The 144,179-nt window shown below is 41.7% G+C and overlaps 3 protein-coding genes across 7 annotated transcripts; 2 read left to right on the forward strand and 1 right to left on the reverse strand.

Annotated features, from left to right (window-relative positions):
• The first annotated feature begins 1,934 nt into the window (after window positions 1-1,934).
• On the forward strand, window positions 1,935-36,393 carry VSX2 (visual system homeobox 2). 2 transcript variants are annotated; one of them, XM_089522190.1, is made up of 5 exons: window positions 1,935-2,531; window positions 5,065-5,149; window positions 8,494-8,617; window positions 29,920-30,100; window positions 33,799-36,393. In XM_089522190.1, the coding sequence occupies exons 1-5, from the start codon at window positions 2,000-2,002 to the stop codon at window positions 34,128-34,130; spliced, it is 1,254 nt and encodes a 417-aa protein (XP_089378316.1). In that variant the 5' UTR covers window positions 1,935-1,999; the 3' UTR covers window positions 34,131-36,393. The 2 variants fall into 2 exon arrangements, with proteins under 2 accessions (XP_089378316.1, XP_089378315.1); XM_089522189.1 differs by having other exon boundaries at window positions 33,736-36,392.
• Window positions 36,394-40,171: 3,778 nt separating this feature from the next.
• On the forward strand, window positions 40,172-73,851 carry LOC149314944 (acetyl-coenzyme A synthetase 2-like, mitochondrial). Of its 4 annotated transcripts, XM_089522193.1 has the most exons (15): window positions 40,172-40,931; window positions 50,152-50,248; window positions 50,633-50,832; window positions 53,280-53,455; window positions 54,793-54,945; window positions 58,716-58,863; window positions 60,704-60,841; window positions 61,312-61,404; window positions 63,917-64,029; window positions 64,835-64,961; window positions 66,468-66,595; window positions 67,771-67,834; window positions 68,921-69,042; window positions 69,627-69,705; window positions 73,365-73,452. In XM_089522193.1, exons 1-14 carry the CDS (start codon window positions 40,631-40,633, stop codon window positions 69,654-69,656), a joined length of 1,890 nt encoding a protein of 629 aa, XP_089378319.1. In that variant the 5' UTR covers window positions 40,172-40,630; the 3' UTR covers window positions 69,657-69,705; window positions 73,365-73,452. The 4 variants fall into 4 exon arrangements, 3 of the variants coding, with proteins under 3 accessions (XP_089378319.1, XP_089378318.1, XP_089378320.1); XR_016280998.1 differs by lacking the exons at window positions 69,627-69,705; window positions 73,365-73,452 and adding an exon at window positions 67,946-68,047 and having other exon boundaries at window positions 68,921-69,006; XM_089522192.1 differs by lacking the exon at window positions 69,627-69,705 and having other exon boundaries at window positions 40,181-40,931; window positions 73,365-73,851.
• Window positions 73,852-73,947: 96 nt separating this feature from the next.
• Window positions 73,948-103,687, reverse strand: ABCD4 (ATP binding cassette subfamily D member 4). The gene is made up of 19 exons (XM_089522195.1): window positions 103,410-103,687; window positions 95,541-95,665; window positions 95,290-95,417; window positions 93,210-93,349; window positions 91,983-92,099; window positions 90,291-90,416; window positions 89,017-89,067; window positions 86,646-86,740; window positions 85,367-85,488; window positions 82,701-82,792; window positions 82,000-82,083; window positions 81,419-81,621; window positions 79,784-79,875; window positions 79,517-79,553; window positions 77,220-77,269; window positions 76,615-76,667; window positions 76,438-76,514; window positions 75,164-75,279; window positions 73,948-75,052 (listed from the first exon to the last, which is right to left on the reverse strand). Exons 1-19 carry the CDS (start codon window positions 103,436-103,438, stop codon window positions 74,984-74,986), a joined length of 1,806 nt encoding a protein of 601 aa, XP_089378321.1. The 5' UTR covers window positions 103,439-103,687; the 3' UTR covers window positions 73,948-74,983.
• Between the last annotated feature and the right edge of the window lie 40,492 nt (window positions 103,688-144,179).

The following is a 144,179-nucleotide window of genomic DNA, read 5'->3' on the forward strand; positions in this document are numbered from 1 at the left end:
AACATACAGTTTGCTGGGTTAATTTTCAGTGCATGAAACTGCGGATTTAAGTCCACTTCTTGAAGTTTGCTGAAAACGTTACATCGGAATACAATTTATTTTGATGCGTTTTGCTTCCCCAAATCCCTCTGTTGTGTTTTATTTCTCTCTCTTCAGTTAAATGTTGCGTGTTTTATATATATATACACACACACACACACACAGAGAGAGAGAGAGAGAGAGAGAGAGCATTGAAAACTGCATTATATCAAGCTAATTAAATACTGCAAGGAAAGGAATGCATTAAAATAGGCATAATTCTAAATTAAAAGGGGTTTTTTAGTTTGCTGTTTCACATCGTCTTCTATTAGCATCTAATCGAACAGTAAACATTTACTATAACAAAACGCTTACAAAAAGTGTACATAGCGACCCTTGAAATACATACAACTTACACCGAGATTCCCACCGCGATCTCCACGAAGGACTTTTCAAATCCTCGTTTTGATAACCGAATGAACCCATTTTCAGGATTTCAAAGGCAACGAGGTTGTCAAGGATCTCCAACAATAAAGTCGGGATGATCAAGCATTAACGAAATTAAGCAAAGGAACCCGGTGCAAAAGTTTCTCGGACGATTCCCCCCCCCCCCAAAAAAAAAAAAGTCTTCTTTCGGAAAACCCAGCCAGCAGCTTTGCCAAGCCCCTGCCATTCGTTCAAAGAGGAATGTGTCAGAAAGGCTGGCTTTTAAAAATAGGCAGAGGAAACAGACGAACAAACGAACGAAGAAGAATGGAAGAAAGAGGCGTGAATCTGAACGGGAAAGATCCCGAAGGAGCTGGGATGATTTCATTGGTGAGCTTTGGAAGAAAGGCAACCCCTTCTGTGGCACTTCTGCATCCGCACTGGAGCAATAGTCCGGTTTGAGACCCTTTTAACTGCCATGGCTCCAGGCTCTGGCAGCGGAGCTCTGGTGCCGCAACCAACTACCATTCCCAGAATTCCATAGCCTGGAGCCATGGCAGTTAAAAGGGTCTCAAGCTGGACTATTGCTGCAGGGCGGATGCCAATTTGGCGGCATTTGGAATGAACGAAGGCCATGAACTCCTTCCTATGGTTCTTTTCGCCCCCTTCCCTTCTCCTCTCCTTCCCACCCTGCTCTCCTCAGAGCCTGCCCTCCAGCCTTGCAAGGTAGGCCCAGGCTGCGCTGTCCCTCAGAGAGGCGCCTTCAGGGAGCTGAGCCCCCCACACACCCCGGCAGCCCCCGAGGGACACCCGAGGGACCCTCCTTCTCCTCCTCCTCCTTCTTCATGAGGGAACCCCCTCCCGCCTTCGGCTTTTTCTGCTTTTTCTCCTTTTTCTTCAGAGGCAACCATCACCTCCCTCCTTCTCCTTCTTTTCCTTCTCCTCTTTCTCCTCCTCTTCTTTCTTCTTTTTTCCTCCCCCTTCTCCTCCTTCTTTTTTCTCTTTCTTCCTGAGGGAACCACCACCTCCCTCCTTCTCGTTTCCTCCTTCTCTTCCTTCTCCTTCTCCTTCTTCCTGAGGCAGCCTCCACCTCCCTCCTCAATCCTGGGTCAAGGCGACCCGAGGTCCTTCCTGCCCAAATATCCTCCTCACCGGGAAATGGAAGACATTCAGGGGGAGGGAGGAGGGGGAGAAGACCCAGTAAAAGACTCTAGAGACCCCTAAAAATCCCCGCTTCTTCTGAGGCTCCAAAGGGAGGCGGCCCTTTTGGCTGAGAGGGAGGACAGGGGCTGCTGCTGGGGCAAAAGAGGGGGCCTCTGTGGGGAAAGCCCCCCCTAGCTCTCCGGGGTCTCCCAGCGTGGCTCTCTCCCCACCTCCCCTCTTCTCTCTCTCTCTCTCTCTCTCTTTGGCCTCCCTAATCTCGGGCGGCCCCTCTGATTGGCTGCTGGGCCGTGACCCCCCTCGGGCTCCGGGCTGGGCGTATAAAAGGGGGCCGAGGCGGGGGCTGCCGGCAGCATTCCCCGGAGCGGGCACCAGGGACCCAGACCCTCCGGCCATGACCGGCAAAGCGGGGGAGGCGCTGGCCCTCCACAAGGCCCCCAAGGGCCCCGACGGAGCGGGAGGGAACCCCCCTCAGCCCCCTCCGCCTCAGCCCCCTTCTTCCACAGTGAGGCCCTCAGCCCCGGGGCCCAAGCCCAGCCCCACCGCCGGCCCCCTTCCTCCTGCTGCCCCTCCTGCTCCTCGCTGCACGGGCTTCGGCATCCAGGAGATCCTGGGACTCAACAAGGAGCCTCCTCCGCCTCCCCTTCCTCCTCCTCCGCCTCCTCCGGCTCACCCTCGCGCCGCGGCCGCCGCCCTGGACTCCTTGCCGGCCGGACACCTGCTGGCGGCCCGCTCGGTGCTGGGCCCCGCGGCGGCGGCGGCAGTGGGCAGCGTGGGCATGGGCCTCCTGAGCGCCGCCGCCGCCGGCTTCTACGCCCAGCCCAGCTTCCTGGAGGTCCTGGCCGAGCCCCCCGGCGCCCACCTCCAGCCCCTCCAGAGGGCAGCCCCCGGCCACCTGGAGGCCAGCCTCCACACCGCCAGCTCAGGTACCCAGGCAGGGAGGGAAGGGGGAGAAGGGGGAGAAGGGGAAAGGGAAAGGAAGGGAAGGGAAGAAGGGGAAGGGAAGGAAGGAAGGAAGGAAGGGGAAAAGAAGGGGAGGGAAGTTGAAGAGGAAGATAAGGAAGGGGAAGCTGAAGAGGAAGGGGAAGAGGAAAGGCAGGGAAGGAGAGGAAGGGGGAGAAAAAGAGGGGGAAAAGGGGAAGAAGAAGGGAAGGGAAGCTGATGGTGAGGAAGGGGAGGTCGAGGGAAGGGAAGGGGGAAGGGGAGGGGAAGGGGAGAGCCAGCGTGGCTGGTGGTTAGAGCGTTGGGGCTCCGGAGGACCCGGGTTGGATGCCCATCTCTGCCATGGGACCCAATGGGTGACCTTGCGCAGCCACACTCTCTCAGCCTCCCCTGCCTTGCCAAGGGAAGCCCAGGATAGCTTCGCCTGAGGGCTGCCATAAGTCGGGAAGGACTGGGGGGGGGGGGGCAGGCGTCCTCTCCCTCCAGACGTCCTCCTTTCCCAAGACCTGTCCTCCATGTCTGCTCCCCAAAGGAGCTCCGCTCTGGGCCCCGCAACAAATTCCAACTCCCAGAATTCCATAGTCTTGAGCCAGGACACTTAAAACGGTGCCATACCTGGTTATTTCTCCACTGTGCATGCAGCCAAAGCGGCAGATCTCGGGGGACACGATTCGGATCCTCCGGAATCGATGCGTTTCTGTTCTTCTCAATTCGGAGAACGGTGTGGGTCGCTTGGAAAGAGGCATCGGCTCCGGAAATGAAAGGAGAAAGTGGGAAATAAATAATAAGAAAGTAAAAAAGAAAGAAAGAAAGAAAATCGATAAGGAAAAGAAAAGTAGAAAGTAAACAAGGAAGGAAAATAATGGATAAGGAAAATAAAAAAAGAGGAAAGTAATGGATAAGGATAATAAAAGAAGAAAACAAGAAAGGAAAATAAATGTAGAAAGTAATCAAGAAAGGAAAATAATGGATAAGGAAATAAAAGGAGAAAATAAACAAACAAGAAAGAAAAATAATGGCTAAGGCAATGAAAGTAGGAAAAAGCAAAAAGTTACTGATAAGGAAATAAATGTAGAAAATGCATAACGAGGAGGTAGAAAATAAAAAAGACAGAAGGCAGTGAAAGCAGAACATAAAGAAAGAGAGAAAAATAAGGAAATAAAAGTAGAAAACACATAACGAGAAAGTACAAAATAAGAGAGAAAAAGAACACAGAAGAAAGTAAAAAAAGTGGAGAATAAATAATGAGAAATGAGAAAATAAGCAAGGGTCAAAACATTGGTAAGGAAATAAAAGTAGAAAATAAACAACGAAAAAGTAGAAAATGAATAAGGAAAAATAAATAAATGATGAGGGGAAAAATAGGAAATAAATGAGTCGAAAGGGAAAATATCATTCGGGAAAATGAAGGGAAACGATAACACGGCTCCCTTGCCGCCGCTGGAAGCTTCCCATCCAGGGATGGAGAAGCCAGAGATTATTCTTTCTAAGCTCCAAATGCCCATCAATGTCCAGCTCTTCCTTTCCCAAAATCCACTTTTTTTGGCCCGCTTTGTAAATATAGCGAGGAATCGGGAGGGGAAAATAAAGAGATCTCTGAATGAAGGCTTTTGTGGCTTCCCAAGGGCTGCATCCACACAGGAGAAATAACCCGGTTTGGCACCACTTCAACTCTTTGTCTGGCTGAAGGCTATGGAATTCTGGGTGTTGGAGTTTGTTGGAGTAGAGAGAAGGAAGGAAGGAAGGAAGGAAGGAATCTCTGCATCCTCACCGCAGCAGCAATTCGCTTTGGCACCGCTTTAACTGCCATGGCTCCAGGATGTTGAATTCTGTAGTTGGTTGTGTCACCAGCGCGGAGCAACAACCAACCAAACAAACCAGCGACAATGCCCAGAATTCCATAGCATGGAGCCTTGTCAGTTACAGCGGTGTCAAACCGGATTATTGCTGGACTGAGGATGCCATGGGATGGGCCTGAAGACAGCGACTCCGGCTGGGCAGATTCACCGGCTGAGCCCCTCTCTGCTCTCAGGAAAACAAAATCGGAGCCCAGAAAATGTCAAAAATCCCTGGACAAATGTGTGAGCCGCCTTGGGTCCCCTTTCTGGGAGAAAGGCGGCTTAAAATGAAGTAAATAAATAGAATCATCGAGTTGGAAGGGACTCCCAAAGGCCATCCAGTCCAACCCCATTCTGCCATGCAGGAAATCACAATCAAAGCACCCCCAACAGATGGCCATCCAGCCTCAGTTTAAAGACCTCCAAAGAAGGAGACTCCATCACACTCCCAGGGACCATATTCCACTTTGGAACAGCTCTTACTGTCAGGACGTTCCTCTTAATGTTGAGCTGGGATCTCTTTTTCTGTAGTTAAAGGAGGTTTGCCGGGTGATGCTCTCTCCTTTTCTCGGAAGCCAGCCATGTCCCGGGAAGGGGAGGAAGGCGACCACCCATCCTTGCCCTGGAGGTCTCTGGCCCTTTCTCCATCCATCTCTTCTGCTTCCTTTCTTTCCCTTAGATTCCGAAGATGTTTCCTCCAGCGATAGGAAAATGTCCAAGTCTTCCTTGAGCCAAAGCAAAAAGAGGAAGAAGAGGCGGCACAGGTAAGAAGAAGGCAGATTGGCTCCTAAGAGAGAGAGGGGGGGTCCACATTGGAGAGGTAACCCGGTTTGGTGCCGCTTTAAGTTGTTATCTGGCTCTTTGCTATGGAATTCTGGGAGCTGGAGTTTGTTGTGGGGCCCAGAGAGGAGCACAGCAAACTCCAACTCCCAGAATTCCATAGCAAAGAGCCAGATAACAACTTAAAGCGGTGGTAAGCCGGGTTATTTCTCCAGTGTGGATGCACCCTGGGGATCTTCTAATCCTTGACTCTAAAGGCGCAGATCGGCCTCTATCCTTGGCCGGTGACCAATCTTTGGGGTCGGGTTTTTCCCTTCTTTCCCTTCCTTCTTTCTTTTGGTTTTCTGTCGCGTTGGCCCGTTTGGAAAACCGTAGCGGCGTTTTACCTAACCTGAGTTGAAAATGGTTTTTAATCCGGGGTTAAAAAAAACCTCTCTTGCTTTCCTCTATCATCTATCTATCTATCTATCTATCTATCTATCTATCTATCTATTCCATAGCATAGGAATCATAGAAGAGCCAGCGTGGTGTAGGGGCTTGAGCGCTGGATTATGGCTCAGCCATGGAAACCCACTGGATGACCTTGTGCCAGTCACACTCTCTCAGCCTCGGGATGGCCATGGCAAACAACAACCTCTGAACAAACCCTGTCAAGAAAACCCCAGGATAGGTTCGCCTTAGGTTGCCATAAATCGGAAACGACTTGAAGGCACACAACAACCACAACATGGGGACCATGGGTGGTTGTGAGACGGATTTATGTCCCCTCCCCTGCAATGATGCTGCTGCGACTTTTTTGTGAGTGGCAAAAAAGGTAAAAATATCCCTCTGCCTCCAGAGCATTGATCTAGGGCAGTTAAAGCGTTGTCAAACCGGATTATTTCTGCAGTACAGATCAGGCGTAAGACCAGTGGTTCGCACAAATGACCCACCCAAAGGGTGACTGAGTGAGACGAAGGCAAAGGCAAAAAGGGATCCTTTCCTGACGTTGTGATGGAAAAGCTGGTGCTTTCTTTTCTTCGGTGTGTCCCTATTAGGATCAACGGGGACAAAAACTTCCCAGTTGGACTGATGTAGTAGTGGCTTGGGTTCATAATTTCCATCTTGGGACCGATCTGGGATCCGGATCCGGAGTGGAACTGTCTCAGAATCTGAGCTGCCCCTTGCATTAACCATTTTTGGTACACTAATTCTGTGTCAACGTGTCTAGTCCTTTATGTTTTGAATGCTGGGAGGAACGTCAGATTCTTTACCTTGGTAAATGTTAACCATTTGCTAAAGGCTAACATGCTGAATGCCTTAAAAGCACTCGGTTTAGTTTTAGCAAACAATTTAGATTTCTTTCCTCTTTTGAAGTTGTATTTCTTTAGTGTGTGTGTGTCTCTCTCTATGTACGATTTCATATCACTCTGGATTTGTTTATATGTTAGTGCATATCTGGGCCTACAGATTAGGTTAAAATAGTGGGAGGAATTTCCAACGTCGATTTAACATATGAGGGAATTTGATGCTTTGGAAACCTGTTTGAAGTCCTGATAAAACAGGAACATAAATGATATCTGCATACCTTCTCATCTGCAGACATCTGGAGTTGTACATCCCTGCATTTCCAACACCTGATGCTAGTTTTAGGTCTGTTTGTCAAGTGAAGAAGATTGGTTTATTTGGAGTATTTAAACCTAGAATAAACGTGCCTTTAGTAAGATATTAAGATTGCCTTAGGTTAGGGAATCCAGGTTACTTACAAAGCGAGGATTAGCAGATGAGGAGGAATGTTTAGGAAAAGAGGACAATATTATTTACCATCAGTTGAAATACCTACACACTGCTTACTAGGCATCGGTGGAGAAAGATTTCCACTTGAAAATGCTAATTTGATTGAAACAAAGGGAAGAAAAACAAACAACAGATTTTACTCTTTAAAATGGACTTGGACTTTGCCATAAAAGTTAAATCTAATCATCAATATCAAGTTGCCAGCGATAGGTATAGGGAAGAGAAATCAATGTTTCTCCTCATCAGAACATAGGTTCTGGCTCTGAAACCATCTCTTACAAAATCAAAAGCCACTTATGTAGCTCCAAGTTGATAGATTGGAAAGCATATCATCGCATTACCTTAAACCAAAATCATGAGCCAATTGCCCTTATTGATATTATATGTTAATCCATTGCAAAAGAGTGTCCTGAAAAACAAAAACAAAGAAACGTGATCCAATGCAGAATTTTGAAGAACACAAAGATTAGCAGTTAAAGGGTTGTTTAACTGGTCTAAAGGATGACAGAGAAGGCATTCATATACTGAGACACTGCATGGAGAGATCGTGTGATTCTGTGGGCTTGTGTGTATATATAAACTATGTATTCCTTTAAATTAATTATGTTATTTATAATTGGGTCGCAAATGAATTTACATCTAAATAATGCTGTTCAAGGATCAGAGCATGCCTAAGCAAAAGCAGGTTCTATTTAGGATACAAATGCACAGTGTGTATAAAGAGGGATGGATGATCTACTTGTGGTCCATATTTGCCACTATCAATTTTTGGAGGAAAGACAGAATAAATACCAAAATGATAAAATTACACTGGCTTCACGGTTTTGCTCAAGAACCTGGACAGATGTTTGAGGTGATACTATTTGAGTTTTTGCTTTGTATGAGATCGTGTTTTCCTAACACCCGTTTAAACCTTTTACAAGTTTCTGCTAGAAAGGGGCTGAGCTTTGTGATAGCATTATTGAAAACGATGAAGAGAAAAATGTAGGGAAAAAAGATAGCAATTCAGTCAGTCGCTGCAATGATGGGGTGCCCAAAAGCATTGCCTGTTCTTTAAAACAATAATAATTACATCATCTCTTTTTGCATGATTTTAAGAATCCAATTTCTTTCTTTTGGTTTTGCTTCCATCTCACCCTTTAATTCATGAATATATTTTCTACATAGTTTCCAGCCAAGATCCCATTTATTTCAGTGGCAGGGATTTAAGCACATAATTTACTCTTCCATTTAAATAACTGGGAACTCATTCCCAATTCAGAGCAGGGACTGATGTGTATTCTCACTTTCTTTAAGCTATATATAAGGGGGAACATTCAAAATAAAAAAAAGGAAGAATCAACTAGCAAAGGGCCTTTAATTGCCATGTGAATTGCTTATTTTATACAAAGGTACTTCCTCACCCTAGGATTTCACTGTCTGTAGAATGACTCCTTTGTAAATTTGGTTGACTATAGCTTAGCTCTTCCTTTGGTGTCTCCTACCCTTTTAAGGTGGTTCAATAGTTTATTCACTTTCATTTATTTCCACCAATGGGTTCTACTCCCTTTAGGACAATCTTCACATCCTACCAACTGGAGGAACTGGAAAAGGCATTCAATGAAGCCCATTACCCTGATGTGTATGCAAGGGAGATGCTGGCTATGAAAACAGAACTGCCTGAAGATAGGATACAGGTAACCATACTATTGTAAACCCAGCAGTAAATTGACATTGACATTCTTTTCAACATGCCTTATTTTTTGTTTAAGAAAGGACAACATGTTCTTCAAGACTAAAGTAGAGCAGTAATAATGTTTAAAGGCTTCTCGGTTTCACCCAAGTTAATTGTCAATTGTACACAAGGAGATAATCCTAAACTGGTGGGCTTTGTCTTCCTTTGAAGTGTCATTGGCTGCTGCTGATTGTATTTATAACATGTTTTATACAAGAAGGTATATTTATTTATTTTATTCAATTTATATCCTGCCTTTCTCCCAGAAAAGGACTCAAGGCAGCAAATAAAACTGTTAATTACATCTAAGATAGAAAACAAATTGTGGGAGAAAGTGCTGGGGGGGGGGGGGGGAAGGAAAAATTTCAAAGCAGTGCATACTGAAATGAAATTTCATTTATATGAGTGGAAATGGCCTGAATAGAGAGGGCTGAGAGTGTATCTGTATACCTGGTTGAGGAAGGAATTGATTTACAAAGTTACCCAAGCAGAGGGAAGAGTGTCCTAAGAAAGAAGAGTGAATAACTAAAGAACACAAGGAGAGCCATGCTTGGTTAAGTCAAAGTAATTTTTAGTCCAGAGTCCTGTTCCCAAGACTCTCCCAGGATACATAGTCATTATAATTAGTAGCCACTAATAGCCTTATCTTCTACCAAACCAAATTTACAAAGGATTTCTTGGGGGAAAAATCATTATTACCATCACCATTTTAAGATTCCCTCATAACTGGGCAATTCAAAGTGCTTCCATGGAATGCACACCTTGGGGACTTTTCCACTACAAAATTGTAATGCTAGGATTCCACCTCACCTGCCATGGTTCCATCCAGTGGAATTCTGGAACTTGTAGTATAGGGTTATTTAGGATTCTCAACCAGGGAATTCTAGTGTCTCAACAACAACTAGCCCCAGGATGCCATAGGATGCAGACATCATAGTTAAAGTGGAATCATAGGTCCAAAACACACTGCAAAAAGAATCCAGTTTGAGACAGCTTTAACTGCCCTGGCTCAGTGCTAGGGGATTCTGAGAACTGTAGTTTTGTGAGACATTTAGCCTTCTCTGTCAGAGGAATCTGGTGCCACAATAAATTACAATCCCCAGGATTCCCTAGAACTGAGCCAGGGCAGTTAAAGTAGTCTCAAAGTGGATTATTTCTGTGGTGTGTTTTGGACCTCAGAATCCCCCAGAAATATAGTCAGTGGCCATTCTGACTGTCTGATTCTGGGAGCTCTAGTCTGAAGAAGTAACTTTTCCATTCTCTTTCAAGATACAGTTTACCATGTAAGAGGACACTGCTCATGCTATGTGTTTTTCTTTGGAAAAATAGCCACAGAATGAAAGTCATACTTGCTGAAATCAAAAGGGATATTTTTATTTGCTTTGGTTTATGTCCTGAGAGAGGCTGATCTATCTACCCTAATCTTGAACAGATATGATGGTTCATCTGTAAGACTCTTTGTCTGTGATTGCTAATGACATGTATTGGAAAGGGCACTAATATTTTAAAATGGTTGAAACTACCCACCAGTTATTCTGCTTTTCTCATGGTTCTGATTTTTCTAAATGGTGTGTTCTGCTAGTGGTGATTTGGACCTCCCCTTCTGCAAACTGCAGATTTTAATCATAATCCTATGATGAGCCCCTCTGCTGGCAAATCAGTGCAAAGTCATGACCTGCAGTTTGAGCTGATTCTGGATGCTGTGCTAGATCATTGTGGTGTTACTGTGTGATACGGTGTTGTAGTACAACGATGTTGTGTGACTCAGAATTCATATGGGGTTGGAGCAGTGATAACTAATCTTCATGGCAAGCATGAAAACATTTGTGTTACAATCAGTTTGTACAGGCACAAAACTATGTAGTGGAAAGTATATTCAAAAGGGGATTGCAAACCACCATGCAGCACAGGAGGATAAGTCTGGTCTACTTCCTTTGGCTGTAACTATTCCAGTATAATAGCTATTATAAGCTGTATTTGTAAATGTTTCAAGGGTCAAAGCACTGAAACACAGCAAGCCACACTCAGATAGTTTGTACATTGAGCCCAGTATTGTCTACTCTGACTGCGAGTAGTACTTACTGGTTGTGGTTTACCAAGGTCTCAGGCAGGTCTTTTCTGTTGTCTGTTACCTCATCTGCTTTTTACTGGAGATGCCTGAATTTGAACTTGAGTCCTTATGGACATAAAACATATGCTTTGCTACTGAGCTATGATCCCTTCTCTTGGAAAGAAAGTTAGCATCAGAAAATGAAAAAAGTTAACAATATAGTGCTGGGATAACTCATAGTTTTTATTTCCTACTTGCCATTTGAAAAGAAATCTCATTAAGTGTCTCCAGACTACCTGTCTTTTCACTTCTTTGAGTGTGTCCATATCTGATGTTTACATAGGATTCTCCTAATCCTTCACCCAACATCCTCTGGGCTCTCACCTTATATCCACCCTCCCTAGTCACTGTTTAACTGAGCTACAAAACTGTTTAAATTATGCACCATAAATCATCCTCTCGCTAGCTCTTCAAATGTTTGGTTGATCTTTGCTGAACTTCGTCCAATTTGTCAGTCTTCCTGGTAACAAGACATAGAGCATGTGTTTCAGTGTTCCATGATGTTTGTGTTGCCACTTTAAATGGGATAAAAGAGGAACCTTGTCCTTGCAGGTCACAGATGGTATTAAATTTACATTGTGATCTATTAAAATCTTATTTTCCAGTTCTGCTTCATCCATTCATTTTCTGTTCCCCTTCTTCCATGTCAGTAGTTTCTATTAGCTACAAATAAATTCTTTTAGACTGAGGTTCAATTTGGGGAAGTAATTGTAAATCAAGCCTTACCAATTCTCCTTATATTGAGGAAAATAATAAATTAATTCTTCTGAAAGACAAAACCAGTCAAGCCTTGGCAGAAGAGATGCAAGTATCTTCATCATCATTTCACTTCAGCCCAAATTATTGTGGATCTTGATTAACTGAGAAGACAAGATGTTAACCTCTCTCCCATCCTCTTGCAATCTCAGTCACAGTGTATGGGCTATGTGCTACTCTACCACTGATTTATTAAAAGAAGAAATAGAGAGCAGTCTCCTATCCATCAAAGACATTTTGCTTTCCTTAACTTCTCTTGCAACCACATCAGAGACAGAAATGCAAAAGTAATCTCTAGATAGTGCACTTTTATTAGCTATAACTTCTGTAATGATCACAGTGTGATAAAGTGATGTTCACCAGAGAATCTTTAAAACCATCTCCAATTTATTTATTTACCTATTTAAGAATTTCTTCATTGCCTTATACAACACAGTGAAACATTTATATACAAACCAAATCATTTTTTAAAGTTTTTAAAAACATGTACAATTAAAGAAGTACCAAAGTCCATCCCTGATGTTCGGATCCAAAGGCCATCTAGAAACAGTACATTCTTACATGCCCTCTGGAAGCTCAAAAGGGGTGGAGCCAACCTGGCATCCATAACAGGAGTTTGATAAGCAAGTTGTGTTTGTGTACTCACCAACCTGGTTTCTCAGGGTAGTGAGGCATGTACCAGCTCCACTGTGGAGGATATCAAATTTTGGGCAGAATCATATGGAAGACATTCTTTTAGATATCCTAGGTTCAAGCTATTTAGAGCTGTGTATGGCAAAACTAGCACTTTGACTTGAGCTCAGAAACATATTGGCAGCCAGAGGTATCCTTTTGCCCACCCCACTGGTGTATATTCATTGCAGAAATTCTGACAATATTTTCAATGTAGCCTGCCCATCCAAAGGGATAGTCTTCACTATTGCCCAGAGCTGAGGCTCCTCATTCCCCTGCCTCTAGAACGTATGATCCTTAGTTTCATACTTAAACGCTTATTCTTGGCACTGTTTGCTAGTGGAAGTATATTTCCCCTCTTGGTTTTAGCAGTAGCCTGCTCTGGAGTTCCTCCAAGTGTAAGCACACCATCCAATTGTTGCAAGGATGGGCTGAATTCTATGCCCAACATAGGTTCAGCACCTGGATAGTTCTCATAATATCTAGATGATCTGTTTATACTTGAAGGAGTTCAGGAGCTGTAGTTGCTGTGTGCCTTCAAGTAGTTTCCTACTTATGGTGATCCTAAGGCGAACCTATCACAAGGTTTTCTTGGCAAGGTTTATTCAAATGAGGTTTGCCATTGCCTTCTCCTGAAGCTGAGAGCATGTGACTTGCCCAAGGTCACCCGGTGAGTTTCATGGCCAAGCAGGGAATTGAACCCTGGTCTCCAGAGTTGCAGTATACCACACAAATACACCCTGCTGGCTCTCTGGCTGCCATTAAAACTGAAGGTGGAATCAAACCCCACAATACTGAACCCACTGGTGTTGCTTTACAGAAAGATTTCAGATTTTCCCCATAAAGATTTAATATAATGTGTTGTGATTTTAAATTCTTTAAACAAGCTATATACTTTCAGCAATCAGATCTCCCTGGGGGGAAAATGTACTTCTAGCTTTAGTAAAAGTGGTTGGCCCTCTAAGGTGCTTCCCTATGAGGTTTTTACTGTGTAGTCACACTGCCTCATTCACAGAAACACAGGGAAGTCTGGCCATAACTGTCTTCCATTTGCAATGCTCTTGAATTTTCCCTTTATTTCCCCTTTTTTTCCTATCCAGAGGAAAAAAATATATTTAACCCCCCCCCCCCCAAGGGAATAACTGTATAATATCTTATCATCTTCAGCAGGAACATCCCTCTTGTCTAGAAATACCCATATATCTGGGCCTGTATATTCAACACTGTTAAATTTTCATCCATCTATTAATTTAATTTTCTTCATACATCTGTTTCTGCCACACCCCCCCCCCCCCCACACACACATTTCTCTCCCTGCCATTTATACATAATCTCTTCCTTTGGTACAAGCTTGATCAAAAGTCTATTATTTGTTTCCAGCTCATGTTTGGTTTTCTCAGTGATGCCAGATCAAGGGAATAATACAAGTCAATTTGTCTTACAAGAAGACTGATCATGTTGTATCTTTTTAAAGACAATTGTTATGACATACCAGATGACATATCACATCGCTTCCAATTTTTGTGTTGGATACTATCAGGTAACAGTGTAATAAAGCAAGTTTGGATGTACCTGGCCTGGTGCAACAGTCTCTATAAGATAATTCTTTTCAAAATTATTTTCAGGAAAAAGTTAACACACAGCATGGCAATGAACAAAGTCACTGACAAGGAATCCCCTCCCTGCATGGCACTGTTTTAATACTAATAGTAACAACACTCTTTCTCTGGCTTTTGGCAGACAACAGGGTAGTGCCAGTTTTCTGTCTTATGATCAGCTAGGCAGACCATGTGCCATCTTTACTACAACCATTTAACTTCATATCCCTTTTACAGAGCCATAGAAAATGATGTCACCATAAACAGCCAAGTAACAGTGTCATTGCATATGAACAGGCAACCATAAAGTATTTTCTGGTTTATAAGTGGTCTGTAGATTTCTGTAACAAAACTCAGAACTGGAAATATCTGAGCCAGCCCAAACCTGAGCACAGATTTAAAAGCAATGTCTGAATTAAGCTCATATTTTTCTAGTAACCTGTGGATGAAAATAATGGTATGTCTTGTTTTGTTCATATAAATGTAACTTATTAAAGAACTCTAGGAAATAGGTCATTTAATGAAAGTACTATCTATACTTATCTCATTGGTAGACTAAAGTCGAAAACACACTGCAGAAATAATCCAGTTTGAGACTGCTTTAACTGCCCTGGCTCAGTGCTCAGGAATCCTGGGAACTGTAGTTTACTGTGGCACCAAAGTTCTCTGACAGAGAAAGCTAAGTATCTCACAAAACTACAGTTTCCAGAATTCCCTATCAGTGAGCTAGGGGAAGTTAAAGTGGTCTCAAACTGGATTATTTCTGCAGTGTGTTTTGAACCATGATTAGACAGAAGTCTAGCTAAACCAGAAGTCAGTGGGACTTAAATTAGTTAAGTCCCACTGATTTCTATTCTAAGGCTAAATCTGAATGCTGTTCTCTTTTACTGTCAGTATATATACAGCAGAAACAAAGGAAGAAAATGAATACTAGTGCCTCATGTAAATTTAGAATTGTATTCAGATACCATTGGAAGATAGACTTCCCTCTGCATTATCATAATTAGAACATAAGCATTGCCACTGTGTTGTGGTATCTAGAAAGACATGGTACCTGACCCAAGACACTTCAGTCAAAAGTGGACTTAAAGTAGAAAATTAAGTTTGGGATTTTTCAGTAATAGGTAGAGCGCATCAGCTTTAGATGGGTGATTGTTTAAAATGGGTGAATGGGAAGGGCACATAAAACAGACAGATAACTAATGTGCAAGAAGAACTTTAAAAGATCTAGTGAGAAGAGGTATAGAAAAAAAGGGAAACAAAGAAAATATAGCCAGTTCCTAGTAAAAGCAGGGGGAGGGAGATACAGCATGATGCTCAGATTATGAAAGATGTAGTGATATTCCTGGTCAAACAAGCTGACAGTGACAGTGATTTCAGGATCAACACTGCAGCAAGAGCAGTGGAAGATTGACATATAACCTTTGAACACAAGAAATTACCTACATTTTCATGGCAGGACTGATTACTCAGCAGAAGCTATCTGACCTGGTGGAACCTCTTAAAATTGGAGCTGTTTCTGGTCTATTTATGAAAAAGGCCATAGGGAGGTTGCCAAATAATGTGGAATATGAGAGAAGAGACATTTGTAGCTCAGAAACAGTCCCTGCCCTGACTGCTAAAACCTAATGACTTAATTCTGTGATGCAAGCCAAGGAAGTAAGCATTGATGTGCAAGGCAGGTTCTGTGATAAGAATGTATGAATGTGTGTGCTCTGGTGGCCCTCTAGTGGACATAGTTATTAGGAATGCTTTGCTGAAATGTGTCAATAGCTCTGAATGAAACTTGCCATTAGTAAACCAGTAACACTGAATATTTTACCTGGGAGTAAAATCCATTGACCTATATGTTTTTTAGCGACAGAACAGTATTAGTCAACATTGTGGCCTAAGAACGAGGACTGTGCAAGTGATTCAATCCAATTTCAAAGACAACTGGGCTAATTCAGACCTGTTGGTACGAAGTGTGAATCAAACCAGATTGGCCGAAGTTTGTTCTAGAGTGAAATGGCACAGCTGACAGCAATTAAATGCAATGTGGAGATATGGACCTAAAAATGTGAGGAAAAAGTCAGTGTGTCTATAACATGACCATGTAAGAAAAAGAGAAAGGTAGTGGAAATTTCACAGGCAGGGCTAGCATTTGCTAATTGCAGTTCTAACACAGAATGGGGCAAGACTCTTACAAGCACTCTCCAGTAACAGTGTTTATGAGGAGGGATTGTGTGAGATCACAGAAATTATATTGTCAACTATCTTCTGCATATCTTTGTAATCTAGGAGATTTGGCTGCTAGTAGGTGATCACTGAAAGCTGTGGTAGGGGTTTGGGGTGTTATCTGAATTTGGGCTCTCTGAGTCTTTCCCTTTTAATTTTCCAATCTTTTGCCCCATTAGCCTAGTTTACTCCTTGGTTTGCCTCCACAATTAATATGAGTAGCGACCTGTTTATGAGTCTATGGTCCAAACCACTTTAACTGCCCTGTCTCAGTACTAGGAAATCCTGGGAAATTTAGTTTGTTGTAGCACCAGAGCTCTCTGGCAAAAAAGGCTAAAATGCTGCCATATTATAGTACCAGAAACCTGACCGAGCCCCTGAAGAGGCAGCAGCTTGTGGTCATACTCAAGACATTGGCAAAAAAGTACCAGGCAGCAGGGGCATGAACTGTAGCGTAGAAACAAAGACTTCTGAATCTACTGGTGGCAGCAGCTGTCAATGGCAAGAATCTTCCTGGTGATGTAACGCAAGTATAAGCATAACTTATTTCATCATCTCACAAGGAGGTATTGCAAGTGTTACAGCACTGAACAAACACTGCAAACGTTTTCCTCAGGTTATCCATCATTTGCCAGATGGTATTGTGTGCAGCTCTGCCCTGACCCAAACAACCACTGATTGGTTGGAGGGGATATATCAGGAAAGCTCTCTTGCACCACTGCCTAGTGGACCGATGTCACTCTCACAGGACCTGCTGCATAAGTATGGTGGTAGAGCTTTTATTCTGGTGGGGTTAAATAGGACCTCAGCCTGTTCCTACTCCCTGCCAAAACACCTGGGCATGCAGCCGTGGAAGACTAAGAGTAGGATGTACAGGCCCATAACATGGACATTTCCAATACCAGTCTAAATCACCAAAATGCCTAAACAGGGATGGGGTGCTTGTCAAAAAGGATGTCATCAGTTGCACTTCTGGTAAAATATCCTTCAGAACTCTCTAGTTCTTTATGGTGTATTACAAAATTTAAGTGGCAAGACTGCTGCTGGAAATAATAATAATAATAATAATAATAATAATAATAATAATAATAATAATAATTTATACCCTGCTTTTTCACCACAATTGGGACACAAAGTGGCTTACAAATTTTGAAACAATACAATTAAAAACATACAAACCTGTCTCCAAGTAATCAATTGTCAGGATTTAGCAGTCAAGTTTTTAGAAATGATTTTTGCTCTTTGAAAAACAGCAAACTTTATAGATGCCTAGCATAAACTCCCCTGAAGCTACATTTCTGAAATCTGTCTGGTTTATTTTCCTTCTCTGGATTCATTTACTGTTTACTTGTTTGTTTGTTGGAGAGATTTATATCCCGCCTTTCTCCCAAAATGGGATTCAAAGCAGTTTACAATAATTTTTTAAAGAACTAAAATACCAATTACAAAAGCTAAAAAATTATAAAATACTCTTAATATTAAAATGTAAGTTTAAGACAGTAAAACCCAGTAAAACTATTAAAACATTAAGACAGCACACCACACAAGTAAAATTCATCCACCAAAAGCCTGCCTAAATAAAAATGTCTTCAGCTGCTGGCAAAAAGAGAGCAGGGAGTGGGCTGACCTGACCTCCTGTGGAAGAGAGTGGCACACATAGTCTGTTCATAGTCCAGATTGTATTAGATTGGGTGCAGATCTGAATCATGTTCTTCTAAACCTATTAAGAATCAAAGATGGTGGGCAGGAGGAGTGCCTGTGTATATGCTGGCAAATATATTTTCTGTGTTTGTCTACAGAAAGGACACAAGAACAGTTTCCATCCTCCACCTTCATCATATTCCCAGTATTTAAGTATCAAAAGTAGGCAAAATTTCAAGACTAGGAATAGGTTTACATGATGTTTACATGACCTCCTGGTTTTTGAAATATGAGCAGCACCTATTCTTCATGTTTCTTCTTTCTGATTGTAGCCTAGTTACAGTCTTGATTACATTCATCTGCAGCAGCTTGAGAAATTCAGTGATTTTGCTTGTGGGGTCATAGAACTTGTAGGCAAATGCAACAGATGGAACCAGCCACCTATTTTATGATATAGGATGAAAAAAAAACTTTTATCTTTTAGAATGCATTTGCAATGACCACTGACAACATAGCATTAAAGTGTGAATCACTATGGGATATGTTCCTGTTGGACACCCCAAGAATGGTTAAGTGTTAAAAGCATGTTGTAGTTAATACGGTTTGTTGTTGTTTGCTGCCCTTGAGTCAAGTTCAACTCTTGGCAACCCTGTGGATGAGACATCTCCAAGACCCCCTACATCTCTGCTCTGGTCTTGCAGGCTCAGGCCCATGGACTCCCTGATTGAACCTAGCCATCTAGACTACTAGTAATACATATTAAATTGTCACTGTAAATAGTTGTGTGATGTGTAGTAACTCCTGGCACTTCTTTTTAAATACAAAGATCTACAAATGAAGATCTATACTTCTATAAATGAAATATATTGAAAAATGACACAATTTCTCTTCAGTGTTCTTCAAAGTGCACACATAAGGAAAACTAAATTATTGATAATAGATATTGTTTTGGAAACTTTTACACATCCTGTGGAATCTGAATGGGCCATTGTTTCATTTGATAACTTGATAAGTTGGGAGAAATTTGGGTCGACAATGATGCAGGAACTACATGCCAAGAAGCCAAAAGAGTAGAGGGTGGAAAATCATATGGCTTATGTTGATTCCTCACTATCTGCTGTGCTGGCTGGGGCTGCTGAGAGTGGCAGTTCAATAAGATCTTGAGGGCCACATGATTCCCATCCTACAATAGAGGTTAGCAATATGTAGACACTAGCATTCTGCTTTAGGCACAGTGCTATTGCAGGAGAAGAGGTATCTGCCTCTTCAAAGGATACATTTTCCATTAATTCTCTAGGGCATTTTCATAGATTTCTTACCTTGGAACTTAGGCAGTTTTTGTGTGGCCATGTAGCTAAAGTTCCTGTTTCTAGAAGAAGATTAGCATTTTGAAAATGTCAGATTTTTCTAAAGCTATGTGTGTGGGACAAATTATTTGCCATAGCAAAACAGATATATTCTGCTGACAGCAATGAAAGCAGACTTGCATATGCAGCAATGTTGTATATTACATATTTCAGTTGTGTGTTGTGCGCAGCAGATTGTACATGATATCATGCATTGCACATTACATATAATTTACATTGCTCAATGCCACCCGTGATTGGCATGTGTAGCACAGTGTTACTATTCTGGATGGGATTGCATGATATTGCTGTAGCATATCTTCACATGCAGATATTTCTGCTACACTGGATTCCAGCCAGTATTGGACCCATTCTGTCAATGTAGCAGTTAACCCCTCAGAGAAAGGGCTTCTCATTTTTGGATATTAATGTGCATACCAATAGAAAAGGAAACATACTGGACTAATCTCATTGCATGGAGCCACCTAGTGGGTAAGAGAAGAATGACATGACAACAGCAGCAACAACAATAAACACAATATGAACATAGTAATAACAATAATCACTAGTTAGACAATAATAATAATAATAATCTCTAGTTAGCAATTATGGCCTAAATACCCAAAGGGCACTAGAGCCCATCAGATTTTGGAAGCTAAGCAGGGTCAGCACTGGCTAGTACTTGGATGAATTCCAGATGTTGATCATATTCCAGAGAAAGGAACTGGCAAAACCACCTCTGAGAATTCCTTGTCTAAGAAAACCCTATAAAATTAGTCAACAGGCAACTTGAAGGCACACAAACACACACACCAATGGTTAACCACCTTGGTATTCTTTTCCTAAGAAAATCCCATGAAATTCATGGGATTGCCATAAATTGACAGGTGACTTGAAGGTGACTGTACTTAATTATCACCAAAGCTACCTAATTGCTCTTTCACTAACTTTTGAAAAACTTAGTCCAATCTCAAAAATTATTTCCAGCCTTGTAAACATTGTAAAGTCTTTCTCTGCTTTCCACCAGTAAAGGAGCTGGTGTGCTTTATCAAGGATGGATACAGCTGAAACTTTTTTACCTTTACTTTCCTAGAATCGTAGAGTTGGAAGAGACCACAAAGGCCATCCAGCCAACCCCCTATCATGCAGGAAATCACAATCAAAGCATTCCCGACAGATGGCCATCAAGCCTCTGTTTAAAGACCACTACACTCTGAGGGAGTTTGTTCCACTGTCGAACAGCCCTTATGAGATGGAATCTCTTTTCCTGTAGCTTGCATCTATTTTTCCATGTTCTAGACTCCGGACCGGCCTCCAATGTTTCTTGTAGAGGCTCCAGCTGAAATCTAGAATCATAAATCTAAAATCATCATATCATCTGCAAGACTTGGGCTCTGAGTCTAGAATTTTATGAGTCTAGAACTCATATTAAAATGTCTGTGGCTTCTTCTTTTCCTGTTCTATTCTATGACACCATACAGACACTATGGAGATCACAAAAGCTTGCACACATTTTTGTTGGCTTTGGTGTTATATTAACATGAATTTGAAAATAAAAGCAAGGGCCAAGACTGATCAGGATGTGTTCAGTGAAAGATTCCTTGAGAACTAAAAGTAATTTTGCATGACAGGATTTGTAAGGCTAGCTTGTGCTGGTCAGAATGCACATTTAATTTTAAAACAAATCTTCTGGTATCTACATACAAAAATCCATCAGTGATACCTTTACTGGACAACCAAAATGCACAATATACTTGTTACAAGGTTTCAAAGCTCCATGGGCTACTTCATCCAGCTTTAGTTCTAAGCATCAAATAGTGTCTCCTGAAAGGCTTTTCCATCTGCATAAAAAAAAATATCAGATTTGAACAACTGAATGAATATCCCAATGAATATCTGTGTCTATGTGCATGTAACCCTGCTTAGATATTCAGATTTCTGTTGCTGGGTTAGGTTTTGTATATAAAACCATGTGGTATGAACTTCTCTCTCTCTCTGTCTCTCTCTCTCTCTCTCTCTCTGTATAAGTATCAACTGGAAATTTTCTTTGATGCAGCATATGTAACCTTTAATGAACTAGTCATCTGTAAAATCTCATTAATCTATAAGGTTAAGATTATCACCTCTCTTTTCTATTTGTGGTAAACTACAAATTTCTAGCACACTGTAGATGTGGACTCTTAAAACATTCCCCTAGACTTGACAAGCAACTGGCTTAATGACATGAGATTACAAGCGCAGAGTGGTAAATGGCCTCTTGGTAAATGATCATCTGTATTCACACTGAATATGTGCCTAGCACTCAGAATGCTCACTGAACTTGGAAGAGAATAAGATAGACAACATTAGAGCTAGAGAGAGGTAATAGTTTTCCCCTCGAGAGCAGGTTGGAGGTAGTATGGACTGCTCCTTGTTTACTTTCGTCTTTTTGACAAACAGGTTTTGCAGATTTTTGTACTGTTGCCCAAGCCTGTGATTTTTCTACACCATATACAAGGGGAAACCAAACCTCCCACAAACTAGTTTCAACTGCCTGGAAATTGTCTATGTAGCCAGTCTAGTTTTGCTCTTTGCCTAAACCTACCCAGAAAGTCTTACTGGTTTTAAGGTCAAATTAAACTTTTGGTGTCATTGTTTCACAAAGAAAGTGGCTTTCAAGGCAGCTTACAAAACAATACAGTGGGGTCCACGTTATCCAGTGAGGTTTGGTTCCAGAACCTCCCATGGATAACAAAATCCACGGATGTTCAAGTCCCATTAAACACAATGGCATAGCAAAATGGTGTTCCTTATATAAAATAGCAAAATCAAGGTTTGCTATTTGGAATTTATACTTTTTTTTAAAAAAATTCAAACCATGGATGTCTGAATCTGTGGATAAAAAATCCATGGATAAGAAGGGCCAACTATACCACCAATATCCAAGAACAGAAAGGCCAAACTGCATTTCTGCATGGCTGGGTGTTAACTTTCCTGCAACTATGGTTAAGGTCAGGCAAGGATGCATTCTTTCCCCCGTTTCTTCAACTTGTATGCAGAAAATATCATAAGAAGAGCAGGTTTAGACTGAGATGTGGGAAAAGTGAAGACGGGAGGAAGAATCATCAACAGTCTTAAGTACATGGATGACACCATATTACTAGCAGAAAACATCACAGACTTGGAGTAATTACTAAAGAAATCAAGGAAGAAAGTGCAAAGGCAGGACTATTGCAGACATAAAGAAAACAAGAATGACTATGGAGGATCTGCTCAAATTCAATCTAGAGACTGAGGAAATTGAAATAGTTAAGAGTTCCCATACCTTGGATCAAACATTAATCAGAATAGGGACTATAGTGAAGAAATAAGAAGTCTATGAATGGGAAGGGCAGGAAAAAAAAGAGCCAGAGAAAATCCTAAAGAGTAAAGATATACAACTGAACACCAAAGTTAGAATCATCCAAGCCATAGTATTCCCAGTCCCATGTACAAATGTGAGAGCTGGATAGTGAAGAAGGCAACTTAAGCAGTTGAAGGGGTGTCATACTGAGGATGGAGCAAGCTTGTTTTCTCCTGCTCCAGGGACTAGGACCCGGAGCAATGGATGCAATCTACAGGAAAAGAGATTCCACCTCAACATTAGGAGGATCTTCCTAACAATAAGGGCTGTTCGACAGTGGAACACACTCCCTCGGAGTGTGATGGGGTCTCCTTCTTTAGAGGTCTTTAAACAGAGGCTGGATGGCCATCTGTCAGGGATGCTTTGATTGTGAGTTCCTGCATGGCAGAATGGGGTTGGACTGGTTGGCCCTTGGGGTCTCTTCCAACTCCATGATTCTAATAAGAGTAAAACCAACTCATTCAAGATGTGGTGCTGGGGAAGAGTGTTGAGGATACAATGGTCAGCCAAAAAACAAACAAACGGGTCCTTGAACAGATTAAGCCCGTAATTTCTTTAGTAGTACAGATGATCGAAATGAGGCTGTCATACTTTGGCCACATAATGAGAAGGCATTAGAATTATGCATTCTGGGACCTGTACTTTTGCAAGACATTGAAATAATGCAGTTTGGGACCGCTTTAGCTGCGCTGGTTCAGTGCTAGGGAATCCTGGGAATTGTAGTTTATTGTGACGACAGAGCTCTCTGACAGAGAAGGTTAAATGTCTCATAAAACTACAGTTCCTAGAATTTCCTAGCATTGAGCCAGGGCAGTTAAAATGGTCTCAAACTGCATTATTCCTGCAGTGTGTTTTGGACCATTGAGCCTTCTCCAGAGATACCTCCGGTGCCAAAAGAAACTACAATTCCCAGTTCCCTAATAGCACTGAGCCAGGGCAGTTAAAGCAGTCTCAAACTGAAACTCAAATTCCTGCAGTATGTTTTGGACCTTAAACTGGTTTTAGATTTTAAATTTTTAACTTTGTATGTTTTAAATTTTATATTTGTAATTTTTTAAAATATTTTTTCCTGATTTTAATCCAATGTTTTTAATTGTTGTTTTAATGTGTTTTATATGTGTCATTATTAGCCACCTTGGGAGAAAGGAGGGATAAAAATAAAATAAAATATATTGCCCACACTAACTAGATGCCCCCTCCTTCAATTTGCCAGGCCTTCCCGGATTACTCAGTCGCCTCCCATTGACTACCCTGTTTGCTTTGTTTTAACAATTTTAATTGTATTGTTTATTATAGTCAATGTTATTAATTTTGGGTTTATGGTGGCTGGGTGGGTGGGTTTGTGGGAGATTTTATTGTATTGTATTTATATTTTAATGTACTAAGCTGCCTTGATCTCATTGGAGAGGAGGAGTATAAATAAATTTTATTATGATTACTATTATTATTTCTCCCCAAATATAAATTATTCTTCAGGGGAAAGATCCTTTTCCTCCTCTTCTTCTCCATCATGTCCATCTTGGCTTCTTCCTGAGCCATCAGAGGGTTAAGCTGCCAGCTCTCTCATGTTAAACAGGTGTCAAAAGGCACCTCCATATATATATCTGCAGATTGAAATCAAATCAGTTTGCCGTATAATAATAAAAAGGGGGGGAAAAGATAAATTACCCAGGCGATTCCCGCCTCGTCCCACTCATCAAGGCCAGCGCCAGACCCATTTTTATTTATTTATTTATTTATTTATTTATTTATTTATTTAATGTGCTAACGACCTAATCAAGCAATCAAGCCGGAGAAGATTGCAGAGTGACCCCTTGGGCCTCCATCTGCCAGCCCAAGCCCCCGCCATTCATTGCCATTCATTTGGGGAAATAGAGACTCCATTTTTTCCCTGGAAAAGAAAATGGCGGGTGGGCAGTGAAAGGGGAGCTTTGAAATAAAAAGATTCCTAAACAAATTAACACCCCGTTTTCCAGACTAATTAGTCAAATGAGAAAAAAAAAAAAAGCCGGTGGCTGTGTATATGTATGTAAGTGTGTATGGTGTTGCTGTGACACCCGCCTCATGGAACTTCTTCAGCATCACTGCCGCCGCCATGGCATTAATTAGCGTGGGTCAATGGCGGCCTTCCCCAGGGAGCAGCCGCTTTAATTTCCCGTGATATTTCAGTGCCTGAGGCCCATCGATTCAAACTGAAATTAACTTATTTTTCAATCAGGCCCCGGCTGCCCCTGGGGCCGGCTCTTCCTTTGCCTCCTCCTGAATAGACCAAGAGCAATTTTTCATCTCAAAGCTGAGGCTCTCTCTCTCTCTCTCTCTCAGCTGAAGAGAAAGATGGGGGAGGCCACACTAATAGATTTCTGCCTGCCAGGCTCACTGCCCCAGGCTAGGCCGCAGCCGGCCTCAGGCGGACATGACAGGAGGGGCTGCTCCTTCCCAAAGGGAGGCTTTAAGGGCAGGGAGAGATTCCCAGCTTAGACATGAAGCCCACTAATAAGTGGCCCTGGGCAAGTCACACACTCGCAGCCTCAGGGGAAGGGAATGGCAAACCTCCTCTGAACAAATCTTGCCAAGAAAACCCTGTCATAGGTTTGCATTAGAGTCTCCATAAGTAAAGAAATATTTAGAAGCACACAACCACAACAGCTTGGCCATGAAACCTGCTTGGTGGCCCTGGGCAGGTCATGCTCTCTCAACCTCAGAGGATTTTGCCAAGAAAACCCATAGGTTCCCCTGCATGTCGCATAAGTAAAAAAAAAAAAAAAAAAAAAAAAAAAAGAAAAAAAAAGAATTAGAGGCACAACAACAACAGCAGGGGTGGTGTAGTGGTTTGAACATTGAACTATAACACTGGAGACCAGGGTTCAAATCCAAGCTTGGCCATGTAAACCCACTAGGTGGCCTTGGGCAAGTCACACTGTCTCAGCCTCAGGGGAAAGCAATGGCAAGCCTCTTCTGAACTAATTTTGCCAAGAAAGCCCCAGGATATAGGTTCGCCTTAGGGTGGCCCTAAGTAAAAAAATGACTTGGAGGCACACAACAACAACAGCACAGAGAAGGCAGCATGGTGTAGTGTTCGAGCATTGGACTATGACTCTAGAGACCAGGGCTCAAATCCCAGCTTGACAATGACAAAGCTTGGCCATGAAACCTGATGGGTGACTTTCGGCAAGTAACACTCTCTCAGCCCCAGCGGATGGCAATGGCAAGCTCTCTCTAAAGAAACTTGCCAAGAAAACCCTGTTAGGTTTGCCTTAGGGTCACCATAAGTCGGAAATGACTTGAAGGTATACAACACACAAACACAGAGCCAGTGTGGTGTCGTGTTTTGAATGTTGCATTAGGACTCTGGAGAGCAGGATTCATTTCCCAGCTTGGCCATGTAAACCAATTGGGTGACCTTGGGCAAGTCACACTCTCTCAGCCCTGGATGTTGTTGTTGTTAATATATCATTAGATATTGGCAATGGCAAACCCCCTCTGAAGAAATTTGCCAAGAAAACCCCATGATGGGTTTGCCTTAGGGTTGCTCTAAGTTGGAAACAACTTGAAAGCACACAACACCACTACCAACAACAACAACACCCAGTTGGCCTCTCCATGGATGTGCCACACTCCGGGCTCAATAAACCCTCCTTATCTCATGGAAACAGGCCTCTCTCTCACCCTTTGTGGTGCTGCCACCCAGTAAACGATAAAGGGAGAAAATCCCAAACAGGAGAGCCAAAAATCACCAGACAGAAAGGCAGTAATAGGGAATTAGACTTTGGAGACCCTCGGTTCAATTCCCTGTTCAGCCATGAAACCCACTGAGTGTTCATGGGCAAGTCATATTCTCACTGCCTCAGAGGAAGGCAGTGGAAAACCTCCTCTGAACAAAACGTACCAAGCACGTCACCATAAGTCAGAAATGACTTGAAGGCACACAAAACACACAACTGCACCATCAAATATTGGTTTCAAGTACTGTTGAGAGAAGGAAAGCGAGAAGGCATGTCATGGCTTGAAGGAGGAAAAGGGTTGAAAGGTGCCCCTTGCTCCAGTCAGTCTCTCTTTGCATCTACACTGTAGAAATAATACAGTTTGACGTCACTTTGACTGCCATGGCTCCATCCTACAGAACTTTGTAATTTTGTGAGGCACCAGCATTCTTTGCAGAGAAAGCTAAAGACCTTGTAAAACTACATGGGAAGGAGCTACAGCACTTAAAGTGGTGTCAAACTGCATTATTTCTGCAGTGTAGATGCACCTTCCAAAGTGATGCTTGTGAAGGGTGGAATATATTAATCCCTAGAAATACGTTTCTTCAGCACCTCCCTCCCACCCTTAGATATGTAAATATATTTGCATTTGTTGTCTTTGCAGTGGTAACTTATGTTAATGTCACCTCAAAGTAAAGTTACCTTTTGCAGTGGTTCCCAAACTCTGGCCTTCCAGGTATTTTGGACTTCACCTCCCAGAATACTAGACAATTGGTCAAGATTGCAGAGGCTTCTGGGAACTGAAGCCCAAAAACCTGAAGACCTGAGTTTAGGAATTACTGTGCTAAATGAATGCTATCAAACTAGAAACAAATAATTAAAATTTCTTAAACCTAATTGGTGGGAGTTAATTTTTTTTAAACAGCCAAAATGCTCAAACAACCTGTAAAAACTGAAGAAAAAGAAGTTCAGTGTTACTTAATTGCTTTTTTCTACATGTGGACAATTGTTGTTGTTGTTGTCAGCTGTCCTCCAATCTACTCGCCTCATGGCAGCCCCGTGGATGAGAGATCTCCAAGAACCCAACCATAGCTCAGTGCCCCTTTATGTTTGGTGCCCGCTCTCCCACAGAGCTAGATACATGGCTTTATTCAGTGAGGCTGTAGAGAATGGAAAACCTTGCCATAAGACTGGCCCTGGAGTTGTGGCATGGTCTTGGGAAGACATGCTGTTTGTGACACTATCAGTTCCATTATTGGCAAAATTGGAACTCTGGGCTGGAGGAAGGAAGAATGTACACTCTCCTTTTGTTCTGCTGTTTGCTCTCTGTTTCTGATGAAGCAGAGGACGTGCGGAGGATAGGCTGGACAATGCACAAGGAAAACTCCCCTCTCTCTCATATAAAGAGTACTTCATACAGCAGACACAAAAAAAATCACTTCCAGGAGATATTATAGCTGACAAGTTGGACAGCTTTTAATGGGGATTAGACAAATGCATGAGGCTATCAACAGTTGCTTATCACAGTGGCCATGTTATCACCTATATGTCACTGTCGGGCTAGTCTACACATTTAAAATACTTTGCATTCCAATCTAATAGAATGTGATCCGGCCACACATGATTTCCAGGAGTTCGGGTTTTTTGTGAACCCTTCCTCACCCCTCAAAACTCCTTAAACTCTGTGAAAAAGACTTTGTGGTTTTTACGGGAGTGTTCGCTAAAATCTGCAGAATTATTATCACATGTTTGGTCGTCCGCTTCGCATGCATTCAGATGCCTGTGTGTTTTTGGCAGAAGGAGGGTGAATAGATGTGAATGGATGTGAATTTGCCAATGAAAGTGAAGACAATTAACTGTCAATGGGAATGTGCAAAAATGTGCATCAATTTGCATAGTACACTGATGTGCAGACTAGTCCTAGGACCAAATTATTTCTAGTTTTGGCCATATATCAGCCCAAATGGAAGTGACACTAGATTACTTCCAGTCATTATTTTGGCCAAGACAAGCCTCCCAAATAAATAAATAATGGTGTGGTGGGGTTTTGAGGCATTTTGGTATGGTTTTGGGGGAACATCACCCCCAATACCAAAATTGGAGGGGGGCAGTTGGGGAGAATTGATGAGTGGGTGCTGGATCCACAAAAGTGGAGCTCAAGGCTGCACTTTCTGTACCCCTGCATGAGAGAGAAAATGCAAGATGAGGTGCTGTTGCACTCAGGTCTTGCTGTTGGACTTCCCATAGGCATCTGTTTGATTTCTGAGGGAACATGATGCTGGATTAAAAAGACTTTCTTGATGCAGAAACAGGCTGAACTGTGTCAAATGACAAAAATAGTATCCTGTCTTTAGGATGCCACTGTTTAGCTTGCTGCTGCTGCTGTTTCTTCTTCTTGTGATCCCATCTGATTTTCATGAAGGGTCATTCTGACAGGCATTATAGGAAAGTATGGCACTGCTAGGGCAATGGGAAGACAGGAGAGTGCTTGAAACCACTTCACTTATTATATCAAAGGAGCTCAGCTTAGCTTTGGCACTTATGTTGAAACTATTGAAAATCTCCTCCATTCTTGCCCCAGTGGTAGATGAAGCTTTACAAAAACTAGTAGATGGAGATTGAAGGAACATAGAAGAAAACCCATGGAGAACTCACTGTGTCTCTGTTTGCACAGTCTCATGCTGTTTTGGCCACATTTAAGTGTAACTGACACAGAGCTTTTATATACATGGTGACTAGGGGTTCCTATAATTGTATAAACTTTTTAAAAATTTGCATTAGTACAGGCATACTTGGGCTGCTTTCTCACTTCCTTTTAGTGGGGAATCATTATGCTTCTTTCACTTGCATTTGAAAGTGTTCCACATGATCTTGTCATCCATTTGTTATTCTCATGTGTTTCCTGGTGCTTCTCCCATCTTTTTTCTTACCTCAGAATATTTTAGCTCCATGGATACAGAATGATACTTTTCTGTCCTGTGTGTGTGGTGTGTCTTGATATGGGTAATAACATACAGGACAGGGGAAAACTTCACCCAATACAGATTCACTAACCTTTGCATTGCGCACCATTTTATAACTATTATTTTGTTAATCGATTTTTAAATTAATGTTAAAATGCTCTTCTGCCTTATCTTTAACAAATTAAAATGCTAGTGAAAAACTGCTTGAATGAAATAATGTTCTAGAATACTAATTTCAAAAAATAAACCAAGCCATTTTAGGTCTTCTGAATTACAATTTGGTCCAAAATAACTGTTAATCTGATTACATTTTATGGGTAGTGATTGGCAATCTTGCCTAAATAAGGCCTTGGTGCTAAATAATTCTTATTAATGCTTTTAGCTTTTTTTCCCCTTCAAATTATTGTCCCAGTGAAGAATTTCAATCTGTTTCTTCAGCTGCATTGATGGGAGTAAAGACTGGAAAGTCTTCAACTTTTCCAGCCACAGCAGTTAGGTCTATGGTGCCTATCTAGGCACTTTCTGTGTGGATGGAACATAAAAAGATGAAGCTTCATAGAAAGTACAGTCGGTCCTTCTTATACACGGATTTTTTATACATGGATTCAAGCATACACGGTTTGAAAATGTCCCCAAAAGTATAAATTTACCTTGATTTTTCATTTTTTATAAGGGACACCATTTTGCTATGTCATTATATTTAATGGGACTTGAGCATACACGGATTTTGTTATACATGGAGGATCTTGGAACTAAACCCCAGCGTATAACAAGGGTCCACTGTACAGCATCCCCAACTGTATGGAATGTAAATTGCTAGTCGTTTACAGTTGAAGTGCAACAGTATTGGTTTCACTCAATTATGTTTCTTTTTGTAGGTTTGGTTTCAGAATCGAAGGGCCAAATGGCGGAAGAGAGAGAAATGCTGGGGCAGGAGCAGTGTAATGGCAGAATATGGGCTTTATGGTGCAATGGTACGTCACTCCATCCCACTGCCAGAATCCATCCTCAAATCAGCCAAGGATGGCATAATGGAATCCTGCGCTCCTTGGCTGTTGGGTAAGATATCAACGTCAGGAATAGATTTGTTTTGTCTAGCCTATATCCTGAGAAGGTCCTTTTTATTAGAGTAAATAGGAAGGAATAATTGTATCAAGAAAGTGTGTAGCTCAAACGTGGTCAAACCACGGTCCATTGTTTGTTGTACTGCAGTTTCCACCAGCCCAAGTCATCATGACCAGTAGTGAATGATGGTGGGAACTGCAGCCCAAAAACAACTGTAGGGTCATGAGTTGCACATTCCTGATAGAAGTAAACACAGAGGCTATTGCTGTAGGCATGAGCCATGCCTATAGCTTCTTCACAAAAACTATTTTCAAAGAGATAGCTGTACTACTTTATATCAGAATAAAAAGGAAAGTGAGGGGGGGATATAGTGGCATCACTCACTAACTGATTCATTTTAAAATGAGCTTTCATTTACTCCCATCAATGCAGCTGAAGAAATAGATTGAAATTCATGAAAGCTCATGCCAGAATAAATCAGTTAGTCTTAAATGTGTCATTAGATTCCTTCTCCCTCCTTTCCTTTTTATAGAATGTAGGGATTAACACACAAGCGCTGAGACTTAAGGCATTTGACCAATAATACAGTGTTTTGAGCTGTGTATGAGGAGAGCTCTGTAAAACATGGAAAATGAGTTGGTGCTTTTGTTACACTTTCCCATGCTTGATGCCAAAAAATAGTTCTTCATGTCCATGCTATAACATTTAGAGCAGCTTACCAAACAGATAACTGATGTCTTGTCATCATACCCCTGGTAGATGTTCAGGACATTTAAGAATTAACAGGAAGGCAAAACAGTTGCAGATCCTTACAAAACTTTCATCGCTTTCACCGGCATGAAAGAAACAAAATGAAATGATAGGCAAGAGCCTACTTCACAGACAGAGAATTTGGATGTATAAGGGCCCTTTCACACTACATAATTACTGTTCTATAATTCTAATTTAGGCATCCTGGCAACTTCCTATGAGGTCCTGGGAACTACTTATGAGGTTCTGGGATTTTCATTTTAGGGAGGAATATTCAGCTGGTGAGCACTAATTCCTCACCAAATTACAAACCACAACATTCCCCAGCATGAAACCATGACAATTAAACTAGAATCATTGCACTTTAACTGTGTAGTGTGAAAAGGTCCATACTTGACTTTTGCTTCTTTCAGCAGATGACAGTATAGTAAATGTGGAAAAAGGTTAATTTGGATATATGCAGATAATAAGTTCTGATATCTCCAAGTTAGTCTAGCTGAGTTTTTTTCCAACAAAAAGAAAATCTTCCCTCTGGCAGGTTTATAAACAGGCCTGAAAGGCAATCACCCTTTCCCAGTTCCCAAAAGCTCAGAAGGGCCTTAGCAAGTGACCATAAGGAAAAGGTCCCCTAAAAGGTATCTCAAGGCTGTACTCCCCTGGGGCCCTTTCACACTACACAACTACAGTGCTATGATCCCACTTGAACTGCCATGGCCACGAAGTGTGGAATCTTGGAATCTTTTGTTTAGGAATGAATATTTAGAATTTTCAGCCAGATAGCTCTACTGCTTTACCAAATTATAAACCCCAGCATTCCATAGGATGTAGCCACAGTAGTCAAAATGCCATAATTGTGCTATAACTGTGTAGAGTGAAAGGGTCCCAGGAGTCAGCTGGCAGAGTTGATTAGTTGCTGAGTGCACCTTGGGCTTCAGTGCATCCTGGCTGTAAGCCCAGTCAAAATGCCACCAGCTGTCCAGAAGAAGAGATTATAAATCCTCCTTCTCACCCCCAGTCCCTCAGGTACTGAGAACTTGCTTTGAATAAACTACTTTGATGGGTTGGATCCCAACTAAGGAGATTATCACACAGTTTAAAAAACTGAGTAACTGCTGCCAAATTCAATTTGAATTTGGGATGCATCCAGATTTTATCACACATGTTTATGCTGCTGCTGCCACCAGGCAGGTGCACCCCAGGTAACATCCGGCTAGAATCTGAGTTCAGCCGGCCTCTTTTCTAAGCCGGGACTTTTCCAGCTTTGCAAATTGGCCAGCAGAACTCAGATTCTAGCTGGATGTTACCCAGGATGGACCCAAGCTGGCGGCGTCAGTGTCAAAAAGGTGTGCAATCAAATCCGGATGTATTGCGAATTTGAACTGAGTTTTTTAAACTGTCCAGTAACCTCCTTAGAGGCATGCAGCTGGACAGGTAGAAGTGGACATCCTTGCTACTCCTCCTCCAGCAGCCTCTCCAGGTTCTTTTCTAAACCTGAATGCCAAAAATTATTTTTAGGGAGGCACAAAAAAGCCCATTCAAGTGCTGCAAAAAAGGTATGGGAGCCACCATTGTGTGTGGGAAACATGTAAAATCTGCCCAAACAGAGCAAAATCGCCTTTTGTGAGCAGAGCCCTTCCATTCACAGGAGGTATATCCTAGATCCAATGCCATTAGTTAATTTAAACATTTTTGAAACTATATAAATGAATAACTCTCATTGTTTTTAAACAGAGGCTGGATGGCCATCTGTCAGGAGTGCTTTGACTGTGTATCCTACTTGGCAGGGGGTTGGACTGGATGGCCCTTGCAGTCTCTTTCAACTATGATTCATTGATGATGATGATGATGATGATGATAATAATAATAATAATAATTATAATTATTGTTTATTTATAATGCCCTGTTCACCAAAGGGTGGTACATCAGAACATATACACTTAAAAATGAACGCTAAAACACAACACTATAAAATACTAAAATGCTAAAATAGTATACTAATATGCCTGATTCTATGGGACTAACAGGCTTCCTCTTGCACTCCTGCTCCTTGCTGTGCTCTTCTCTTCTGCTTTTCAGACTAATTCTGCAAACTATGTTGATTTCTGGCTTCTTACAAATGTGCTGCTTCATATTTCTATATACTACGTTAAGCCCAGAGATGAAAAAGAGATAGACAAAGGGGCTGGGGTGTGTGTGAAAAAAGCAGACGTTTATTTCTTCCCAACCCTATAGATAGCAGAACTAGAACTAGGTTTCAGTCAACAGGGCCTTGTTTGCATATAGTAGATATGTTCACACTCTCCACCTAATGTTGCTTAGGTTTCAATACCTACAATCCCTCACTAGGGATGATCAAAATTGCAGTCCAACAATATCTATAGCCAATTGCCCAACCCTGAATTGTAGAATTGCAGTGAAAATGTAGATCTTCCAGCTCTTTTCTCTGTTAATCGGGAACTGTACATCTCATTAGATTTAGGTAGTCCTATTAGTTAGTTACAAGGTTTCAGAGCAGATAGTTCCTGTCACCTTCATATATTCTGAAATAATGGCATCTGGGATTTCTCAGTACTATACCGTCATAAGCAGTGGTTCCCAACCCCAAACCCTGCTGATTTTCCTACTGATGGACAATTCATTATTTCTACCTCCAGCTTGTTTAAAGTGTACAGACCTGGCTCTAGGGTTTTAATGTTAGAAGAAATAGATTAAGTTGTAGCCTCAGTTGCTAGGTCTGGCAGTCTCTGACAGAGAACTGGCCTGAGGTCCCCCCTCGTGCGCAGGACCCATCGTCGTGGGCTCTCTGTGTAACTGCTGTTTGAAGCAAGGCTTTCTGCTTTTCCTTAATTCTGGCCTCTCTTTATCTTTACTGTTTTCAGTTCAAGATGGCTTTCCCATGCCCAGGCGCTTTTCTAAACCCGAATACCAACAATTCTTTTTAGGGATGCACAAAAAATCTCTGGAGGCAGCGGCTGAGGCAGGAAGGAAACCGGAGGTGGAACGCCAGGCCCTGCCCAAGCTTGACAAGAATGACAAAGAAGAGAGGGGCCCAGATTCCAAAACCACCATTTCTCAGGAGGAACTGAGAGAGAACAGCATTGCTGCCCTCAGGGCCAAAGCTCAGGAGCATAGCACCAAAGTCCTGGGGACCATCCCTGCAGATCCTCCTACTCCAGCCAGGAAGTCAGATAAAGAGGAAGAGGTAGCCACAGCAGAAGACGACCGGCAATTGGAAAAATCAGATTTATCACAAGAGGAAGAGAAGCTGGTTTAGAAGGAAGAGGATGATGGAGAAACAACCATCTCCTCAAAGACTGACTCCTCTAGGAGCTACAGCCCTCTCTCAGACTACTGGGGTTCTTCCTGCAGGCCCACACACATGGAGGGAAGCCCGACTTGGTCTCTGTACATTTCAGGCTAAGGCCATGTTCTGCTGGGTATGTCTAGAGACTGGTTTCCCCTCAAAAGCACATTGTTCCTGTAATCCTTTTCCTCAGGAACACTGTGGCTCTGTTGTCTTCCCCTGTTTCAAATGGGAAGGGGGCTATATACCACTACTATCTTAACCCAAGAGGAAAATTCAACTAACTAGGACGTTTCCTCAATACCAGCCACCACACCAATGCCAGGTCTTCCCTCTGTTCCCCTGTCATTCAATCTCTGTTGTCACATTCTCACCCTCATCCGTAAAAGAAGTCCTTTTTGTCATCTCACTGTATTTCATGGTCAAAGTAAATCTCTTTCTCTTTATCTCAGTCAGGTCCTTAGCTTTCCCAGGAAAGAATGACCCTTTCTTCATATTTAAACATTAATTTATGTAAATATATACAAGTTTTAAACTGCTCGTTGCCTAGCACTGAAGCCATGTTTAAAAAGAAAAAAGAAAGTCATTCCCTCTTCCTAATGTCAGGCCAAATCGAAAAATGGCCAGGTGGAAACCCTACCTCATAGTGAGTCTCTCCTTCACTGCAGTGTCAAAACTGTTGTTGATGGAAGAGGCCCAGACACCCTTTTAGTGCAATGTGAATTTTTGTTGCAGAAAATTTGGCTCATTTATGCCACCTAGACTGTAGCATTCCAAAATACTGATCTTTGTTCCTCAGGTAATGCTGCCATGTTCCCCCCACATTAGCACATATCACTTCAGGGGGAAATCAATAGAAATAATTATTTAAACAATTTTACTGATTCCAAATTTTCCATATGATTCTTTCCCATAGGAGTCCTGAAATGGGAAAGGAGTGCTTAATTATTGGGGGGAAATATGTGCCAAGGCACTTTGGATGTTAGATTACCTGATGCTGGAGCTTTGCTCCTTCCCCCCAAACTTGGACATGTAGGATCTGCATGGTTAGTTGATACCTGGGAAGGGAAATGCACTCTGCATGCACTCTGTAACTTATTGTATACTAGGGGTTTATACCTAGTATTAAGAACCAGTTTGTGAAACTTGTCCTATATTAAGCCTGGATCTGTGCTCTAGAATCGTGTTAGTAGCTTCAGGGTTGTTAAATGGAAGTCAAAAAATAAGAGTCCACATTTGAGGGTGGGACTGTGTTTGGACAGCATTTGACTCTTAAATGAAGGTGTGAATTGGTATCATATTGGTGTCTCATGCTTCAGATGATAAGGAAATCCTCTCTGTTGCATTTGATCATCCAGTTATTCAAAGGTGCATATTATTGGTCCTTGCTTGGTGGTCATCAAATGATATGGACAGGTTTGTAAAACAGGCTACATAGGACAAGCTGTTTGTGTGCACTTCACCTGTCTCTGTCATGTGCAGTTAAAATATTCATTGAACAATTTGTTCAACACCAGTAACATTAAAAAAAGCACTTATGAATGGCTCCATATCCCAAGAGTAAAAAGGAGTATTCACATAGCCAATGGCTTTCCTACATACTTAACTCACAGACATTAATATGAAGTCTTGGACACATTGTCATTTAAAAAAAAATCCCCATACTTCCATAGTAACATTGCTCTCTTATTCTTCATCACAAAGACCCACTTTTTTCCTGTCTTTATTTGTGACAAAGCTCTTTTTACCTGAAGTTGCTGTTTTATTTGTTTATGATTGAAACTTTCCTTCCCACATAATCCTTATCTGTCTATGTCCCCCAGTTATTTGGTGTGTTAGATTATAGACCATGGTGTGTAAATAATGTACATATGGTGAGAAAAATTGGTATTTGAAGTGTTTAAGATACAAAGTTGTAACAACTAGTAATTTGAAACCTGTGATTTTTTTGGTGCCATTTTCTGTAAAGATATAAATCAGAATAAAACTGAACTAAAGATTGACAGACCCCATACTGTACTGCACTTAAAGGAAGAGAATGGGGAAAAACAGATGACCTGATTCTGTTGGTGTATTTGTACTATGTATATAGTTTAGACTGAAAATGTACCATGATGGTGCTGCATCCTCCATAGAAGAATTTTTTTAAAAAAACATGCATCATACATGGAACTATAAGAACAATGAAGGTACTTAATGTACAGGCCTCTGGGGAAGATATAAATATCTACAGTGTTCACAGTCCATCATAATTTCAAATGTGTTTTCACTACATACTGTATTTTGAATTCTGTGTTCTTAACACTTTGCCTATAAAAAGGTCTGCCTTTCATCCAATCATAGAGTTGGAAGAGACCTCAAGGGCCATCCAAGTCCAACCCCTGTCATGCAGGAACACACAATCTCTCATTGTCATAGTTTCAAAGCAATAACAATTAAACACCTGAAGCTTAGCATGTGTGCTTTGGGGATCCCAGAGGTGTGCACTGGGGGTTTAAACTAATTTGAGGTCTGCAGTACCATATCCAGTAATTAAGTGGTAGGCTTTCATAATTAGCACAGAGTTTTGCAGTTGAAACAGTGGGGTAGTCTGAGGGACAAAGTCACAGGGATATCCCTCCCTACTACAATGGGCAGACACACATACCTCAGCACAGAGTGGCCAAACCCTTCACTCAGGGGTTTTGAATTATGTATCATAGCACTGGACATGTCCAGTAGTCCCAGAAGCCATGGCTTCGCTCATATACAATGATGTGTTGAACTGCAATATGTAACATTTTTTAAGTCTGTGGTATGGCAAGTTGAGGGTTGTTAACAGGATTTTTACTCTGGCAGAAAAAAAAAAGATCTTGATCCCCAAATAATATGAAGATACACAAACTAAACCTATTCAGGCCTGTCAGACTTTAGGCACCTGCAAACAGATTCACTAAACTCTTGTTACTCCATTATTCAGTATACTATAACACCAAGCATAAAGAGACAGAAAGAAAGTGAAATGACACTGGTTTCATGTTTCAAGAATGCCTGTTTCTCTGCTATTGATCTGGTAATCATCTAGCTTTACAGGAAGCACAGTTGGAAGAGCAAGCAAGTGGTGGCCCTTGTACTTCCATAACAGATTCCCATAAGTGCTATTGCTGCTCTCTTTACAAATAGGGATTTCCTGCATGGCAGGGGGTTGGACTGGATGGCCCTTGTGGTTTCTCCCAACTCTATGATTCTATGATTCTTTGATTCTATTCTATGAAATACCTCTTTATCTTTCTTCTAGAACCACCCATTGTTGATCCTTAGTACATAGAGTACAACCTGTAAATGAATAGGATTTGTTCATTACAGCTATCTTAAGCCTCATTCCCACCCCCAGTGGCTAACATTAGGTAAAGCTAACACTGAATCTTGTTTTATGTTTGTTGACTAATGGCGACCCTATCATAGGGGTTTCTTGGCAAGATTTGTTCAGAAGAGGTTTGTCATGGCTTTCTCCCAAGGCTGAGAGACTGTGACTTGCCCAAGGTCACTCAGTGGGTTTCCATGGCCAAGCTGGAAATCGAACCCTGGTCTCCAGTCACAGTCCAACATTCAAACCACTACACCATGCTGGCTCTCAACACTGAATCTAGTCCTAGATTTACTAACTACTCTTAGAAATCCTAGTGGTCTCCTACACAAGGAACTGATAAGGTCCAGATGTACAATAGTTTGCTAAAGCATCAGGTGCTCTCAAATCATTCACAGATCCCTGTCTTGTACAGTGTGCCTTTGCTATCCACTGTGATCTGATTCCACGATCTCCTGTGGATACCAAAATCCATGACTGCTCAAGTCCCATTAAATACAACGGCATAGTAAAATGGTGTCTCTTCTATAAAATGACAAAATCAAGGTTTGCTTTTTGGAATGTATATTTTTAAATATATATTTCAAATTGTGGATGGTTGAATCTGTGGATAAAGAAACAAATACAGAGAGCCAACTGTACTTGTTAAGAATTTACAAGTGCAAAAGTGCAATGTAGGTGCCATATTCCACAATTCTGTTGTTACACTTCATACTTACTTCATACCTATATTTTGAGCTACTTATTATCCCATAGGTCCTGGAACATTTCTGTGTCATTGTGTATTGAACTATAGAGCCATATAGCTGGGTGTTTCTCCATCAGCCTACCACTCTCCACTAGCCTGGGTGGAACTTTACACTCTATCTTCCATGATGGATGCTAGCCTTCATTTTATGGTTTTATGCTTGTCATATAAATACTTTTTTTTAAAATTGATGTTAGAACTAACTTGTCTCTTGATTCTGTGGCAAGAAAAAATACTTACCAATTGAAGACTGTAAAAAGTATACTTACAAATCTAAGGTTGATTAATTATAAGTGCTGGTAAGTGACAACAAAACGAAGAACAAAGATCCATTAACTTTATGATCTTCATCCTTGTTCTGATCTTCACCCTCATCACCAAGAGTTCTTTTGAATGTCTTGTTTCCTGAACATAGGAGCTGCATATTTCTCCATTCTTACCTATTTTTGATAAAAGTGTTAGTAAGATTTATTTTTTAAAATCAAAGAAAGAGGTGCATTAAAATTGGAGCCTGGAATAGTGTTTTTGGACTACAGTTTCCATAATCCCCAACAAGCCAGCCAGGGGCACTACTGGCTGAGGAGTCTAGTAGTTGTATCTGACAGAGTAACTTTTCTTTACTCTGGCTTAAATATGTTATTCCGTTTAAGCATTTACAGCAGTGCTGCCCATGTGGAACACTAAGCATCAATGGTTTTATTACAAATATTGTACAGTCTAATTAAAGATAGGTTTTGTGACATGAACTTTGTGTCAAGGGAAACATCAAACAAAATGAATTTCAACAGGGAGAAATGTAAGGTACTACACTTAGGTAGGAAAGAAATGAAAGGCACAGATATAGGATGGGTGACACCTGGTTTGACAACAGTACATACAAAAGGGAACTAGGGTGCGGTACCGACCAGCAGGGAAATACTAGCCCTTTGTACTGTGGAGCTGTACTGTAGCACTCAAGTCGTTGCTATTTCTGCTAGTAGTATGGTGTCATCTGTATATCTCAGATTGTTGATGTTCTTTCTTCCAAATTCAGGGTTTTTTTTTGGTGGTACCAGAGCTTTCTGATAGAGAAGGCTAAATTTCTCGCAAAACTACAAATCCCATAATTACACTGAGCATTGAGCCATGGCAGTTAAAGTGGTGTTGGACTGGATTACTTATGCAATGGAGATTAGACCTTAATTAAGTAAATGAAGGGGCTCGACAGATTGGCAGAAAGGGGTGGCGAGATGCTGCCCCTTCCTGCCCCGGAAGCAGGGCGTGGCAACTACATGCTGCAGCCTGCACATGGTGCAAAAAGAAGCCCTAGAAAGGGGCTTCATCTTGCACCGTAGCGGGGGTGCAATAACTGCCATGGCACGGTGTTATGACACCCCTCATGTGCAGTGCTGTAAACAGGTGCACACCAAGATGGCACCCCAGCAGAATACGAAGGGCTAGGAGCGTGTAAACGCTCCACCCTCCCTCAGCCCTACCGCTCACAGAGGCCTGCAGAAACTGCCGAACTGTATTCTCCCTAAGTAACTGATATAATATTCTGACTGCTAATAATAATAATGATAATGATAACAAATCTAACTCTGGGAGCAGTAAGCAAACTGTTCATCAAAAGCATTGCCTGCTGTTATTGATCTGCTCATGGAAAAAACCCTGGCAAAACTTCCTAGAATCACCAGGATTTCCCAGAACATAGTACAAAAACATTGACTCAGAGGACATGTATCTCTAGCCAAATACTATGTGGCAATTGCTGTAATGATTCTGGTGGAAAAGTGAATACATGTGTGTAATGAATGTCTAGAAAATACGAGAACACTTCTCTTCCCTTTATCATGAACTGGCACATTGCAATCTACACATCCCATACCTCAGTACATGCCATACTTTATGCATAGATTAATGTTGTCTTGTAATCCTTTGATCTTGCATCTGTTGTAGAAGACTGAAGTGATCACAGAGCCTCAAATTAGAGGAGGAAGGCATAGGAAAAGTGTGAGCCAAAATATGGATAGAGTCTGCTATGCACAAAAAGATCAGCCCAATCTTGTTTCAGTACAGAAGCAGACTCAGATTAGCATAAAAGTTATTCTGGTTGGATGTTACTAAATCCCACCCACTTGCTCCCTTCTGGGAAAGGATTGAGTTTCTCTTACACTGCTGTGGAAGAGAAATAGTGTACGTGTATTTTTCAGGAAGAAAGTGGGACACTCCTATGCTCTTAGTCTGGTTGTGGATTTATAGGTTGGGGCTGCAGGATCTAATAAATCCATATCTCACACTGGCCTGAAAAAGATACATTTTTCCCCTAATGAATATTTATGCTTGAAGAAGATTACTTTGAATTAGGAATAAAGATACCCATTGTACCTCAGAATTATGGCCTGGCTGCTTGTTAGAACTTGCTTCCTCAAAATAGCTCCTGGGGGCAAATTTTCTCTCAAAACCAGAGGATGGAGCAAGGGACCCTTGACTGTTTACATGCCAGAAGCCACAACTTTTCCTGGACCAGTGGACCACCAAGGGCTGTATCAGGTGTCAGTGGAGCAAACAGACACTTTTTGGGGAGCACTAGCACGAAGCCGGCTTATGTGGATCAATCCTTTTCATTCTGTCAGTAACTGTAACCTTCAGGAAGGTCAAGTGTCCTGGTTCCTTGGGGGACAGCTAAATGTAGCTGGTAAGTTGCAAATTTTTTTTTATTTTGTCTTTTTCTCTTGGTGTGAGTAAGAATCTTTCAAACATACACACACACGGCACTTTGATGCTATTTCTACTTCATTGCATGGATATACTATTTCTTGTGTTTAATAACCACAGGAATTAATGTTCTAATAATTCTTAAATGAATCCTGGAAATAAAAATCCATCTGAAAAGGTGACGGAACACTGGAAGGGATGGGAATGGGACAGAGAAAGCAGCAAATGGGGACTCAGGGTAGTGTGGACAAAACTTTCCACAGCAGTGAAATTCACTGGGTCAACTTAGATTGCTCAAACTAGCTTACTTCAAAAGAATTGCTACCTCAGAAGAAGGTCTTCTAGGAGAAATGATGGGATTAATGTAATAATAATACAATCTACAGAAAAGCAAAACCAAGTTATTAAAGTAATATTCAGCACTGTGGCCTGAAACAGACTGGCTAAATAGACCAGCATGAGGCCATGGCGGTGCCATTTGCGCCGAGACTGCAGCAATGACATGTCCTTAACAGAGCCACCAGAAGGAGCCAATAATAATAATAATAATAATAATAATAATAATAATAATAATAGGATTTATTTATATACCACCCAATCACTGGGAATCCGAGCGGTTTACAACATAGGGGATAATAGACGGTTCCCTGCCCTCAGGCTTACAACTAAAAGACACGACACAAAAGGAGAAGGGAATGGTGAGGGGGGGAGGGGATCAGGTCCAGCATTCTTCTCTCCCTCTGAGGCCTGGACCAAGGCAGATGGACCGGAGGGAGGGCTCTGCTTCTTCCAGGCAGGCTTGTTGGAGCTAGCCTGCCTCTCTCTCCCTCAAGATGGTGGCTGAAGGGAGGGTTTGTCAATTCTATCAGCTCCTTCTTGGCCCATTTTTTCCCCTGGATGATGGGGGCTTGATGTGGCTTCTGGATGGATTCAGGGCATGCATCATCTGAACGTTATGCCCAGAACACGGCCGGAATCTATGTCATTTGGCCTGTGTGTTTCGAGCCAAAGCTTCCTACCTGGAAGTTATTATCCTGCCTACACCACACAACTATAGTAGTTTCATATACTGGAATACTGGCATTTTTAGTATAAGTATAGTTTGTGAGGTACTGTATGTATACTGTAAGTCTAAAAATTTTAGTAAAAAATCTGACCCCAAAAACCTGAGTCAACTTATCCATGGGTCAATGTAAGTTAACTCTTATTTTAAAAAGGAACAATCCCTTGGTGAAAGGCAAGAGCGTAATCTGTCCGGGAAGCGCTGGGAGAAATAAAAAGGTCGAAAGCCATAGAGTGCAAGAAGCGAATGATGGGTTGGTGGAGAATTCAGCTTACCTCACCCACATGTCCTTTTGTGTGTAAAAAGTAAACACCCATTTCTTACTTTTTATATATAAACATGACAATCACACAAGCAAGCAAACATAGCTCTTTAGTTTTTTGTAGGGTTTTCATGCTATGTGGCCGTGTTCTGGAAGAGTTTATTCCTCACCAGCAGTTGTGGCTGGCATCTTCAGAGAATGCTGGCATAGGAATGAGACACACACACACACTGTGGGACCCTTGGTTAAGAGGAAGTAATGTACATGTTAATCTCTGTGTTGGTCTGCTGTTGAATGGCAAGGCCTCAGAAAAGGCCCACCGATTTTTTTTTCCTACACAGTCCCTGAAAATAAGCAGGCTCTGAGATGCCACAGGGTTTTTTGTCATTCTTACTGCAGTATGCTGAGCGTGATTACCCCATCTGATACTTGTGGATTCCAGTTTCTTACACCTGCTCACCCCTTCCCTTTTAAGGCAAAGGAATCCCTTTCTTTCCAGCAATGCCAAGGCTGCAGATGTTTTCTCCTGCTCCCTATTTCCCCAAACTAAACAGGTGAAGGAAATCCAGTCCAGCCAGCTTTTCTTGTGCAAAAATTCCAAGTAGCCTTGCCCTATCATCTCACCTTCCTCACTCTCCTGCCTTGCCCAACTGCACAAGTGCACTGGAAGAGCTTTGCAATGTGGGTTTCATTCATTGATTCATTTCTGGACAAATGCTGTAAATTCGAGTTTGTTTATTGCTAAAAGCTACAAGCCATCAGAATTCAATATAATTCTGGTAAAATACAAACAAAGAAACCACAATAGCAGTAATAAATATAAATATAAAATAGAATACAGGTAACAAGCAAGTGATACAAAAAATACAAATGCAAAAATATAAAATCATCTTTAATTTAAATTAAAAGCCCCTGGATTGGGTACCATATATCTTCATCATGTAATTCTTATAAATGATTTTGACACCCAGATCTTAATTTACTTACAGCCAAGGCAAATTTTGCAAGCATAGTGGGGATATGTGCATTGTTGCCTAACAATAGGATACAACTAGGGTTGCCATCCCCGGGGACCTCCAAACTGGGAAAAATGTAGGACAAGGTTTAAAAATGTAGGACCTTTTTTAAAAATTTCCTGGCCAGGAAATTAAAAAAAAAAGTCCTACATTTTTAAACCTTGTCCAAGGCCTCGCTGGGACCTGGGTGACAGCGTCCTCAAAGCCCATGCCAGGCCTGGGAGGACTCCGCGATCGCGGAGCCCCATCCAGGGCCTGGCTAGGGCTTGGGAGGCAGCGTCCCCCAAGCCCATGCCAGGCCTCGGAGGACTCCGCGATCGCGGAGCCCCATCCAGGGCCTGGCTAGGGCTTGGGAGGCAGCGTCCCCCAAGCCCATGCCAGGCCTCGGAGGACTCCGCGATCGCGGAGCCCCATCCAGGGCCTCGCTGGGGGGGGGAATCCCGGGGGAATCCCCCGCCTCCCCGCGTGCCTGCGCCACCTTCCCCCACCTCCTCTCCCCCTCCCTATGTGGAGGAGGTGCTGCCTCTGTCCACCTTCGTCTTCTCTGCGCGTCCTGGGGGAGAGGGGGCAGAGGAGGAGGGTGGCGCAGGCGCGTGGGGAGGCGCCGCCTCCAGCTTCGCCTCCTGTGCCCCAGGCAGGTCTCGCTGTCCTCCTCTTCCTGCCCGCCTCGCCGAGGAAGAGGAGGAGGGCAGCGAGGCCTGCCTGGGGCGCAGCAACCCAGGCTGCAACCGAGGGGCTCCCGGTTTTGGGGCTGCACCCATGCCAGGAGGGGCTCGGGGCCCCCAAAATCGGGAAATTCCCGGTTGCAGCCGGGTAATGGCAAGCCTAGATACAACTGTTCAAATGAAATGGAAACAGAATGGAGAATATAATTAAGAAACTTTTGTCTATGGGTTGTATAGAGAAATCATTGCAAAGATGGTGGTGAATGTCTTCTGTTTCCCCTGACTCAGAAATGCAAAGTCTTTGTGCACAGGAGTATTATTATATCTTCCCTTCCAGTAAGTGGATGGCATATACTAAAAGAGTAGGGCTGTAAATGATTTTCTAAGTGGGAGCAGGATCAGGTTAAAAAAACTTTTCCATTTCAAAAGAAATTTTATATAGTGGGTACCATAAAGAATATGTTGTTTGGGAAAGCATATATACAGTAGGTCCCACCATTTGAAGGCAAGCCATATTTTTTCTTTAACCAGTTGTTTGTTGGTGGAATAATTTGAAAGGCCTTCTACATTAATCCCCTAATGATGGACCTGACTGAATTTGTTCAAGAGTTTTGAGAGTGAAACTGTACTTGTTCTAGGACACATTTTAGGAATGCAGGTGTCACTCATGATAGCCAGCTGTAAATTTGAAATGTTGTAAATGGGGGTAATGTACATTGACATTCACTTGCACTGAGAAGAGAAGTGATATAAAAGCGTTATCACTGATGGCTCATGCCAGGGCAGCTCAAGACATTTTGCTGCCTGAGGGAGATCAGCATATAATATACTCCTATCAAGGTGCTCAAGGCTAACCAAGATATTTTGATACTTAAGAGAGAGAAAATCTCATAAACACCTTTCCATGGGAGTAAACAATAAAAAATAAATGTAATACTTAACAGTTGATTGCCTTTTTATCTAGCTTTAGGATGAACAATATTTCATCTGGTCTTCAAAACCACTCTAGTATATCACAGAGATGGTGCATGAATAAAGTCGTAGAATCATAGAGTTGGAAGAAACCACAAGGGCCATCCAGTCCAACCCCACTGCCATGCAGGAACTTACAGTCAAAGCATCCCTGACAGATGGCCATCCAGCCTCTGTTTAAAGACCTCCAAGGAAGGAGAATCCACCACCCTCCAATGGAGTGTGTTCCCATGAGGGCTTCAGTCCTTGCATGTTGCAAGGCAAAGAGGGAAAATTGTTTTATTTTTCTATAGGCCGGCAAAATACTGCAGTCAAGTATTTTGACTAGAACTTTGGTCAGGAAAGTTTCCAACTGACAGAATGAGAGTTGGAATCATCTTGTGGAAAACAATCAGTTCATTAATGATAAGCAGTATTTTTAAAGGTTCTTGGAAAAAGTTGGAGATTTTTGACCTTTTGATTCTTTGGTTCAGTCAGGAATTACTGACAGCATTCAATGGCTGGTGGTGTTCTGATATTACAAATGAGACTAGAAGGAACATCTTTGAAATTCAAAGGACAAATGGACAAACTAATCACTTTCAACAGGTTAGACTACTGGCTTGAAATCATTTAACATAAAATCAATCTGACATTTTTGGTGATTTCATTTCTGAATTGTCATACTATTGCTTTACTTAAAAACAATTTAAACTTTTGTACATTTTGTCAGTGCAATGTGTAGGTCTGATCATAATTTGTATCTTAAAGCTACCTGCTTTACAGGGTGAAATGGCTTGAGTAACTTGTGACAAACATTTTGCTTACTATGCACAGAAATTGTGGACCTACCACTGTCAGTCCCAGAATGCCATGTGGATGGAACTCACTTTGTAGAGTCAGTAGACAGTCCAAAGTCAAAGCAGATATAAAATTTCCAGAGTTGCATACGATCAAGCTCTTTTGTCATTTTTGACTTACGGCAGCCCTAAGGTGAACCTATCATAGGGTTTTCTTGGCAAGTTTCTTCAGAGGGGGTTTAAAAGCCATTTCCATCCTCTGAGGCTGAAAGAGTGTGACTTTCCCAAGGTCACCCAGTGGGTTTTGATGCTTGAGCAAGGACTGGAACCCTCATCTCCAGAGCAGTAGTTCAACACTCAAACCACTACACCCCACTGGCTCTCTGTCAAGATCTTAAACAAACCCAAAACAGAGGTTCAAAGCCAAAATACAGCTGGCCTAGAATTACCTTTTTATAGGCGGGATACATACCGCCATATAGTACGTATTGTATACGTACTAGGGTTAGGAAGGGGCGGTGCTTCCGCACCCCCCTAACCCTAGTACGTATACAATACGTACAAGATGGCGGCGCCCCTTCCACATGGGCGCCGCCATCTTTACGTACTGGACGCATAGCGTCCAGACGTGTCGCGGCGCCTATGACGTCGCGAGTCCGCGCCAGGCGCCTTGCGACGTCATAGAGGCGCCGCAAGAAGAAGCTCCGAAATGGAGCTTCTTTTTTGCTCCGCGCGGGAGCCGCGCGGTTTGACTGCTGCAGCTCCCGCGCGGAGCAAACGGCGGCGGCGGGGAAGCGCTGCAAAGCGGCGGTTTGTATCCCGCCACTGTTCATTGATAAATCATTCAACAATAAACACAAGCCTCTGTAGCAAGAGGAGACACCACTTATGATTTCCAGAGTATGCAATCAGATTAATTTTGATAGCATATGAACTGAGAAAGAAAGAAGGCCATAATACATAATATTCAAAACACTTCTCAGTCCTTTCAGTGAACCTCAAAATAATCCAGATTATTAAAGGAGCCAAACCAACATGCCTACATGTTTCAGTCCTTAGTAAACATTTTTATGATGGAGAGAACATCTTTTGCAGGCAAGCTCCTCCTCCTTCTGGCCATGCAGCAATAGGGAGATTTTCAAAGTCCAGGAAATAACATGCAGCAGGCATCTGACTAACATCTCCAATTGTTTTTTTCTCCTGTTTGGTTTGTAACATCTTGCCTGATGAAGAGGCCCATGGAGCTTCGAAAGCTTGCAATCAGTATATTGTGCAGTTCGGTTGGCCAATAAAGGTATCACTGATGGTTTTTTGTTTGTATTTGTTAAATGGCCAACCCAGCTACCCCTGCATAAAATGAATGGTGTTAACTTAGTAATAACTTCAGTCACATTGGTTTTAGTGTGTTTACTCTAAATTTATTAAGTCTACCTAACCCAATGTTCCATTTTGAATCACAGGCTGCATCTACACTGCAGAATTAATGCAATTTGACACCACTTTAACTGCCATGGCTCAATGCTATAGAATTTTGGGGTTTGTAGTTTTGTGAGATATTTAGCCTTCAGAGAGCTCCAGTGCCACAACTAACTGCATATCTCAGGATTCCATATAATGGAGCTATGACAGTTAAAGTGGTGTCAAACTACATTAATTCTGCATTAAGGGCCAATATCACTGTGTTAAAGCCTCCAATCTCCCTGTTAGGTCCTGGTCTAGTAGTTGAGGCCCCTTGCACCAACTATTTACTTTTTAAAAAAATCATTCACACCATTGATAATTGTATAAATGGAGTCCTGTTTAGTTTACTCTTCAGTTGAGATGCTCATTGGTTGTTTACACAAATTTCCCACTTTCATAAAGCGTTTAAGATCTTCCTCTTTGTTTTGCCAGATTAAGTTGCTGTGTCAAGACTGGTAGCAATGGATGAGGATTTTATTTTTAGCAGATTTGTATATTAATTTAATATTTTAGTATTTTAGCATTTTATAGTGTTTTGTTTTATTGTTGGTTTTTGATTGCACATGTTTGATGTACTGCCCTTTGGTGAAAAAGGCATTATAAATAAATGTTGGCCCCATTCCCACTGGGCATATAAAGCGATGTATATTGCTGCGATTCTGGCTCGGATTTTTTCCCCGAGTTGTAATTGAATCTGACCCATCATTCCCATTAAAAACGGGTGCAAACAGACCCGGTTTTTTAAACCCCTGTTTTCGTTCCCATTGGTATTTTCCCTGTGGTAATTTGAAGCGGGTTATTTTGCTCCCCATTCCCATTGCCCTTCCGGGACCTCTTTTTTTTAAAGCAGCTGTCAATCAAGTGCTTAAGCTGAGGTGCTTTCCCCCTCAAATCTATTTTCTGGAAGAGAGAAGGAGCCTCTATTTGTCCTAAACCCCTTTGCATCCGAGGCTCTTCTGTGTCTCCCCAGACTCCCTCTGGAAGAGAGAAGGAGCCTCTATTTACCCCACATCCCATTGCATTCGAGGCATTTCTGTGTCTTCCCATAGTTCCGCTGGAAGAGAGAAGGAGCCTCTATTCACCCCAAATCCCTTTGCCTGTCCCATTGCTCCCTGGGCTGTCTGGGGGCCATCAAGCAGGCATGTAGTGCAAAGCCCATCTGCTGCTCAGGCGCTCAGGCAGAGGCAAAAAAAGAAAAAAAGAAAAAAGAATAGTTAAAAATGTTGTTCAATGGGTCTCCTCACATATCGGTCTATGAATGTGGAGCAGGGGGGAGGTTGCAGGGGGAGTAATGTATTTACTGCGTTTGGAGGTCAATGTAGAGCCTTACCCTGCTTCTCACTCCACCGGGGGAAAGGCTATGCGAATGGGAGAAAATGGCGCCGGTAATGCAGGAAAGAGAACAAGCGGGTGACACCCCCAGGCCAGCCCCTTGAGCACCGCTTCTCCCATCCCCAAGTTCCCAAATCAGACCCCCTTTCCTTCCCACCCATATGCCATGAATCTGACTCGGGAGGCACAGGAAAACTTGTTGAAAATGCGCAGTTAAATTAAACCGGTTTATCAACCACTGATTTGGGTTTTTTCAGGGTAATTCCAATGGGAATGATATTGGAGCAATGTGGATCGAATGCACGCTCAAATGGGAACGATGCACCCATGTTTCGCATCCTGATCTGCGTTATAAGCCAGTGGGAACACAGCCGTTCTTCTTCTTCTTCTTCTTCTTCTTCTTCTTCTTCTTCTTCTTCTTCTTCTTCTTCTTCCAGCATGGTGTCATGGTTTGCGTATCGGATTAGGACTCTGGAGACCAGGGTTTGAATCTCCACTTGGCCATGGAAACCTGCTAAGTGCCCTTGGGCAAATCACATTCTCTCAGCCTCAGAGAAGGGCAATGGCAAGCCCCCACTGAGCAAATTTTGCCAAGAAAAACCAATGATAGCTTTACCTTAGTTTCACCATAAGTCATAAACTACTTGGAGGGACACAATGACAACATCTGAATATTTAGTAAACAGACCCTCTGAAATGTATCTCCTTGATGGCATTGAGTTTCATCTTCTGCAACTACATGATATGAGCAAAAATAGAAATTGACATACTACATATGTGAATTCAAAATTCTACAATCCAAAGTTAATTATTTGCACAGCCCAAAATTCAATGAGTTGCACAATCCCAGCTGAATAGTTACTCAGCTAGGCTTGTGCAACCCGTTTAATTTGGGGCTGTGCAAATGATTAATTTTGGATTGTGGAATTTTGAGCTATGCATTGATAAGAGAGCGTACAATAAATGTTAGGTTTACTAGATGACCCCAGTCAACCTGACTCCATTAAATTAAAGTCATTTGGGGTTGTGCACGTGCTAGACTAGTTTAATGAGGACCAGTGTATGAGGACCAATACACTGAAGCTGAATCCTGATAAGATGGAGTGTCTTTGGGTTGGTAGCTCTTGGGTTCAGAAGCTGGATAAGTAGCTTATCCTGGATAGGGCTGCATTTTCCCTAAAGAGCAAGTGCATAGTTTTTTGTGGTGTTTTTGGGCTATGTGGTTGTGTTCAGGAAGAGTTTATTCCTGACATTTCACCAGCATTTGTGGCTGGCATCTTCAAAAAATGCTGGCATGGGAGTGAATGGTGTCCATTTAATTAGTGATCCATTGTCTATTGGGAAGCCCCCCTGATCTGTGAAGCTTTCGACTTCACAGCAAGTTCATAGCTTGTGAGTACTCCTGGGTCCATTTCTTATTACTGGAGGCCCAGATGAAGAGCATTTGGTGTGGCTACATCTGATGATCAGAGGACTCAGCCAGTTTCTTCTAATGGTGGATTAGATCAATTATCAATACATTTTATTTATCAATTTTGATTTAGCTTTCTTTAATAGGCCATAAGAATTAATTTCGTAAAACTTGAAATAAAAGACCGAAGAGGCTGCAGATGACTGAGCTGTAATAATGAGAATTGTATTTTCTTTCAGCCAACTGCTTGGATCGACATGTCCATCAAGCTCCAAATAAAGTGGCCCTGATCTGGGAGAAAGATGAGCCTGGGCAGGAGGAGAGAATTACATACAGGTAGTTACTTACTTTTTTGGAGAACTAGGCAGGGAATGAGGTGCTCCCTACTCTCTCTCTTTTTGAATATTATGAACGATATTTAATATGGTATAAATGCCTCAATGTATAATCCTCACATCATGCCATAAAACAGGGTGGTACTTTATTCCTAGTGAAATAATCCATCTAGTCCAGTAGTATCAGCCCTGACTGGAATTAGCTGACAGTCTTAGAAAGAGGTCCTCTTTCTTCTTTTTTTAATGGCAGAGGCAAAGGAATGAACGTTGGGGCTCATAGATGTTCCTGTACATAATAATTGCCCACCCTTATCGTGATTTAGTGGAGGCTGGTGGAATAATAAAGCAGATTATATCATGATGATTAGGTGCTTTTTTTGGACAGAGAACTTCTGGAGATGACATGCCGCCTTGGAAACACCTTGAAGCGACAGGGAGTGAAGAAGGGTGACAGAGTTGTGATTTACATGCCTCCATGTCCAATGGCTGTGGCGAGCATGTTGGCTTGTGCCCGGATTGGAGCAATACACACAGTGGTATTTGCTGGATTCAGTTCTGTTGCATTGGCTGACAGGATCCAAGATGGTAAGAGCCAACTCTACAGCAGACTGGCTATGTCCTCTTCTTTAGCTTCCTTCTAACTGAATGCAGAAAAGCAGAGGTGAAGCACAAGCCTTCCTGACAAAGGGATCCTAGCAACAGTCCTAACTATATTGGGGTCCTCTCTTTTTCAGTACTGTATTACCAAATGGAAAAGTTTGGAAAATAACCCTTACGACATCCCTTTTAGCCTAAAAGGACTTCTCATCTAGTAAACATTTAAGGATGTAAGATGACGCTTTTCACAATTTTCATTCAGAAAAGGTGTTCCAAGCATTTGACTCTTAATGCTAAGTACTGTAATTAATTAATTAGTTAATACTCTGCATTTCTCCTGACATGGAACCCAAGGCAGTGCCACAGCTAAAACTGATGATACCAAAGTTAAAAAAAAGCTATTGTATTAAAACACCAATAATTAAAACCATATAAAATCACTTAAAAGATGAGAAGAAGGTTAAATGTGCAGCTACCCCATCCAACTAAAAGTCCCTGATCTGTAACTTGTTAATCACCAAATGCTTTTTAAAACAATAAACTCTTTACCTTCTGGTTAAAAAAGAGCAGAGAGGAGGCCAGTCTATCTTCCTCTTCCGTAGCCTGGCAGCAGCCACCAAAAAGGCCCTCTCACAAGATGTAGTTATGGGGTAGGTTGGGAGTGCTGATGAAGGCACTGCTGCCCAAACATGAATTCTGCTGTCCCCAAATGAAATTTTCCTGCAGCCTTCAAATTTTTAGTACTTCAGTAGTTTAAAACCTCAACTGAGCATTTAGAAATGCAGTTAAGGTACTCAAAGAAAAAGGTCAGACAAAGTTAACAGGATAAAGCAAATGCATTCTAGATATGAATGATTGGCAGTGTCTGCTAAAAATTTGGAGAGTGAAGAAAAAATTAATGGTAGGGCAGAATTCTTATGGGGGGGGGGGCTATTTTTCTAATTTTGCTCTATTGTAGCTACATGCCTCACTGAAAGAAAGAGTCTTAAGACTTGGGCAAGTTTACATAAAGAGATAGATTGAAGAAACTGTATTCAAAAGGTGTGCATGTATTCTACCTTCTCCTCTTTGAACTTTCTTTGGAGATAGGGAAAAAAAAGATGGAAGAAATGGTGGGAAACATGGGAAGGTTAAGAATGGAAGATGTCATAATCTTTCATTAAATGAAGATGTTATAATGGAAGAATTTATAGGGATCCCCGATGACACAGTGATTGAATGCCAGTGCTGCTGCCACAACATTGTGAGTTCGGTCCCAGGGCCCCAGGTTGACTGAGCCTTCTATCCTTTCATAGGTTGGTAAAATGAGTACCCAGCTTGTTGGGGGCAAGAGGCTAACACATTGTAAACTGTCTAGAAGAGAGTTTTTAGTTCACTATGAAGCAGTATAGACATGTAAATGCTGCGATTGCTATAATCTTCCATTAAAGGAAAGATGTTGTAATCTGGGCTATGTAAAATTCGATGAATGAGGCAGTACAATTTACACACACATAATTTGGAAATACCTGAGATGGACAGTTTCTTTATGTTTGTACCCCTTCTTCTTCCATCTCTCTTAATCTCAAGGCTTCACCATCTCCACAGGGCCCAATAAGGGATGCTATACATACAGTTAGCAGTTGTAGAATTCAAAGATATAGCTGTGTTAGTCTGTAGAATCAGTATGCAGAGAGATCTTGTAGCACCTTTGAGACTCACTGAAAGAAAGAAATAGGCAGCATGAGCTTTCGTAGACTTCAGGAAGTAGACTTTCATTTAGTCTCAAATATGCTACAAAATCTCTCTATGTACAGTTAGCGGTTGTGTTAATATAAGAAAGAAGTTAAAATTAATAGACATGGTGGTCTCTGTCTCTGTGACATGGGTGGAAGAGATTTCAACCCTTTGCTCATTCTGAACCTGATACAGATTAAACACAATACCACAGTTGCTGATTTGCTTTTCAAGGACCCATAAGCCCAAATGTTAGTGAGCTTAAGGACATTTTCTAATAGTCCTGAACCCATTTTAGAATCCCAGTAATAGGGGATATGTGGCCCTCCAGATGTTGTAAGGGTGTTACTCCTGTCAGTCTTCTCTATTGGTCATGCTGGCTAAGATTAATGGAAATTGCAATTCAGTAACAACATCTAGGAGGTCACATACTTTCCACTCATCCTAATCAGTGGGAAAAAATACTATATTTGTGAAGGAATCCCTACTATCACTGAGGAGAGATTTTCTCAAGTAGGAAATCATGTGTGCCTCCAGACTGCAGCTTCCTTGCCATAGGCCATGTGGGCTCATCGGAGTTGTCCAACAATATAATTTCCATCTTGAAATAGAGAAAATAAATTTATTCACAGTGTAATATTAAACAAAGGGCATTAGTTGGTTTGAGAGGAAAAAGTGTGATCTATTGCATTTCATTTATTTTCTTTCATCTTCTCCAGCCAACTCTGAAACTGTGATCACAGTAAACCAAGGCGTGCGAGGAGGGAAAGTGGTAGAATTGAAGCAGACAGTTGACCAGGCTATAAAAATGTGTCCAATGGTGAAGCGAGTTTTCATTTGGAAGAGAACAGATGCCAAAGTTCCTATGTCAGCACTTGATATTCCACTAGAAGAGGTGAGAATTTTGTCCACATTGCAGGAAAAGAGGCCCAGTAAACTACTTGCATCAAGACATACAGGCAGGACACTGTGTTATGGGTTAAATGCTATGGTTACAACTTTAATGCAAATACAACACTTACCAAACAGCTACATTCATATCAAAATTCTTCCTCAAGTAGACTATGTGTAGGCAAAGTAAAGTTGATGGACACAGGCCTCAATGGATTCCAGACCAGCAAATGCTCAAGCAGGGCATCAAGCTGCAGAAATCTGGTAAATATCTGGCAAAGCCAATCCATAGGATGTGTCCAAATAGTTTGAAAGAGATTAGGTCATTTGCATTTGCCAAGACTGCAGATTTCCCTCCTTTCTGTATATCTAACCACCTCTGGGCTTCCCTCTCCAAAATTTAACCATTGATGCCCCCTCTTCCCCAGTAAAGTGTGGTTTGAATGCATAGACAGCAGTCTTCTTCAGTCTACAGGAGTTCTGCTTGGAGAAGATGCCTCCATCCAATTTTTGGGGAGTCCTCCACCGCTCTCTCACACTCCATTAGGCTCATCCCATTAGACAACATCCTCTAATCCATAGAGTCAGTCTTTAGGTTTTGTTCAACATAAACCTTCAAATTTAAATCATTCACTTCCCCCACAAAGGTGTCACACCCCCCCCCCCACTGCAAAGGGACAAAATAATTTAATTTTGACAAACCACAGTTGAAGAGAAAAATATGATAGAAAGTGAGTGTTGGAGCCAAAGTAATGTGATGCTAAATTCAGAGCTTAGAAAAGTTACTTTCTGGATTCACAGAATTCCCCAGCCAGAATGACCATTGGATTTTAGGAAACTTTTTAAAAGTAACTTTTCCAAGCTCTGGAAAAATGTCCTTTGCAGTAATATCAGTAATATGAAGTAGATTTCTTCAGGATCACAGTGTGTGGGGAGGCAAGGTTTACCTCGCCTACTACTTTCCTCACCCACTCTGGTCCAGATGAAAACTGCTCTCGAAATGAATGCTGGGAATGGGAAGAGTAGCCAATGTCACTTTAAAGTAGTATAATTCTTTTAACCCTTTGTACAGGGGTAATGAAAGAAGAACCAGGAGATATGAAGAGAACCTGCCTCTTTTACACTACACAGTTACAAGATGGTAATGTCACTTTAACTGCCTTGGCTATATAATCCTGGAATTGGTAGTTTAGTGAGGTACTCAAGATCTCTGGCAGAGAAATCTAAATACCTGCTGTAACTACAAACCCCAGGATTCCATAAGATGGATCCATGGCAATTAAAGTATTTTTAAAGGGCTATAATTGTGTAAAGTCAATGATTTTGTGTTTCCTGTGACAGGAGATGATGAAAGAGGATGCAACCTGTGAACCTGTTGCCTTGGAGAGTGAAGATTTCCTGTTCCTTCTCTATACATCAGGGAGTACTGGAAAGCCTAAAGGACTGGTCCATTCACAGGCAGGCTATTTGCTATATGCTGCTGTCACACACAAGGTAAAGGTGGCACAAATATACACAGCAATAACTCTGTAGAAGGCAATGAAAATTCTCTTAACCTGCCATCTGAGATTCCTCCTCCTCCTCTTGGCTGGGGGATTCTGAATGTTATAGTTAAAACAAGTAACCTTTTCAAATTGTGTGGAAAACTGTGTGAAAAAGTAGCACTGAGCAGCCTCAGTTAAAACTGCTAGTATCTTGCTATAATACAGTACAGATGCTTAGGAAAATGTTTTTTTGTCTCGTAGACCTTACTGGAAAACAAATTACTGGGGGGGGGGGGGAATCAAAAGATTATGAGCAGTCTCTATTTATAGTATTCAGAAGCAAGTCCAACTAGCTGGGGATGATAGGAGTTGTATTCAAACATTCATTGGGAACCATGTCTTGTAGCACTGCTAGTCGAAATTAGAGTGCAGTTGGGAATCCATCGAGGAAGCCACATGAGATAAAATGGTGGATAGGTATGGATGCTAATGCTTAGGATAAATGGCAAAGACCAGTTTAAGTAAATGATTTAGTAAATCCATCGGGCAGAAAAACAAGGGCCAAAATTCTTCTAGCAAGCCCCATTAAGCCAGTTGTTGAATGGTGAGCCAACATATAGGTAAATCCAGTTGATCCAATAGGCTTACTTTAGTCATGATTAAAAATTGTATTTAGGCCATGGTTTGCCCCACTAGTTACATGCCTGGGATGGGTAGACCTGGAAGAAAGAAATCGAGAAAGTGAAGACACCCTGATAATATCAGTTCATACTTAAAATCAAAGTAGGAAAAAAATGCCCTTTCATATGACCCTATCTTTCTGTCTCTGTCACCATTGTCCTCTGTAGTCATGTAGTCCTCAGCACAGGTGTGGCTGCATTCAGCTTCCAACATAAAGAAAACCTTTACCTGACAGTTCTTATTATATACTGTAATGTACAATATTTTCATTACCAATGGAGTTGCAGAAGGCAGACCATAGAGAACAGTCTACAATAAGAGAATATAACACCCTTTCAAGAATGCAAGGGAACTATAAAGATGACAGAAATACAGAACATAATGCCAAACATTGCTTGAAGTTTGAAGTCCAGATCACCACCATGCTTGAAGCTTGGAGAACATGCATGCATTTGTCCCCTGTAGATTTATGGCAACCCCATGAATTTCATAGACTATTTTAGCCAAGGAATACTCAGAGGTGGTTTTGCCAGTTCCTTCTTCAGAAATATAGCCTACAGCAACTGGTACTCATTGGTTTCCCATCCAAGTACTAAGCAGTGCTGACTCTGCTTAGCTTCCAAGATCAGATGGATCTGGTGCATTTTTAGGATATTTGGGGAAGGGAGTATTTAATACTTTCTCCATGGGCAATTCTTGCAATCAAAATTGGCCCCTTCCAGCTGCTTTTCCACAGATCTTTCCCCGCTTCTTTCTGTTTTCTGCCTTGTAGGTGAAAAAAGGAGCTCAAGTGGGAAAGACAATTTAGATCACGAAGATGGTTCTCTGGGTTAAGGCTAAGCATTCCATTTTGTAATATAGCTGCTACAATTTTGCTGAAAACAAATGCTTGAAGAGTAACCACAAACCTTCCACTGCCAGGTATATTCCCAGCTTTAGTTACAGCTGCCACTGAATCCTTGGTCTTTCCTCTCAGCTGGAAACAGCATCTTCATGCTGAGACTTTTGTTCCCAAATAACCAAGAGACAGGAAATTTTCCATTGCAAATACATACTGACCTTTCACCCACACTCCCTCTAAACATTTTCTCAGAAATGGAATCCTTATCTGTGATCAAAAGGATGACGTTGCTACAAATAATGAACTCAAAGTGGCAGACAGTGGCATTGGGAGAGAGTGCACATAGAGTATTCCTCCCACTCCATAACAGTTGCAGAAGCAACAGCCAAGAACTAAGAAAGTACATTAGAGGATGTTATGCTGTAAAAGCTGGCAAGAAATAAAATAACAAGGGATGAGTAAAAGAAAAAGCTGTGTTTTGCCAACCAGATAATCTAAGCAGCCCATTTGTTGTGGCCGTTTGTTCTAGAGCAACAGACAGTCAGAAAACCAATGATGTAGATACAGGAGAGGGGAATGAGGGCACTGCCCCCCCAATAAGAATTCTGCCTGCCACCCCATGACATTTTCCATCTGTTTCCAAATTTCTAGCAATGCAGAATGTGAAGCCTTGAAAATAGTCATACCTAAAATGCTTAAATTTGCTGTGTTCACATTCCTTTAGTAACACTGGAGTTTATCAGACAAGTGAAATTGGAAGTATAATCCAATGGCAATCTGAATGCAATGATGGGGTTTAACATTATTGCGTGATAACCCACTACATGCAAATTCGGGCAATGGAAAGTCAGTCCGAGTGCAATCATGGGCTTTCACATTATTGTGTGATAGACTACCACGGGCAAATTCGGGCAATGGCATGCTATTTTTGGGCAATGGGAAGCCAGTTCGAATGCAATTCACATTCATGTAAATTCGCTGAACTAGCGAATTCACGTGAATGCGCTTAATTTCTTTTCATTCAAAATTAAGAGAAATTCCTCATGTGTGATAAAGTCCATTGTTTGCCTGTTTTCTTTGGCTGTCTAGTCTGTATTTTTAAATCGTAAGCTGATACATGCTATTCTCATGATCGAAATTGGAAGTATTGAAGGAAAACTGCACTTGGGGTGCAGAATTCTTACTTGAGGACAATGCTCACCTTTTGCTGTCCCTGTAGCTACATCCATGTAAGGAACTGAGTATGAGAAAAATAATGTCTCTGTTCTGCACAGGAGCATTTGTTCAGTGGAGGATGCCAAAGTCTCTTCTCTGCATCTGGAAAGTTTTTGTGTGAATGCTAAGTGCAATTACAGGCAGTGTGTGCATGGGATGGGAGTGCTTGGTCCAACACTCTTAATGCAACAAGAGAGCCCCACATCTGAACAGAACAAGCATATCAGAATGCCCTGTCCTGATTTCTACTACTGACTTAAAATTCTCCAGGAGAACAAACTGTGTACACCATAAGTTAATTATCCAATGCATTACAACTTTTTTTCCCATTTTTCCTGCTGCTGTTGTTTCCACCAAAAGGCTGCTTTTTTTTTTAAAAAAAGAGGAATATGTCTCTTTACATCTCAATAGAAGAGATATATGTGTCAAAAGGTCTCACCCATAATTGTCATTTTCTCTAATTGATTGTCTATTTTATGTTCTGCCTTTCTCCCACTGCAGAATATATTTTACTGTTGCCATTAAAAGAGAAATCCTTTCCACCCTTGCTGTGTTGCTTCCTGGAAAATATCCAATGAAAATATCCATTCATGGCACCACTTGAGATAAAAGCAGTGGGCAGAATGTGTTGTCTTTCCCTTCATTAACTAAAGATGCTGGCTACATTTTACAAATATATGGTGAAGTACAGTAATGATTTTAGTCGAGTATATCCTAGCTACAGATGTAAATATAGGAAGAAAATCAGGCAGTATGAAGTAGCCTTTCCTTAAACTAAGGCCCTCCAGGTGTTTTGGACTACAGCTCTCATCACCCACTAGCATAACAATTGGCCAGGCTGACTGGGGAAGGTGGTTGCTGTAATCTAATAGCTCTGGTTGGTACTAGATTATAGAAGGGCGGTGTAAATGTTAAGCAAGTTTTCCAGTAACAGTAACACAATGATATCCCAACAAGAGAGAGCTTCTACCCAAGAGTTGTTCTGTAAGTTTACTGGATAGAGAGGAAGTTAGTTACATCTGTGTTTATTCATTTCTCTGCAGTATGTGTTTGACTACCATGATGGAGATGTTTTTGGCTGTGTCGCAGATATTGGTTGGATCACAGGACACAGTTATGTGGTATATGGACCTTTGTGCAATGGAGGAACTACAGTCCTTTTCGAGAGCACTCCACTCTATCCTAATCCAGGTAAAATATAGATATAGGCTGGCATGCTGTTAGATATTTCTGTCTCTGTAAAGTAATTTATGATCACGTAAAGGTGAATTGCTAAGTTGTGCAATCCTTGGACAAACAGGGGTCAAAGTTACATTGGTTAGAAGCAGGAATTCCCAACCTAGGTTACCGGGGAGTGCAAGATGGAATTTCAGGGGCTGCAACAAAGAGTGGCTTGTGTCCTTGAGTGACGAGTTATGAGTTATTACTCAGTTGTTTCTGAATGAATTAGAATCTAATTGCTTGATTTAGATTTGTAATTTATGCATTGTGTTAAAAGCTTCATTCTTAAAGTTGAGTTTGTTTACCCACAATATTGTATGTGGTTCAAAAATTAGAAATTAGACTTCATCTTCAAATCTGTGTGAAGATTAATCAAGCATTTCCTAGTGGTGTGTGGCATAGAAAAGATTGGGAACCATTGGGCTAGAGTATTCTGGTTGAAGCAAATTTGATTGATGTTATTTGCAAAATGCTCTGTGAATTCTGTACAGTGAGCTGTTGAATGGTCTGCATTCTCTTCTCACTGTCCAGAATGTAATAAACCTTTGACCACTCAAAATATCAATTGGAGACCTTCTTGCAGCCACAATGGTGGCAGAAAATATTTTCTTTGCTGTTTTCATTGCCATGGAATAGGTCCTCAGATGGCTCCTCTTCATCCTGGAGAGAAGTGACTGGATACCATGCCCTATGAGGATCAGTTTAGAGAGCTGGGTATGTTTAGCTTGGAGAAGAGAAGATTAAGGTTAAGGGTGACATGATAGACATGTTTAAATATTTGAAAAAATGTCATATTGAGGATGGAGAAGGCTTGTTTTCTCCTGCTCCAGAACTAGGACATGGAGCAATGGATTCAAGCTACAAGAAGAGAGATTCCACCTAAACATGAGGAGGAACTTCCTGACAGTCAGAGCTGTTTGACAGTGGAATATGCTGCCTCAGAGAGTGGTGGAGCCACCTTCTTTGGAAGTTTTTAAAAGGCTAGATGGCCATCTGTTGGGAGTGCTTTGATTTTGTATTCCTGCATGGCAGGGGGGTGGACTGGATAGTCCTTGTGGTCTCTTCCAACTCTATGATTCTATGACTAGTTGGGTGCCACAGTTTTCTATCCTGGGCCCAGTGCTATTCAACATCTTTATCAATGACCTAGATGATAGATTAGAGGGCAAGCGTATCAAATTTGCAGATGACACCAAATTAAGGGGACAGGATCAGAATTCAAAATGATCTTAATAGATTGGAGAGCTGGGCCAGAACTAATAAAATGAATCTCAGCAGGGAGAAATGCAAGGTATTACACTTATGCAGAAAAAAATTAAATGCACAGCTATAAGTTAGGGGACATCATAAAATGACAGTCATTTTTAAAAGGTATTTAACAATTGAAATAATGAATTTTAAAATGTTCAAAATGTTGATAGGTTTTGAGGTGATAAATTAATTATTTCCAACTTCTATCAATGAGTCATAACAGATTGATGTCATAACAGATTGATCTGGAAGTAGCCTAAGGCCAAGAACCTGTTTGATGGTGTAACTACATCAGAGGATGTGGAGATGGTGTGACAGCCAAGGGAAAAAGGCTGCAGGCACTGTGGTGAGAGGAGGCATGGCAACAAAAGCTTTTCTCCTAATGGTGATTGCTTTTGCTGCTGCTGCTTTTACCTTACAGTGTCATGGGACTTTGACCAGAGTAAGTCACCAACAGGATTCCAGGCTTGAACTGAAGCTACTTGATAAAGGATGCTGAAAGTGTAAAAACGGACATGACTAATTGTAGACTTAGGGTGATTTTTTTTTCTTATTTCAGGACGTTACTGGGAAACTGTGGAGAGATTAAAGATAAATCAGTTCTATGGAGCTCCTACAGCTATTCGCCTACTGCTTAGTTATGGGGATAACTGGGTAAAGAAATATGACAGATCCTCCCTCAAAATCCTTGGATCAGGTGGGTATTGAACCTACCAGCTAGATCTTCATCGTTATATTCATAGACAAGTGGGGACAAAAATTTCTCAGGAGATTGGACGATGGCATATAAATTCATGGAGTATGGGGATATCTGTGGCTGGTAGTCATGATGAAGATATACTCCTTCCAGTGCCAGAGGCAGTATATATCTATATATCAGTTGCTGGGGGCACAGATGGGAGGATGTTGTTGCCCTCTTCCTGCTGGTGGGTTTCCCATAGGGAATCGGTTCACCACTGTGAGCAGAATGACTCTTCTTGGGTATAGAAATAAAACATCAGTAAGATCCATATATATATATGTACCACAGCTTACATAAAATATATAGAGAATTAAAAAAAACCAAGCAAGCAGAGGTTTGATATATTCTTGTGAGTCAGTTGAGGTTTAAGGCTTTAGACATTATTTCTTTCTTACAGGCTGCTTGCTTTTTCTCCCCCCTTGCAGTGGGAGAACCTATCAACACAGAAGCATGGGAGTGGTTCTTCAGTGTGGTTGGAAATGGACGGTGCCCGGTAGTTGATACATGGTGGCAAACTGGTATGGTCACTATGATTTCATGGTATTCAGGGAAACTATTCATTTAGGGGTTAATGTACATACAAGATGGATCTTGTTCATGGTACATTAAATACCAAGAGAGAAGCAGTCTGTACTGTAACAAGAAGCTTTAATGAAGAAATGTGGAAATCTTGCAGAACATGGTGTCTAAAAAAGAGATGTTCATGTTGAGGATGGGAGAAGGAATAACAGAATCTAGCCCTGCCCTCAACTTGTTCATTGGAATGTCTGAATAGACCCCTTAAGTGTTACTGTTTAGTTTATCAAGAAGCATTTGTTTTGTTTAGTGTGTGAAAGGGATGAGGATTGTCTTGTTCTCCTTCATGTATTGAACCATAATCCCATTCCCTTCACCTGACATACCTAGTTTATATCCACACAGGACCACTGCAAGTTTGATTCTAACCTCCATAGCTCCATCCTACAGACTCTTGGGATGTCTAGCTTGGAGGGTTATTTAGAATTCTCTAGGCATTCCCCTGAACAGTACCATTAGAACTAACTAAAATCTGTCAACAAATATGGAAAACAAAACAATAGCCCACAGGTTGGAAGCAACGTACATTCCAGTCCCAAAGGCAGGGGATACCAGGGATTGCAGTAACCATAAGGCCACTGCATTAATCTCACATGCAAGCAAAGTGATGCTCAAAAAAGGCTTTAATCATATATGGAATGGAAAATGCCAGATGTCCAAGCTGGGTTCAGAAGAGGAAGAGGCACAAGGGATTATATTGCAAACATATATTGGACAATGGAGCACACCAAAGAATTTCAGAAGAAAATCAGCCTGTGCTTTATAGATTATGGCAAATTCTTTGAATGTGTAGATGATGAAAAACTATGGGTTGCTCTTAAAGAAATTGATGTACCACAACATTTGATTATCCTAGTGTGTAACCTGTACTCAGGACAAGAGGTTACTGTTAAGACAGAATATGGAGAAACAGAATGGTTTCTAATTCACAAGAGGATCAGCCTGTGGGGCTGCATTTATTAAACATAGCTGTTTAACTTGTACACTGAACATATACTCTGAGAAAGAAGGTGTGAAAACTGGTGGAAAGAACATTAACAATTTAAGACATGTGAATGACACCATATTTGTTGTGTGCCTTCAAGTTATTTCTAACTTATGGTGACCCTAAGGTGAGCCTATCAAGGGGCTTTCCTGGCAAGATTTTTCAGAGAAAATTTTGTCTTTAAGCCCATACAGACAGGCCAAAATAAAGCTGCTTCGGGTCACTTTGGAGGTATGCTATTTAAATGACGCATGTGTCCTAAGAGGCCAGAAGCCATGCCAAAGCCACACTACATTCCTAAGGATTGGAGTGCAGCTTTGGTGCAACTTCTGGCTTCTTAAGATGCATATGCTATCTGAACAGCATACCTCCAAAGTGACCCGAAGCAGCTTGATTTTGGCCTGTCTGTTCAGGCCCTTTGTCTTCCTCTGAGGCTGAGAGAGTGTGACTTGCCAAAGGTCACCCAGTAGGCTTCCATGGCTGAATGGGGATTCAAACCCTGGTCTTTAGAGTCTTGGTCCAACATCCAAAGCACTATACCACACTGGCTCTCCAACACCATATTACTAGCGGAAAATAGCAAAAGCTAGGAATGACTACTGAAAAAAGTCAAGGAAGAAGATGCAGAGGCAAGTTTACAGCTGAACATTAAGAAAACAAAAATAATGACCACAGACGATTTACAGAACTTTAAAGGAGATAACAAAGATTTTAGGATAGTGAAAGGTTTCCTATATCTTGGCTCAGTCATTAATCAAAATAGAGACTGCAATCAAGAAATCAGAAGAAGATTGACTTGGAAGGGCCACTGAAGGAGCTAGAGAAGATCCTCAAGTGTAAACAGATTTGACTGAATACCAAAGTCAGAATTGTCCATGCCATTGTATTTCCCATTTCTCATTGTAATTTGGACATATCATGAGAAGACATGATTCACTAGAAAATACAATACAAAGTGAAAGGCAGTAGGAAAAGAGGAAGACTCAATTAAATATGACTAGACTCAGTCAAGGAAGTCACAATCCTGAGTTTGAAAGAGTTTGAACAGGACTGTAAATGGGGAGACTTGGAGGTTTCTCATTTGTAGGGTTGCCATGAGTTGAAGTCAACTTGATGGGAGTTAAGAACAACAACATGGAATAGAAATGTCAGGATTTCATTGGTGGAACTATGGCAGTTAAATTGATACCAGTGTTATAATTGCTTAGTGTGGATACACTCCTAGCTAGTATAGCCAAGGCTGATGAATAAAGGAGTTCTGATTCCACAAAATGTGGAGGGCCAGATGTTCCCCATCCTGGTCTATAAACATCATAAACCATACCAACATCATAAATAACCTGAGAAGTGTATTTTTATTTGCCATACAAACTGTTAGAGGTCACATATGGGACTGTAAAATGCTTTCTTGTAAATAATCTCTCATTATCCTGATTTCAAGGAGATCACTATTTTTGTGTGTTGTTTAGAAACTGGAGGCATCTGTATTGCTCCTCGTCCTTCAAACCCTGGAGATGAGATCCTTCCAGCCATGGCCATGAGACCTTTCTTTGGCATCAGACCTTCTCTTCTGGATGATAAAGTGGAGTTTTGTTTTTCTATCTTGTGCCTGTTAAATTGCAAATTTTTAAATTCACTTTTCAATTCACATAGACATGGAGATTAATAATATCATTAAAATTGTTGCTTATTCTCTCTTGCTTCCCCTTATGCCTGGAATGTCTAAGTATAAATATTTGTTGGTAAAACAGATTTTGCGGGTTTTTGAAACATTACAAAAAGTGTTAGATGAAAACTTTGTTGGCCAGATATAAAAATGAGAAATTGATACACATCTGCAGCAGCACTTTTTTCTTCAAAACACCTTAAATTCTCTGAAAAACTTATTGTCTGTCTCCAGCCCAACAGGCAAATGAAGCAAGAGACTTGTGTCAAAAAGTGAGAAAATATTGTTAGACAAGCACATTTATAATATATATATATTATGAATGCTTTATATATGGTTATATAATCAAATGTTTGTATAAAGGAATGCAAACTAAGAGGCATATAAGCAAAAACTAAGATTACCGCTCCTCCTCCTGTTTCAAGATTTAAAAATAAAAACAGGGATGATCAGAATTCATACAAGAGTTCTTGGACTGCACCAAAGTGGTGTGGCTGCGATAGGGAATAAGCTCTAGAGATGAAGGGCTTCCCTCTGTAATGTTGGTTCGATTGTTTTAGTTTTTAAAATGATTAAGTATATGAATTTGTGGGATGAACATGATATATATGTTTAGTCCTTAGTCCTATGAATACTCACAAGGAGTATGTTTTAGAGCGTAAATTTGCACAGGATTGAGCTGTAAGTTATCTTCTTTAATTCCATACTGTTTTTCCTCCAGGGAAATGTCTTAGCACAGAATGACGTCTCTGGAACTCTCTGCATATCTCAGGCATGGCCAGGAATGGCAAGGACTATTTACAATGACCACCAGAGGTTTCTGGAGACTTACCTGATGCCTTACCCAGGTGCAGATTTGTGGGAAGATGACAGCAGTGCATAACAATTATTGTTATGGAATTAGAAAACAGAACTCTTTCCTCTGTGTTTATGAATGTAGGGGCTTGCAGGACCAGAGAAAAAGTTGGGATGCAGTTTCTTACAAATGGAACAAAAGTAGATGTGGTGCCATTAATATAATTATTGTTGTTATTTTTATTTAAAAAATAGCAGGTATATGGCCACCAAGATGGGCCAATCTGGATGTGGTGTGGAAGATCAAACCTTAGTCCTGATTCCAGTCCTCTTCCATTATCTCTTGGTGCAGGAAGGAAAGTTGTAATTGATACAAATGGAAGGTTTCCTTTGCAACTTTGCAAATAAATGTCAAAGGGGGCAGGATTTGGGTTAGGACTGCAGTGGTGCAGGGAGAGAGGTTTTAAAAGGATTGAAACTCCCCTAAAATGTCTCACTCTTAAGTAGATCACATGCCTGGTTTTTATTTTTTTTTTAAATACAGTTAGTAATTGTATGAATGTTGTTACATCTAGTTTGTTTTAATCCTTAGGCCAGCCAAAGCTCTCTTGGCAACCAAGTCAGAAGGTCAATTCTCCAGACTTAGCATGGGGGCCACCCACTCTGGTGCACTGTGGTAGGAGTGCACACCCGTAGATGTGGAATGTGGAAACAGGAGATAGCTCATGTGCCTTTAAGGATTGTAAAGAACTAGTAATTTCAGCACCTTGCTTGTCACCTGCTGAAATTTCTTCTTCTACACAATCATTAACAGTATAGGTGCTGTCCCCATTTTCCAATCTGGCAAGCCTAGGAACCAGCAGTGATGGTGGTGGTGCTCCCAAAATTTGATAATGATAAGGTGGTGACACCCAGTACTCCAGAGCACATTGCCTGCTGCTGCTCAAGGTTTACCTACTATTTGGCAGTGTGAAGTTGTCAGCTCAGGTAGCAGGTCATGAAAAGGCAAGAAATTGGTAGTTATTAATTTAGGTGTTTCTACTACCAGGTAGTAGCAAAGTTGTTTATGGGCCACCAAATCCTTTTGAGAAAAAGGCATATTTTGTAAAAATTTACAGTTTTAAAGTAAACGAACAGAGAAGAAAAAATGAAGATTTGCCTACACTGCTAGATCTATTCTGGGAAGTAGCATCATGCCTATACAATCTCTTCAAGGGTATTTCTATAACATTCTAGCTTTCAATCTCTAGGACTTTTTTCCTTCTTGGAGAAGCTGCCATGTGTAGTTTGAAGTAGTGAAGTTGAAGCACAGGTTTACCAGTTCATCTGTTGTTTGTGAGAACTAATTGGATCTTGGGTCTTTCACTATCATTTCATGAAAAACAAGAGGAACTGAGACACTAAGTAGGCCCCTTTGGTTGCATTTTGGAGAAGAAAGATGAATTCTGGAAGCCAAGCTGGTTTTGGTTATATTTCACATCTCATTGAAGAAACTCTAGTGTTCCCCAGAACAAAACTGCTACCTTCAAAACTCATTGAACCTTTATCTTGCTTCTCAGGATATTTCTTCACTGGGGATGGAGCGTATCGAACAAGTAAAGGATATTACCAGTTGACAGGCCGACTTGACGATGTCATCAATGTGAGTGGGCACAGGCTGGGCACTGCTGAGATAGAAGATGTTGTGGTAAGAGAACATGGTATACCGATGTAGAGTTTACCAAGTGTCCCAACAGCCATTGCAAAATCCTAGCAGAAGCCTAAGAATATGGCCAAATATTATGACCTAACAATTAGCACTAGCTAGAATGGTGGCACACAAGTTGTATTATTCAGGCTTAAATCCAGTTGTTAGTCTCAAATAAAGTAAATTCATTGTATCAGTGGAATTTACCTGTGTTCTTACCATTCAGTAATTGATTTAATAGTCTTACTCTAGTTGGGGCTAACGAACAGGATTCCATCCAGTTCAGATAGCATGTTAAATATATTTGGTCAAATGTTTTATTTGTCACAGCCATTATTTGAAGTCCCAAGTACAGCATAGAATCAGGGAGCACCCCCAAACAACAGACATGATCTTTTTAGGGGAACTTAGCCCTTTAATGAACAAGCTTAACCCCAAGCTTAAAACTATTGCATGTTTTAATCAATGTGGTTTAATTGATCATGTTAATTGTTGATTTGTTGTTGTTCCCTGCCTCAATCCATTAGGAGAGGGGAGGAGGGTAAGTATCATCATCATCATCATCATCATCATCATCATCATCATCATCATCATCACATCTCTTCCATCTGTATCTTGTCTGAATTTAACTTATTTAGCTTCTTGTAGGCCATTATCAAACCCATGAAATTTTTTCCTTGGTATTAGGTTAAAAAGAACAACACAGTAATGTGTCATTAGCATAGTGATGGCACCTCAAGTGATTTCATAGTGGTATTGAACATGAGAGACAGGATAGGACCCTGTGGGATGCCAAACATTGTGAAGTCCAACAGTAGTGTCTCAGCACCACCTACTGGTCATGACCTGGCAAAAAAGACCAGAAACACTGCAAAATGAAACCCTCAAGGCCTGAGCCTGTCCTGTCCTCTTCTAGCTTCTCATCTTTCTGACCCATATGGAAATCATGTACTTTTTTTGTACAGTACAAACTATAAGGGAAGTATTATATTCTTACTAGGTTGCTGGTGGTGAGCATGGCTACTGCCAAAACACTTTTAGAAGGTTCTGAGTGGTGCACAACACAGGCCAACCAATTTATGTGTGAGTCACAGAGACTATGAAGAAGACACATCAGATTCCTGTTGGCTTGCCAGGATCCTTGAAGTCAGTAATATGCCTGTTTTGTGTTCCAGAATAAGCATGAAGCAGTGGCAGAGTCAGCTGTGATTGGATATCCTCACAAGATCAAAGGAGAAGGTGAGTGACCCAGTTTGGCTGCTACTGCTGCCACCCTTCTAATGATCTCTGCCTCCACTGGGAAATACAATATACAGCTGGATTATCTAATGAAAACTTTTTCTTACATAGAGCATGCATACTGTTTGCTTGGAAAGGGTCTCACTTGAGTAAGTGCCTAGTTCTAGGCAAACCTCATGGAACTTCAGAAGCCAGCTGCTGGGCAGATACCAGGCAAGTAAGATTGTAGAGAGGAAGCATGGTATCACACTGGCCAACTCCTGCTTGCAATAGCATTATAAAAAAAAATACAAAAGACTTCCAAATGCGTTTTGCTTAATGAAATAAACATTTATGCACTACAAAGAAATTTATTTTGACATAAGGTGACTCACTTCCAAATAAGAGCATGCATACATAGGCTTGCACCTGAAGCCTCCTTGGCACCAAGCTAAGGCATTGGGGTACTGTCAGAAACCTTAGATCATGTGGCAGAAACCCAAGCTGCAGTTTCTTCCCTCACAAGTAGGGTGTCTGCATGAGCTGTGTCAATGTCACTGGGTAGGTTTCTAACATTACTTGCAGTATATCAGTAGGAGTTCCCCCTGCACCACAAAAAGCAGAGCTCAGAGGTAGCATGTTACAAGCAACATCACTACCTGCAGTGAATGCACAAAGTACATTTCAAAAGCAAAGGAAGGAATGCAAACAGTATTACCCTCTGGAGGAATCATGCATAACAAATATTTTTTGTTACTTTTTCCAGTTACTTTTTGAGGGTGATTTTAGAGGGACCTTGAGCTGACTATTCCCCCATTTTATGCTATTCTCTGTTCAGTCATAAGAGTACTTCAATAAAATAACAAAACAACTCTGTTTGGGGGGGAAATTATGTTCATAGCAACGAATAATTTTCATAAGTGACATAGCTAATTACTTTTTAAAATCTGTACAATGTAACATCTGAGGGTGTTCCCCCCCCTCCCAGTTTTATTGAAGTTACATGATAGGAGGTTGAGGCCCAGAGTGTTAGCAACAGGACTTCTTTTGACATGTATGTCTGCATTTGCTGACAGTGCATCTTGCTCTGGGCATCTTTTCCCACAGGTGCCTATGCATTTGTCGTATTAAAGGAGGATGCTGGCCTCTCCCAAGAAAGCCTGGCTTCTGAACTTCGGGGGCTTGTCTCAAAAGTGATTGCAAAATATGCAGCACCAGAATATATTCAGGTAACAATTTATAATCTGATATCTTCTACTGTACATTTTCATCACTTTGTTCTGTAAAACACTGAATCCTTGCAGTCTGGCTGAGGTCAGAACACAAGGTGGAATAGCTATGGGAATGTTATATCTATTAAGAAATGACTCAAAGCTTTCAGTTTCTTTCATTCTGGCAATTTATTGAGAACAATGGTACAGTATTAATATACTCCCCATTAACAAAAAAGTCCATAGTCATAAAAATACTGAAACCAGATGAAACACTTCTTGAAAACAATATAATTAAAGTACAAATGTAAAATCAGTAGCCTTAAGACAGTAAGAATTTGATAGTTTTAAGAATGACAGCTACCATCTGGATGAGCAATTACACATTCTGTTAGGCTGATGCATTCAAAACTGCTTAGTATTCATGTTTACAATCATACCATTATCACAAATGCCCCTTACCTACCTTAATAGCCAGCAGCTGCACTGAGCGAAGTTGCCCTATTCTGCTGATTATTGGCAGTCCACTACAATGAAGTTTTGGGTGAGTGAGGCTGCAAAGAGCAGAAACAGGATCCTTGTTGCAATTCTTTGTCACCCAGATTGCTGGTGGGAGAGGGCTGAAAACCTAATTCCTCTGTATCTTGATCACCAGCAGAACAGACCTCCTTTGCTGTTAAGGTAGGTATGCAAGTGGGTTAGGCCAAGATAGGATATTTGGGCGCGGTCCAGACAGGCGCGATAGGACACCCTCATCACGTGCGAGGGACGGCGCTTCTAGATGTCCCTTGCCCCTCGCACGTGACAAGGGCGTCAAAATGGTGGCGCCCTGTACAGATGAGCGCCGCCATAATTATGTGACGGACACCTAGCATTCTCATGTTGTGGCGCCATTATGATGTCACGAAACGCGCCGCAAGAAGAACCCGCTTTTGGTGGGTTCTTTTTGGTCCCTGGGGAAGTCCCACGGTCTGGAGGCTGCAGCTTCCCCATGGACAAAAGCTAGGTGCTGGGAGACTGTCCTTTTTGGATGGTCTGTCCTGCACCATAGTTTTGCATTTGCAACTATGGTAGTGATGTAGGATCTTGGGTGACTTTACTAAGCATCAGTTAACTTGAAATACAATATTTGATTTAAAGAAGAATCTCTACTTCATTCTTCTAATTTTAATCAGCACTCAGGGAAGTTTCCTACAGTTATAAAGGTAATACAGTACTGTATTATAATGAAAACTTTTGGGGGGATGTCCAATCATTCCTCTTTTGAATCTCTTTCCCACCTCCTGTCCTGACGCCCTCAGACTACAGTTCTCACCAGCCCCAGTTAACATAACTGTGAGGGATCACAGCAGTTGAAATCCAGAACTCTGGAAGGCACCAAGTTGGGGAAGACAGCTTTGGAACCCCAGTAGTCCTTTTGATAGTGATAAGAATGGATACTACACTTGATCTTCAGCTCTTTGGATTTATTCGAGCAGAAAACTCATATCCTGCCATGTATTGTACCATGACATTTGCATCCCAACTTTTGTCTCAGAGAGCACAAGGTAGTCCTATCATCACAAGCACTGCCATTTTGCCCTCACAACAGCCTGGTGAAGTAGGTCAGGCTGAGAGGGTGTGGCTAGTTCAAAGACACGCAATGAATTTCACAGTTCAGTGGGCACTACAACTTGGATCTCCCAAACCCACTCTAACCACCACAGCATATTGGCTCACTTTATGAATTTTGATTGCTAGGTTGACTGTCACTGTGTAGCTCCATCACGTTTATCCCAGTACACACTTCAGCTTTTCATAGTTTAAGAGATGGCTCATTGTTCTGACTTCAGTTGGTTAGGCAGGGATGCTGTTTGCGTCAAGTACTGAATTCAGCCATAGAGAACTGGCTGAATCTACCTCTTTGGCAACTCTAGGGGGAAGCCTGATATGATCTCAGGGCTGTGAGAAGGATAGACTCTCTTTTATCACTGTGCTTTTGGCAGTATGGCAAGATGAAAAGTAACAGAGGAAGTGTTTCTGTAATTTAACTGTCCAGGAATGACAGCTGCATACTGCACGCAATTAAAAATATATATGCTTTTCTGCGTTGTGTATGTGCCTGGGAAAGAAAATATCCACATGGATATAAAATTGCTTGTTACAGAAATATCAAGATCTTGTATGGCACAATGTAGCATAATAGTTCTGCATGCAGAATTATACAAGAGCTGTCCATTGGCTGTCCCTTGCCATTCAGTGTTGTGGAGTGGGAGAAATCAGAGAAATATCTGGCTATGTCCCCATGTCTAGGCACAGAATTATTACATTATCCACTGAGATTCAGCAGTGTTCTTTATTTATCAATGACTTGGATGAAGGAACAGAAAGCATGTTTATCAGATGTGCAGATGACACCAAATTAGAAGTAGCTAATACCCAAGATGACAAGATAAAAATTCACGATGACTTTAATAAATTAGAAAGCTGGGCTAAAACTAACAAAATGAATTTAAACAGGGAAAATGTAAGGTGCTACACTTAGGGAGAAATAAATGAAATGCACAATTATAGGATGTGGGACACCTCGCTTGACAGCAGTACATGTGAAGAGATCTAGGAGTCGTAGTCGACCACAAGTTCAACATGAGTCAATACTGTGATGTAGCAACTGAAAAACCAATGTGATTCTAGGCTGCATCAATAGAAGTATAGTGTCTAGATCAAGGGAAGGAATTGAGGCGTGGGACAGACCGCCCAAAAAAGGCAGCCTGTGGCAGCCTAATTTCCTCTGGCGGGAAGCTGCAGCCACCAAACTGTGCAGCTTCCCTCCGAAGGAAAAAGAACCTGGAAAAACTGGGTTCTTTTAGCACCGCAGGTTGGACGTAATGAGTGCGGCAATGGCGTGCTCGTTATGTAAGAGATGGTGTGGCACTGTGCAGACGCCGTGATCACTTATGTCACAATGGCGGTGCTCGTATGAATGGGATGCTGCCATTATAGTGCCACCACGTTGTGCTAGGGTGAGGGACCGTGCAGTTGCCACGTGGTCCCTAACCCTAGAATCGGCGCCAGAACGGTGCATTTGGGCTGTCTGTTTCAGCCCAGTATCACTCTTTTCTGCTTTGGTCAGGCCTCACCTGGAATACTGCATCCAGTTCTCGGCACTACAATTCAAAAAGGATGTTGACAAGCTGGAATCTGTCCACAGATCTTCCTTGGTCCTCAACCAAAAGGGTGAAAGGTCTGGAAACCATGCCTTATGAAGAGTGACTTAGGGGAGCTGGATATATTTAGCCTGTAGAAGTAAAGGTTAAGAGGTGATATGATAGCCCTGTTTAAATATTTGAAAGAGTGTCATATTGAAGATGGAGCAAGGTTGTTTTCTGCTGCTCCAGGACTGGGACTCAGAGTAATGGATGCAAACTACAGGGAAAAAAGATTACACCTGAACATTAGGAAGAACTTCCTGATAGTAAGAGCTGTTTGACAGTAGAACATACTTCCTCGGAGAGGGGTGGAGTCTCCTTCTTTGGAGGCTTTTAAGCAGAGGCTGGATGGCCATCTGTTGGGGGTGCTTTGATTTGTGTTCCTACATGGCATGAGGTTGGGCTGGATGGCCCTTGTGGTGTCTTGCAACTCTATGATTCTCTGGAGGTCTCAGAAGATATCATACTTCTGTTTCTGGCAACAGTGACATAGCCAGACATTTCTCCCCCTCTCTCCAGTACCCATGGATCCAGAAGGATTTTAGTCTCTACAAGGGTGCAAGATGGCCAAAAAAAGAAAAAAGAAAAAAAAATGACACATGCAGACATCTGTCTTACATCTGTGTATGCCACTACTAGAATGCCAGTCACTGAGAGAAAGGCCATGCATGATTTCAAGTCCTTCTGTACTTCTTTTTGCTAGAATCATAGAATCAGAGTTGGAAGAGACCACAAGGGCCATCCAGTCCAATCCCCTGCCATGCAGGAAATCACAATCAAAGCATCCCCGACAGATGGCCATCCAGCCTCTGTTTGAAGACCTTTAAGAAAGGAGACTCCACTACACTCCGAGGGAGTTTGTTCCACTGTTGAACAGCCCTTACTGTCAGGAAGTTCCTCCTAATGTTGAGGTGGAATCTCTTTTCCTGGAGCTTGCATCCATTGTTCCAGGTCCTAGTTTCTGGAGCAGCAGAAAACAAGTTTGCTCCCTCTTCAATATGACATCCCTTCAAATATTTAAACAGGGCTATCATATCACCTCTTAACCTTCTCTTCTCCAGGCTAGAATAGAGTGGCACTATTACTTCCCTTGAAATTAGCAATGTAGGATTTCCAGTCTTCTTCTAAGACTTCCCTTTATTTCTGGTTCAGGTAGCTCGACGTCTGCCTAAGACTCGCTCAGGGAAGATAATGCGGCGGGTTCTGAAGAAGATTGTAGAAAACAAAACAGATGAGCTTGGAGATCTGACAACTCTGGATGACCAGGAAGCAGTGACAGAGATCATTGAGGGACACAGGCAACTTTTGCAGAAAGAGAAGGGCCGGTAACCTGAGTACTCCTGAGCACCAAAGGCTGTGTCAGCCAAAGTATTTTAAGAACATAATAATACAAGAAGAATCCTGCTGGATTAGATCAAAAAGCCTGTCTAGTCCAGCATTCTATTTGCACAGTGGCCAACCAGTAGCCTCTGTGAGGACATAATTGTAACACATTCGCTTGTTCCTGATCTCCAGCAACTGGTGTGCAGAGACAAGAAGAGGTCTGTAATCTTTTCTAAGCACCAGTCATTTCTTTTATACAATCCTTTGCAGAATGGATTTTAATAATACATGGTAAATAAAATAATATTTAAAGCAAGTAACAACATGTTTTCCCACGAGGAACAGGGAGCATATGGGTGACTGCTGAAGAGGAAAAAGAGGGAAGGAGGATGCTGATTAATACTGGACACCAGGCTGCTTTCTCTACGAAACCACTCTCAGGTGACAGTGTATACATATTTTTAAAAAACAGTGCAGTATTTTGCTTTTGGCTATTAGACATGTTGCCATAATCTCTTCTGGATTCTGAACTTTTAATCACTACTGGATGCACCCAGGGATGTAGCTAGGATTTTAGGAAGGGGGGGGGGGGTCCAGACTAAATGCCACCATTATAATGGGGCTTGAGTGCGGTGGTGCAGCAGCACACACCATTCATTTTTGTAATGGAAGGGGGGGGTCCGGACCCCAAGAACCCCCCCCTTGGCTACGTCCTGGATGCACCCTTTTCAAATAGGTATTTACTAAAGCCTTGCAGATTTTTCATCATTTCTCATTCTAGCAGCCCTGTAGCTGTAATTCTTTCTCCCTATGGAAACTAAACAGACAAACATTGGCATGGTAGAAAGGGCTGACATGATTTCCAGGGTTTCCATGTTCGTAACAGTCTCTGAGGGCTCTTTGTTAAATGTTCATTTGTTTCATCCTCAAAGAAACTGAATGCACATTTGTAGTACTGAGGTAATTTACCCATTTGTTGGCAACCAAGAACTGAGAGACTACTCAGCATACTGAAGACTCAGGCATCTTGTATGGTTCCTGCTTGGGCAAAGAACCTGAAACTAATCTAAAACATAATACACAGGCTCAGTTGAGAAGAGTTTGTGCCACTTCCATCAGTTTCGCTTCTACAGAACATTTTTCAAAGCTGTTTCTCATTTCAAATGAGATGCAATGGTGGAAAAAGTACCCTCTTCTTTTTCTTTTAGAAATCTTCACATAGTAGTCAAAACAATGCACTGGGAGCGTTTTATACAAAAAGCTAGAATAAGAACTCCCCTTATTCCCATTCTTCAAGCTGAAGGTCTTTCAGAAGCCTCACTAAGATTTGTTGGTTGTGAAATTTCAAGTCCATTGGTCAGAGGCCATCCTTTAGGCATGTTGATTTCAAGGCACTTTGGTAACTGAAGCCACTGGAGGATTTTAACTGCATTTTTTGCTGGAATTGTTCAATCTTTCTTGATTCTTGTTAATTCCCATTTTCCTTCTCCACACAGTTTCAACATCCAGCTGTGAAACTGAAATGAAATAGTAATGTTCAAAATGAGAGACATGACTTTTGGAGGGAGTTGCACCACTCTGTCAATATATTACTGCCTGGACAAATTAATTCTCCACACCCATCGTACCTTTTCTAGACTGCTGCGATGTCCCACACTGACTATAGTCATCCCCAGCTGGGCACAGATCTTGTACAGTTCATTCTCTGCAGCCTCTGTCAATGCACTGGTAGCTTCATCTAGCACTAGAAGCAAAAACAGAGCTCCCTTCAATACGGTACCACTCAAGATAACATCCAGTATCCCCTCCTTGGGTGAAACTTGACAAATAGGAAGATGCTGGCTATATTTTTGGATTTCTCAATCAGAAAAAAAAAAAACAGTTACAAAATTCATAAAGCAGTTTGGAATAGGTGGGATGTAGGAAGGACATGGCAAAAACAGTCTCATAAGTATTCCTTGCTTAAGAAAACTCCAAAATTCATGGGGTTTCCATAAGTCAACTGGCGCCTTGAAGGCACACACACACATATTCTCCCTTATAAACGCCTATGTATTTTAAGGCCTTCAGGAGAAGCCCTTATTTAACTCCCACCACCCTCAGAGACATGGCTGGTAGAGACACAAGAGAAGATCTTTTGTTGTCCTTCTGCAAACAGGCAAAGACCATTTTTATTCAGACAGGTTCTTGAACATTTAAGCAGAGTTGCTACTGAGGAGGTTCTAACCGGTTGAGAGTAGCTGTTTCTTTTTACTGATATGTCTTCGGAGTGATTTTAATCAGTTACACGTTTCAATGGTATTTCTGTATTTTAATTGTATTATTAGCCACCTTGACTTCCATTTTTTGGCAGAAAAATAAGATAGAAATTTAACTGTAATGAAAAAGGACCAAACAACACACTATTCTGCTATTTCTGGGCCCATACAGACAGGCCAAAATAAAGCTGCTTTGGGTCACTTTGGAAGTATGCTGTTTAAATGATGCATGCATCCTAAGAGGCCAGAAGCTGTGCCAAAACTGCACTCTAGTCTTTAGGACTGGAGCGTGGCTTTGGCGCAGTTTTTGGCCTCTTAGGATAGATACATACATCATTTAAAAAGCATACCTCCAAAGTGACCCACAGCAGCTTTATTTTGGCCTGTCTGTATGGGCCACAGTAGTTGTACCTTGAAGCAGAGCCCTCATTTCAGTTTGGGAAACATATGTCCTTTAGCATCAGAACAGTTAGGCAATGATAAAGAGAAGTTTTCTTGACCATTCAAGTCTTCCAAAGCTGATTCAGTCGTGGCCACTGCTGCCACTAAATCATTTTCTGCATTGCAAATATATTCCTCACTCAAAAATGTACACTTTCCTTAAGCAGGTTCTTAAGGGTTCCATTTGGGGTTTTCCCCCTCACCTGCATACTGGGGTTGGAGATAGAAGAGCCGGGCAAATGATAGCCTCTGCATCTCGCCTGGAGACAGAATATCATACCTGCAGCAAAGCAAGAAGTAAAATAATCTTGTAGTCCAGTTACAGCTCCAATTTTACTCACACAAAACCCCACTGCACACTTAGCAGGAAGAGGTCTTACCAGTTCCAGTCCACTGGCTGGTCCAAACCTCCTGTTCTCAACAACAGATCAGACTGTATCAGACACAGAAAATAATGCAGAAAATCAATTTGCATTTCAGTTTCAGTCAACATCTAAGCTGGACATAAAGGCATAAAGTCTTGATCCTTACTCCCCATTCCTACCAGGGTCATTGCTGCCTTGTGGCTATCTCCTATATATTCGTTGGCATCTTGTCTTCACTACAATGATTATCATTATTATCATTATCAGATTTAATTTAAATCTAGGCACACTTTGAACTTAGTTCAAGCCAGATATCTGCTGCAGTACCAGTTTTAAATATACTTATTCAGCCTCCAGAATGGAACAATGTACATGCTTGGAGCCAAATTCATCTCTTTCCTCATGGAATCCAGTCTACATATTTGGAACTGCAGAGAGAGGTTCCCAGGCTAGACAAAAGAACTTCTGGGCATGCTCAAGTTTTAAAACCTCTCTTTTTGGTAGTTAACGTTTGACATTAACAGTGTGCCTCCCAAAAGCATTTACAACCAACTTATTTCCAAAACTGGGAGAAGAATCAACACACTATGCCATTATCCTCATTCCCCCTAATCACTCACCAGCCCAGTCAGTTCCAAGAACCTCTGTATCCTTTCATCATCAGCAGAACCTATTATACAATAAATTACATTCATGATAATGAAATTGTTGAGGCTTCATCTTCTAGGGCTACATTACTCTGAAGCTGGTTTGAGGGGGGGGGGGGGAGCAGGGACCTCTGCATTTTTCAGGGCCAGCTGAAGAGATTTTGCAGCGTGAAGCAAAGGACAAGCTGCTGGACTATCTCTAGAATTTAACCAACACTCTCAATGGGAATGGAATCCTCTACATTAGGGCAGCAGACCAGTTTAGGGGAACAGTCCAGGCTCTATGGCACACAAAGTTTGCATTTCCATGACAGGGGAATACAGTCAGACCTTCATATCTGTGGGGCATCCATTCTGGACCCCCCTGTGGATACAGAAAAATGCAGGACCTTAAGTCTCATTGTCCCTAATGGCAGTGTGATGTGCGTGTGGCCACGTACATGCACTGCCATTGAGGATAACAAGGCTTGCTATCCATGAATGCTCAAATCTGCAGATGGCAAGCTGGTGCATTGCAAGGTCCCATTGTAGTTAGAGAGGCTCAGACGGGAGACTTGGGAGGCTGCCACTCCTGAGACACTGCCATCTGTCCCTTCAGATGGTTAACTTTGCCAAATGGTATGAGCAACCTTGATATTTCTATGAAGTCCTGAGTACTTAGATTATTTTTAGAAGATCCAAAGAAAATGAAAGATCTGAAAGTACCTTACATGGAGGAAATATTTCCCTACTGTTAACAATAGGATTTATTGGTGCATAATATATATGACAGTGGAACTCAGATAACATGTACGTATTGCTAAGAGACTTTTAGTTTCCTGCTTTGGGGAAGAATTTAATGTTTAGGAACAGTGCTCAGTAGTGAACAGACTGGTCATGCTTATCCTATCTATTGAAGAGATGAATTAGGAAATGAGAAGGAAGATAATTGCTTTGTACAGAAAACAACTCTCAGAGATTCTTAGGATGCAAAAGTCTCTGCAATTTTGGGCAGAGGATTACCAGTTTCGTCCTTTTTGGCACATCAGTTCCTGCTGCCAAGTATTTCTGTAGCTATAACTTTAAGCACACTTAGATTTAACCAGCATTCCCATTTAACTCATAATCTGAAACATCTTCAAAATACACATAAGAAGCAAGTAGGGTTGCAGCTTCATCTGCCATTTAAGCCAGGAATCTCAACTAAGAAAACTTTGGCAGTCAGAGAACAGGAATTATCTAAGAAATTAGTAGAATGTAAGACGCCTGTATTTGAGGAACAGCACAACAGAAACATGTCAGCTATTGGACACTGAAGAAGAAGCAGCATAGAAGGCTTGGAAGCCTAAAACGTACTAGTAAGTTTTTATTCATCACAAATGAATTAGATTTATATTGAGATGTTTTCCCATACTATCTATGGCCTGTTACAGACTGCCAAAATAAAGCTGCTTCGGGTCTCTTTGGAGGTATGCTATTTAAATGATGCATGGGTCCTAAGAGTCCGGAGGTTGCGCCAAAGCCACACTCCATTCCTAAGCACTGGAATTCAGCTTTGGTGCAGCTTCCGGATTCTTAGGATGCATGCTTCATTTAAACAGCATACCTCCAAAGAGACCCGAAGCAGCTTTATTTTGGCAGTCTGTAACAGGCCTATGAGAAGATTAGGGGTGCCTGTAAATCAAGCATTACTTTTATTTATATCATATATAAATATATCACTAAGGGTTCCAACATCTGCTCCAAGTGGTCTTTAATTTAATTTTCATTAACAAACCCTAATTTCTTGACACTCGTATGACATCACCAGTTTCCACAATAACATAATTCTTCCCTCATCTCATATGTACAAATAGAAGCATCACAATCAGGGTTAGATGTACTCTGGATTCAAATACAAACTAAATTCAGACTAGAAAACAAAATCCTGCATTCAGAATGCACTATGTAATAAGCACACCTACTTTGGTTTACTTTCGCTTATTTTGTTCAAATGGAAAACATCAATTCCCTAATCATAACACACTTAACAGCCTATGAAATTTTTCCTTTGCCTTGCCTTGTCTACACAGAAATCAACATCTCCAGCTAGCTGTCCATCTGTTCATAATCTCTTGCAAGTAATTTCTTGGATCAACTGAGTTTAGCAGGAGAAAAGATAAGGCTACTGAGAGAAGGCAATACAACCCAAGCATGCAATACAGGCACACATTTTGCGGGGAGAAATACAATGTCTGCAGAAGAAAGTTCAGTCTATTTGAAGGCAATGTTTCTAGTGCATTCCCACTCACCTGAATCTGGATAGATTTCCTTCAGGGGGTATATCACCTAAATTGGAGTAAACCAGACAAACTTCAAATGAGGAGCATTTATATCATATAAACAATGAAGAGAACAATCAACTATTATAGCTGTCTGCTAAAGGCCCTTAGATAACACACACTGGGCCCCTGTCTCTCTGTGGTGGAGTGTACCTTAAGAATGGATATATTCCTGTTATAGTAGTGGGAACATCTTACACAGGGGCCAGAGAGATGATACCTATCAAGGTAACCTACCTGTTCTCTCAGGGTCCCATCTGTAAAGAAAGGCCGCTGTGGCAAGATCACAATTCCATGTGGGCCAAAACAAGTCAGCATGTGGACATTCCCTGCAAAGATCCAACAGAAATGATCACAGTCACTTGTATATCACCTAGCACTTTCCAATTCATTACCACCACCAACACATCTTGGCAATTACTCACCCACCAAAGTCATCTGGTGATGGCTATCCCAGCAGGCCAACAAAACTATTTCCTCTCCATCTGGTTATTATAAGAAACGCTCTGGAAGTTGTCCCCCCCCCCCCCCCCCCATTTGCCTCCATCCCCATCTCGTATTCCTTGTATCACAAATCTTAAATTTAGACTGCAAGTTTCAAGGCAGGGGCTGTCTTTCTATTTAATGTGCTCTGAGAGCTGTTTTGCCTAAAAAGCAAGTTAGAAATTCTTTAAAGTAACTAAGGAATTATATTAGTTAAGTAATTAACATTATAGAACTGAATAAACACTTCAACGCTCAGTATCATCCCTCATGTTGCACATTTTGGGTACAGAAAGGGAGAAAGAGACTGAAATAAAGGAGCATGGCTAGCCTTAGACCATTAGTGAATTCATGACTCAGACAAGATTCTAACTGAGAGTAAATCCTTCCTGCCCTTTACACACACTGACTTACAAGTGACTATTTTACAGTGTTTCATCACACTGCTGTCTAGCCCAGCATAGGTTTCCAGTCATGCAATGCAAAAGTTTTGCCTCATGCTCCTGTACGCATGGGTGTGTGAAACATACACTGTAAGAAGACCTGACTCATAAGGTGATTAAAGGCCCAGTACAGACTGCCCCTTTGGGGCGGCCTGCACACAGCCCTTTGCGGCATGTATTGGGGCCAGGGCAGCCACACCGGCAGCCCAGAGGCCCCAATCCAGCACTTTTTGGGACCAGGGAGAAGCGGCAAAATGCCACTTCTCCTTGGTCCTGAAAAGGAGTGTCTTTGGGGCTTAATGCTCAGCCCCTTTCTCCTTGGCATCGTTCCCGCAGCTGTTTGGAGGTTGTGGGAACGAGGCGCTCCCCCAGAAGAAGCTCCATTTTGGAGCTCCTTCCCACGTGGTGCCCAGGCCGCCATAAGTGGCCTGGGGTGGTGCGAAGCCATGACACACGTGCTGCACTGTTTGGATGCGGCGCGCGTGTGACGTAATCATGGTGGGCTCCGTGCGGACGGGATGCCGCCATGATTACACTCCCATCACGTTCTAGGGTTAGGGAGCATGTGGGTGGAGCACCCCGAGGCAACCCTAGCACGTGACGGGGGCATCACATAAGGCCCGTCTGTACCAGGTCAGAGCCAATAAATGAGTGCTGCTCCATGTAGCAAAAGCCACCACACTGGAAGCTTACAAGAAGTGCTGATGTAACCATCCATTGTTTCACCATGTTTAAATAGGACAAGTGAAGGTCTGATTGCTGAACAGAATAATTGGCAACATCAATAAGAACCCAGCTTCTGGAGTCATGCTTCACATGGGCTCTTCACTAGTCCACATCCAACCTTTGTCCAGCCAGTCCACAAGGAATCAGTGTTCTACCCACAACCTGCTGAAAGGGCTTCCCTTTAGCAAAGCACCATTTCATAGAAGCTGATGGTACTTACCCAGCTTGCTCTCCCAGAGACCCCCAAGGACACGGAGCAAAGATGTCTTCCCTGTGCCTGTGTTCCCAGTAATTAGCAGATTGTCCCCTTGTGCGACTCTCAGATTTAAGTCCTTGATGAGCAGCTTCTCCGAAGGTGCAGAGATAGAGACTTGCTCCAGGAGAAAAGCTGTGTCACTGGAAACCATCTTGTCTTTGGAAACACTAATAGTATCCAACCCCACCAGAAAGAGAAGGAAACAGGTAAGTAGAATGAAGGAGAAGCAGACAATCTTTAGAAGAGTCTCTCCCAACTTCAGGCCTTCAAGATATTTTGGTCTTTCTTCATCTTGAAGCTTTCCAGGTTTGTTGTGAAGGGCTCAGCTCTTTTCCCTAAACAGCATGGCAGAAGGATACCTAAAATGGAGTATGCATCTGAGCTGCAAGATAATTCTATTACTCCAGAAGAAATGCCAAAATGCTCAGCTATCATTTTAGTTATCCCTCCCCCAACCCTGTGGAGATACATACACAAACAAAGCCCAAGAAACATACAGCTAGGAAGCCTACATCCCACACCTGACGCTAGCTATTGCTACTCACATGCCGAAATTCCATTTGGCTTGCAATTCACAGTCATTTTGTTTCTTGAATAGTTTCAGCAGCATTTCTTGCAGTTCCCCAATTCTTCAGAAATCATTAAATGAAAGAAAACAAGATGGGAGGATAAATAAATGTTTATTTGTTGAATAAATGTCTATAGCGCTCTTTAAAAAAACACACACACACAGATCCAAAGCCATTTACAGTACTATGCTCAAAGCAGTCCCTACACTGAACACAACAGGCCTGATAAGAAGTCTGACCTCTAAAAGAGTAGTGGTAGTTAAAAATTTATTATAACACACCAAAAATAGATAACATTGTTCATGCAGTCATAATGGATACCTGAACTACAGGTATATAGCTAGATATGACTAGGCCAAGACACCTGAAGATAGCTGAAGCTAACTGATCAAAGAGGAAGATTTCAGATTTTATTTTCTGTGGCTGCCTTAGATATTATAACTACAAATGTTCAGCCCTTTATGTCTGAACAGAAGGGAGGTGCTTCCTTGTCTGTATCTTCTCAAAAGATACCTTAGAACAACTGCAAGTGCACTGGGATTCACAGAGTCTAATGAGCCGTATGGCCCTTGATGGATTCATGAATAGCAGAGGCTTCATTTGTTCTTCTGGAGTTCAACACAAAGATACATACAATCATACAACTGCCTTTCAAGCAGCCCACAAAGAGGACTCACCTGTGTGTGTACCCAGCCACATCAGACAAAGTAGTTGAGAGGTCAATGAGCTGACTAAAGCAGCCAATCAGGTAAATAGAGACAAAGGCATTCTGGAAGGGGAAAAAATACTGCTGCAGAAGTCTCTTCACTTTCAAAACTTTTACCAAATGCTGTACTAGAAAATGAAGGCCAATTGAACCAGTAAGGCATCTGAAGAAGTAGCAAGTCTACGAAAGCTCATGCTGTTAACTTCTTTATTTATGTTAGTCTCAAAGGTGCAACAAGATGATCTCTGGTCAGGCCCCACCTGGAATATTGTGTCCAGTTTTGGGCACCACAATTTTAAAGGATGTTGAGAAACTGGAGCGTGTCCAAAGGAGGACTACTAAAATGGTGAAGGGTCTGGAAACCATGCCCTATGAGGAACGACTTAGGGAGCTGGGTATGTTTAGCTGGAGAAGAGAAGGTTAAGAGGTGATATGATAGCCCTGTTTAAATATTTGAAGGGATGTCATATTGAAGAGGGAGCAAACTTGTTTTCTGCTGCTCCAGAGACTAGAACACAGAACAATGGATGCAAACTGCAGGAAAAGAGATTCCACCTCAACATTAGGAGGAACTTCCTAACAGTAAGGGCTGTTCGATGGTGGAACACTCCCTCGGAGTGTGGTGGAGTCTCCTTCCTTGGAGGTCTTTAAACAGAGGCTGGACGGCCATCTGTCAGGGATGCTTTGATTGGGAGTTCCTGCATGGCAGAGGGTTGGACTGGATGGCCCTTGTGGTATCTTCCAACTCTATAATTCTATGATTCTAAGATCTACATTATTCAGATGGGATAGAGTGAAAACCCAGCATGAGAGCAACCCTGGAGTCCCTTGGCAGGGTGTTAATTGATGCACTCTTCCTCTCATTCTAAGGCCACTGCAACAAGTTGTCTGTTGTTTGTTGAGGCTGCCTGAGGGGGACATTCATCCCACTGATGGGCTGTGCTTTGGCATACATTGGTCAGAATCCTGTAGGCAACATATGCAGACTTAAGTTGCACTATGCATGAAGAATGACATTTTGCATTTTGGACAATGTAGAATGGTCATATCCTGCTCCATGGGAGCAGAGATCTGCATGTAGAACCATTGCAAATGTGCAATAATTTACATAGAATAGTGTGTCAATGTGCACTGTCTCAATGCACTGTACAATAAGGTGACAGTTATGCATATTCACAGTTTTTCATACATTGCACTACAGTGCAGTTCAATATAGGGATTTTGTTGTGCTGGTGCAGCATAACTCCACCAACAGAGATTTAAATTACACTGAGACTATATAGGAACCTGGCCTGTGAGTGCAGCTTTCTTTTTAAATACCGGTAGAAACCTTTGTCTTAACTACAGAAATTTACCCTAAGAATTGACTTAGATCACCCTTCAGTTTCAGGGGAAAGTGATGTCTACCCCACAACAGGTGAAGTAAAACATTTTTCTTCATGACCATCTAGATGACAAGCTTGTTTAACAGTCTTCCACCAAGCCCTCTGGACAGCAAGACTTTGTGTTCTTGTTCCTCTCATTCTGGGCTTCTATTATAAAGCAATGGCATCCTTAAAAACCAGTGCAATATTTTCCCATAAAATAGGAGCCTTTGTAGCATTTCAGGTGCCATGTTTCTATCATACATCTAGACTCTTTTTGTGACATGCTTTGGGTTGGATTATTTTCCAGAGCTGAGGAATGTGTAGCTCTTCAGAAGTTGTCAGAATACAAGTTGCAGCAATCCCCTCGAGCCCGCATAGCCAATGTCAAGGGATTGCAGTAGTTGCAGCCCAAGAAGATCTGAAGGGCCACATGCTCTTCATGCGCATTACATACTGGATCGGAAGAGGCTGGTCTAGCCTTATGGGAAATGGTTGTTACTATCAACTGCTATGCTATTAATCCAATCATTTTCACAGTCATGCAGGACAGCAGCAACATTATGGGAGCAATTTTCTCCACTATGTGTATAAATCTCTGTGCTCTATGGGACAGAGAGGTCCACATCCTGAGAATCTTGGCTTTCTTTAAAAAACAAAACCCCCAACAACCCTAAAGGCACATTTCTAGCTTTTACAACTCAGGTGACAGACAAAATTGTAGATGGCAGTGGCAATGCTGAATAGATTTTCAATGGTCAAATTATCCATTCTACACATGTTTAAACTGTATATTTTCATCAGGGCTAGGGAATCTCTGCACCTCCAGATGTTTTGGACTACAATTCCCATAAAACCTTATTGCTGGAGGGCAAAAGGTACTCCACATAATTGAATTATGCACACATATCTGGTAATCTCTTCCTCTCCCAGGATATGGTATCCCTTTATTTACCATCCAGAACACTTCAGCTCTAAGCATGATTCCAATATGATAGGTGTGGGCAGCTATAAGCGCTCTAGATGTTTTCTGCCTACATTTTTCAGCAGTCCTAACTAGTATTGCCTATGGTTAGGAATGAAGTAACTGCAGTCCAAAAAAAACCTTGTGCAATGCTGTAGTTACCCATCCCTGCAATATAAGAAATCTCTGTAGGTTCTTGTTTATGACATTCATTAGTTATTACAGGAATCCCAGACAGCTAGAAAAGGCAAATAATGCTATAATAAACCCCAAAAAGGACCACTTCCCACCCACGGGGGGAAAACTCACCTTGCTAACCAAGGAGCTCAATTCTGTTGGATCCAGATCATTGTAGATGCCACCAAATATGGGAATGGCAATCACCACATAACTCAGTATGCCGCCCAGATAATCAAATGTGTTGATTCCAACTGAGCAGAAACACATCAGCATGAGGCAGTGAATAATAAGGAGCTTATGATTCAATGACAGGGCCAAGATCTATATCACACTACATTCTTGGGACCAAACAGAAAAAGACAAATCTTTGTAGAGAGGAATCTCCTTCTAAGAACTGGAAATCCTTGACAGTGATGTGAGGGTCACTAATTCCTAGAGCAATGCTTAGTTAGGATTGCCTACTATTTAAACTGTAAGTAAATTAAAACCAAACATGCCTAAGCAATGGATTGATATGGAGCTCTCACATCTTTCTTTGGGAATGTGACACTCTCCTATAGTGGAATTTCTCTTAATTGCCACCTCACAGTGTATCTTCCCTATTTTGCTTTTTAAAATTACACAGAGGTACATCCTACTTATGACAAATCATGCAGCATAGTTGATCAAACAGCAAGAAACTGGGTAAGAAATGGACCAATCTGGGGCACCTTGGATAAAGGCAGCAAAATATCATTCTGGTCTCCATTTGGGATTTTAATTTGGGATTTTCATTGTCACTTTTTTGGGGTGTGTGTGTGTGTGTGTGATATTGTGCTTAATTTTAATTGGCCCATTTAAGGTCTGATTGCAAATCCAGTTTCTCATACTCAGGTTAATATATACTGACTATGGGTTTGACACCTGAGAGTTCAGATAACAAAATGACAGAGAATTACAAATGCTTCTCCTTAAATTGCAAATTCCAGGATTCCATAGGATGTTGTCATGGTAATTAAAGTGGAATCATACTAATATAATTGTGTAGTGTGAAAGGCCTCTTTATTTTTACTTACTTTTAGACTACCTTACAGTGTTGGATGTCTCTAAAAATCATGTGATAAAGGGTAGAATGTAAATACTTACATAAGTAAGTAAAATAATCTTATGAGTAATGATGAAGTGCAGCCAAGGCTTATGGGGTCAAGCTGCCAAAACAATCTGATCTGCAATCCTATCCCTTATGGTTTATTTATTTTTTTGTTTTATTCTATTTATTTAGAAGGTAGCGTGATCACATATGGCAATTATGGCACATTAGGTCTACAAAAAGACCTGGTCCTGGGAGAGACTGAAACTGCTAGAACTGGTTTACACAGCTGCCTGTGAGCTAAGGGGGGGGGGGGGGGGACCAGAAACTTGCGCTTACTGTACAGCAGTAGCTCTTTGCCTATCAGCTCCCTTTGTGTCAGCAGAAGATTTTGTAGCCTGCGATTGGTTCTCATGTGCTCAACTTCACCAGCTCTGCAAATCAACACAGTATAGTTAATCTGTACAAGAAATGTTTGGACAGACCCAGAATTCACTGGGCATGCAGAAGGCCACAAACAATGAGGCTAGGTACCTGCTTGCCCTTCAGGCGTTTTGGCCTATAATGGGTCTCACCTTGTTCTAAATCAGTGATTCCCAAACTCTGCCGTTCTGTTATTATTATTGGCAACTTCTGAGGGTCAAGGGAGCATGGGCATCTCATGAACCTATTAGGAGCTGCATTATCACCAATGCCAAATTTGTTAGCTTGAGGATCAAAGTTTGGGAATAACTGTTCTGGATCAAAGGAGTTCAAGGCTCTTAAATTCATGTATTTCTAGTGAGCTTCTCAATGACACCAGCGACCTCAAGTGGCAAGAAGTGGAACAGTACAAGAACTGTGTATTTCATGCATTTTGGTCCACTTGCCCATCTTCCTCCTCCATGTCCTTCCATTGTTAATCAGGTACTTGTTCACAAGCATTTTCTGTCCTGCTCACATGCATACTTTGTACTGAGAGCTGAATAACTAAAATAATAATAATGCAGAGAAAAGCAATAATCTAGACTTCTTACTTTTATCTAATTTCCAATAACTTGGTGGACAGCAGTGTGTGTGTGTGTGTACAAACACACACACACACACACACACACACACACAGAGAGAGAGAGAGAGAGAGAGAGAGAGAGAGAGAGAGAGAGAGGATGACAGCTACACTCCCATGGAGTAACTGGAACTCTGAAATGTAAATGAAACTACAGTTGCCCCTCCAAATTTGCATTTTTAACTTTTGTGAATGTGATTATTTGCAGTTTTGATTAATACCGTATGTTCTCTCTAAGAATCTAAGTCCTCCAGCACAATTTCTGCATGAAGTTGACCATAAAATTGTGCTGGAGAATGTAGAAGTTCCTAGAGAAAACACTTCTCTAGACATCTGTAGGTCCTCCAGCATGATTCTATGATCAACGTCTGGCAAATGCTGACCACAGAGTTGCACTGGAGGATCACTTAAGGTGATCTCTTAAGTAAAAAGAATAGTGGTTTATTATTTGTGGTTTTTCCACATTCACAAGGGTCCTTCACCCCTAACAACCCTAATGCAGAGGGACCACTGCAAATGAAACAAAGTATCTTGAGATTAACTGGTTTGTGCTCAGAACAGTTTAACCAAAATTGTGCATGTAGAAAGGTGTGAGGATTTCTTCCTATCCCTCCGCTGCCAGCAATGGTGTGGACTTATCTCAATCACCGCTACCAAATATAAGGGCTTTCCCTTATCCCCACCTCTGCTACCAATGGAAGGACCTCCTCCTCTCCCATGGCCACTCACTGTGGGGACTACATACACGCCCTCATGGTTCCGGTGTGAGATTTTATTTATCTTCTTCCTTTGCTAGACACCACCACTCTTTATTCACTGCAACCCCCACAGACATCATGTCTGAATTCAACTTTCCAATATCTAGCATTTCAGAGGATCATGTGTATAACACAAAAATAATAATTTATTAAACAGAAATTGAAGATAAAGTTACAGATTGCTTATTGAATACATCTGTCACATCTCTCACGCTGTACCAAACATCACTATTTTTTCTGGCGATTGGTTGGAGGGACTTCAAGGACTAAAAACTGAGCCAAAAATGGCTGTTCTGTTTTCATTTTTATTAGTTTGAAAACAGAACAGATTGCAGAAGAAGTTTCATACTGACATGCCATCAGGCTACTAAGATTTTCTAAAGTATAGAACAACAGCACATATGTTGCGAAACAAATTAAATAATGAGAGAGTAGAACATAACCTTAAGCATTAGGTTGTAAACTCGGACACCTACATTATTAATTTAGATATTCAAACCTGGTGTTTAGATATTTCTCAACCTGGTGTCCTCCAGTTGTGTTATAGGAGTTCTAATAGCTATGCTTTCTGTGAATGATAGGGATCATAGTCTGACATATCTGGTGAGCAGTAGATTTGAGAAAGGCTATCATGAAGGGATGTGCTATATGGTACTCAGGCTTATGGAGCCATTCTGAATTTGCTTTTGTGAAAACCTGCAGGCCCAATGCCTGCAATCTGTTTTAGGATACTGAAGACAGAGGTAAGGCTGGATAGTAAGAACATAACAGGACCAAGCCTTTGGCAGAAAACATAGGAAATGGAATATAGAAGACAAGACAAGTAATGCATCAGTGTATTCTTTTCCCTTTGCCTTCAGGAGCTTGAAAGCTAGTCCAGACACTTAAAACAGAGGAATCATCTTACCTGTAAAAAGCTGCGGATTCAGCATTTACTCGAAGCTGCATATGCTTAAACCTGTAGAAGGCACAGAAAAGATCTGCTTCAGTGGGAAACCATTTCTCTGGGGTCCACATCTAGGCCTATTTCACACTACAAAATTATAGCACTAGGATTCCACTTTACTGCCATGGTTCCATCTTATGAAATTCTGGAATTTGCAGTTTAAGGAGGGGTATTTAATTTATCTACTAGAGAGCTCTACTGTTTCACCAAACTACAAATCCCAGGATTCCTTAGAATGTAGCTATGACAGTTAAAATGATATCATAGTATTTAACTGTAATGTGTAAGGGCCCTTGGCATTGGCTGGGGACTATGTGCACATATGTGTACATGCACACTTGCGCCTGGCAGCTGCAGGGCTGCTGTGAAGAGAAAGGAGTTTTATCTTTCTCTCCTCTCCCAATGACCCTGTTTAGGTTGAGCCTAGGTCAACTAGGGCTAGTAATGAAGAGGGCATAGGAATTGTATAACACACCTGGGAAGGGATGCCGTTGTGCACTCAGGCACTAGGTTGGCAGCATCTCCTAGAAAAGCAAATCTATTTCTTATATAAATGTATAACTAAGGTCTGAAACTAATGGGCCAAAAAGACCAGCTTCTGGCTGCTTTGGGGGCATGGCATTCAGATGATGCACACCCCTGAAGTGACCAGAAGCTGCTCCAAGGCTCCTGCCAGTGGCCTGCTTGTAACCACCACGATGGCCCATTTGGAGAGCAGGCCATGCAGTCACCAAGGTCCCAGGTGGATTGCGGCTGGAGCAGCCACACAATAAAGTAATTAAAAAAATGGCAATGTTATACACAGGCCTGCATTTTGTCAAGATAGTGTTGTACTGTTGAGAAGGTGTAGAGGGATATCTATCCAGGCAGGCCCCTCTTCCTTTTGGTCATGTGAAACTGGGAACAAAGCATTCCAAAGATATAGGAGATAAAATTTGATTTGTATTAGCAGTACAAAAAGGTACTTCCTCTGAGAAGATCCAAGATGTCTCCATTGCCTGTGAGGTCATAACCCTTTCTGTTAGACAGGCCTGTGACTATATGATTTTTAATACCTATGCCTGATGAAGAAGCAAGTGGAGCTTCAAAAGCTTGCATCATGTATTTTTAGCATTTTGGTTGCTTGAATAAGAGTATCACTGTTTTGTAGATTTTGGATGCTATTGTATTTAACCAATACTAGAGTATCACCACATGAGAAATAATTTCATCAAAGACCTGTCCCATGCACTCACCTGAAATCACCTTCCAGTTTCTCCTGAAGCACCAGTTTTGAAACAATGGGGCTCATCAAGATCTTGTTGACAATGGTTCCAATGAAAAAATAGCCAAAGATGCTCACTGGACCCATCCAGCCAGTGCTAAAAGGGAGAAATGTAGTGAGGTTACCAAATCTGTCAATGGAAAGCTACTTTACCAGTCAATTAAAAGATAATCTCTGCTATCTTCTAGATAGGAAGAAAATTACTGTTTATGTTCCCCATGACAACAGTCACGTAACTAGATGATTTGTTATTATTGGGCAACTTCTTAGGGTCAAGAGAGCATAGGCATCTCATGAACCTACTAGGAGCTGCATCATCACTAAAGCCAAATTTGTTACTGTAGCAATGAAAAAAGATGGTTTTCCCTCTAAAACTGCCTTCTTTCCTTTGAAGAAAGACTTATTTCAAAGGGGGAATATGTGCTTTAAAGAGAAAACTCAAAGCTAAGAAATTTAGCAACTCTAGAAGACATCATAAGAAAAGGTAGAGGGTAGAAGAAGGAGGGGAAGACCTCATTCCAGATGGATGTATTCAATCGGGGGCAATGGGCATGGGTTTGCAGGATCTAGGAGAGTAGTGGAAGATAGGGATAATACTTGGAGATGTCTCATCCACAGGGTCACCATGAGGGCAGTACAACAACAACAACAACAACGGACTCCTGCAGGGCTGAAAAAAATGAACAGGAAGTGTGTTTGACCCGTGGGCTGTATGTCACTAGCCTTTGTCAGATAGCATTCTAAATGTTTACTAATACTGTGCAACAGAGCAGACAGCTTAGTTCTGAAGAAGTGTACTTCTTCACAAATTCACTACATCCTACTGCAATTGAGGTTTCCTGGTTAGAATTCTTCTTGAAGAAGCAACATTTTCAGCTACTGATTATTAAGTACTAAACCGTGCAAAGTGTGGCTGTTTGCTATGGCTTGCTGGGGCTATTGAGAATTGGCATTCAAGAACACTGAGAGAACCACAGGCTTTCCATGTGCATGCTCTTCATACTATTATCATTAGGTCTATTTATAAAAGATTACACACAGAGCCATTCTTGCTGGCTGACCTCTCAGCTAAACACATAGCCCCGACTGATTTTTCAACCTCTGGAACTCCAAGAAGTCCCCCCCATCCCCCCCCCAATTTTTCATTAATAAAAGGAGAATCAAGTTCCTCCAAGTTGTTGTTGTTGTTATATTTATATCCCATCTTCTTATCAATTTGGGATTCAAAGCAAGTTACAAAATTTAAAACAAATATAGTTAAAGATTCACACCATACAAAAGATAAAAAGCAATCAAGCCATTATAAAATTAAAAACAGTGAACACATGAACTTTTACATACTAACAGCATCAAATAAAAGTCCAGCACTGTTTTCCCTAAAATATATATATTCTCTAAGGCGTGTCGGAATAAAAAGGATTTTATCTGCTTGCAGAAAGAAGCTTTTTAGAAATACAAATCCTATATAACAATATCTGCATCCTTACTCTAATCTTCTGAAAATTAGACATAAGCTTTTTTTCAGACCACGACAAAATTGGACTTCTGGCCACTTCTGATTTCATTTTTAGGACTTAGTGTGGCCCACAACAAGTCTTGGGGATGAAGCCTTGGCCTCCAGACCCACTAACCCATGCCTGCCTTGACTGACGACTGTTCTTACCTGTAAAAGCACTGATAGGTGTAGTAAACAAGGGTGAAAGGTGAAATGATCACCTTCCTGGCCATAGAGCTGAGTTGTTTGCAGAACCTCTCCACATCCTGACTGATTCGTTGGTCTCTGTAGAATGAAGACACAATTTAAAATGGTATGCACCATTATAACAGCTACAACAAAATGATACAAAATTTAATATGTTAGAACAGAGTTCCTCCATACAGTTGGACAATGTTTCAGTTTTTGGACTTGTGAATATGTTTTTAACTAAGTAATTACTTTTGAGATATATGTTTCCAGTCAGAAACATACCTTGGCTCCTGGTAACTTTGGAAAACTGTTCTTTCCTTTTCAAATACTACAGCAAAACAGAAACCACACTGATGTCACTGCTGCATAGATAAAGATTTTAAAAGAAACTTTTAGGGAGGCAATTTGCAAAGAATGTTGGTTTCTACTGTATTTATTACTGTATATTTTTAAACTTTTTGTCAGCCACTCACAGAACTTATTTTAATGAGTGGTGAATTACAGGAAGACAAAGTTATAGGAGAACAGAATATTGCTTTTATTAAAGATCTACCTCACATTAAACATAACAGTTTCCACATTTGTAGACTTTCAATTTACATGAAGGGGAAATAAAGTCACAACTTGTAAAGGGCGACAGGAAGGCTTTAAACATTTACAGCAGATTCATACTTGCCTAGAAACATTCTGTTGATGTGAACATGGTGTTCCAAAATGTGTTATGAAACTGCTAAACTGAAATACTTCTCTGAAGCAAACTCTACTGGTGGTTAATTTTCTTTGGACCTTCCTGGCATCTTGTCACTATTATCGTTGTTCTTCCCCACTAATAGAATTGCTACATGTCCAAAACAAATATTTGATGTTGCCTTTTATACTTCAGTTTTAAATATAGTGTCTGGAACACAGAGCACAAAGTGGTCTAAATCCTATTGTTCATCTAGAGTAGACTCATTGAATGAACAGAATTTACTTAACCACTGACAAACCTTCCAGTAATTGAGTCAATTGATCTTCTCTTCAAAGAACTAACCACTAACCACTTATATGATAAAAATTCAATCAGTCCCTCTGATACCTAAAGGGAGAGAATAATTTACTGATGAAGAGTATAAGCCAACTCCCTATGAGGCACGAAATGGGATGGAGTCCAAACAAGTTTGAAAGAAACAGGATTCATACAGAAGATACTCAGACACTTACGGATTATCAATTTCCTCATGCAGAATATTCAAAGTGTAATACACCTGGCCCTGGAAGTAGTAGCCATGGAGGTATTCAGTGAGGGTCTTTCTCCAGTTCAAATACATCAAGTTACAGATAAATTGGTCAAAACTCTTTAACTGAAAAGGGGACAAAAGAGAAAGAGAAACAAAAGTGAGACTCAAAAATGAGGAGTAACAGCATAACAGCAGAAACATTAAGCAGAGGAAATCTGAAGAATCTAACACTTAAATGGCTGCATTTAGTGAAGGAATCCTAGGTCCAAAACACACAGCAGAAATAATCCAGTTTGAGACCGCAACTCCAACCTTAATGGTCTCTTATGAGTCCCCTATGATGGAATAACACCACAAGGAGTATTCCACATCTGGGGGAAACTGGCTGCTGAATTCTAGGAATTGTGGTCCAAAAAGATAGTTTTTCCAAGCTCTGATATCACTTATTAGTGGTGGACGGCTCCTTTGGCAAGCTTACCACAATGCAAGTCCACAGCATTACACAGAACCATTCTAGTGTACACTACACTCACTCTAGTGGCAGACACTCTACCCAGAGTACCTTCATGTGCAACTACTTTTCTTTCATATTAGAAGTGGTCGTGTGAAGTATACTTTTTGAAAACATTTTTATTTTAAGTAAACAACCATGTACAAAACATGACACAACGATAAACCAAAATAAAACAGTTCATCTCATACAACTTTGAATTATATTGCGGGTCTCCTTCTTGGATTCTGCTCAATGTAAGCAGTCATTTTAAAGTCCAGTGCTGTCTTTGTGTAAATCTGGTCCAGAATGTCTGACCAAAGGTTCAGAAGGGATAGAGGTTGTCTTCTCTTGTTTCTATCTTTAGTTACAAAGTCAATGTGTGGGAACCATTTAACCATGAAAAATCCTGATTTTGGTCATCCTACGAAACTTGCCATTCTGTCAGACAGTTTTTCAAGTAACCATAAGTCCAATACCCTTTTCCACCACATATCCAGAGACATGTCTCCTGTTTTCCAACATCTGGCAATTTCTACATGGGCTGCTATTGTGAAGAAATCTATGAGATTTTTATGTCTCAAATTTGAGTTCATGCTTACATATATTGATTTAAAAAATCATTTCTGGACATAATTTTACTTCTTGGTTGGTAATCAATGAAATTTGTTCAAGTACCAATTGCCAAAATGTGTTGATTTTGGGGCAGTCTAGCAACATGTGTCGAAATGTGCCATTATTATTACAACCACTTCAACATTTGGAGGAAATATTTTAACCATTCTGGCTAGCTTCACTGGAGTCAAATACTACTTGTGTAAAATTTTCTCTAATTAATGCAGATCTGGATTTAAAAGGAGTGGAAGACCAAACTGTAGTCCATTTTGAAGTGGTAACTGAAAGATTCAAATCTATTTCTCAGGTTAGTTCTATGCCATGGACATTCTATTAAGAGTGATCAATCAGTTGTATATTAAAGATGTTAGTCCTTTAGTGTTTTGGAAGGGGGGGGGAAACATGCCTCAAATAAGGATAAGGTAAGTGATCAAAGTGGTCCTCCTCTTTCCTTTAATTTGTGTGTAAAGGCAATTATCTGATGGAGGTGAAGTATACTTTTTAAAAAGTGGGATCAGTATAACACATGGTTTAGTAATCAGGTTATGTCCTATGGGTGGAAATCATGGCCTGTAAAGCCTGTTTTTGCAGGCCTCAAAACTCACACTTGAGCAATTCTCCCTCACATATTTTAAAAAAATAAAACCAGATGTACTATGCTTTTGAGAGGCACAATTCTTTTCTAAAACAAGGAGTCTCCCCACATTTAACTTGTGTTAAAAAATGAAGGTATTTTGTTTAGTTTGTAAAGTGGAAATGACCTTCTGGACATTTCCTATTCCGTTTGGCAGTCAAGGTCTGGCACAAAAAACAGCACCAGATGCTAAAGGGTCACCCACCTCTGATGTACCTGTACCTGTGTGATCAGACAAATTCTGGGTTAGAGGCATCACATGCATTCTAGTTTTCTTTCCAACATAAAATCACACACATTTATATAAGAAGAGGGCTCTCTTACCATAGAGTTCAATACAATGAGCATCAGAGCAAGTGTGGTTATTTTTTGGAATCCATAAAAGTCTTTGCTTCCCAGAACTCCAAAATACTGACTGGGGATCAGCCCCACCTGATAAATGACCAGCTGCTCTAGGGTGATAAGAAAAAACAACAACAGAAAAAGAATGAGCAGTAAGTGAGTGCTAGCATAAAAAGAGTGGAATCAAGAGTCATGATGGGAGGAAACAGTATCTCAAACCTTGATTCACTTACCCAAAAGGGCAACTCCCAACAAGGTTAGGAACATCAGTGTATTCTTGGAGGAGCATGTAGGAAATAAAATAGTTTGGATCTTTAAAAAACGTTGGAGAAATTGCCAGTCTAGCCGGGGCCGGGGCCTAGAAGAGATGGATACAAGATTAAAAAGGAGATAAAGCAAGCAAACATCACACAAAACCTCAGTTCTGCCCTATTTACACAGATACCTTGAAGGTGAAACCTAATGAAATTACGAAATAGTCTCTCTAGAAGAGGAAAAGTAACAAGAGGGGGAGGGTTTCATTCCAAAATAGCCACAATCATGAAGGATCCATACCTGATAAAAACATTTCCTCTGAAGACCTAAGATAGCATCAGCTGGAAACATACCAAAGCACTACCTAGGAAGCAAAACCTAGGATATGGATCTCAATTTCATACTCAGGAGAAATCTGAGGATAGGTGCCTACAAAAAATACCAATGAGACATTCCAGCAATCACATTTCCATCCCAATTCTCCATCAGCTTATTGTGTGGGGAACATGAAAAAAAAAAAAGGATTTTGTGCACAAGCAGAGAGAATAATAATAAACCTCTTGATAGCTAAATATAGAGATCTATAGAAAATCATTTGTTTATCTAAGCCTCTTCGTAAGATATAACTCACTGAATAACTTGACTTTTCAACTCATTTATTGAGGCTAAAATGAGAACTTTCAAAAATTAAACTTAAAACATTGAATGTGAGGGTTAGGCTTTATGGGGGAAACCGGCCGACGGTTAATAAATAATAAATAATAAAATTTTTATTTATATACCGCCCTTCCATCAGATCAGGGCGGTTTACAACAATTAAAATACATAAACAGTAGACATTAAAATCATACAAGAATTACATAAACCATAAAAGCAAAAAACAAAAAGCCCCAGGTTAGCCAAACCCATTGCCAGTGCGGCAGGGGGGGCATATGGGACCTTATTCAGGGAATGCTATCCTAAACAGGTAGGTCTTCAAGTCCCGTCTAAATTGGGCCAGGGAGGTAGCTGAGCGGAGCTCTATGGGCAGCGTGTTCCAAAGGGCCGGGGCGGCGATGGAAAAAGTCCTCCTGGAAGTGGAGACGAATCTCGCCCCGGGAACCCTAAGTAATTGCTGCCCAGATGTTCTGAGGGTGCGGGGCGGAATGTATGGGGAGAGGCGGTCCTTCAGGTATCCTGGGCCCAAGCCATTTAGGGCTTCATAGGTCATCACCAACACCTTATATTGCGCCCGGAAGCGAATGGGCAGCCAATGGAGATCTTTTAATACCGGTGTTATATGGCTGGCCCTGGATGTACCAGTGACCAGCCTGGCTGCCATGTTCTGCACCATTTGAAGCTTCCGGGTTTGGTATAAGGGTTGCCCCATGTAGAGTACATTGCAGAAATCCAGTCTCGAGGTTACCAGGGCGTGTACCACAGTTTCAAGGTCCCTCTGGGCCAGGTATAGGCGCAGCTGGCGAATAAGCCGAAGCTGATGACAGGTGCTCTTGACCGTCGCATTCACCTGAGCAGTCAGGTGAAGGGACGAGTCAAGAAGCACCCCCAGACTGCGCACGGAGTCCTTCACAGGGAGCGTGACCCCGTTCAGGACAGGTGGAACCACCTCCATTCCTGGGCCAGGGGAACCTATCACGAGTACCTCCGTTTTCTCTGGATTCAGCTTGAGTCGGTTTTCCCTCATCCAGCCCATTACTGACTCTAGACAGGCCACGAGAGGAGAGACGCCATCCTCAGTCACTGCATCAGTCGGAGACATAGAGAAAATTATCTGGGTGTCATCAGCGTACTGATAACCCCGCGCCCCATGTCTCCGGATGATCTCTCCCAGCGGTTTCATGTAAATGTTAAATAGCATGGGAGACAGAATGGCTCCTTGAGGGACCCCAGTTTTAAGGGCCCTCTCATCGGAGCACACGTCTCCCAGCTGCACCATCTGGGACCTCCCGGAGAGGTAGGACCGGAACCACTGGAGCGCAGTGCCCCCGATTCCCACCTCTGCCAGGCGCCCCAGAAGGATACCATGGTCTATGGTATCGAAAGCCGCTGAGATGTCCAAGAGCACCAGCAGGGACACGCTTCCCCTGTCGATGCCCAGACGGAGGTCATCGACCAAGGCGACCATGGCCGTCTCAACCCCGTAGCCCGCCCGAAAGCCAGTTTGAAATGGGTCCAGATAATCCGTTTCATCCAAGACCCCCTGAAGCTGGATTGCAACCGCCCTCTCAATCACCTTCCCCAAAAATGGCAGCAGTGAAACTGGCCGATAATTGTTATACACCAGGGGGACGAGGGAGGGCTTTTTTAATAAAGGTTTTACTATGGCCAATTTAAGAGCAGATGGAAATTGCCCTTCCCTCAAAGATGTATTAATAATCCGGTGTAACAATAAAGTTACAACCGGTCCCCCCTGGGCTGCTAGCCACGAGGGACAGGGATCGAGAGAGCAGGTTGTCTTCCGAACACTTCCGAGGATCTTGTCCACATCCTCGGTACTTACCAACTCAAACCGATCCAGTTTAATAAAGTCCACGGAGGCCCTGGATACCTCTACTCTAGGTTCTGCCTGAATGTCGGCGTTAAGACCTTCGCTTATCCGAGAAGTTTTATCCGCGAAGAAGTTGTTAAATTGGTCACAGCAGGCCTTAGAAGGTTCAAGGATCTGGTTCAGGGCAGTAGGGAGCTGTGTTAGCTCCCTAACTACTCTGAACAACTCTGCTGGACGCGACTCCGCGGACGCGATACGAGCACCATAGAACGAGTTCTTTGCTGCTCGTATCGCCTCTCCGTAGTCCTCTAACAGTTGGGCTAGGAGAGTCTTGTCGTCTAAGCGAAGGTGTTTCCGCCAACGTTACTCTAGCCGTCGCAGCTCCCGCTTCCTTGCCCGGTTGAAAAATAATAAGACAGACAACTCCTTTTATGATACTTGGTGGCCCTTTCTTGAGTACTGTAATTTAAACAGTAACATGTACATTCTACCAACAACAATGCATGGCACTCTCTTGAGAGATCTTCTGTCCTGATCCTTTATTGTGAAAATTCTTCCTGGATTAAACAGTGATGGATAGCTTTGCATGAAGTGGTTTGCTTTTGAAGACTTTAGCATTGTTTGATGTTATTTTCTTTATTGTGTGATTAAAGTCTCTTCACTTTTATATTTTGAATGTTGTATAGCTTCTTTTCTTCTGACTTCATATGAAGTTCTGAGATAGCACTAAATAAAGCTGTTTATTTTAAAAATGAATGATTTGCAACAAGAAATAGTGATTGCCTTCTCCATCCTTCCGTTGATCATTTCCTGTTTCCTTCTCCAAGAAAGCTGCAGTATCAGCATTTAGAAAAACATCCCAAATAGATTTGCCAGCTGTACTGATTTTGTTCAGCTATTTTCACCACTGACATAAGAAGAGCCTGAGTTTTCATTCCAGCAGCAGAAATAAGAAGATTAGGATATTTCAAACTTTAACATCAAAAGCATGCTCAATCTGTAATCTAAGAGGTGACACTACTTTCTGAAAGCTCTTGTTTGCCATGATGAAGACATCTGGAGATCTCGAAAGCCTTATGCACATGTCCATGCTCTTTCAATTGTGCTTATAAAGGTATAAAACTGCTCCCTACACTATATATCTCTTAGGCCCATTTAACTATGGAATGATTACCATTCTCATCAGTGCTTGAAAAAGCTCTTTGGACTACAACTTCCACAATCCCTTGACAAGTGGTTAATGTAGCCAGGGCTTTTCTGGAAGCTGTAGTGCAAACATGTATTTTCCCAAGCTTAGATTCATTTCAAGTTTTGCTCTCACACTTACTAAAGTAGATAAAATCCCTGTGTCACCCATGAGAAGGATGCATTGAAAGAATGGAAAATAATTTACCTTTACTACTCTTTTAACCACCAAAACTATGCAGTTAAAGGCAGATTAAGTGGCAATGACTCTATGGCCTGATACAGACAGACCAAAATAAAGCTGCTTCAAGTCACTTTGGAAGTATGCTGTTTAAATGATACATGCGTCCTAAGAGTCCAGAAGCCGCACCAAAGCCACGCTCCAGTCCTAAGGACTGGAGTGCAGCTTCCAGACTCTTAGGACTCATGCATCATTGAAACACCATACCTCCAAAGTGACTTGAAGCAGCTTTATTTTGGTCTGTCTGTATAGGGCCTATGTTTATCAATCTCAGGAAGAATGTGCAGCCTTAGACACCCACCATTTATAGACATTTAAACCCCTAGTATGTTCTCTTTTCATAGGGTAGACACCCGCCCACCCCTGTTTCTCATTTAACTGTTACTGTACTCACTCTAAAGCTTTTATTGCCAGGTGTCTTCCATGTCTGCAGATCAGTGACTTGTCTGGAACTTACTCCAGACTTTAAAGGAAGCAACCATGATGTGGAACACTATCCCTCCCTGCAAGGTTCAGCACTTTGGACAGTTATTTTAAAGTTCAGACTGTATCTACACCAGATGTCCCACCCCAAGAGACCATACTAGTCCACCTATACTTTGAGGGAGAGAGTCTCAGGAATGGCACTCCTGTTCCTGAACCCACTGAAAGACTGGCTAGCTCCAACTTAACACATGGTACAGTCACACACATCTCAATTGCATGTATAGGAAGAAATCCATTCCATATACTTCGTTGTCACAGAAAATAACTATGCAGTATTTGCACAGTATTCACACAGTACTGTACAGTCATCCCTCCACATTTACAGCTTTGACTTTTGCGGATTTGATTAGTCACGGATTTTATTAATATGTTATCTCTAGGAATATCTAGGTCCTGTGCAACTCTATGATCAACTGTAACCCAAAGTCACAATGAAAGACCTAGAGATTCCTAGAGAGAATACTCCACTAGGCATTTGTAGCTCCTCCAGCTCAATTCTATGGTCAATGTCTGGCAGATGTTGACCACAGAGTTGCAATGGAGGACCTAGAGATTCCCAGACATGTATTCTTTCAGGTAAAAACATAGTGTTTTTGTTATTTGCAGTTTTTCCAAATTCATGGTGGTCTTGTGTCCCTAATCTCAGTGAATGTGGGGGGATTAGTGTATTCACTTCTACACACAGCAGAAACATGGAAACATAGAGGTGGAAGAGACCTCAAGCGGCATACAGTCCAACCCTCCATGCAGGAATTCATGATCAAAATTACTCCCAACAGATTACTGCCCAAGATTACTCCCATGTAGCCTCTGTATAAAAACCTCCGAAACAGAGCTCCTTCTGGGGCCGCAGAAACTCACGCGGACCCACTACATCACAACTGCGCCGCCGCGTTTAGAGGCGGCGCGGTCGTGACGTAGTCATGGCGGTACCCATGTGCATAGGGCGCCGCCATTTTGTACGCCATTTCAAGAAGTGACGCCCCTTCCTAACCCTAGTACGGACCCAGTCCGTACTTTTATGCTCGTTTGTAACGGGCCATAGAATCATAGAGTTGGAAGAGACCACAAGGGCCATCCAGTCCAACCCCATTCTGCCATGCAGGAAATCCCAATCAAAGCATCCCTGACAGATGGCCATCCAGCATCTGCTTAAAGACCTCCAAAGAAGGAGACTTCACTACACTCTGAGGGAGTGTGTTCCGCTGTTGAATAGCCCTTGCTGTCAGGAAGTTCCTCCTAATGTTGAGGTGGAATCTCTTTTCCTGGAGCTTGCATCCATTGTTCCGTGTCCTAGTCTCTGGAGCAGCAGAAAACAAGCTTGCTCCCTGCTGAATATGACATCCCTTCAAATATTTAAACAGAGCTATCATATCACCTCATAGCCTTCTCTTCTCCAGGCTAAACATCCCCAACTCCCTAAGTTGTTCCTCGTAGGGTATGGTTTCCAGACCCTTCATCATTTTAGTCGCTCTCCTTTGGACATGCTCCAGTTTCTCAATGTCCTTTTTGAATTGTGGTGCCCAGAACTGGACACAATATTCCAGGTGGGGCCTGACCAAAGCAGAATAGAGTGGCACTATTACTTCTCTTGATCTAGACACTATACTTTTATTGAAGGCTTTCATGGGGGACATCTAGGATCCTACAGAATAGGGGACATGGGACATGGCTGCCCTTTGTATGGAGGGGCTCTATGCACATGCACAGAGAGCCCTTTCCTATGCCAGCTGAATGCCCAAATGAATGGGAAATGTTTCTACCATAGGTGGTAGGAGCAGGGGAGCATGGCCAGGGCATGCATGAATGCCAGAGCTAGGCTGGAAGGCCCAGAAATGCTTCTGCATTCCTTCAGTGCAGGGGAGGTACTGTGCAACCCTTCTTAAAAATTCATCAAGCAAGCCATTTTCAATCTCAGCACTCTCACCTAAAGTATGGGAATAATATTGCACTCATCCCTCCACATTTGCGGCTTTGACTTTTGGGGCATTGATTATTCACGGATTTTATTAATACTGTATGTTTTCTTTAGGAATATCTAGGTCCTCGAGTGCAATTCTATGGCCAACTTTAACCAAAAGTCACACTGAAGGACCTAGAGATTCCTAGAGAGGACACTCCACTAGGCCCTTGTAGCTCCTCCAGAGCAATTCTATGGACAATGTCTATCAGATGCTGACCACAGAGTTGCACTGGAGGACCTAGAGCTTCCCAGAGAGGTGTTCTCTCAGGGAAAAACATACTGTTTTTGTTGTCTGCATTTTTTCCACATTCATGGGAATCCTGTGCCCCTAAGCCTAGCGAATGTGGAGGGACAAGTGTACAGGCCCACCTTACAGAGGGTAGTGCTGTGAGGATTACAGAAAGATAATACAGTCGGCCCTCCGGTTTCACAGGGGATCCGTTTCGGACCCCTCTGCGAAAACAGAGACTTGCGTATATTCAAGCCCCATAGGCTTGAATGGGGCGCGTGCCTGTGAGTGCGTATAATGGAAGTCATCCTCTGTGAATATTGAAGGCCACGGACCTCAAATCCACAAGAAAGGAGGGGCAACTGTATACATGAAGCACACTATTGTTTACATTTGTTGTTGTATTCCTTCAACAACGTGAAACAGGGTTTTCCGGGGCTGAGAGTACCAAAGTCTCCTACTGGGTTTCCATAGCCAAGTGGGAAATTGAACCCTGGCTAATAATAATGATGATGATGATGATGATGATACAATGGGGAATGCAATGGCTGATGATGATGATGATGATGGGAAGCCAGTGTGGCGTAGTGGTTCATCGCCTGCCAATTTGTAATGACTCCGTTATTATTATTATTATTATTATTATTATTATTAAGCTTTATTTATAAAGCGCTGTACATTGACACAGTGCTGTACATACAATCAATTAAGACTGAACAAAATGGTGATGCATATTCCAGGTAAAACAATTAGAGATTAATACATATAACATTCAAAACAATAAAAGCGACTTTCCTGTGAATCCACGGAATCCCATGGTTTTTAAAGGCAAGGGACAGATTCGGAAATGCAAAGGTATATCAACTAAGGCTGAAATTAGGATGACAGGAGGCATCATGGTCTAGTGGTCTGAGCATTGGACTATTATTGTTATTATTGTTATTATTTATTCCATTGTTACCTCGCTCTTCAGAAATGTTGTCAAAGTGGCTAAAAAGCTGGTAATTTAGACTCGGGTCCAAAACACACTGCAGAAACAATCCAGTTTGAGACCGCTTTAAGTGCTCTGGCTCGATGCTAGGGAATCCTGGGAACTGTAGTTTTGTGAGACGTTTAGCCTTCTCTGTCAGAGAAAGAGCTCTGGGCCACAATAAACCGAGAATCCCATAGCCTTGGGACAGATTATAAGAATAACTCCTTCCTTCCCTTCCCAGTCCTCCCCTGCCCCATCCCCTTCAGCCCCCAAAAGGCTCACCGGCCACCCGCCGCTCTCCCGGGAGCCATGAACGCGAAGCAAATCCGGACTCGATTCGGGCAAAGTCCACAAGAACACCACTCCCAGGCTCTGAGTCCAGCGGGCGATTAATATTCATGACCTCAATTGAATATTCATGAGCTCGGGCGATTAATATTCATTGCCTGCCTTGAATATTCAGGAACGCGGACGATTAATATTCATTGCCTCTCTTGAATATTCATGAGCGCGCGCGACCAACGAACACCAACTGCCTCTTCTTGTATTCATAGAATCCTTCACAACAGAGAGAAAAGGGGAGAGAGTGGTCACTTCCGGGAGGGAGCGATAGAGTCGGGACAAACAAAGCCTAGAGCGAACGGCTCCGAAGAGGAAAGGCGGAGCCTAGTTGGAGGTCTGAGGACGTCAATCGGAATGAGAAGTGGCATGCTTTCACCTGCTGTTTTCTAACTCTATGGCTTTAAGTCAATCGACCGCCAAGTTAAGTGGTTCAGCCTAAGAGGATGCTCCACTCTCTACGGGTTTAATGTAGACGTCGGGTTCCGTGTCGCAGCTTATAGCGTCCGCCATGTTCGAGGACAAGAGGGGATACCCCACAATATAATAATAATAATAATAATAATAATAATAATAAATTAATAAAAATATATATTAAATTAATATAAATAGAAACAAATATATATAAATAATAAATATGAATTTATTAATTTATTAATTATTAATTTATTATTTTAATTTATATTTATACATTATATAAATTATATATATATTTATATATTAGTATAATATATAATATAATATAATATATATAATATAATATATTATACATTATATTGATATATAAATATATAATTTATAATTTTATACACACACATAATTTATTTATATAATTTATAAATATAAATTAAAATAATAAATTAATAATTAGTAAATTATTATTATTATTATTATTATTATTATTATTATCATCATCCTGCCCTTCTCCCAGGGCTGGGACTCAGGGCGGCTTACAACATTAAAAAAACCACCATATAATACATATGTTTGTTGTTGTGTGCCTTGAAGTCTTTTTATTTTCTTATAGCGACCCTAAGGGGAACCTATCATGACAGGTTTCTTCGGAGGGGTTTGCCATTGCCATCCTGTTTTAACATATGTTACTGTTTTAACTCTGTTGTTTTTAACCTATGTTTTAAGCTTGGTATTGTTTAATTTTTTAAAAACTTTGTAACCAATGTTTTAATTTTGTCTTTTTTGAAATATTGTAAGCCGCCTTGAATCCCATTGTGGAGAAAGGCAGGATGGAAATCTGGAAATAAACAAATAAATAATCCTCTGAGGCTGAGAGAGTGTGACTTGCCCCAGGTTGCCCAGTGGGTTTTCATGCTCCAGCATAATATAATATATAATTATACTTTATTATATTATATTATGAAGAAGCAGGGCCAGCGCACTTCCTAAACAAGTGACAGGTTCTCCCATCCCTCACAAGTCAGTGGCAGAGCAAATTCCTCTGTTGTTGTTGTTGTTGTTGTTGTTGTGTGACTTCTAGTTGTTTTCAACCTGTGGCGACCCTAAGGCAACCCTATCATATCACACAAAGGAGACTGGGAGTTTATCGCGTGAATATTCCAGGAAAATCACGTAATTACAGGAAACAATTTCACACAGCATCGCACAAAAGCCACCATTAAAGTGGTCACAAAGAAGCATTAATGCACATCTTTTTACTTTCGGGATTTCAGTGCCAATGCCTTTCCGATATTGCTTTATTTGCACAATTGCATGTGATCATCATTCGTGCAATTACTTGCCATTTTCGTTTCATTTGCGGGATGCTTTAAATGCGCTTTGATCTCTCTTTAATGCTGAAATTAGCTCCAGTGTGATAAACTCAGGGTTTTCTTGGCAAGTTTCTTCAAAGGACGTTTACCATTGCCATCTGAGGCTGACAGAGTGTGACTCGCCCAAGGTCACTCAGTGGGTCATAGGGTCATAGTCCAACACCCAAACCACTACACCATGCTGCCTCCTCTGAGAGCAAGTTCCTATAGCCAGCAGCAATTATTTTATTTTCAAGGTGCCCATGACCAGGGGATCTCCAACACTTCTTGTTTTTCCTCTCCTTTTAATTAAATGATCAACAGATACATATGCAGATTCAACTCCTGTAGGTTTATGTTTATTTCTGTACAGTTTCAAACACTCTTGCTTCCACACATGGAAGATTCCACAAATTGTAATCTGGCCAATGTTGCTTTAATGACCAGTTAATGGAGGGATAATGACAGGAACTGCGAGACTTGATGAGAAAACCTTTTGCACAATTATCATCATTCATGCTTCCCAGATGGGGTAAGTGTGAATCCTGTCTGCGCAGGAAGGACAGGAACATGACAGGACAGGAACTCCCTCGGAGATTATCACACATGAGTTATCCCGTCCTTGTTCCGTTCTTGTCCTATCCTTCCTGTGTGATCATGGGAAGGACTTTCAGACGACGTTGGGCAGATACCGTCGTTAACCTGTCCGAAAAGTGTGACTGACTGCGATCACGCAAAAGCCTGACCGATGACAAACAAACAAGCTTCATTTATATACCGCTTCATACCGCCTAAGCAGTGTCTAAGCAGTTTACAACTATATGCTAATTGGCCCCCAGCAGTCTGGGTACTCATTTTAGCGACCTTGGAAGGATGCAAGCGCTTGAGTCCTTTTGCTGGTCTTGAACTCGCAACCTTATGGTTTTGAGTGAGTGGCTGCAGTACAGACAATTCTGGAAACCACAGTTTGATTCCCCCATTGGCCATGGAAACCCTTAGGGTCACTTTAGGGTGGGCACCATAAGTCTGAAATGGCTTGAAGGCACACAACAACAAATACACACACATAAAGGAGATTTTCACATGGGCAAAAGTGACGGGAGCATAGCATCATGCTGAAGCCACTATTGCATAATTATGTGAAGATTATCAGACGATGTCTCCCGATGCCATGAATAAAAAGGAATTCTCCAGTTGCTTTTTATTCATGGAACTTTCCCATCAATAAAAAGTGATGTTGGAATTCCTCTTTATTCATGAGATAATGATGCAATTATTGCCACGTCGTCTGATAATCTTTGCGCATTTGCATGATAGTGACAGGAGCAACACGCTATGCTCCCATCACTTTTGCCATGTGAAAATCTCCACACATGCACATAAATGAACACAGACAGCACACCACTTTAATTCTCCACTACTCCACACACTACTGCTCCATAATTACAATTCAAAAGCCTGCCTAAATGAAAATGTAGAATTCAAAGATATAGCCGTATTAGTCTATAGCAGGGGTCGGCAATCCCCAGTCCGCGGGCCACATCCTGAGCCCGGTCCTGCCGCTGATTGCCAAAGGCCCTGCGCCGGTGGCAATCGGCGGCAGGACCGGGTCTCTCGCGCAGGGCCTTTGGCCTCTCACGCGAGAGGTCAAAGGCCTCGTGCGAGGGCGTGGGGCCTTTGGCCTCACATGAGTGGCCCTCAGCCGGCAGACAGGCAGGGCCAAGGAGCCTCGCTTCAGTGAGGCTCCTTCGCCCTGCCTGTTCCCCTCTGGGCAGGGCAGGAAGGGGCGGGGGGTCCTCCTCCTCCTTCCTTCCCTTTCCGCGGCTGCCAGACAGCCGCGGGCAGGGAAGAAAGGGGGTGGGGGAAGAGGAGGAGGAAGAGGAGCAGGAGGAGAAGGAAGGAAGGAAGGAAGGAGGAGGAGGAGGGAGGGAGGAAGGAAGGAGCAGGAGGAGGAGGAGGATGAAGAAGAAGAGTAGCAGCAGGAGGAGGAGGATTTCCATTCCTTTTCTACAGGTCTGCTTTGTTTTAACAATGATAATGATGATGATGATGATGATGATGATGATGATGATGATGATATCAGTCAGTTTCTGAGACATGCACTCACTCTTTCTAAATGTGAGACAGTGTGGCTTTCCAAAGTGCATTTCTGTGTATTTTCGGTGCTTTTAATGCTAAAAGGTCTGCTTTAACAATGATAGTGATGATGATGGTGATGGTGATATTGATATCAGCCAGCTTCTGAGGCCCAAATGTCTTCCATTTTGATCATGCCGAACAAACATGCATTTATATTAACTTTTTAAAAAAATCATCAATTTTTTTCGCATGTCCTCCATTTTTAAAAAGTGTGTCCTACATTTGAAAATGTCCTATATTATTTAATTATTTATTGTTTGGCTTCGGCCCCCCAGTTGTCTGAGGTACAGCAACCTGGCCCCCGGCTCAAAAAGGTTGCCTACCCCTGGTCTATAGAATCAGTATGTCGAGAGATCTTGTAGCACCTTTGAACCTTTGAGACTAACTGAAAGAAAGAAGTTGGAAGCATGAGCTTTCATACACTGAAGTACACTTAAGTCTAGGAAAGCTCATGCAGCTAACTTCTTTCTTTCGGTTAGTCTCAAAGGTGCTACGAGATCTCTCTTACATACTATATAAAAATGTATTTACCTGCTGTCCGAAAGAGAGCAGGGAAGGGGCCAGCTGGACCTCCTGTGGAAGGGAGCTCCACAGCCTGAGAGCAACCACAGAGAAGGCTCTCTCCTGCGTCCTCATCAACCATGACTGTGAAGGTGGTGGAACTGAGGGGCTGTGCAGACCAGCCATTAAGGCCACCCTGGGGGCGGAGTCGTGATGTGGCATCTTTATGACACATGCCTCGACTCTACTCCCACGACAGTGTGATGCCATATGTTGCTCCACACAGTGCGTAGCATCATGGCACATGACGCAGCGCCAAAGGAGTGTCTTAAACCGCAGCCCCTTAGAAGAGTTCTGCACAGCTTCTGAAATTTCCTTCATCCACTTCAAAGTTGAAAAACTAAGAATTTACACCACTTCTTTAAAGTTTCAAGATGTTTGTAAATATGGCATTAAAAATATCCTCTAGTTATTCTTTATACACATCATTCACTTTCAATTTATACTCAAGAGGAATGAATGGAAAGGGATCTTGTAGCAACTTTGAGATTAACTGTGTGAAAACAATTGTAGCATCAGTTTTCGAAGACTTTGTCTACTCTCTCCATGTATCTGAGAAAATAGACCAAGCCTACGAAAAATTATGCTACAACTTCTTTTGCACAGTGTGTCTCATAGGTGCTACAAAAGTGCTGCATACTGATGTTCCAGATTATCACAGTTATGGTCCAAAACACACTGCAGAAACAATCCATTTTGAAACTGCTTTAACTGCCCTGGCTCAATGCTAGGAAATCCTGGGAACTGTAGTTTTGTGAGACATTTAGCCTTCTCTGTCAGAGAGCTCTGGTGGCATTATAAACTACAGTTCCCAGGATTCCCTAGCACTGAGCCAGGGCAGTTTAAGTGGTCTCAAATTGGATTATTTCTGTAGTGTGTTTTGGACCTTTGTCTCAGGTCCATGAATGAAATTATCCAGTCTAATTCCAGAGCCTGGTAAATGTTGATTTTAAACTATAACTCTCTAATCTCCTCACTAGCTTGGACACTGGAGGTGTTGGCTGTGATTCTGAGAGGTGCAATCTAAAATAACTTTACTATGCTCTGCCAAATTCTCAAATTTTGGTATGTGGGCAAAGTATTTCATGAAACAGTATATGTAAAGCTCCTTCTTTTTTCCAAGAATGTACTGGAGGCATATTTCTCTTCAAAGCCTTACAGCTTTTTGCTTGGTTGAGGAAATACCCCATTAGTGCAAGTCAAGCTGCAGCATTCCTCATTTTTGCAGTTTGCCTTCAATCTCCCTTCCTTGTAAAATACAATAACATCCAACAAAACAGTGATGGCTTTATTTGACCAACCCCAGAATGTACTCAATACATGATGCAAGCTGTTGAAGTTGCACTGGCTTCTCTTTGTTGTAGTAATGGTTCCTTGAAGTGTGGTGTAGTGTTGGACTATGACTCTAGGTAGGGTTGCCATAGCTGAGGACCTCCAAACCGGGACAAATGTAGGACAAGGTTCAAAAATGTAGGACTTTTTTTTTTTTTTAAATTTCCTGGCCAGGAATATTAAAAAAAAAAAAGGTCCCACATTTTTGAACCTTGTCCTCCTTCTCCTTCCCGGCTTGGGAGGAAGCCTCGGGCTGCTCCCAGGCCGGGAAGGAGCGTGGGGGCCGCCTGTCATCACAGCCATCGCCGCGGTGGCAAGCGGCCTCCTCCTCGGCCTCTGGGGCTTGGGAGAAGCTCCCAGGCCCCTCTGGAGAGGCCTTGGAGGACCCCACAGCCGGAGTTCCGACCACGGAGCCTCTTCCAGGGCCTCCAAAGGGGCCTGGGAGAGCTTCTCCCAAGCCCCAGAGGCCTTGGAGGACTGCTCCGCGATCGCGGAGCCTCTTCCAGGGCCTCCAGAGGGGCCTGGGAGAGCTTCTCCCAAGCCCCAGAGCCCTTGGAAGGACTGCTCCGCGATCGCGGAGCCGCTTCCAGGGCCTCCAGAGGGGCCTGGGAGAGCTTCTCCCAAGCCCCAGAGCCCTTGGAAGGACTGCTCCGCGATCGCGGAGCCGCTTCCAGGGCCTCCAGAGGGGCCTGGGAGAGCTTCTCCCAAGCCCCAGAGCCCTTGGAAGGACTGCTCCGCGATCGCGGAGCCGCTTCCAGGGCCTCCAGAGGGGCCTGGGAGAGCTTCTCCCAAGCCCCAGAGCCCTTGGAAGGACTGCTCCGCGATCGCGGAGCCGCTTCCAGGGCCTCCAGAGGGGCCTGGGAGAGCTTCTCCCAAGCCCCAGCCTCCAGGCCCTCGTTGGGAGGGGGGTGTCCCGGGGGCGGGGCCAAACCGGGGCGGGACCGTGTGGACCCGCCCCAAACCGGGAAAGTCCCGCCCCCAGGCGGGATATGGCAAGCCTAACTCTAGGAGACCAGGGTTCAAATCCCTGCTCAGCCATGGAAACCCACTGCATGGCCATGGGCAAAGTCACACTTCTTAGCCTCAAAGGAAGGCACTGGAAAAGCCACTCTGAACAAGAAAAGCCCATGATCAGTTTGCCTTAGATTTGTCATAAGTCAGAAACAACTTGAAGACACATGACAACAACAACAAAAGTGCTTCACTTAAGGAAGTCAAGACAAAATTGCATGCCTTGGGCTGTGCTTGGTCACCTACATTATAGCAAATGGAAAACAGGCACTGTATACTACACACACACACACACACACACAGAGTGTATGTGTATATATATGTCTCAAGAAATGTGCTGTGTAAAATGGGGCCAGCCATTTGTATACCCTCCAACTCTCCTTATTTAGCATTGATGGTCCTGATTAACCCTCTGTTGTCCTACTTTTCAGCTGCTTTTGAAATGTCCAGTTCCTCTCTTCTGCTCCTATTTCCCACTTCGTTCTCAGCTTACTTCAGTAGCTGCATACTGAGTCCAAAGTGCAAAAGTACTTTGCATTCAGTTAACTCAGCAAGAGGGCAAGGAGAAAGTACAGGGCAGAATCTGGCCCTTCCCAGTAGGCTCAGGCAAAAGCAAAGTGTTGCTGCCTCTCCTACTTTGTACATTCTTCCACATTAATAAACTTTGCCATCTTGACCACACTCTGATGTTGTTTGGCTACATATGCCCTTTTCCCCCATCTGATTGTTTTCTTGGAATTTTCTATAAAAATCACGTGGCTCAGGGCACTTCAACTCTGTTATTGAATTCTTCCATATCATATTGATTGGTATCTTTTGAAATTTTTATTTTATTTTATTCTCTTTATATTTAACTACAGTGCAGCTGTAACAAAAGAGAAACGAGAATATAAAAATCACTAAATGTTACAACCAGGATCTCCAGGTAATGTTCAATGACAACGTATGCATTGTATAACTATGCAGGATGTATTCTGAGAAGCCAGCAATGGTCATTTTCTTATTTCAAAAGAGATTGAAATGGGTTAATTGAAAAAAAAATCATTTGAATTTGGGTTGGGCTGAATTGGTTTTTTTTACAAATTTCATGTACAGTGGACCCTTGTTATACGCTGGGGTTTGGTTCCAAGATCCCCTGTGGATAAGAAAATCCATGGATGCTCAAATCCCATTAAATATAATGACATAGCAAAATGGTGTCCCTTATAAAAAATGGAAAATCAAGGGTTGATATTTAAAATTTATACCTTTTTTAAAAACTTTTTCAAACCGTGGATGCTTGAATCCATGTGTAAAAAATCAGTGTATAAGAAGAGCCGACTGCATAATAAATGGGTACCACATGGATCCATTTATTCCCTTTAGATGCTCGAATCTGATATGTTAACTTCTCTGCAAGTGCAGTTTGCCAAACCCTACTTAACTATGCTTGAAATGCAGTTGAGGAAAGTTTCCAACTTTTGGACGTCTCTACATGCATTATTTGATCTTCATGGTTGAGGTTTTAATTAGGATCTTGAAATACAGACAAAAGTAAAACCGCGTCACAAAAATGTTCCTTTTGATTTAACATATCTGATAAAAATGAGACAACTTCTTCCCAGAATTTCTTAACTTCTTCCCAGAATTTCTTAACTTTCCCACAGTATAGCCACGAATGTAGCATTGTTCCCTTGGATTTATATTTCCACCAATATTGAGGGGATGTGGATACTGCTATTTTGGATGGTCCCAGCTGATATATTTTTCGGAGGCACCCTCTTTGCTGTATTCCCCAACACCCCCAGAAACATGCTGAGTTGAGACTAGGGGCAGTGCTGTTTTGTGGATTCTGGGGCTTGCAGTCTCCAAAAGTAACTTTTCTAAACTCTGCTATGGAGGGAGCTTTTTTCTTCTAAATTTTGGAACTCCTTACCAGCTCATCAACAGTCTTCTGAAAGTTAGTAACAACCTTCTTTTTTAGAAAGTCATTTTGTTTGCTGATGCTGATTTTGTTATTTTATTTTTAATTGCTTTTAAAATAAAAATTAACTGCTGTAGCATATTGCACATGTTTATTTTCTAATTTTATTTTAATGCCTCAGTAGTTTGGAACTAATTTTTTCAAAAGGAAAGCTGGGATAGCAATATGTAAACACGATTAAAAAAACCCTAATATGTATAATTCGTAGATTCATCTCTCCATAGACTCAAACTCTAGGTGTGGGTTTTGACTGGCGACACAGGGAGAATTTTGTTACTATCACATCTGGAGAGAGTCTGAGATTTGTGGTTGATAACATAGCCTGAGGTACTTTACACTTGAACTCATTAGATAAGGCACATTTGAGAAGGAGAAGAATGCTACTTGTGTTGAAAAATGTTTGCTCTTCTTCCCTTCCTACTTGGTCTGTGGCATGTGGAACATGGGAGAGAGAAGATTTTTGTTGAGCAAACTGCAGCTTACATTGCATATCAACTCTGGGCTTTTATCTTCCATCCATCACCACTGATCTCCTCAGCAATAGCACGTAAACATAAAGTCTCCAAATGGAACCAGGCTCCTATCCTAACAAGGCTATAATCTTTTCAGTATAGTCTACTGCAATGTGGACTCTGACAAGCAACAGTGTCTGTCACCTTCTCTGTGAACTGAGTTTTCCATTTACAATTTCTTTGTACACTGACAAGCACTGAACAATGGTGTTCAACTGTTAATAAAATACCAGCAGTATTTGATTTATTTACTATGTTGACTTTGGGCAATGTTCCTGGCTGGCTTAGTCACTGCTACAGTTACATGGTTCCCCTGTTTCTTTTCTTGTTCATACCCTCCAACTGTCCCGATCTGGCAGCAACATCCCCAATTAATCCCCTGCCATCCTAATTTTTCAGCTCCTTTTAAAATGTCCCAGTTTCACCTCCCACTTTCACCTTCTGTCCCCTGCTTATTTTAATTGAATTCAAAGTGCTAAACTAGTTTCCATTCAATTAAGGCAGCAGAATTTTGCCGTTCTCAGTAATTTCTGGCAAAAGCAAATTCTACAGTATTTAGACATCTCCCCATTAATAATTTTTGCCCTCTTGACCACATTCTCACGTTGCTTGGTCACATATTTCTTAGTCTTCATCTGTGAAATGTTGGAGGATATGTCAAGTTGTTTCTAACTTAGTGACCCTATCACGGTGTCTTTTTCCGGCAAGTTTTTGTTCAGGAGGAGGGGATATGTGTTTGCCTCCCTCTGAGGCTGGAAGAATCTGACTTGCCTAAGGTCACTCAATGGATTTCCATGGCTAAGCGGGAATTTAAAATTTCCTAATGTTGAGGCGGAATCGCTTTTCCTGTAGTTTGAATCTGTTGCTCTGGATCCTATTCTCTGGAACTGCAAAAAACAAAGTTGCTCTATCTTCAGTATGACACCTTTAGTTTTTAAATCTATTTTTAGAGGAGATATTTTATACTATAGGCATATATTTAGAGTGGGAGGTTTGATAAAACTGTTTAAATATATACCCCTAAACTTTTCTAGCTTGAGCTTTTATTCATTCACAAAAACTCTAGAGTCGTAGTCCAATGCTCAAACCACTGCTCCACTCTGGGCCCACAATGGCCTTGAGCCAGGAAGAGTTAAAGCGGTGCCAAACCGGGTTATCTCTCCAGTGTGGATGCAGCCTTGAAGTCTTTTTTAGATTTACTGTAATTTTAAAAATATAAATGGTTAACTGTTACAGTGCAGTAATGGTGTGATCCTGACTTTCTAACCTTGGGAAGTCACTGTACAAATGCATGGACATATTTTCTAAAGATCTCTTTTCTGCTTTCCTGAACTACCACATACACAGATGATTGTTACTGCCACAGTATTATTTTTAATAATAATAATTTTTTTTAAAAAAAACAGGGTAGTAATTAGCACTGTGACATTGTGCTGTAGTTGCATTATTATGGCTTAATTCCCTCTCCCCCAAAAATGAGAAACTAATCATGATGCAGGGAATGGGATGAACAGGGCAATACAAATAGATTTATTGGGGAACTTATATTTTATTTATTCATTTATTTATTTCCAGGATTTATATCCCATCTTTCTCCCACAGTGAAAACCTACAGTATGAAAAAGAAAACAGTGGGAGTTATACTATGCAAGCACACAAATGGTGAATATACAATTCATAGCATCAGATATTGAAACAGATTATTTTATTCTTAAAAATAGCCCAGCATTTTGGCCTAGGAGTATTTAATGACTTTCTTCAGGGCAATGTAACTTTAAAACTGCTTGAGCCAATTCCAAAAAGAGACACTGGGTTCTGAATCTGAATAAATGGGTTTATAGCCATGAAAGCACAGTCTTAAAGGTGCTGCCACGTTTCTTTTTCCCCCTCAGCCTTCCTTCCTCCTTTTTATATTGCAAGATACTAACAAACATACTTCTTTCAAAACTACAATTTAAGAAGAAAATCATCTTTTTCAACACCCTGAATGAATGCAGAATTAAAGCTGTTTGACACAGCTTTAATTAACATGGCTTCCTCCTATGGAATCCTGGTATTTGTAGATTTGTAGATTGTTGATAGATTTGTAGACTGTAGGTAGTAAAAGAGTTCCCGTACCTTGGATCAATATTGATCAGGAAGGAGGTTGCCATCAAGAAATCAGAAGACGACTAGGAATGGGAAGAGCTGCTATTAAAGAACTAGAAAAGATCCTAAAGAGTAAAGAAATATAACTGAACATGAGAATTAAAATCATCCAAGCCATTGTATTCCCCATTACCATGTACAAATGCGAGAGCTGGACAGTGAAGAAAGAAGAAGAAAATCGTTTGAGATGAGGTATGGGAGGAGAGTTCTGAGGACACCATGGACAGCTAAAAAGACAAACAAATGGTCCTTGAACAGATCAAACCTGAAATCTCTCTGGGAGTCAAGATGATCAAACTGAGGTTAGCATACCTTGGCCACATCATGAGAAGGCATGACTCATTAGAAAAGTCAATAAGGTTAGGAAAGGTGGAGGGAAGTAGAAAGAGAGGTAGACTACATACTAGATCGACAGACTCAATTAGAGAGTATGAAGATACAGGATCTAAGCAGTGGAAGACAGGGAGTCTTGGAGATGTTTCATCTACTGGGTTGCCATGAGTCAAGGACAACTAGAAGGCACTTAACAAGATTGTTGTGGCACCAGAGCTTTCTGACAGGAAAGGCTAAACATCTCTCAAAATTGCAAATCCCAGAATTCCATAGCATTGAGCCATGGCAGTTAAATTAGTGCCAAACTGCATTAATTCTGTAGTATAGATGCTTTGTTTGTCTCTTCTCTACATTTCTTCTGTTCAAACAGAACCTGACATTGTATAAATTTGTTCCTTGAACACACTAGTGTACAAGTTTCTCTTTTCAGTCCCTTTGTGCAGATGGTAGTGAGCTTCAGGTACACTCCTCCAAGTTGTGCTGCTACAGCTACTGCTTTCTCAGTAGTTAATCACTGGGAACTTCCTGGTTACACTATTTCAATGTGTTCTGTGTGGAGCTGCACTTAAAGGCAAATCAGAATTAGCTACTAGTGCACAATTCAGTATATCTTCTTAGGTCCACTGGTGGAACTTTTGCAATAGAAATCACAGGAATCTCAAGAGAAATGACAGATTAAGGACTTTATCACATGGGGGGAAATAAGGGGGAAGGGGGGTAAACATATATTATCCCGTGAAAAATGTGCAATCACTTTGAACACTTTCACACACATCACGATTAAAGAGGACCTATCCTGGCAACAACCAGGTAATAACCAGCAACAAATCATTCATGGGATTTCCCTGTGAATGATTTGTTGCTGTTTATTACCTGGTTATTGCCAGGATAAGTCATCTTTAATTGCAACATCATGTGAAAATCTTCAGTGTGATCATGTGACTTTCACTGGATAATGACAGTTTAAACTCCCACTTTTCCCCGTGTGATAAAATCTTATAATTCTGTGAAGGACTGTCATTGACTCCATATTGACCACTCATTTCTGGACCAAACAACTATGTTAGCACTGTGGTATGTGTTTTTGGATGACACATGGGGAGAGTACAGTTGCATATATCTCCTATTTGTGGGCTTCTCAAAGGCAACTGATTGGCCACTATTTTGTGAACAGAATATTGGACCAGATAAGTTTTTGGTCTCAGGTTCTAAGAAGATACTGGCTCAATCAGCACTGGACTTTAGACCAGTTCTTCTTTTCATACCTTGGCCCGTTACGCATGGGCCTTTGCGGCGCCCCCGTCATGTGCTAGGGGTTGGCTGAGGACCTAGCGTCCATCCCGGCTTCACCCCTAGCACGTGACGGGGCGTAAAAATGGCAGTGCCCTATACACATGGGCGTGGCTATTTTTATGTGCCGGACGCTTAGCGTCCGCATGTAGCGTCGCGAGAATGACGCGTCGAGTGCGCCATTGGTGCCTCGTCGCGTCATTTCCGTGACGCAAGAAGAAGCCCCATTTTGGCGCTTCATTATAGCTGCGCTGGGAAGCCCCGCGGTTTGGCCGCTGGGGCTTCTCGGTGCAGCTAATGATGGCGCAGGCAGAGCGCCGCTTTTCGGCGCTCTGTAACGTGCCCTTGTCTTGGACGTCTAATGCATTTTCTTCTCCTCCCCTCAGCTACATCTGAAGCCAATATTCTTTTTTTTTCACATACAAAGCAGTCCTTTTTCAAATCTCTCTTCTGACCTTGCTTTTTTTCATTTTTGCTCCCTCAGGATGTTGTTGCCCTGCATCTCATCATTTAAAAAACAAATTAACTTAATGCCCACTGTGGGTTTTGAGCTATTTCCAACAGTATGATTTTCAATCGTGTAAGCACTGAGGCAAGTAATTCTGATGTCTAAAGTAATAATGGGAGAAGGGTTTCTACCTGTGACTGCTCATGAGGAAAAAAACAACCCGTGTATATGTGTACCTCAGCATCCACAGGTTTCTCCCTAGATACTGTTATGAATATACTTTATTTCTTGCCATGAGTGTTGCTTTTATTTGACCTTAGTTGTCTCTCTTCAGGTATTCCTCTATTATCATTTTGTCTGAATTATCATTCATTCTTTTTCAGAGGTCATTTATATGAACTTCAGGGGCTGTCGGTAATTAAACAGACAAATAAATAGGGTAGCATTGTGGCTGAGAGACTGCTGTGAGCCAGAAAGTCCATAGTTCAGATTTCACTTCTGCTAGGAATTTACAAATAGTTTTAGAAACCCAATCCCTCAGCCTCAGTCCTCCATCTGCATTAAGTTTTAATAACACTAATTTACTTCAAAGGGCACTAAGGCATCTTCCAATATTCTTCAGTGCTGTATCTGGTCTAAGTACAGTGGGCCCTTGGTATGTGCTGCAGTTTGGTTCCAGGAGCCCCTGGGGTGGTTACCAAAATCCGTGGATGTCGTCCCATTAAACATAAAGTCGTAGTAAAATTGTGTCGCTTATATAAAATGGCAAAATCAAGGTTTGCTTTTTGGAATTTATATATTTTAAAGAATATTTTCAAGCCGTGGAAGGTTGAAACCTTGGATAAAGAATCCATGGATACAAAGGGCTGACTGTATATGTGTAAAGTATTTTTTACCTCATTCTTCAAATGGCTTTACAGGCCATTTACATACAAAGGAATCTCTGCACTTACAATAGGAAAGATGTGACACAAAAGGAAAATGGATTGAGAAATAAGAAGAAAACAACTGGTCAAAATTATGGGTTCTTGAATAAAAAATGGACTACCTATGCCTAAAATTAGGGTAGATTTGCAAGAATATAGTTGATTCTTAGGTACCATCCCAACATGGGTCCACTTTTGGTCAAGATTAATGTCCTGTATACAGTATTCAGTAAATGTTTATTCAGGGAGAGATCAAAAATTAGCAGGTACAGCTGATTGGTGTGAAATCTGCAACAATTTAAAGGAATTCCCCACACTAATATACAACCTAACTAACTTCTTGATAAGTGTTTCCCAAATGTAGTAATGAATGTGCATTGTACAATACTAGCTCTGGGGTATGACACTGCTTGTGACAGCTGTGGCTATTGGAAAATATGTGTGTACTGCCTACTTGGTCATTAAACTCTTGTGACTGTAGTGATTCTCATGTGAGCTTCCAAGTCTGACCCAGTTCTTTTGTATTTCTTATCTCTTCAGGAGATCGAGCTTCTTTGATATGCACAATCTGGTTGTGAAAAAACTGGACCACTCTTGCATCTTGCAAGCTGAGGGATTTGACACACTCAGGACATGCTGAGCTTGCAATTGTCCATTCCAAACACTTCCCCACCAGCCCTTTTGTCTTTTCAGTGCCAGTTAAAACACCTGCTGTGAGCACCATTTAGTGTGTAAGTTCCAAAAATTTCCATGGCCCCTCCTGACACATCCAAATCCAAGAACAAAGGCAGAGAGCATTTTCTGGGCCTCTCTATCAGTTTCTCCCACTCACCCCCTCCTCCAACTCCAAGAGCTGTTGTCCTAGACTCTTGGAGCCAAGCTCAGTACCAAAACATTTACATATTTTACAACACATCTCCCCCCCCCCCCCACCAATTTCACACTTCTCTATCAGTAATGGAACAACTGTCTGTTGCAGGACATACCACAAGGCAAACGTTAAAGCAACAAGTCTTCTCAAAATGCATAGTTGTGTTGACATTGCTAGGAACTCTGCCGCTGTTGGTAAGGCTACAGACCAGACCAACAAAACATTCATGTTATATATTTATTGCTACAGTGTAAACAAATAAAACCTTGCAGTTGTTGTTGTTGTTGTTGTTGTTGTATGCCTTCAAGTAATTTCTGACTTATGAGAGCCTTAAGATGAACCTATCACAGCATTTTCTTGGCAGAATTCTTGGCAGAGTGGGTTTGCCTTTGCCTTCCTCCGAGACCGAGAGACTGTGACCTGCCCAACATCACCCAATGGGTTTTCATGGCTGAGCAGGAATCTGAAACCTGGTCTCCCACTGCCCTATTGTTTAGTCCAATACTTAAACCACTATACTATGCTGCCTGGTCCTATCAGTAGGAAACAGCAGTAGGAAACAACTGTTTCTTAAAAGGATATTCATTCATCATACATAGAAAAACTTTCCAAGGGAGTTGTAAGTTCTGATTAAAGCTAGGAATGTATTCAAAGAATTGTGAAATTGTATTTTTATTAGTTGATAAGTGTGTAAGCTGCTTTGAATGTCTTTAGGTGAAAAAGCAGCCTATTGATACTAATATAAATAAATGACTTGATAGTGTTCATATGATGGTGAGTGGCCATTCCTTTTTTTCACTTTAGTATGTTTTCCTGCAGTCTGACATCTTGGGCACAAGTTAACTTGCTTTCTTATTTACCAACAATTGACCATGGCAAGATAATGCAGCTGGAATTTTCTCTCATGTCCTGAACCAGCAACATCTTTATTATTTGTCATAATTATAGCCCACCTTTCCTCCAAGTAACAAAAGATGTTGCATATGGCTCATATTCTCTCTTTTATTCTCACAAGTCAGAAATGACTTGAAGACACACAACAGCAACACATGAGGGGTGTGTGTTATTTTTTTATCCCATGGAATTCTGCCAGGTAGATTAATTTGAGTGGAATAGCTAACTTTTTTTGGACTATACTTCCTATAGTTCCCAGCCTATGTTAAGTGAGGGATTCCATACTTTTTTTGCATTATCTCAAAATGTAATGTTCTCAAGCTATATTTGTGCTTGGAGAGTGGGATTCATCCAAGATCTTGCAATGAACTTTGAAAGACAAACAGGTATTTGCATTAGGGTTTCCCCAGTCAACACTTTATCTATTTGCCAGCCTGGCTCAGATGGTATTGTATGAATGCCTTGTCTATGGCCTCCAGAAGTGTTAGACAGACATAATTTAATCAACTCCCAGGTAGTTGATTCTATTCCAGTAGAGCTCAGTTACTTGCTGTGTAATAAGTAATCTGAGTACTTATTTTCCCATATGAAGTTGATGAAAGCTGAATATAGTGTTGGATTTTGGAATATTGAACCAGTCTTGTAATAAATTGTATGTATGTGTATTAGTGAAGTAATATTTTGTATATTAGTTGATTATGTAATTGCTTGATTATGAAATTTTGGGGGAGTGCACATTTTTGCTTTTTGCTTCATCAGATTCTTCACTTTGATTGAGGAACATTGAGAATTACTGTATCCTTTTGGAACCTATTTGAAAAAGTCTTGCCTGCCCCTTTGAACAGTGGGAGATGTGAAAGAAGAAAGTTCCCAGGATTCCACAGCATTTTGGATGGAGTTGCTGATAACACAGGAAAGGCAAGGGATTGCCCATCCCTTTCTAGAGCTGGCAGCCTGCTGAGCCATGGCAGCTTTTATCGGCAAGTGGGAGGGCAAAACAGTGTGAGGAATTCAGAAGGGAAGCACTTTGATCTTGACTTTGAACCTCTGACAATTCCCAGCAATAGCTCTTTCTCACACACTCCTTGGATTTCTCCTGCAGTCAAAAAAGAAAAGGACTGCACTAAGAAGGAAGTGGGCTTTCTGTTTTGATATTACCAATCAGCTTTTGTTTGTTTTAAAATTTATATTCCACTTTTCTGCTGAAAGAACATAAAAGCGTTCTTCCAGTACTGTTTGTTCTTCTTGCACTGGCATAGTACCTCCAATATAGTCAGCCCTCCTTATACATGGATTTTTTAGCCACGAATTCAAGCATCCATGGCTTGAATATATTAAAAAAAGTATAAATTCCAAATAGCAAAACTTGATTTTCCATTTTATATAAGGGTTGCTCTGCCATTATTTTTAATGGGACTTGAGCATCCACAAATTTTGTTATCCATGTTGGATCCTAGAACCAAACCCCAGCAGATAACAAGGTCCTACTGTATTTACATGGGATAAACCAGAACACTCTTATATCTATGTAGTATGTGTTGTATACACTTTCATGTTCTAATTAAACCAGCTATCCAACACATCAGTTTATACCATTAATATCATACAAATGTTCATTCTATGAGGGAAGCACCTCACACCTCCATTACTGGACATTGTTGCAATCTTTTCTTGCTCTGTTGTACGCTAGATTCATTGATTAATGATCTGATTCTGTAACAGAGCTTGGAAACATTGCTTTTTGACTACAATTCCCAGAATCCTCTACCTAACCTGACCAAGTACAACATTTCTAAGCTCTGATCTGAATAGAATCAAATAATGATAGAGTTGGAAGGGATCCCAAAGGCCATCTAATCCAACCCCCGTCAGTGCATGATTCCATCACTAAAGAATCCCAAGAGTCTCTGTTTAAAAATGTCTAACAGACCCATCTATTCTCTGTTTAAAATTGTCTAATACAGGAGAGTTCACCACTTTCTGAAGTAATAGTCTATTCCATGGTCAAAGAGTTCTTGCTCTCAGTGTTTAATCTGCATCTCCTTTGTAATTTTTAACAGATTTTTTTTTTTGCAGGTTTCAGAAGTAATTGCTAGCAGTCAATAATAATTTTCTTAGCTTTAAAATATATTTATTTTAATATATATTTAAGAACATTTTAATAAATAATTTAAGTGCAAATAGGTTTATAATAAAACTGAAATAATAATAATAATAATAATAATAATAATAATAATAATTTATTTATGTTTCCCCGCCTCTCCCGGTGGATTGAAGTGGGGTTACAGACTAATAAAAGCATAAGTGTTTATATAAAATTCAATTAAAAGCAGCTAAAAAAAATTAACAAAACCAAAAGCTTAGAATAATAAAAAAAGTACATTCATAGTTTTTTGTGGGGTTTTGGGCTACGTGGCCCAAAACTCTGGAAGAGTTTATTCCTGATGTTTCATCAGCATCTGTGGCACAAGAAACTATGGGTGCCAGCTGTGAAAGCCTTTGACTTCACATTGGACATCTCTACGGGAAGAAATTAGTTAAGTCATTTAAAACACTTATTTAAAAAACAGGAAAATAGGTAAATACTTGGATAGACAAATTGGTGTTCTGTTGACAGCTGAAATACCCAGCATTGGGAACCTACCTAATCTCAAAGTGGAGTTTATTGTACATGGTCATTGTCACAACATAGAATCTTAGAATCACAGAGTTGGAAGAGACTGCAAGGGCCATCCAGTCCAACCCCCTGCCATGCAGGAAATCTAAATCAAAGCATCCCTGACAGATGGCCATCCACCCTCTGTTTAAAGACCTCCAAGGAAGGAGATTCCACTACACTCCGAGGGAGTTTGTTCCACTGTCAAACAGCCCTTACCTCCTAATGTTGAGGTAGAATCTCTTTTCCTGGAGCTTGCATCCATTGCTCCGGGTCCTAGTCTCTGGAGCAGCAGAAAACAAGCTAGCTCCTTCTTCAGTATGACATCCCTTCAAATACTTAAACAGGGCTATCATATCACCTTTTAACTTTCTCTTTTCCAGGCTAAACATCCCCAGCTCCCTAAGTCGTTCCTCATAGGGCATGGTTTCCAGACCCTTCGCCATTGTAGTTGCCCACCTTTGGACATGCTCCAGTTTCTCAACATCCTTTTTAAATTGTGGTGCCAAGAACTAGACACAATATTCCAGGTGGGGCCTGACCAGAGCAGAACAGAGTGGCACTATTACTTCCTTTGATCTGGACACTATACTTTTATTGATGCCGCCTAAAACCGCATTGGCCTTGTTAGCTGCTGCATTGCACTGTTGACTCATGTTCAATTTGTGGTCTACTTGGACTCCCAGATTCCTTTCACATGTAGTCTCGTTCAGCCATGTGTCCCCCATCCTATATCTGTGCATTTCATTTTTCCGCCCTAAGTGCAGTACCTTAGAGAAGACAGACTAAATAATATTTAATATAAAATTAAACCTCACATTGTTTGAATGTTCTATAGAATCTCTGCAAGTCAAATGCATCCAGAAGAATTTATTATCTTGGTAACTATGAATCTACTCTGTTTTTTTTTTTAAATCCCAAGGCTCCCCCAGAGGCATAATAAAGACAGAGATTTATCCAGCCAGAAAGTGACAACTATCATTGCTAATTTCGGTCATTGTGTCAAACTGGTTTTCACTATCCATAGTTTTCAACCCCAACTGTGACTTGAATTTATAAATGTGGAGCTCTGTAGTTCAGAGGTGCTTGTCTGCTTTCTTTTTTCTTCTATCTACTCAGCATCACTGACTCTACTGGAAATAGAGCAGTGGTTCATCAGCTCTGATACCATACCACATTAGTATGAAAACCAATATCAAAATGTGGTTCTCAATCTGGTTGCTGGCCATTTGCAAATGATGGTTTATTGACTGGAAAAATCAAGCCAAACCTCTTTTAATTTTCCTTGAACATGTTTTGGCCTGCCAAGATGCAAGGTATACTGGGTTGAGTACCAGGCTATGATTAGGAGAAAGCTGGGTTCAAATGTCCTCTGTCATGAAACTCATTGTGTCACATTGAAGCAATAACTAGTTTATAGCTTAATCTAAAACACTAGAGCATTTAAAACCTAACTGTAACTTATGAAAGATAGTCACTTTTGTGACTGAAACCAGAATGAATTTTTAAATATGATTGTTCATAGAATCATAAATAAATAACTTTATTACGGCCAATTGGCCAGCACGATTACAAAATTTCAGTTTAAAACACAACATAGGTTCATGTACAGGCAGATTGGAGAGTATAAACAAATGATGGTCTATGAAAAGTAAGGATAAAAAGCAAGGATAGGACTGCACGATCAGGCAAACACACAACAATGAGTAGGCTGCCATCACCTCGCAAACAACTCTATCATATTGTGTAATAGAGCACCACATTCAAGACATATAAGTTCAAAATCACAATCATATCCCCTATCCAAGCAAGAGTTAAACTACAAAATGCCATTAATCAGATGTAACTGATTGGGGTAACTTCATTAGACTTTAGTCCCCAACTAGATTGGTTTGATGGTATGGTAAAATACTGCCATGCCTCCTCATTTACAAATTTTACCGTTAAATAGAATCATAAGGCCTGAACAGACAGGCCAAAATAAAGCTGCTTTGGATCACTTTGGAGGTATGCTGTTTAAAATGCTGCATGCATTCTAAGAGGTCAGAAGCCACACCAAAACCATTCTCCAGGCCTAAGGATTGAAGCGCAGCTTTGGTGCAGCTTCTGGCCTCTTAAGATGCATGTGTCATTTAAACAGCATACCTCCAAAGTGACCCGAAGCAGCTTTATTTTGGCCTGTCTGTTCGGGCCCATCATGGAAGAGAACACAAGGGCCATCCAGTCCAAACCCCAGCCATGCAGCAATACACAGTCAAAGCCCCCCAATTAATGGCCATCTCTAAAGAAGGAGATTCCATCACCCTCCAAGGGAGTGTTTTCCACTGTCAAACAGTTCTTACTGTCAGGAAGTTCCTCCTAATGTTGAGGTGGAATCTCTTTTCCTGTAGTTTGCATCAGTTCCGGGTCCTATTCTCTGGAGCAGCAGAAAACAAACCACTGTTGTTTTATGTGCTTTCAGTATGATAGTAATTCACAGGTGGCCTTCTCTAAGCTTGAATTATGGAGTGAAATTTGGCATATGGATTTTAAAAATAAAATAATTTATTCTGCTTTATATTTGTCTCCTACTTTCAATAATTAAACAGTATTTTGTTGTGTGCCTTCCAAGCTGTTCCTGGCTCATAAAGATCCTAAGATGAACCTATGATGAGGTTTTCATGGTAATATTTGTTCAGAGGAAATTCTCCATTGCCTTCCTTTGAGGCTGAGATAGTGTGACTTCCCCAAGGTCACCCAGTGAGTTACTATGGTCAAGCAGAGATTTGAACCCTAGTCTTCCAGAGCCCTAGTCCAATACTCAATCCACTACATAACGCTGGATGTCATTTCAGCTCATTTTCAAACTTTTCTTTATAACATCATGTTTGCTGTGTGCCTTCAAATCAATTCCAACTGATGGTAACCCTAAAACAAACCTATCACAGAGTTTTCTTGGCAGTATTTTCCAGATAGAGTTTGCCTTTTGCCTTCCTTTGAGGCTGAGAGATTGTGACATGTCCAAGGTCACTCAGTGGGTTTCCATGGCTGAGAGGGATTTAAATCCTGGTCTCCAGAGACCTCGTTCAGTGCTGAAACCACTAGAAAGTTATTCTTTGAAAATATATAATGGGATTCTGAAGATTCTGATATAAGTCTATTAACGATACAATATTGCTATGGAAGCTGCCAAACTGCCCCTTGCCTAGTACACTGAACAAACCACTTTTTACTTGAAGGGTAATCTCTTCCCTTCTTATCCCAGTGAAGCAACTGAGGTCCACTGTTCAACCTGTCTTGACTATCTGGAAAGGTTTCTGAAATTCAATCAGTCACACACACACACACACACACACAGAGAGAGCTACAGTATTTTAAAAAATCTATTCCATTAAGCTATGCACTGCTCACTCCTAAAAATTAATTCCTCCCACCTGTTTAAAGATTTACACTTTCCATGAATCTGCCTTTCCTTCTTTTTCAATCCACATTTAAGCACAGATAGACAGAATAAACCAATTTAATCTTTAGCCATACATAACTTGAGCAGTTTGGTCCAGACTTTGACTTCTCTGGTTTGTCAATAACTCCTTAGATAACAATGAGCTCAAACGAAACACACTTTTTCTGCTGTCCAGGGAGACTTATTTGCTTTTTTCCAAGATAATGTCATAATGACAATGCACTGACACATTGTAGGTCTGTGTCATGACATTCTGCAAATTAATACACTACGAAGTGTCACTGTGTAATCAACCCTTTCTCCCTACTCTTTCTCCATATATATTCAGTAAGGTGGGGGGGGGGGGGGAAATCAAAGAAATATTTTTCTTTTGCTTGGCATCTCACTGCCAGATTCAAAAGGCGCACCAGATCCCATCTGATTTTGGAAGCCAGAGGGTTAGCCCTGGTTAGTACTTGGTTGATAGACTACCAATTAATACCAGGTGTTTTAGGCTATATTTCAGAGGAACTGGCAAAATCACCTCTGAATATTCCTTACCAAAGAAAACCCTATAAAATATATGGGGTCACCATAAGTCGACTGGTGACTTGAAGGCACATAAACAGACAGGAAGTGCACTGTATCTTACAGGATTTGGAGATCCTTATTTCTTTGCCAGAATACAGATAAACCAAATAGCATACAAATATTTGATGAAAAGATATTGGTCTGACTGCTTATGAAATAAATTTGTTATGATTTTCAGCTTCCCAGCTCCCCACCCCTTTTTGTGGTTGGCTTTTATTTATGAAATATATTGCTTTTAAAAATGATTTTATTTATACTTTCATCTTTTTGCTTTTTGGAGGGCTGGTTCTGCTATCTCATTGTTTTCAGAGTTCTCATTATTACATGGGTGCTGCCATTATTATTATTATTATTATTATTATTATTATTATTATTTACTACTATTATTACTACTACCAGCACTACTATATTCCACTACAGTATATCAAGAGATCTCACTATATCAAGAGACCCCCCCCCCCCCAAAAAAAAAAATCTGGCAGTTGCAATAGTATAAATGCTAAAAATGATTTAGGAAGGTTAAGAAGTTCTTAAATAATTTTAACAAGTTAAAAGGATAGATTTACTGTATGAGATCCAATGGTGTACTTTGAAAACAAATGCCAGGTGAATTGGGGCTTTCTTCTCTTCCTGTTCCTCCTGCCTGTTGCTTTCTATGGTGCTAGAAGACAGCTCTAGAAGTTTAACTCTTGGGTGGGTGGGAGGACAAGAAAGAGTAGAGAATCACTTGTTCTGGCAGAAACTGTAATAATAATAATAATAATAACAATTATTATTTATATCCCGCCCCTCTACAAGATGTAATCGGGGCGGCTTACAAAGATTAAAAAACATGTATTCCAAAACCCTCAATCCCCCCTCTTAAAATACAATTAAAGGATATAAGAGTTCTTCTGATGGCTGGAGAAACTATTCAGGAAAGGCCTGTTGGAAGAGATCTGTCTTTATAACTTTTAAAAAAGCTGTTTAGGGTGGTAATTTGACGGATCTCATCCGGCAGGCCATTTCACAATCTGGGCACAACAGCTGAGAAAGTCCTTTGGGAGGTCATGGACAGCCTTGTTTTATAAGGCTGTAGCAAATTTCTCCCTGAGGATCTAAGTGTGTGTGGAGGATTATATGGAAGGAGACAGTCCCAAAGATAGGTTGGACCCAAGCCATTTAGGGCTTTAAAGGTGATAAGCAACACCTTGTACTGGGCCCAGAAACTAATAGGCAGCCAGCGAAGTGATTTTAAGATCGGTGTTATAGGGTCTCTTCTGGATGTACCAGAGACCAGTCTGGCTGCCATGTTTTGAACTAATTGAAGTTTCTGGACCAGGCATGAGGGTAGCCCCATGTAGAGTGCATTACAGAAATCAAAGCGTGAGGTTACCAGTGCATGTACTATGGTCTCAAGGTCCTCGACTTCCAGGAAAGGGCGCAGCTGGCATATCAGCCGAAGCTGATAACAGGCATTCCTGACTGTCGCATTAGAAGCACACTACTGGATCCTAGCCAGTTGCTACAAATCACATGCCTGCATTTATTAATGGCAGTGACAAAAATGATGGGTGGTATATGATTAGATGTCTTGTTGACCTACCATTCAAAATACTGTGGGGAAGGATTTTGGAAAATCAAGGGACATTCTCATTTTCAATTCCAATTGCAACCAAACAAACAAACAAACAAACAAAAACAACAAAAAGTGGGGAGAGGGATTTTACAGTACACATCTTTATCAAAGCATATTGGTCGCATGCCTCCAAGGTGCAACTATACTATCTAGTGAAGAAAAAAAAATTCTGAAAATGGAGTGCAAAGTGGGAGGAATTGTGTTCATTTTCAGGGTCTGACTCATTGTACTAGGGACAGGAAGCAGGAATTTTCCTTCAGGATAGTTCGATGAGTGGCCTTGAGGGAAGGATAGATGTATTGGCCATTCATTGCCTATAGATAGTGGCATGGCGAGTTCTTTGGTGTTATCTCATCAAGATTTGCATTTGCTGGAACTATGACCATCAAAGGTCAGTTTTGTTTGGAGAACGATGCAACTCTCCTTTCTTTATGTTAAACTATAAATCCCAGGAGCCCGTGTAAGAGCTACAGTAAGTGTAGTAGTTGTAATTAATAGTAACAGCTACAATCCATTGATGTTTGGAGAGCCATGTGATTCCCACTCCCTGTATAAATTGTGGAGCTTGTTTTTTTTTAAATAGAATTTGGGAAAGTTACTTTTTGAACTGCAACTGGGGATTCTGAGAGATGTACTCTAAGAAGCCCCCTCCTCCCACTTCAATCTCTGGTCTTTTTGGAGGTGGCAAGAAGATATCTGCTTTTGCCAGAGCCTGGGCTTTTGGATATGATGTCTGTGGATTTTATTATTTTTATGCCTTGCCAGATTATTAATTTTGTGGAGAGTTATTCATTATCATTCTGTCCATTTCCCACAACACTTCAGAATATTTTTCGCATTACTTATTAGCCAAGATCTAAGTAAATGCTGTTACTTTGTTCAAATGATATTTGTCAGGGTGTGGTTTAAAGAGAAGTCATATACAGTATTTATTTATACACACCTACATAAAAACTAATAATCTTGTCTCTAATCTAAAGATCTCAAAGGAACATATGTTGCTTTCCCCACCAGCAACTTTGTCAAGTAGACCAGGTTTGTGTGGAACAATAAATAGGAAATTCATGGACACCTTCTTGGCATGTTCTTCTGGTCTGTTCTTCCCTTCACAAGTCGAATTTCAAGGCAAGGTTTGTTCATGGCTTGTTTAGGAGCAGCAAGCCAGCATTCTTCCTAGCAATGAAGGCTGGACAGGGTGCAGTGGACTGAGTCATAGTGCAGGGACTTTTTAATTAGTAGCAATCACCATTTAATTTGCCACCTTTCTCAGGCTTCCCTGTCCCTCCTGAGTTTAGCTGCAAACCTTATGGCAGGTGTGTGCATGTGTATTTTCCACAGCAATATATTATTATTATTATTATTATTATTATTATTATTATTATTATTATTAACTAATATATTATTATTATTAACTGGGAGATTTCTATGGGTAACATGGAGTGCTAAAAAGAAAAAAAAAAGATCTTGTTACACTGCAAGCTATTTTGGGATTACTTGGGCTGCTACCCAAGTGCAGAATTAATACAGTTTCATACTGCTTTAATTTCCATGGCTTAATGGTAGGAATTTTTGGATTTGTAGTTTGGTGGAGCACCAGAGCTCTCTGACAGAGAAGACTAAATATTTTACAAAATTACAAATCTTTGAATTCTATAGCAGAGAGATATAACAAAAGCAGTCAAAGGATATAATGTAAAGTCTGACCAAATAATATCAATAGCTCTTCAGGGAAAACCTATCAATATAAGCCTAATACAAGGTTATGTTCCAACTACAGATGCAGAAGAAAAAGAAACTGAAAGAGTCTATGCCAGGGGGGAAATGATCACACACCAATACAGGATAGGTTGATAACCATAGGTGATTGGAATTAAAAGTAGGAAACAGACTGAATCAAAGATTGTAGGAAAAATTGTCCTGTGATCAGGAAATGAAGCAAAAGAGTCTGAATGAATTTTGTGAGGTCAACAAACACAAACACATTCTTCAAGCAACCAAAGAGAAGATGGATATCACCTGGTAGCTAATATAGAAATGAAATAGACTACATAATTGGAAGCATAAAATGGAGAAGTTCTATTCTTTCTGCAAAAACAAGATCAGGAGCAGATTGCAGCATAGCTGATGAAATTTTAATATGAAACATTAGAGTAAAGCTAAAGAAGAACACTTAACCAACCCTTATACCAACTTGAAGAACATCCCTATAGAATTTAAAGATGTCTACATTACCGCAGTACACTCTTACAGTGCTGCTATTCCACTTTTACTGCTTTGGCTGTCTCCTGTTGCATTTGGGGGGTTGTAGTTCAGTGAGGCCTAAGAGCTTTCTGTCCAGTAGTGTCACTGAGGGGCTGTGGGATATGCGGACTGCACATGTGATACCCCAGAAGGGGTTGACACCTGGTTGACTCCCTGACCCCACTGGTGCTGCTTTGGCCCACATGGGTGATGCCTGGACCCCTACAGGAGCTCTTTAGGGCTGCACGTGTGCTCCTAGGGCCCATACAGATGCTGCTCGGGATCGTGGTTGCTGCGCCGCCCCTGCAGGAGCTTCTCAGGGCTGTGCTGGCGCTCTTTGGGCCCGCGTGGGCATTCCTTCAGGCTGCGGTTGCTGCTCCACTCCTTGTAGGGGCTTCTGGGGGCCACTTGGGGGTTTCTCAGGGCTGTGTGGATGTTCCTCTGGGTCCACGGTTGCTGCTCTGCCCCCACAGGAGCTTCTCAGGGCCATGTGGGTGCTCTTTGGGTCCATGGAGGCATTCCTCAGAGCCACGGTCATTTCTCTGCCCTTGTCGAGAGCTCCTTAGAGCTGCACGGGTGGTCTTTGGGGGTGCAGGCACAGCTCTACCCCCTGCAGGAGGTTCTCGGGGGCGCAGGCATTCCTCCACCCCAGAAAAGCCGCTGGAAGTCCTGGCACCAGAAGTCCCGCCCCTGCACATGGTGACTCCCGATGTGGGAATGCCACAGCCTCTGGCTGAGAATTCTAAATGCCCCTCCTTAAACTGCAAGTCCCAGAATGCCCGTATGCAGCCAGAGCACAAGTGGAATAGCAGTGCTATAAGAGTGTAGTGTGGTAATCTAGACGGTAAAAAAATAGATCTGCACTATTAAGCCTAATAGACTGGCGCCTACAGGGTGTCAATTTACTTAATGATCCATTATCTGCTGGAAATGCCCCTCACTCTGGGTAGTTTTCATTTGCATTTGCAAATGTCCTGATTTTGGTGTTTTTCAGGACAGGTAGCCAAACAGTGGGGATGTGCAGACTGGCACCTTTGGCCAGCTTGGGGGTGGAGTCGGGGTGTGGCGTCTACACAACGCATGCCCTGACTCCACCCCCAGGCCAGTGTGATGCCGCACACTGGCACTACATGGTGCGTGGCATCATGGTGCTCCTCTGGCCCTGCGTCTACATGATTGTAGATTGTACACCATCGGTAGGTTTCATTTTTATTGATTTGATCATTTGTATGTACAGTGCTGTGTACATTTACAGTGTTATAAAAATATAACGTCCAGCAGAGTTGTTCAGGGTGGTCAGGGAGCTAACTCCCTCCCGCCCCGAACCAGATCCTTGAACCTTCTAAAGCCTGCTGTGACCAATTTAACAACTTCTTCGCGGATAAAACCTCTCGGATAAGCGAAGGTCTTAATGCCGGCATTAGAGCAGAACCTAGGGTAGAGGCATCCAGAGCCCCTGTGGACTCTATTAAACTGGATCAGTTTGAGTTGGTAAGTACCGATGATGTGGACAAGATCCTTGGAAGTGTTCGGAAGACAACCTGCTCTCTCGATCCCTGTCCCTCATGGCTAGCGGCTCAGGGGGGACCGGCTGTAACCTTGTTGTTACACCGGATTATAAATACATCACTGAGGGATGGGCAATTTCCAACCAGATTGAAATTGGCCACCATAAAACCGCTGCTAAAAAAGCCCTCCCTCGACCCCCTGGTACATAGTAATTATCGGCCAGTCTCGCTGCTGCCATTTTTGGGGAAGGTGATCGAGAAGGCGGTTGCAATCCAGCTTCGATCGATCTTGGATGAAACGGATTATCTGGACCCATTTCAAACTGGCTTTCGGGCGGGCTACGGGGTTGAGATGGCCATGGTCGCCTTGGTCGATGATCTCCGTCTGGGCATTGACAGGGGAAGCGTGTCCCTGTTGGTGCTCTTGGACATCTCAGCGGCTTTCGATACCATAGACCATGGTATCCTTCTGGAGCGCCTGGCAGAGGTGGGAATCGGGGGCACTGCGCTCCAGTGGTTCCGCTCCTACCTCTCTGGGAGGTTCCAGATGGTGCAGCTGGGAGACGTGTGCTCCGATAAGAGGGCCCTCACAACTGGGGTCCCTCAAGGAGCCATTCTGTCTCCCATGCTATTTAACATTTACATGAAACCGCTGGGAGAGATCATCCGGAGACATGGGGCGCGGGGTTATCAGTACGCTGATGACACCCAAATAGTTTTCTCTATGTCTCCGACTGATGCAGTGACTGAGGATGGCGTCTCTCCTCTCGTGGCCTGTCTGGAGTCGGTAATGGGCTGGATGAGGGAAAACCGACTCAGTCTGAATCCAGAGAAAACGGAGGTACTTGTGATAGGTTCCCCTGGTCCAGAAATGGCGGTGGTTCCACCTGTCCTGAACGGGATCACGCTTCCTGTGAAGGACTCCGTGCGCAGTCTGGGGGTGCTTCTTGATTCGTCGCTTCACCTTACAGCTCAGGTGAATGCGACGGTCAAGAGCACCTGTTATCAGCTTCGGCTTATTCGCCAGCTGCGCCCATACCTGGCCCAGAGAGACCTTGAAACGGTGGTACATGCTCTGGTAACCTCTCGATTGGATTTCTGCAATGCGCTCTACATGGGGCAACCCTTATACCATACCCGGAAGCTACAGATGGTACAGAATATGGCAGCCAGACTGGTCACTGGTACTTCCAGGGCCAGTCATATTACACCTATACTCAAAGATCTGCATTGGCTGCCCATCCGCTTCCGGGCACAGTACAAGGTGTTGGTGATAACCTATAAAGCCCTATATGGCTTGGGCCCAGGATACCTGAAGGACCGCCTCTCTCCATACATTCCGCCCCGCACCCTCAGAACTTCTGGGCAGCAACTACTGAGGGTCCCAGGGGCTAGACTAACCTCCACAACGAGGAGGTCATATTCCATCGTCGGCCCGGCCCTCTGGAATACGCTGCCCATAGAGCTCCACTCGGCCACCTCCCTGGCCCAGTTTAAGAAGGAACTAAAAACCTTCTTATTTCAATCTGCATTCCCCGAATGAAGTTCCAGCTGGTCTCCCCCCCCCCCCCCCTTGATGACAATGGTGATCGGCTGATGGTGTTTTAATTTTGTTTTTAATATGACTGTATTGTATTTTTATGGTGTTTCTGTATTGTTATTGTGTTGTTCACCGCCCTGATCGATGGAAGGGCGGTATACAAATAATTAAAAAAAAAAACATTAGTAGAAAATAGGAAAGACTTGGAATGATTACTAAAGAAAATGCAAAGGCAGGTTTACTGCTGAACATTACAAAAACGAAAATAATAACCAAAAATGATTTACATAACTACAAATGATGAATACATTGAAATAAATATATTGAAATAAATATTTTCCATATCTTGGCTCAGTCATTAATCAGAATCAAGGCTGCAGTCAAATCAGAAGAAGACTTAGGCGCGTTACAGACCGCTGGATTGCGGCGGTCTGGCTCCGCCTCCGCTTTCAGCGTCCGGGAGCCACAGCGGCCAAACCGCGCGGCTCCCGGACGCTCTGAGGAAGGAGCGCAGAAATCGCGCTTCTTCCTGGGCCCCGGAAGAGACGCCGCGAGGCGCTAGTTGTCATATAACATTTTATGAAGCTCTACATCCACTCTTGGTGCACAAGGATTCAAAAAGCAAGCTGCAGCATAAAGACCTCATTGCACTTTTATTAACTGCAGCAAGGCTTGAGATAGCCAAACACTGGAGGACTTTAGACAGACTCTCTTTCTCAGAATGGACTGAACAATCACGGACAAAGTTTTTCCATGAGCACCAAACTTTCTTATCAGCTCCAAATCTCTAAAGGACTTATCTATGCAGACATATCTGTGGATAAATAGTATGCTTTTACAGGTATTATGTTTATATGTACAGAATCATTCCCATATAGGCCCCTCACTTGTCACGTGTACTATTGGAAGAATCCCTCTTAGTCAATATAAAATAACTGAGTTTGCATGTACCCACACTTGACTTTCTTGCATTTTTATTGCATGTAATATCCGATGCTTTGTCCCCCCTGTCCTGTTGTACCCTTGATTAATTCAATTTTTTTTTGAAGATAGAAAGAAATCATACGTACAACACAAGGAAGGTGAGAGACAAGAATGGGAAAAGAGGGGGGGGGGATTCTAACTTCCTGATTTCCTGCTTCCTGTTTCTCCTACCTCTGAATTAATAACTAGAAAGTGGGTTGATAACCTTGGTGCTACCACAGTCTAAAGCAAAGTGGTTGCCAATATCAAAATTAGCACCTGAGTGTAAATCCCCTGCATTACTCTGCTATTTCCTCATCCCCCTATCCATAGATTAACATTATATTTAATACTGAGTGTGATTCCTAGTGTAACTCCATGTATAAGAAGGAAATAAAAAAAAAAAAAAGAAATTGGTTATTGGAACATAAATTCTAACCTTTCAACATCATGATGAGTACTAGATAGTACAGCAATAGTGAGGGATGATGGGATTTGAACTCCAACATCTGAGATGCTACATTTTGTCTACTTCTTTCCAACCCCTTAAACTGTGAAGAGGACATTGAAAGTTTGCACATGCTATGTTCAGTGTTTGAGTTCAGTGTATGAGTACATCCCATGCAGGTGAGAATCTTAGGGTCAGGAGTGGGACTTGTGTGTCTTACCCTTTCTAAAGTATCAGAAGAAAAACAAATTAAGCAAAACAAACAGGGATAGGGAAACAGATGTCTTTTCTAGAACAGAATATTCATTCTTGAGTTTCCTTGGGGCATGTGCCTCTGCAACCATTAGGAAATCAGCACAGTAAATTCAGCCCAGCTGTGGGAGCAAAGCTTAGAAAAGTTAACATTTTGGGTTGCAATTCTCAGTCTCACAACTAGCATGGGCTGTGGCTGTGCTGGCCATGGATTCTGGGAATTATAGTCCGCAAAAGGAAACCTTCCCAAGCTTTGTTTTTTCACCCCATTACTACAGCATTTTCCTTCACTATGCAGAATTCTCTAGCTCATTCTCCTCCTGCTCAAAATGAATTAAAGAGAGTGGGGGCCTTGACAGATGACCCATTAAGGGGCAGCTAGATGCCTCCCCTTTCCTAGCCAGATGGGGGCCACGGCAATCCCATGCCGTGGCCCCAATCCGGCCTTTTCAGGGCGCAAAAAAGAGCCGCACAAGGGTGCTATAGCCGCAGTGGCACAGCTATATGGTGCTGAGTCGTTTGGACACAGTGCTGGAGGAGTGCCATAATGCCGCGCACCATGTGGATTGGTGTGCAACATCATGGCACCCTGTGGGTGGAGTGAGGGCATGCATCATCTGGATGCAATGTCCCAACTCTGCCCACAGGCTGGCATTTCAAGCCAGTCTATATAGTCTCTCAGTCTTTTCTTACTCTTGTAAGAGAGAATAAAGAACTTTAACTCTCCCTACCATCCAAAATACAGTAGGCCCTCCACATTCACTAGGGTTAGAGACCCCTGTGAAAATGGAAGAACCAGAAATAAAAAAATACGAATTTAAAACCTGAGAGAACAAGACTTCTAGGAATCCCTATGTCTTCCAGCACAACTCTCTAGATAACATCCACCAGAATTTGACCATAGAATTGTCTGGGAGGATCTACAAATGCCTAGAGAAGTATTCTTTCTAGCACTCTCGAGTTTCTTAAGCACAACCGCTGGGGAGAGTTGAAAATAGAGTCGTGCTGGAGGAAAAAAGACTCCTTGATAGAATATATTAATCAAATCTGGAAATAATCAAATCCATAAAAGTCAAAGCAGAAATGTAGAGGGCTGACTGGCTAGCAAACGCATATAAAACAGCAACCAAACAAGAATGTTTCCTCATTGCACAATCTAACTACTTAAAATAAAATGGCAAAGATCAAGTTTATCACATGCTAACTAATCCTATGCAACTGAGGTCAGCACTAATGAATGAAAAATGTTATGGATCTGTTTACTGTTGGAAAACTGTGTCTATCCAGTTATCTGCACATCAGAATAGGCCAGAATGCCTCTTTTTGTGTCTTCTCTGCCTCCTAGGTTAATTACTGACTAAGATGATGACTCAGTAAGTACCCTTTGTTTGTGAAGTGCACAAAGTGAGGTCCTTCACTGTGATCCTGTATTGGCACCTTTACAATATTGTGATTGCTCATAATAAGTGCAATAATAATAATGGCTGGAAGAGAAGTACACAGTACACTTTATGAATAGCATTTCATTTCAGTATTTGTCTGAAATTGGGTCTTTTACTGAGTTTCATGTCAACTGATAGTAATATTACTACACTTTAGATCTTGAGAAACTTATTTTTTTGGACTTTTAAACCCTTCAGCCACCACAGTGGCTTCAGAGCTTGGGAAGGGTATGGTGACAAGTTATCAGAATCCCACAGACAGCATGGGCACTTACCTTGCCCCACTGTTACACACCCATCATCCCAAGGCTAGTTGGAAATGATGGGAATTATATATATTTGGAGGGTACAAGGTTAGTGAATGCTGTCCCTTGGTAATGTAACCTTATGCTCCCTCATTAGTTCTTCAAGTACTGTACTCTTTAAACTGCTTATACTGTACATTTTCCAGAGCATGGAACATTTACTTTTGATTACAATGCTCAGAATCCTCCAGCCAGTATAATAAGAGATAGAATCATAGAATCATAGAGCTGGAAAAAACCTCAAGCAATATTAACAAATTCTGTCTTTTACCTGCCATTCCCATTATCAGAAGAGAGACTATATACTACAATTTGTAAAGGGAAATTCCTGCCTATGAAATTAGCAAAGATAGCAAGATAGGTTTAGAATTTATTCCTGGCCTCAAAAGGATTAAAGGGAGCTTGGTGGGAGACAGTCATTTAATGCTGCTTTGTCTGCATTTATGAAACCAAATATCCAGTTATGAGAAAAGTGAAGAAATTTGCTAGAGTGTAATGGTGCTGGAGCAGCATCCTATTCAAGAGGCACACATAATTCTTTTTATAACTTTTGAAATAATGTATTGGGTGGATGTAAATGTCTTGATAAGATGGAATGCTTGTTGACTTAATTTCATAGAATTTTCTTAGGCAAGCAAATTGCCTTCCTCTGAAACAGAAACCTTTAAACCTTTGCAAAGACATCTAACAGAAGGAAAGAAAGACCATAAATCTGTGTTAGACACAAGCTACATCTGATTTTTTGCATTGTACAACTTCCACTTTAAATAAGGTAGGTCATGCAGTGTGGCAATTTTGGACTCTAGACTTAAGGCGATTATGATGTCCCTTGCCCTTGAGTGACAATATGTATTAATTCACCTACTGTGCATAGCTATATTTACAGGCCCAGCTGCAGGGACGTAGTCAGGATTTTGGGAAAGGGGGGGTCCAGACTAAGTGCCACCATTATAATGGAGCTTGGGCGCAACGGCACACACCATTCATTGTATCTAAGGGAAGGGGGGTCCGGACCCCACAGATCCCCCCTCCCCCTTGGCTACCTCACTGCCAGCTGTTAATTCTGCAGTGCAGGGTCCTGGACTTCTGTCCCAATATCCTGCCCTGCAAAAAACACATGAAACCAAAAAGAGTAGGCCTATACTGAAAGATTTCTAGGTTTATGTGTTAGAAAAAGAGTTAGGAGAACTAAAGGAAAAAAAAATTAAAGATAAAGGCATGTTAGTCCAATGAATCAATATATATAGAGATCTTGTAGCACCTTTGAGACTAACTGAAAGAAAGAAGTTGGCAGCAAAAGCTTTCGTAGACTTAGGTCTACTTCAAATGTATCTGAGGAAGTAGGCTTAAATCTATGAAAGCTCATGCTGCCAACTTCTTACAGTTAGTGTCATAAGTGCTTTAAGATCTCTCTACATACAGAGAAAAAAAGACATTTGTGATGGAATCCTAATACAATTTGCCTCCAGATCAAGACCTTTCTCAAAACTGGGGTGGTGCCATAGCTTAAAATTGAATTAGACCCTCCATTCACTTAAAATTTTAATGGAATCACAGAATCATAGAGTTGGAAGAGACCACAAGGACCATCCAGTCCAACCCCTTGCCATGCAGGAAATCTAAATCAAAGCATCCATTTCCTCCTTCTAAAAACCAAACCAAAACCAACCAAACAAAAAACTTCATTTTTTAAGTAAATGAAGCAGCATGGAGGAGGCAAAAGAGAAAAGGACCATGTTGGTGCAGGTGGGTGTGCCTTGAACTAGGATGCACAAGAAAATGTTAGTAATTTGTTTCTTCCTTTTTTAATAAGTATAGAAACAAAAGAAGCAGATGCACTACACAGATACCACTACTGTGTCTCTAAACCCATTTACTCTTTACATGGGTTTGCCCTAAAGACACAACTTGAGTCTAGAGTGCAAAATTACCAAACTGAACCACCTACCTTCATTTAAAGTGGAAGACCACTTTAATGCAACAGATCAGATGTGGCTTGTCTCTAACACAGATTTATTGTCCTTTCTTCCTTCTGCTAGGTGTCTTTGTGTTTTTAATTTCATAGAATCGTAGAGCTGGAAGAGACTGCAAGGGCCATCCAGTCCAACCCCCTGCCATGCAGGAAATCTTTTGTAAACTGCTTTGAATCCCATTATGGGAGAAAGGCAGGATACAAACCCTTGCAAAGGAATAAATAAAGCTTTAAAGGTTTCTGTTTCAGAGGAAGGCAACTCAAGAGTATTGCTCGCCTAACAAGATCCTATGAAACAAATGGGGTTCACCTTAAGTCAACAGGCATTCCAGTTTGTTCAAGACATTTATATCCACCTGATACATTATTTCCAGAGTTATGAAAAGAATTAGGTATGTCTCTTAAGCCAGTGTTGAGTGTTGGGACTACAACCTTGGAGGCTAGCATTTGATTCCTAGCTGGGCCAGGAAACCCACCGGGTGACCATGAGCTAGTTACACTCTCTCAGCCTCTGAGGATTGCAATGACAACCCCCCCTCTGAAGAAATGTGCCAAGAAAACCCTATGATAAGGTTGCCAGAAGTCAAAAATGGCTTGGAGGCACATAACAACAACTTGAATGGGATGCTGCTGCTCCCATTGGTTGCCAAACTCTGGTCCTCCAGATATTTTGGACTTCAGCTCCCAGAATTCCTGACTGTCAAGTTGGTTGGGACTTTTGGGAACTGAAGTCTGAAACACCTGGAGGATTAAAGACTGGAATCAGTTTTTCTTGCCAGAAGTCAAAAATGACTTGGAGGCACACAACAACAATAACTTGAATGGGACATGGCTCCCATTGGTTCCTAAACTCTGGTCCTCCAGATGTTTTGGATTTCAATCCCCAGAATTCCTCTCAAATTGGTTGGGACTTTGGGGGATTAAAGACTGAGAATCACTTTTTCTCGCCAGGAGTCAAAAATGACATGGAGGCACACAACAACAACAAGCTGAATGGGATGCTGCTTCCATTGGTTCCCAAACTTTGGTCTTCCAGGTGTTTTGGACTTCAGTTCCCAGAATTCCTGACTGTCCAGTTGGTTGGGACTTTTGGGAACTGAAGCCCAAAACACCTGGAGGATTAAGGAGATTGGGAATCACTTTTTCTTCTGCCTTGGCATTTTGGCCCCACATCCCCCTTCTCCCAGACTGATCCTTCCTGTTTTTAGTCCCTTGGAAAGTGTGTTCAAGCCCAAGCTCCCTGGCAGGCGCTGGTCTCTTTAAGGAGTCCTGTTGCAGGGAGTGCCTTAGACAATAGCCATGATGATCACTTTTAGCTTTGGAAGTGACCCTTGCATCTGCACACGCCTTTCATCTTGGGCTCCAGGAGCACTTGGGGATGGACTATTTCCTGGTGATGGTGGTTGAGAGGGGGGGGGGTGAAAGAGAGGAGGAGCCGAGACCCTTCCCCACACACAGATCCAGCCACTCCAATTGGTCCACTCCAGATTTGAAACCAGTTCCAGTCTGAATGTGGGACACCCAGCTGAGAAGTGAGTAGAGGGGGGCTCAGGGCTTCCTGCTGCTGGAGGATTTAAATGCCCAGGAGAGCAGCCTTTGCAGAAAAAAGAGGGAGGAAATCTCCAAAAGCAGCCAAGAGGAGCAAGCTCTTTTTAGGACTGGTTGAGGGCCCAAGCACCAGACCTCCTTTGCCTAACAAACTCAAGGTGAGTTGCATTTCCAAACAGGTTTGAGCAGAAAATGTGGATTGCCTGTCTTTCATGAAAGGGAAGCCAAGCCACATGATGGAGGCCAGAGAGCAGCTTCAAGCTCAAGGAAGGAAGCTGGAGGAGGAAAGGAGGGCTTCCCTGGCTTCCTCAAGAGTAGCCTCAGAGCGCATCTGGTGCCACAACAAACGCCCGTGCCCAGAATTCCCTAGCCTTGAGCCAGGGCAGCCCAAAGGGGTGCCAAACCGGATTCGCCCTGCAGTGCGGACCCAGCCTTTTAATTAATTAGTCTCAGTAGCAACTAGGTTAAAGATGACACTGTTTTCTTCCTTCTGGCTTGGCAAGAACCAGATACAAAAGTGTTGAAACCTTTATCTCAGAACCTACTTATATTTTTCTCCTTAGGTTCAACTTTCCCTCCTTTCTCAGGCTTTCTTTCCAGGTGAAAGTCCCAAGCCATTTTTATGGGGTCTCTGGAAGGCAGCCCTTTTTGTGGGATGGGGCTCTCCTCTGAAGTTCAGGGTGGCCAGAGGTCCTCCTCCACACTGCAAAGGAGGACATGACACTGCAAAAGGGAGGACATTTCTGGAAAAATGGAGGACGTGATCAAAAAAAGCTACAACACACACACACACACACTCGCACAAACATATAGATGTGAATTCGTGCTTCTTAGTCCTGTTCAAAGTCTGGGGGACTTTTTGGAATTCCTCTTGGACAGAATGCTGGAATGGAGGACGCATCCCGGAAAAGGAGGACGTGCCTGGTCACCCTTTCCTGAGGGAAGGAAAGAAACTTGGTGTTCTCTCTTCTCCTTTTAGGACATTTCACGAACGCTTGAGGAAGCCAGGCTTCTTATTTTAAGGGATTGTTACTTAAGGGGAGGCAGCCTGGTGTAGTGGTTTGAGTGTTGGGCTGTGACTCTGGAGACCAGGGTTCAATGCCACCTCAGCCATGTCAACCCACTGGGTGACCTTGGGCAAGTCACTCTCTCTCAGCCTCAGGGGGAAGAAGGCAATGGCAAACCTCCTCTGAAGAAACCTTGCCAAGGAAACCCCATGATAGCCTATAGGTGCACCTTAGGACCCAACACACACACACACACACACACACACACACACACACTGACCAAGCATTTCCTTTTCCTGCCGAATTATGTCCTCTGACTAAACCCTGAGCCAGTCACATGTTTTTAGGTGGATCCAAAAGTCCCCCAAATTCCTCTTTTTCCCTCTCCAAAAGTTTACCTCAGCGCCTTCTACCCAATCTTTTAATAATTCCCCATTGGGGGCATCCTAGACGTCTTAACTGCAAAGGAGGACAAGGCCCCACAAAACGTAGGGCATTCATGAAAATTGTAGGACATGTCCAAAAAACCTTTTTTTTAAAAAAAACCCATATCAATATAAATTCATGATCAATATAAACCCCCAATTCAATATAAATTCATGCTCTTTAGCCATGCTCAAAATGCAGGGCAATTTGTAAACTCCCTGCATTTAGAACATGACTATGAAACATAAATGTATTTTGTAACTCCTCCTGGACAGAAGCTTGGAAATGTAGGACATGTCCTGGGAAAGGAGGATGTTTGGTCACCCTCAGCCCCACGTTGCTGTTAAGCTACTACCCCAGGGAACACTTTAGCGTCATATGGAGTGTGGTTGGGCTGAGGTTGGAAACCCATGACCTCCATGAAGACCTTGAATGAAGACCTCCTTGAAGACCATTCACTTCCAGGCTTTGGTGGTGACAGAGGAGTTTATCACATGGGAGGAATTTCTATTTCAAATGAAAAGAAAGTGAGGCCAGAACACATTCACGTGAATTTGCTAGTTCAGTGAATTTACGTGAATTCGAATTACGTTCGAATTGACTTCTCATTGCCCGAAAATAGCTTGCCATTGCCCGAAATTGCGTGTGATAGTCTATCATGCAATAACATGAAACCCCATGATTGCGTTCGGACTGACTTCCCATTGCCCAAAATTGTGTGTGGTAGTCTATCACACAATAATGTCAAAACCCATGATTGCGTTCGGATTGCCATTGGATTATACTTCCAATTTCCCTTGTCTGATAAACTCCTTGGTTGTTTTGCCTTTCTTGGTGGGACTCCAGACTCTCAGCTTGGCTTCAGGGAGACCATGAACTCCTGAATCTTTGTAGTCTTGGCAACTCCAGAGATAAAACTGGGATTTGCAATGTTTGGTTCAAGCACATTGTTGTTGTTGCCATTTTTTGATTTGTTGTGTGCCTTCAAGTCATTTCCGACAACCCTAAAGCAACCCTATCATGGCAGAATTTATTCAGAGGGAGATTTGCCATTGCCTTCCCCTGAGGCTGAGAGAGTGTGACTTGCCCAAGGTCACCCAGTGGGTTTACATGGCTGACCTGGGATTCGAACCCTCGTCTCAAGAGTTACAGTTCAACATTCAAAGCACTACGCCATGCTGGCTCTCATTATTATGATTATTGCTTGGTTGTTAATATCTTCTTGATGTTTTTAGCATTTTATTATTGTCCGTATTTTGCTAGGTGAAGCTTTAAATTTATCACTTGTTTGCTTTGCAGATTGTACGCTGTTTGGCAGGTCTTAACTTCAATTTTTAACTTTTGTATGTAAAGCGCTGTATAAAAATTTACAGCACTATATAAATGAACATGAATGACTACTACTACTACAATTACTACTATTATTTTATTCACTTAGATCCTGCCTACAGGGACTCAAAGTGATGAATACCACATTTAAAATGATACAATTTGAAAAACAATACAAAAGTATTAAAATGTGTGTGTGTGTGTGTGTGTGTATAATTAAAAGTTAAAACAGCTATGCTTTAAAATGGGAAATATGTTTAAAACTCTATGCAAAACAAAACATGTGATTTAATGCACCATCCTAAAATTGAACTAGACCCTTACTTGATTTAAAATTAGAATATTCCAGCTCCTCCTCCTAAACAAAATTCCCAAACATACAGTGGACTGGTATTCTTAAAAACTGAACAATATTTACAAAGGCTGCATCTGCATTGCAGATATAATGCAGTTTTGACACCACTTTAACTGCCATGGCTCAGTGCTATGGAATCCTGGGATTTATAGTTTGTTGTGGCACCAGAGCTCCCTGGTAGAGAAGGATAAATAACTGACAAAACTATTAATCCCATAGTGTTGAGCCATGGCAGTCAAAGCGGTGCCAAACTTCAATGTTTCTGCAGTGCAGATGCAGCCAAAGTGCCTGGTTTATTGGCGCATTAGGATTCACTGGTGTGAGTCTATTTTATCACTTGTATAAACTGAACAGGTCGTTTCTATACCAATGGGCAGTATTCTGGTATTCTCTTTTTGATGTTAACAGATTTAACATAGCCCAGCCTCAGGGGAAGGCAGTGGGAAACCTCCTCTGAACAAATCTTGCTAAAACATTGTTTTGAAACAACTTGAAGGCATACAACAACAAATCTGTGTCCAGATCTAAAAGCAATATTTCTTTAACAGGGTGTTTTGAGGAAATGTTAAACACAGTAGAATATAAGGTCCTTTCTTTTTTATTGGCTAGGCACAGGGTTCAATTTTAGTAGGGGTAAAACAAATATTTAGTGGAAAAATGACACATGACCAGTATATTCAACTACAACACATAGGCCTGTTACAGACTGCCAAAATAAAGCTGCTTCAGGCCTCTTTTGAGGCCTGCTGTTTAAATGATGCATACATCCTAAGAATCTGGAAGCTGCACCAAAGCTGCCCTCCAGTGCTTAGGAATGGGAGTGTGGCTTTGGTGCGACCTCCGGACTCTTAGGACCCATGCATCATTTAAATAGCATGTCTCCAAAGAGACCCGAAG

The sequence above is a fragment of the Sceloporus occidentalis genome, unplaced genomic scaffold (genome assembly GCF_023333645.1).
Source record: "Sceloporus occidentalis isolate IW3139 unplaced genomic scaffold, rSceOcc1.0.p SCAF_4, whole genome shotgun sequence".
Lineage (NCBI taxonomy): Eukaryota > Metazoa > Chordata > Lepidosauria > Squamata > Phrynosomatidae > Sceloporus > Sceloporus occidentalis.

What these genes read in the sequence shown, in the direction of transcription:
- ABCD4 (XM_089522195.1), bottom strand. Translation starts at nt 103,438, where the DNA reads ATGGCTCCCGGGAGAGCGGCGGGTGGCCG. An exon ending in ACCTATCAGTGCTTTTACAG is followed by an intron (nt 90,417 to 91,982) that starts GTAAGAACAGTC and finishes TCTCCCTTTTAG; the next exon opens with CACTGGCTGGATGGGTCCAG. An exon ending in GCCAAATGGAATTTCGGCAT is followed by an intron (nt 81,622 to 81,999) that starts GTGAGTAGCAAT and finishes GGATACTATTAG; the next exon opens with TGTTTCCAAAGACAAGATGG.
- LOC149314944 (XM_089522192.1), top strand. Translation starts at nt 40,631, where the DNA reads ATGGCCTGGCTGCTTGTTAGAACTTGCTTCCTCAAAATAGCTCCTGGG. An exon ending in ATGCTGCTGTCACACACAAG is followed by an intron (nt 54,946 to 58,715) that starts GTAAAGGTGGCA and finishes ATTTCTCTGCAG; the next exon opens with TATGTGTTTGACTACCATGA. An exon ending in TCACAAGATCAAAGGAGAAG is followed by an intron (nt 67,835 to 68,920) that starts GTGAGTGACCCA and finishes CTTTTCCCACAG; the next exon opens with GTGCCTATGCATTTGTCGTA.
- VSX2 (XM_089522189.1), top strand. Translation starts at nt 2,000, where the DNA reads ATGACCGGCAAAGCGGGGGAGGCGCTGGCCCTCCACAAGGCCCCCAAG. An exon ending in CCTCCACACCGCCAGCTCAG is followed by an intron (nt 2,532 to 5,064) that starts GTACCCAGGCAG and finishes TCTTTCCCTTAG; the next exon opens with ATTCCGAAGATGTTTCCTCC. An exon ending in AGGAAGAAGAGGCGGCACAG is followed by an intron (nt 5,150 to 8,493) that starts GTAAGAAGAAGG and finishes TACTCCCTTTAG; the next exon opens with GACAATCTTCACATCCTACC.